Consider the following 144,179-nt stretch of genomic DNA (forward strand, 5'->3'; position numbering starts at 1 on the left):
GGGGTCAGAGGGTGCCTAACGTTCTTTCTGGCAAATGAGGGCACTGAGCCCCCCACCCCACTGTCCCGTGAGACGTGTGCCTTGTGAAGGCAGCTCCCCTCCGTCCTTCTGGTCTATTCTCCATCCAAGATCATAATCAATATCCTTTAGCAGTGAATAGCCTATCCATGGCTGAAATGGAGAGAAAAAAAAAAGAACTTTATTTCTGATTCATCTCTCAAGAACTGCAGTGGAGGGGATTTTGATAAAGAAGAGCGGTAAACATTCTCAACAAACACTGCTCTCCTTCAGTCTGTTAGGAAGGGAACTAAGACGCTGCCATAGAAGCAATATTTCTATGAAATCCTCCCTGATTATTTCCACCAGGGTCTGCCCAGCTTCAAAGCCGCACTATTTAAAAAGAAAGAAGAGCGGGCCTTGCTATGAATAATGGGGACACGTAAAGGGAAAAGCATGGGAGAATAGTCAGAGAGATAGCATTAAATGCCTTTTCATATTTGGCACAGAAGAAATCTTATCTTCCCCCCAAAAAAGCCTGATGAATATGTAAGCTGCTAATACTTCACTATATCTGAGTTTCTATCTTGGAGGGAAGAAGAATGATTTCATTGTGGTGTTTTGAAAAGAAACATACAGAGAATGAAGAGGAGGTGTCTCCACTCAAAGACTGAATGGTGTGTATCAGATTCTGAGAACTTGTCTCCTGTCCCTAGCTAGAATAAAATCCCAGATTTCTATAGGATGTGACACAAAGCCGGGGGCAGGGTGGGGGTTGCAGAGAAAGCACCCCCTGTTTTACCTCTGGTTTAAAAACAATGGAAAGAGTGTTTCCACCGTCACGTAGCCAAGGGCTATGTTTAAGTTGTAGTTAGTTCAAAGTCATTAGAGTCGAAGGACATCCAGGGAAGAGAGATGACTAGAAACTTTGCACCTATAGCATAATAGTGAATCAGCTATCAACCTGTCAGAAATGAACAAGCTGAAAATTGTTTCATTCAGTTTGAAATAATTGAAATCAAACTCACTGGAAGTAATACAGTGAAAACTGTTGGCTTCACAAAGAAAAACCAGTGTAAGAAATGAGCTAGTGAAGCTGTATGTCCCACTCTGTTACCTTCAAAGTGCCCCAGCCCAAGGTTCTCACTATTGAGATTTGGGACCAGATAATTCTTGGTTTTGGGGGGCTGCCCTGTGCGCCATGGGATGCTCGGCTGCAAGCCTGGCCTCTAACCAGTAAGTGCAAGAAGGAAGCCCCCCAACTCCACATCTCTAGACATTTGCCAAGTGGTCCCAGGGCAGGGGGGACACAGCAAGGCAAATCATCCCAGTAGAAAACCACTGCCCTAAACCCAGTCTGTTTTTTAATTGATCCATAGTTTTCTCTCCACTCAGATATCCACATAAGACTCATCTGACGTCATGACCAATTTCCCAATCATCACAGGTGAGAAGTGGAATATTCCCTGCCATATCAGTTAAAAAAAAAAAAAAAAGGGATGTCACAGTCCTCAGCGATTGAGTCACCACGAATGGCTGGGGAGCTGGTAAGCCTGAGGGAATTCAGGAAGAAAGGAATACCTGCCATCTAGCAGCCAACAGACTGCAGCCACTCCCTAGAGTGAGCCCTGAGGAAACTCTGGATGTGAAAACACAGGATACTGGCCTCAGACAGCTGAGGTGCACATCGAAGGAAGGATTTCAGTGAGCTCAGACTCTTGCATCTTTCTACATAGAAAAGTACTAAATTCCTAACTTGAGATATCTGGTTTTCCTTTCATTAACAGTTATCTTTTGATGTTCAGACTACCTGCTTTTTGTTGCAAAACTTCTATATAACCTGGCTCCCCACCCCAACCTCTCACCTCCTTGGAGCAGTTCTCTCAGGGTTACCTGAGATGTTGTCTCCCCAGCTTAAAGTCCTAAAAATTCTTGCAGAATAAGCTCTCAACTTTTAGGCTGTGAATATTTTTCAAGTAGACACAGGCCTCATTTCAAAATGTGCTAGCCCACTCTATCCTTAGCTCTCTACCCTTTATTTCCTCTTTAGAGGGCCCTTGTGCAGACCCCATTGCCTTCTTAGGCACTGGGCTAAATTGTTTTAAGGCCTTTAAAGGCACTTGTTGCAAAGCTGGTGAGCAGTGGGTTCAAAGTCTGCCTCTGCCACTTAGAAGCTGTGGGACCTTTGACAAGTCATTTTGTCTTCTGAATCTTGGCACTCTCTCTCTCTCCATATATATTTATACACACACATATACTCAGAACAAAATTATATATACCTGATAGCAATGCTGCTGATTAAATGATATAATATGTGAAGCCCCCATCAGCATCTGGATGTACTTATCTTATGATAGCTTACAAAACTGGAAATACATTGCTCAGACATAAAGAAACAATTTGAGGGTAACAACAGGAGGCCAGCTGGAGCTGACACAGTATTTGAACTTCCCAGGTAGCATAGCGGTAAAGAATCTGCCTACCAACGCAGGAGATTCGGATTTGATCCCTGGGCCTGGGGAAGGAAATAGCAACCCACTCCACTATTCTTGCCTGAGAAATCCCATAATAGAGGAGCCTGGTGGGCTACAGTCCATGGGGGCTACAATCCATGGGATAACAAAGAGTTGGACACAGCTGAGCACACATACACAGCGTAAGAATGAACCTCAGTGCCTTGGGAATGAAGGAGTGGTCAGAATAATAGGAACACAGATGGGTACAGATCACTGGGCATTTGCAAGCAACTTAATGATTATGAAGGTCAAGGCCAGGAAATACAAAATTATGGTATACAAACATGGAAATGAAAATAGCTGTTGTGGAGAGAAAATACTACACATGCCTAAAGTTGATACAAACAAATCAAGGTGTACATTGGTGATCGGTCCCTTTTTTTGTTTGTTTCCTTGTGTTTCACTAGCCAACTATTTTCATCTCACTGATTTTCCAGATAATTTGGAAGTTGTTACCTGTTTGTAAAAGAAATCCCTATTTCCCTTAGATTAATTTTTACCTGCTCATTGTTTCTCTGATTGATTCATCACATCAAAATCAAAACATGTTATTCATGAAATATGACATTTCTATAGAACCTACTTTTCTGCTGCGCCTGAAAACGCCTTACTTGCAAATAAAGTAATTCTAGTCTATATTTTTTATTTAAAAAATATTTATTTGGCTGCACCAGATCTTAGTTGTGGCATGTGGGCTCTTTCAGTTGTGCCTTGTGGGGTCTAGTTCCCCAACAGGGATTGAACCCAGGTCCCCAGCATTGGGAGTCTTAATTTTTAAAGGAAAGTAAGTTTCAAAACCCCAACTAGTTAAAAGAATTTCAGAAAAATAACATAAAATGAATTGCACTGTAAACCTCATTTGTAGTTTCTTTATGTACCGAATAGTACACTAGCAATAATAAGGAAGGTTTGAAGATAAATGCATTCACAATCTTCCCTTTAAATCCAATATAAGTAGAAAATTTCACTGTTGCTCAATTAGAGGCTGAGCTAGTAGGCCAATATTTCCTTGTAGGTAACAATAGTCATGAGAGAGATTATTGTATAGGATCAGAAAAAATACAGCAGTAGCTGACAATTGCATTTTTCTATCAGATACAGTCCTAATAGCTCTGTATACAACCACTGTTAGACCAAGCCCTAGCTAGCAGTGTCAGGAAAATTAAAAAAGACAGCTACCTCTTTAAGGCACTTGGTACAATTTAGTGTGACTTAATAGGGTCTGTTTCAGGGAGTCTGAATAGAAACATAAACAGTTCCACCAAACTGTTCAGATCTTATTTGTGTTAGAATCATCAGTTGCTTTTGACCATGTTGATCATGGGGTCCTTTAATTTGACTTGCACAGAGGTTGGGTTCCTACCAGGTATTATCTTGGTTCTCTACATACTTCAATGATTCTACGCTTTTATTTCAGTCTAAACAAATGCACATCCGGCAAGAAACCAATGAAATAACAGGGTTCCTCAAGTTGGTATTCTGTGCACCTCTTTTCAGGCATGTCTTTTAAGTTACTAGGTATGTCTCTCTGTATCCATTTTTAGGTGTCATGTATGTTATTGCTGTTGTTCTTGTTCAGTCACTCAGTCCTGTCCAACTCTTTGCAACTCCATGGACTGCAGCATCAGGCTTCCCTGTCCTTCACCATCTCCTGGAGCTTGCTCAGACTCATGTCCATTGAGTCAGTGATAACATCCAACAATTTCATCCTCTGTTGTCCCCTTCTCCTGCTTCAACCTTTCACAGCCTCAGGGTCTTTTCTAATGACTTGGTTCTTTGCATCAGGTGGCCAAAGTATTGGAGCTTCAGCTTCAGCATCAGTCCTTCCAATTTATATTCAGGACTGATTTCCTTTAGGATTAACTGCTTGGATCTCTTTGCAGTCCAAGGGACTCTCAAGAGTCTTCTCCAACTCCAGAGTTCAAAAGCATCAATTCTTCAGTGCTCAGATTTCTTTATAGCCCAACTCTCACATCCATACATGACTACTGGAAAAACCAGAGCTTTGACTAGACAGACCTTTTCAAAGGCCCTGAAAGAAATCTTTCCTCTTTAAAAATTACAAATGGGGACAACATATTTTCCATCTGAATAGAACAGAAATCCTATGACTTTTCCTATCATATGCTACCTCTGTTTCAAATGTTTAGAACAAAGATGAATTTCACTTTTACTGCACTGTCTCTTCAGCTGTTAAAAACAATTTAGGGTATATATCCCGACTGGGAAGCTTTCCATAACAACAAGATATAAGAAAGGGCGTAGCTTTCTTTTGCATTTTCTAGGCTAAATGCATATGAGCTACTTGGATTCTGGCCTTTTAAATGCACCCCTGCAACATTCACAGATGAGACAACACCCCAAATTTATTGTGTCTGCCTCTAAATCAACTGAGTCAATAATTTTTATTTTCAAACGATATTTTAATTATGACCAGTGTTAGACTGCAAGGAGATCTAACCAGTCAATCCTAAAGGAAATCAACCCTGAATATTCACTGGAAGGACTGATGCTGAAGCTGAAGCTCCAATACTTAGAGAAATGCAGTGTGATTAAGGAAGGTAATCTCTCTCTGTCTCAGTTTCTGTCTCTCTCTCTCATACGTACACCTATATGACCACCAGGATTTGAACCATTCTGTAATTTGGTGAGTAAAGAAAGCAGTGAGGTAGAGTGTGTGTATGTCAGGGAAAATAGAGGCCACTGTTGATGAGCCAAGTTGATTTCCCATGCTGGGATAAAGGTCACAAGTTCTAAAATCTCAGACCTCACTCCTGTTGGGTTATTTTCCCTCCCTCATTAGACATTTTATATCCTATGAGCTGAGAAGCCTCACCAACTATAGGAAGGGGATAATGACTAATTAAACATTTTCTAAAGCCTGAAAGGGCTTCTCTGGTGGCTCAGTGGTAAAGAATCCACCTGTGAATGCAGGAGACATGGGTTCGATCCATGGGTTGAAAAGATCCCCTGGAGAAGAAAATGGCAACCCACTCCAGTACTTTGGCCTGGGAAATCCCATGGACAGAGGAGCCTGGAGGGCTGTAGTCCATAGGGTAGCAAAAGAGTCAGACACAATTTAGCTACTAAACAACAACAACAAAAGCCTGAAAAGTCACCTATCAACTAGCTGTAGACTCCTGGGTTCAACAGTGTGGCCAAGAAATCCAGATTCAATGCTCATACAACCTAGTGTTCTTTGGAAGAGTAATTCTCGAAAGGCAGAGCCTGGAAAACAATATTCTAAAAATGAGTAATTGTACTTATTATCAAGGAGATGGGAAAGAATAAGCCCTAATTTTCAGTATTTGTGAATCAAAGGAATGTGTGTTACTCCAAGGTAAGACGCTAATAATATCTCTAGAGAGTGATGCTTAAGAAATCTGGCACCAAATTTCTGTGTTTGCAGAAATGCATAACTTCCACAATCCACATTTATACAGTTCTGGTTTGGCCAAGGTGCCTATTACATATTTGTTGATGCTTTCTTACCTTGTGTTGTTGATGCTGTTTTGTTTTTTATGAAGGACTCCCAAAGTACAAGGTTCTGTTTCATGTTTCTCATGAAATATCTGTTTACTTAAACATGAAAGTCTGTTAAGCAATAGAGAAAGAACATGGAAACACCATACAATAGGGGAGAAAATTTTACTCTACACAGATATGCATGTTCTCAACTTAGTTTTAGCTGTTTTTATTAAACACTGAATGGATACAAAAATTTAATTACAATATGTGCATAAGGTAGAGTGAGTTACAATAAAACTGATCACCATGTGCCCACCACTCAAAATAAGGAATATGGAGTGTTTGGGGCACTTTTAAGGGCCTCTATGTATCACTCCATGATGTCATACTGCTCTTAGAAGGAACCACCACCCTGAATTTTGAATTATCCTTACCGTGCTTTGACACACATGTTGATATTCTCACACAGTGGGTGATTTAGTTTCGAATGTTCTGAGTTGATATAAATGGAATCACTGTCTGAATTCTTCTGCAACTTGATTTTTTCACTTAATAATATCTTCTGAGATGCATCCAAATTGGTGTGTGCAGTGATATTTTATTCTTTTCACTGATGTATAGTACTGTTACATTACTAATATTTAAAAAACATACAAGATGGAAAATTGGCTGTTAAAAAAAATACATCTTCAGTATCCGATATTTGAGAGAACTTCTAGCTTTATTTCCATCTGGCCATTAACTCAACTTTATACTTCCCCTGGAGAAAAAGGAAGAATACATTATTTATTAGTGCTCACAGAGAATTAGAAATTATTTTGCTCAATTATCTTACTTTTTGTATGAGGTACCTGAACTCTAAGTAGATGAAGGGACTCATGCAAGATTACAGAACACTTGGGGGTTTGGGTATCTAACCTCGACCTCCATTTCATATCTCCTCAAAAGAAAAAAGGACTTACCCTCTGCCATTTTCTTTTACCTTCTCTTTTCTTCAGGAATAATTCATCAAGATACTAAAAGCGAGACTGCATCTAAGTGACCACAAATCCTGATTTTCAGAAAAAAATACAATGATTTTTCTACACTTTGCTAATCCTTACCATATGGAAATTGGTAGAACACAAAGCCCACTTGATACTATAGGAGCCCAAATATCAAATATTCACTTTCACCACTTCCCTTGCAGCCAAGCCTTGGTACACAGGCATCTTTAATCTGTCGATACCTAAACTCTTAACTTTGAATTGGGAGAAAATGTCTTACATCTTTGATTGTTGGTGGCAACAACATCTAATTTTCAGAAGTGGTAAGGGCTGATTTTTGTTGTTGTTGAGAATTTGCTGTTTTGTCTGACTCTTTGCAACCCCATGGACTGTAGCCCGCCAGGCTCCACTGTCCATGGGATTTCCCAGGCAAGAATACTGGAGTGGGTTGCCATTTCCTTCTCCGGGGATCTTCCCCACCCAGGAATCGAACCCACATCTCCTACACTGGCAGGCAGGTTCTTTACTACTGAGCCACCTGGGAAGCCCAATGGCAGATTAGCCCTACACAAATAAAAGAGAAACATGAGTTAACATGGCAAAAATTTCCATGTTAGCTGTCAGCTGTCATGTACAACTATCTCAAGTTCCACATGAATTCATGAGTATCTTTAGGGCCACAAATAAGAACATTTGAAGCGCAGCAAGGAAAAGGACGTTCAGCATTACTAAGAAATGTTATTTCCTGATGTAATGCTATATTTCCCCGATAGTATGTGAGAACTCTTGGACATGTTAATTTCGCTATTCTTACACCTAAGTTCTTTGGCTTTCCCAATTGTCCCTGGGCTCTGAAGCAATGTCTCTCGTGTTGGTAGGGATGCAACACACAAACTTCCACAGCCTTGGGAACAGGCAACTTTCGTTTCAAAGTAGAGAGCAAGAGATGTGAACAAGTACTTTCCCAGAGCCTAAAGAGTGTCAGATTCAGGAATGCATGTTTATGACTCCTACACTGCCAGCCCTGAGCACCAGATCCCATATATCAGGGATGCCTGGGCATTCTTTAACGTGTGTGTGTGTGTGGTAGGGGGTGAGGGGGAAGAAGTGGAGCCCTCTAAAGGGCAGGACCCGGGGCAGGGGTTGCTCTGTTGCTCTGGCTTGGATGTGAAGGCAGCCCTATTCACGACACTGTTGAGAGTATGGCAGCAGTTATATGAAAGGCCACTTGCCCGGGGCTTCCCTGGTGGCCCAGTGGTAAAGAACCCTCCTGCCAACGCAGGGGACAAGGGTTCAATTCCTGGTGCAAGAAGATCCCACATGCCATAGAGTCACTAAGCCTGTGCACCACAATTATTAAGCCTGTACTCTAGAGCCCGTGCTTCTCAACAAGAGAAGCCACTGCAGTGAGAGGCCCACACACTAGAGAATAGCCATCATGCCCTGCAACTATGGCCCAAGAAGCAGCCGTGACTGTGATGCCCTTCCCAGACTGGCTCTGTGGTTCTACTCACTGCTTAGTCCCCATTTACCCTTTATTTATGGTCTTACACCCACCTTCCTTGTGGTTGGATATCCATTTCATAAACATGGAAACTTTTCTATGGGGTTGGCCAAAAGTTCATTCAGGTTTTTCGGCACAGCTTATAGAAAACCCACACGAACTTTCTGGCCAACCCAATACTGAAATCCACCAGGGTTTTGCACAGGTTTGATAAAATCCCAATATTTTTCAGATGCTAGATGTACTTTTGAATTTCTAGATCACAAGGTCCAAGCAACAGGATTACTTGCTTGCAGGTTAGATTAGCTAGAAAGTTTCTGTTTCCTCCTGGTAAATAGGTGTGGAGAAAGAAGATTTCCCTGGAATTTTTCTTTGTTTCCACAGTCTTTCAAGGCTCTTCAGGGGATTTTGAAACATGGCCATTTGTCTAGTTAATTTCCCTGATCTGAAAGAGTACTAACTTCTCTTACCATCCCAGGTGGAACAAATAGTTACAACTCTAGTAGGTCCCCAGGCTAAGCCCAAGGTGTCTTGAAGACAGGTCCCTAGATTTTTGCATTTCAAAGAGAAATGGCCCTCAGAAGGTATTTGGAAAGACGCTCAACATTGCCAATTATTAGAAGAATCGAAAACAAAACTATAATGAGATACCACCTCATACCAGTTAGAATGGTCATCATTAAAAAGTCTACAAATAACAAATGCTGGAGAGGGTGTGGAGAAAAGGGAACTCTCCTATCCTATTGGTGGGAATGTAAGCTGGTGCAGCCACTATGGAGAACAGTATGAAGGTTCCTCAGAAAACTAAAAATAGAGCTACCATATGATCCAGCAATACCGCTCCTAGATACATATATATATATATATATATATATATACAGTTTCATATATCTGAATGAAACTGTAACTCAAAAAATATGCAGGCACCTCTACATTCGGGGCAGCACTATTCACAACAGCCAAGACATGGAAGCAACCTAAATGTCCGTCAGCAGAAAATGAAAGTGAAAGTCACTCAGTCTTGTCCAGCTCTTTGTGAACCCATGCGGTAGCCTGCCAGGCTCCTCTGTCCATGGAATCCTCCAGGCAAGAATACTGGAGTGAGTAGTTGTTCCCTTCTTGAGCCGATCTTCTCAACCCAGGGATCAAACCCAGCTCTCCTGCATTGCAGGCAGTTCTTTACCATCTGAACAGATGAATGGATATATAGATGTGGTACATATATATCACAAAAAGAACTGCCATAAAAAGGAATAAAATTATGCCATTTTCAGCAATATGGATGCAACCGGAGATTACCATACTAAGTGAAATAAGTCAGAAAGAGAATGACAATGATATCACTTATATGTGGAACTTCAAATTTGACACAAATGAACCTATCTATGAAACAGAAACAAAATCACAGACAAAGAGAACAGACTTGTGGTCACCAAGGGAGAGGGGGCTGGGTGAGGACTGGAGTGGGAGGCTGGGCTTAGCAGATGAAAGCTTTTATAATAAAAAACAGATAAACAAGGTCCTACTGTACAACAGAGAACTTGTTCAATATTTTGTGATAGGCCATAATGAAAAAGAATACACAAAAAAGAATGTATATATACTGAGTTACTTTGTTGTATAGCAGTAATTAACACATCACTGTAAATCAACTATACTTCAGTTAAAGAAAAAAGAGGAAGGGCCTCCAGAACACAGAGAATTCTCAAGGTCACAAAAGCCAGGACACCTAGTCTCTCAGGTTTCTGGAGGAATTTAATAACATACAAAAGGATGGAGTAGGTGGAGGGGGGATGGACGTGGAGTGGGACCAGGGATCTCTCATCACTCATCACATCCCCTCACAGATGAGACTGCAACAAGAAGGATGGATGAAGTTACTATTTACTATGAGGTATTTAATATGAAATTTCTCTCTGATTCAGAACACCTAATATGTTTATGCAGAATAAATTAGATAAGGATGAATATTAACAACCGAACTACGAGATCCAGGCAGGGTCTGTCACATGCCTTTTCAGACCCCCTACATCAAAATCACAAGGAGTAGGGGTGGTGGTGAAGGATAAGAGGAGTAGGAGTCATGATATTTAATTAGGAGCATTTTGAACCTTATCTCAAATCAATCAGAATTTCTTGGTAGGGGACCCTGAAATATGCATTTCAACTAATACTCACCTGCTTTCCCAGCAATTCCTTTGCCCCCCCTTCCCCCGCAAAATGCTAAAAGGACAAGACTTTTAAGAAAAAAGTTTATATGAAGACAGTGGTTCTCAACCTGTGATCTAGGACACTTGGTGTTCTCTGGGTCTCTTTCTGCAAGTTCATGAAGTCAAAACTCTTCTGATAAACATATTTCAATGCTATCTGCCTTTTCCTCTCTTATTCTCTTACAAGACTACAGTGGAGCTTTTCAGGGACCACCTGCTGTGTGATGGCTTCACTGCTCTGACAGCTCACAGAAAATGTGTTAGGCATTCCTGTGTCCTAAAAAATCCCCAGTTTTAATTTCTTAAGTATGAGACAAATAGCAACATTAATAAAGGCACGTTGGAGCCCTCAGTAAGGTTTAAGAATGTAAACGAGTCCAAGACAAATAAACGTTTAAGAACCACACTTCTAAGCTGTGTTGGACCTAGAGGTTCATCCTAGCCCGAAGGCGTTTGCACTCAGATTAGCTGAACACAGTGAGTTTTTAATTCGTAAATATACTGGGAAACACTTTGCAAATTAGAACTGTTTAATGCCAGTGGGGAACAGGCAGACCTCATTTTATTTCACTGCATACATATTACATTTTTTATAAATTCATGGGTTGTGAGAACCTTGCAAGTCTATCCCTGTCATTTTCCCAACAGTATTACATTTTAATTAAGGTAAGTACATTTTTTTTGGACATAATGCTATTGTATACTTAATAGACCACAGTACAGTGTAAACATCATAACTCTTTTATATACTAGGAAACCAAGAAATTCCTGTGACTTACTTGATTGCAATATTGACTTTATTATCACATTTTGGAACCAAACCCAAAATATTTTCAAGATCTGCCTATACTCTGTCACCTCTTCACTTTCTATTGTCAAACAAAAGGATTAAAAACTTCTACACTCCTTTTCTGAAAGGTCACTATTTGCCTGGATCTGAGTGAATGTTCACTAAAAGTCACTGTGGTCAGTTTCAACGTGGTTGGTAATTTTTAACAATAAACCACTGATAACTTCTGTGTGTGTAACTCCAGGTTAAGCAGGAAACCTTTATATTTCAATCCTTATTATTGGCCATCTTTCCAAAATGTAGCAGCTTCTTTTCTTAGAAGGTAAACAAAATATCCTTTAGTTCTTTTTAATCCAAGTTCTGCCTGTGTTTCAGGACAAGTGTTTAGAACTCAGATCCCTCTTTTTTGGGGGGTTGTAGCATGTGGCTTGTGGGATCTTAGTTCCCTGATCAGGGGTTGAAGCTATGCCCTGACAGTGAAAGCAAGGAGTCCTAACCATTGCACCACAGGGAAGTCCCAGAACTCCAATTCTTAAGCTGGAACATGACTGTAGAATACAAAGATGGGTTGGTGGTATACTGGCATGGAGCTGTAGTTTTATTCTGCTAAGTTTTTCTAAATAGAATAGCTTTCTCTCTTATAATTTTCCCCTAAAAACAATTTGAATTAGACTAATAGTAGTGGTCATGTATGGATGTGAGAGTTGGACTGTGAAGAAAGCTGAGCACCAGAGAATTGATGCTTTTGAACTGTGATGTTGGAGAAGACTCTTGAGAGTCCCTTGGACTGCAAGGAGATCCAACCAATCCATTCTAAAGGAGATAAGTCCTGGGTGTTCTTTGGAAGGACTGATGCTAAAGCTGAAACTCCAATACTTGGGCCATCTCATGTGAAGAGCTGACTCATTGGAAAAGACAGAGGATGAGATGGCTGGATAGCATCACTGACTTGATGGACGTGAGTCTGAGTGAACCCCGGGAGTTGGTGATGGACAGGGAGGCCTGGCGTGCTGCGATTCATGGGGTCGCAAAGAGTCGGACACGAATGAGTGACTGAACTGAACTTGACCCACCTTGTATAATTCCTATTTAAAATAATTTCACATTCCCTTCCCTAGTGGCTCAGATGGTAAAGCGTCTGCCTACAATGCAGGAGACCCGGGTTCAGTCCCTGAGTCAGGAAGATCTCCTGGAGAAGGAAATGGCAATCCACTCCAGTATTCTTGCTTGGAAAATCCCAGGGCCGGAGGAGCCTGGTAGGCTACAGTCCATGGGGTCGCAAAGAGTCGGACACGACTGAGACTTCACTTTCACTTTCTTTCTTTCTTCATATTCTTATAACCCATAAAACTTACTATATGCCTAGAATATATTCCCATCTGCATGCATGCTCAGTTGTGTCCGATTCTTTACAACCCCATGGACTGTAGCCCACAAGGCTCCTCTATCCATGGGATCTCCAGGCAAGAACACTGGAGTGGGTTGCCATTTCCTTCTCCAATGCATGAAAGTGAAAAGTGAAAGGGAAGTCGCTCAGTCGTGTCCAACTCTTAGCGACCTCATGGACTGCAGCCTACCAGGCTCCTCTGTCCATGGGATTTTCCAGGCAAGAATACTGGAGTGGGGTGCCATTGCCTTCTCCTGAATCTCCAATAATGGCACATAAATAATTAGTATTTTCCAACTCTACTGACCATGGGACACTTTTTCTTTTTTTTTTTTTTTTTTACAATATATCTTTATTAGATTGCTTTTTTCCCCCCTTAGACTAGAAAATGCATCTTCCCTAGCTGACTGCTAATAGCATGCGAATGCCCTAACTAGATGGACAACGTATGAACCCACACTATTCATGAATATCTGAGCCTGGATTTTTTTCCCATTAAATTAATTAGCTGATCTGCTAATCCAGGCTCAAATATTCATGAATGTTATGAGTTCATAAGTTGTCCATCTAGTTAGGACATTTGTTAATAGATATATGTAAAATCTAAAAAAATGGGACAGATGAATCTATTTGCAGGGCAGGAATAGAGATGCAGACATAGAGAATGGACTTGACACAGAGAGGCAGGGAAGAAGAGGGTGGGATGAATTCAGATATTGGGACTGACGTATATATACTACCATGTAAAAACAGCTACTGGGAACCTGTTGTATAGCACAGGGAGATCAGCTCGGGTCTCTGTGATGACCTAGAGAGGTGGGGGGAAGGCTCAAGAGGAAGGGGATGTATGTATACATATAGCTGATTCACACTGTTGTACAGCAGAAACTAACACAACATTGTAAAGCAACTATATCCCAATAAAATTAAAAAAAAATAAGTGAGGATAATGTAAAACAATATTAATAATTGGATACAGAGAACAGTAACTTGCAGTAACAAGGAATTTACATTTTGAAGTGATTGAAAAAGCACAGGTAGCACCTAGAGGTGCTGGCGGCAGGGGAAGGGTCTTGCCGGGCAGGTAATCTCAGGTACAATAAGAATTATTCCAAATCCCAGAGTGAGCAACGAAAGCATAATGAGTCCAGAGAGCATAAGCAAGAATCACCAAACGGACTACAACAGAAGTGAACAGGGGAAACAGTGGGTGACATTAAAAGTGATTTTTGTTCAGGGAAATCTTTTGCCTAACTACCCTTGTTAGGAAACAAACATGTCATTATTTCTGATTTCTAGAGGCAGCCAGCTATGTGAGGTCCCCCTGCCTATAAGCCCTTTGAATGTAATTCTTCCTGCCATCATCAATCAATAATTATAATTACAGTGAGCAGAGGAGTGGAGACCTTCAGGAATACAAAGTTAATGCCTATCAGTCAATATGCTGAGACTCTCCAAGGCTCTGGAGTTTAACATCACCTACATCTGAACGCCCCACTTCTACAGAAAATGGGTTAACTTACTATTTTAAAATCATTCCTCAAAACCATATAATTTTAAATTCTGTATTTAGAATTTTCTCCTATCATGAAAGTTGAAGATTCACCTCATACCAGAAACATCTATCGTGGCTCCCAGTGAGATGTTAATTTCTACTGTAAAGTTCTGTTCAAGACTCTGAATTAACACATGAACACCATTCTAATTTTAAAATTAAATTTCTCAAATATTTGAAATGATGAAGACTTTGCTTGTGCCTAAAAACTCTTCTATGTCGCCCCTCCTTACAACTGAAAATAGTTCAAAAGTCAGTCGTGATGGAGGTTTTATTTGGGGAAATGAGTATATCATGTTAGCCCCACATTCAATGAAGACATGATATCTGTTGGGACTGTTACTTTGAACTGCAGACTTTTCCTACTGAAGGAAAACTGTGTCTTGCCATAGCAAGTATTTTTCTTCCACCCACCTAATGTCATGTTTTCCATCTTAATACATTCAATGAAATATTTTTATGTGAGGTTTCTACTGCCTGTCAAAAGGTACAATCTGCCTGTTACATGATGGGCTAAGATATTTGTGTCTTATCAACTGTTAATTAGTGTGACAGCCTGCAACTTTTTTTTTTAATTCAGTGCAGTTCTGGGGTGTCTAGGCTTAGGTTAAAAGAGCAGGCTGACATAACTGCTCTCCCTTTACACTTACTCTGTGTTCTCTGGAAACCGACAGAAATATTTTTTATACTGATAAGTCAGGCTGTCCTGTTATCTGAAAGAGGAAAGAAGGCAAGCAAAAAAGTTAGGGAAATGAACACTTCCATGATTTCACTCAGGCCAGAAGGAAAGTAATAATCTCATCTCTGAGAGGTCTAAGTGAAATCTCATTCCCATATGATTTATTTTATTTTATTTACTTTAAAATATTAAATTTGCCTGATGTTCTTTAAACAGTATGTTGTTTTCTTTTTTAATTTATTTTTAATTGGAGGATAATTGCTTTACATTGTTGTGTTGGTTTCTGCCACAGAACAACATGAGTCAGTCATAAGTATACATATATCACCTTCCTCATGAGCCTCCCTCCCTCCCCACCCCCCACCCCACCCCTCTAGGGCATCACAGAGCACCAAGCTGAGCTCCCTGTGTTTTCTATTACTACAATAAATGATGTGATGAAGAGCAGCTCGCCTGGGTTTCCCTGATGGTCTAGTGGTTAAGCATCTGCCTGCCAATGCAGGAGATACGGGTTCAATCCCTAACCCAGGAAGATCCTACATGCCGCAGGGTAACTAAGCCTGAGCGCCACAACTACTGAGCCTATGCTCTAGAGTCCAGGAGCCACACTACTGAAGCCCACGCACCCTAGAGCCCTTGCTCCACAACAAAAGAAGCCACCCCAGTGAGAAACCAGCACACTGCAAAGCAGAGTAGCCCCTGCTAACACAACTAGAGACAGCCCAGGCAGCAACAAAGACCTAACACAGCCAAAAAAAAAAAAAAAAGAGAGAAAGAGAGAAGCTTGTCCTTTAAAGTAAGTCTCCGATTCCACCTTTTCCACTTTTTCCCTCTTTGCCTGTCTCTCTATCCCTCACTGATTAGAATAATCAAATAAGGCTGGTTTAGGATAATAAACCTCAGCAGAACCACAGGGCTGGTGCATCTGCAAGGTCACGTGTGATCAGTGAAGAGCCAGACTAGGTTCTCAAGCAATCTGCAGGCAAGAAACAACTGCAGAACACAGCAAAGGAGTTCTATGCAACCTGCTGACCAGGCAGAGGAACAGCACATTCTCAGTAGTGCTAGGCTACTTTTATGCAAAGCACGACTTCAACAACTATCTTAGGGCCAGTGCCTAGAAACCCCTGCATCTCCATTCTGAAAACTTTGCCAGTGTCATCACTGGAATATGATTTCCAGAGCACACGACTGAAATCACATAGAAATGTACAAATGTGTGCTACAAAATAAGATACAACCAACATTACCTTTTTAGGCTTCCCTGGTGGCTCAATAGTAAAGAACCCGCTTGCCAATGCAGGAGACACAGGTTTGATCCCTAGGTTGGGAAGATCCCCTGGAGAACGAAATGGCAGCCCACTCTCGTATTCTTGCCTGGCAAATCCTATGGACAGAGGAGCTTGGTGGGCTACAGTCCATGGGGTTGCAAAGAGTCAGACACAGTGCCTAAACAACAACAACATTACCTGTTAGAGCACTGATACCAAAATACTGCTCCAATCAAAATAATGAAACAAGCTCATCAACATTGTTGCCTTTTGAGTATGTGTGGTGACTTTATTTTAGAAAGTTCCTAGATACTGCCTTGTTTCCCAATCCTTTTTGTCCCTCTCATCACCTTTTTTTTGAACAAAATTCAACACCAGGAGCACTGTCTTACATGTCTTCTCACCTCTATTCCCACTCCATTCCTGACAAAGTCACAGCCTTCTCATCTCATATCATCATTGAGTCCAAATCTCTGGTTACAAACTCCTTTCTGTTGGATGACATAGTTTAGGACATTTAATCCGGACAGTCCAGGCAGCATGGAGATGGAGCACCTGCCATCTGTGTTATTCCTCGGGTACCACAGAATTAACTGGAGTCCAGCGTGACCTGTGGTGTATCTGAAGTCCTTCCTGGTTGCCCCTCCAGCCTCTCCAGAGCTGTCCCTGTCCTAATATCGGCAGAACTGCTCTTATCAACTTCTCATCCTCTCTGTCCAACTTCCCTGCCCCACACTGCACCTACAAAAAGGGAGTCTGTGAGAACAACCATGTACACATTCACCAGGAAAAGCTTGGGACCTCTGATTTAAAGAGCAGAAAAGTAAGCCAGTATGTCTTCACCCTCACCCAAAATCTGCCAAATACAAAACAGTCCTTCTTGCAAATACCTATTTTGTGACTCTGGTAAGCCTCTGTACACACTTGCTCTGAACATTAGAGAATTTTGAGTGTTAAGGAGAAGAGGGAAACAGAGGATGAGACAGTTGGATGGCATCTCTGACTCAATGGACGTGAGTTCAGGCTCCCCTGGTGGCTCGGACAGTAAAGAATCTGCCTGCAATGCAGGAGACCCAGGTTCGATCTCTGGGTCGGGAGATCCCCTGGTGAAGGAAATGGCAACCCACTCCAGTATTCTTGCCTGGGAAATCCCAAGGATAGAGGAGCCTGGCAGGCTACGGTCCATGGGGTTGCAAAGAGTCAGACATGACTTATTGACTGAACGACAACAACTGTGTTAAAACAGTCTTCTCAATATGTAACTATCTTGGACATTATTTCTTGGGGAATTCTAATCCCCCTAAGACTGAGACCAAGTCAAGCTCATTAATGGGTAACAGAATTTGACTTGCAGACGGTGTGTTTAATTCTGCTGTTGGAGAGGATTTTTAAAGTCATTTCTGCCTGATTTTTTATGTCTGTGAGAAGCTAGTACCATTATTAACTAATTTTAGAAACAAGCTAAATTTGGGCAAAACTGTTAAGAAATGTGGCATTTGTTGTCACTTCACAACTCTGATTTTTAACAGTAATACTTTTCCTACTCTTTGGACTCCTATATCCAGGAAATGGTGATGGTGGAGGTGCCAGAAATGCTGGGCATCTCTGAGAACAGCAAGGGAGTAATTAACCTTAAATTCTGGAAAGTGGTTGTCCCTGGTTGGGGGTGGTGGGTAACAATACCAAAGAAGAGATTGCAAGGGACATCTATGGTATCAGTAATGCTGGATGGTAGGTCACAGATGTATATTTTATTATTATACTTTTTACTTTCTGTAATTTTTATTAAATATGTGAAGGGAAAGTTGCTTAGTCTCTTTGTGAACCCTTACAGTCCATGGGATTCTCCAGCCAGAATACTGGAGCAGGTAGCCCTTTCTTCTTCAGGGGTCTTCCCATAGCAGGGATCAAACCCAGGTCTCTTGCATTGCAGGCAGATACTTTACCAGCTGAGCTACCAGGCAAGTCCTTATTATATTCTGTGTCAATTAAAAATGCTGTGTGCCTAATATTCAAATAAGACTAGTACGTTAAAGCTTCCACGCAACAATGTTGTTGTTCAGTGGCCCAGTTGTGTCCGACTTTTTGGGATCCCATGGACTGCAGCATGCCAAGCCTCCGTGTCCCTCACCATCTCCCGGAGTTTGCCCAAGTTCATGTTCATCACATTGGTGATGCCGTCCAGCCATCTCATCCTCTGACGTCCTCTTCTCCTTCTGCCCTCAATCTTTCCCAGTATCAGGGCCTTTTCCAATGAGTCATCTGTTTGCATCAGATGACCAAAATATTGGAGCTTCAGCTTCAGCATCAGTCCTTCCAGTGAATATTCAGGGTTGATCTCCTGAATACTCTATGCAACTTTTGTTTAAAAATAGTTTTTTAATTTAAAATGACCACACCATCCTCATACCCTATTACCACCTAAACATCAGAATAATGAAATGCTTGCCTGATGATTCAGCAGGTAAAGAACTCACCTGCAATACAGGAGACAAGAGGAGATGTGGGTTCAATCCTTGGGTTAGGAGGATGCCCTGCTGCTGCTGCTGCTAAGTCGCTTCAGTCGTGTCTGACTCTGTGCGACCCCATGGATGGCAGCCCACCAGGCTCCCCCGTCCCTGGGATTCTCCAGGCAAGAACACTGGAGTGGGTTGCCATTTCCTTCTCCAATGCATGAAAGGGAAAAGTGAAAGTGAAGTCACTCAGTCATGTCCGACTCTTCACAACCCCATGGTCTGCAGCCTACCAGGCTCCTCCGTCCATGGGATTTTCCAGGCAAGAATACTGGAGTGGGGTGCCATTGCCTTCTCCAGGATGCCCTAGAGAAGGAAATGGCAACCCACTCGAGTATCCTTGCCTGAAAAATCCCTTGGAGAGAGGAGACTGGAGGACTCCAGTCCAAAGGGTCACAAAGAGTTGGACACGACTGAGCAATTAAGCCCAGCACAGCAAGAATAAGGATGCCAGCACCAAAAATAGAAGTTTTCTGATGACATCTGTTACTATTAACCCATATTCTAACATTAATCTCACACATATGCTGTGATTACAGAGTTCTTTCTGAATTGCTCTGCTTCTCTCAAGTTAAAACCTTCCTCTGGGACTTCAGATTCTTGGAGTTAAAGGCTCTTTTGAGTTTGCTGAGTTTTCTCAGCAGTGGGTGATTAAAAAAAAATCCCACTGAATGTCCCTTGCCTCCTTCCAAAAGAGAGGGGTAGATACTAGGCTTTAAAAATTTTTTTTTATTTATTTTTTGTTGAAGGATAATTGCTTTAGAGAATTTTGCTGTTTTCTGCCAAACCTCAACATGGATCAGCCATATGTATACATATATCCCCTCCCTTTTTTCTCTGGCTCTAAACATCTCTGATTCTGGGACAATCAAGGGAAGGGTTAGCTTTTCATTTCCAGCTTCTCTGTTCTCGAAGAATCAGGTTCCTTTTCACATATGACTGAAGAAAAACAAGAGTGCTTGGAATTGGGAAGTACTTTGCTCCCTGACTTCTCACTTCGTTACCTTCTATGTGATTTATCTACGGAATACCCTATAGGTTGTCCCACCTCCCCAGTGCTCTCTCCTACACACACGTGTGCACACACACACACACATATGCAAACACACTGTATACAGGGCACCTAGGCTCACAGTCTCTCCAGCTCACATCTAATCCTGCTTCTACTGATCTGTACCAAGTCTATACTCATTTCCTTGTCTGAATGATAACAACTAACATTTATTGACCCCTTTGCTAAGCCCTGTGCTAAGGATCTGATTTGGATGACCAGGTAGTTAATTCTTAGCCTTTGGATTTTGGAGCCAGCGAGTCCTAGATTTGAATCTCAGCATTGCCCTTCAATATTTATGAGACCTTGAGCAAAAAGACATCACATTTGTGAGCCTCAGTTTCCACATTTGTAAAATGGGGATTATGCAAATATAAAATCTTACAAATGGTTACCAAGGGCTACCAGAATAGAGACTGGCACACCAACTGTCAATAAAAGATGACTATTTTTGTAACTATTATTAGCTTTATTCAGGGCCACTGTTTCTGTGTTCTTGCTCCTCAGCTTCTCACCCAAGGATCTGATGCTTGATTTTCCTGCCTTTAGCCTGAGTTCCAAATTTCCTCTCCTGACTCTGGTTCCTGAGCCTCTGTCTGATGCTCCTCACATGGTTGTTTCATAGAGGACTGTACCCTGAGGCCCCACCTACCCTCTTACCTGAAAACATACTATTAACTTCACTCTATTTACTGCTTTCCCCCCCCTGCTTTTTCCACTTTTATTGAGGTATAACTGAAATATAGCACGGAATACGTCTAAGATGTACAGCATAATGATTTGACTTAAATATATCATGATGATCACAAGAAGTTTAGTGAACATCTATCATCTCATACAGATACAAAATTAAAGAAACAGGAAAACATATTTTTCCTTGTGAAGAGAACTCAAGATTTACTCTTTTAACAACATTCACATATAACGTGGAGAAGGAAATGGCAAGCCACTCCAGTATTCTTGCCTGGAGAATTCCATGGACAGAGGAGCCTGGCAGGCCACAGTCTATGGGGTCACAAAGAGTTGGACACAATTGAGCGACTATCATTCACTCATTCATATATAACATACAGCAATGTCCATCATGTTAATCATGTCATATATTCTACCCCTAGTACTTATCTATTTTATAACTGAAAGTTTGTACCTTTGACTGCCTTCATCTGATTCCTCCTCTCCCCAACCCCTGTCCTCTGGTAACTACAATTCTGACCTCTTTTTCTATGACTTTGTTTGTTCTTGAAGTATCATTGACCTACAACACTACTTCTCTATTCTTAAACCATAATTACCTCTCCTGTCTAGCAAACTTCCCAGTCTTGCTGTGAAGCCTCCAGAAAAGACAACTTCATATAGCGCAGCACTTAATTCACACAGCAACCTATGAAGACACAAGGTCTCTGCCATCCTCAACACAGAAATTCTATCTCTAGTCTCAAGACAGCTTCTTCAATTTCCATTTTTTCCCAGTGGGAGGGGTCACAAATCAAATCTGCTAAGTCACATGGCCAAGCTTAGTTGCAAAAGAGGCAGTTAACATCTTTAAAGATTTTAATTTTCATAAGTTACTTAAAAAGGTGTCCATGAACCCTGCTAAAATATTAGTGTGAAAGCAAAGGAGAAAGGATCTAAGGACAACCACCAGGCTGCCAGTGGGAGGTGATCACGTTTCCATTTCATATGAGGACAGCGTGGCTCAGGGATATGAAGAGGTCCCAGGAACTGAAGTCAGGTTTATCAGACTCCAGAGCTGCTTCTGAAGATACTAGTTGGTTCTACCTGGTTTTCTGTGTTCACAGAGGATAGAGCTGCCTCCAGCACACTCTGTCTAGAGATTCGTTTTAAAAGAAGGCCTGACATCCCCCCGCCCCTCTGATTTTATCTAGAAATGAAAGCAAACTCCTCTCTTCAGTTATTTTAGCTACAATATGACTTTTACATACCCCAGTATACCATTACTTCTCTTAACAATATTTACTAAGTCAGACACAATTTTGCCAACTACTCACAGGAAAGAGTTCTTTAGCGTAAGGTTGCACAGGCTGTGTTCCTTACATAGCACAAAATATTTAAAACCAGTACTTAAACAAGGTTTCAGAAAAGCAATTTAAACTAAATCCATGGTAAAACACACACACACACACACATTTTCAAGCTCTTGAAATGAAAACAAAGAAATTATCCATATTACTTAAAAGGAAAAAATAGTCTAGTTATTTGAATTATACATTCAAGTCATCCTTTTAATGTTTGCTTCAAACCCACATTGTTTTGTTTTTCAACACTGAGAAAACTACCATTTGGCATTCTTAACAGACACACATGCTTGTACTTACAGTTAACAAATAACTTCCTTGCAGAGTTTTTTTTTTTGGGGGGGGGGGCGGTTCTTTAACATCATTCTGTTTCTCATTCTGTGTCTTTCAACACTGTATTTAATATTAGGGACCAATAATTATGTTATCATGTACTAACAGATGCCTCTAACACTTAAGTAATTTTCTCAAGAATTCAGAAGCCATCACAAAAGGCATTTAGTATTAGTTATTAACAACTGGCTAAAGAGGGTCATCTTCAATTTGCAAATGGAACCACCTCATTCTTCGACCAGGACAAATACTGTATTAATCAGGGTAGGCTCTCTGTGGTAACATATAATCCCATCTCAGTGGTTTAAGCTATTAAAAGTACATTTTCCACTCATTTTCTGGTAGTTAAGGTTGGTAGGAGGGCTTTCCTTCACATGGCCATTCAGACACAGCCTACTTCTCTCCTATGGCTCCATGACCCACGTTTGAGGAATTGTCTCCCTCCTGTCAAAGAGTGGAGAAGAAGTGGCGGATGCGTGGGGGGTGGGGAGGCTTTTTGATAGGTCAGTTCACAAAGGCACTTCTTCCACATCCTATTGGCTGGCACTCAGGGGCAGGACCATATCTAACTGCAAAGGAGCTTGGGAAATGCAGTGTCTTTATGTGCCCAGGAGGAGGAAGAGACGAACATAGGTTTAGTGAGCACCTAAGCTTCCCATGTGGCTAAGTGGTAAAGAATTCACTTGCCAATGCAAGAGACAAGAGACACGGGTTTGATGCTTAGGTCAGGTTGGGAAGATTCCATAGAGAAGGAAATGGCAACCCTCTTAGTACTCTTGCCTGGGAAATCCATGGACAGAGGAGCCTGGCAGACTACAGTCCATGGAATCATGCAAGTGTTGGACATGACTTAGTAATTAAATAAAAACAACAACAAACCACAAATACCATTGAGTCTCTGTTGCAAATACCAAAAGAAATTGCTAGGCCAGAAAAAAACAGAAACAAACAAACAAAACCCAACCACTCAAACAAAAAAACCAGACAATTCACTTTAAAAGTTGTTTCAAGTTAATGATGATGTAATTAAAAATTATGACCTTTTACTTATACTAGCAAATCTAGTGTAAATAATAGGTGTTCGAAATTCAAGTTAACTTTCATAAGTTATTTACAGTTACCTAAAGTCAAATAGGAGAAGGCAATGGCACCCCACTCCAGTACTTTTGCCTAGAGAATCCCATGGACGGAGGAGCCTGGTAGGCTGCAGTCCATGGGGTCGCTAGAGTCGGACACGACTAAGCGACTTCACTTTCACTTTTCACTTTCATGCGTTGGAGAAGGAAATGGCACCCCACTCCAGTGTTCTTGCCTGGAGAATCCCAGGGATGGGAAGCCTGGTGGGCTGCCGTCTATGGGGTCGCACAGAGTCGGACACGACTAAAGCGATGCAGCAGCAGCAGCAAAGTCAAATAATTTTTATTGTGTTGAAATATTCAAAACATACAATTTATCATTTTAACTATTTTTAAGTGTCTAGTTCAGTGCATAAAGTATGCTCACTATCCACCTTTATAATTTTTTCATCTTCTCTAAGTTGAAAGCCAGCACTCATTAAACACTAACTCTCCATCCTCCTAACCCCAGTCTCTATTTTACTTCCTGTCTTTATGAATTAGACTATTCCCAGGCATCTTATGTAAGTGAAATTATACAATATTTGTCATTTTGTGTGTCTGGCTTATTTCACTTAGCATAATGCCTTCACGGTTCATCCAAGCCGTAGCATATCAGAATTTCATTCCTTTTTAATGCTAAATAATATTCCATTGTATATACAGACCATATTTTGTTTATCCATCCATCCATCAATGAACATGTGGGTTGTTTCCACCTTTTGGCTATTGTGAATAACACTGCTATCAACACAGGCTACAAATATCTGTTTGGTTCTTTGCTTTCACTTCTTGGATTTACACCCAGTAGTGGAATTGTTGGATCATTTGTTAACACTAGTTTTTGAGGAAATGCTCTACATCTCCAAAGTAGTTGTAAATCACAATAGTTTTTGAAAACAAATCTGTGACTGGCTTCTACAAATGGCTTAATTACTCCTTTGTAAAAGTATAGTACCTATTAAAAAGTTTTCTGATGTAAGTTGGTGTAGCCCGTATGGAAAACAGTGTGGAGGTTCATCAGAAAACTAAAAATAGAATTACCACATGATCCAGCAATCCCAATACCACTCTTGGGCATATCTGAGATAATGTCACACCATGCTAAGTCGCTTTAGTTGTGTCTGACTCTGTGTGATCCCCATGGACTGTAGCACACCAGGCTCCTCTGTCCAAGGGATTCTTCAGGCAAGAATACTGGAGAGGGTTGTCATTTCTCTAGGGGATCTTCCTGACTCAGGGATCAAATCTGCATCTCTTAAGTCTCCTGCATTGGCAGGTGGGTTCTTTACCAGTAGCACCACCTGGAAAGCTTCACTGAGATAATACTATGATTCAAATAGACATATGTACCCCTATGTTCAGAGTAGCACTATTCACAATAGCCAAGACATGGAAACAACCCAAATGTTCATCCATAGATGAATGGATAAAGAAGATGTGGTACATATACACAATGGAATACTACTCAGCCATAAAAAAGAACAAAACAATGTCATTGGCAGCAATATGGATTCAACTAGAGATTATCATACTACATGAAGTCAGAAAGACAAAGACCATACCGTACCACTTTTATATGTAATCTAAAATATGGCATAAATGAACCTAACTACAAAACAGAAACAGACTCACAGACATAGAGAACAGACTTGTGGTTGCCAAGGGTGAGGGAAGGACTGGAGCTTTGGGATTAGCAGATGTAAAGTATCATATATAGGATGGATAGACCCAAGGTCCTACTGTTTAGGACAGGGAACTATATTCAATGTCCTGTGGTAAACCATAACGGAAAAGAATATTTTTTAAAAAATGTAAAAATAATTCCCTGGATGGGGATGAGGGTGGGGTTATGTTACTCTAGTTCTTTAGGAACTAGAATAGTTCTACTTTCACTTTTTCTTTGCCTCTAAATAATAAAATACATTGAATAGTTAGTTGTATTCTCTGAGAGGTAAAAAGAAAGGGAGTCTGATGGAAAAATTGTGTGGTAAGCTCTGTCCTATCTCTCTTGTGACACTGGCATCTAACAGATTTCCTAGAAATGATGGGACTAGTTTATCACACCATGACCAAAAATTAAACTGAGAAAAATTTCTGTAGCAGTGTAAGTTTTAACTTCTAATTACCAGTTAAAACCTGACAGCAACACTCTTCAAGAATTGGTATCATTAACTGTGCTTTTTCCCTGCCACTCATGATAATTATCTGGATTACTTTTTATTTTGTCTTCTCCAGATTTTTTTCCTATAGTCTATTTCTGCATAAATGTTTAATATAGTTAACTAGGGTGATGAAAACCTGAGTGTCTTCTGGAAGTTGAACCCAAACAGCAAGGGGTACTGGATGTTTGGGTTAGATTTTATTCTCTTTGCCAATTTAGTGTTTCTGAGTATAGGTACTGTCAAAATTCAAAGATACTACGAAAATAAAAAGCAGGTACTGTGGAAATGAGAGTGTATTTGAACTAAACCCTTAACAGAGAGATTGATTTGGGAAGCTTTGGTTCCTTAATAATATGATTTTTAACTCAACTATTTCATCACAGAGAGATGATAGTACAGTGATATTCTAGGTTTCAAAAAATATCTCCAAGTTAAGCTTTTCCAGGAAGAAAGGCTGGAAAAAATGACACTGGGTACAAGGCTTGATGGCAGATTACGATTTGTCACGGCAGGACATCAGAAAAGACCTCTTTCATCCATTCTTGCCTACCAGTCATCAGGGCTGGTAGATCTGGGCTCCAGTTCTGGAGCACGTTTATTTTCATTAGTTTTAAATAGGACCACATTTGGTGTTTCACTAACAATAGTGCTTACATCACATGTGACATGAAATGGAATTAGAGTCTATAAACTCAAATGCTACACACTATGAAGGGTTTTCACTGCTGTACATTGAATTTGCATGATTTCGCTCCCCGTGTTCAAACACACGTGTTCACGATAGTTTGAGAAATTTCCTGAAATAAAACTCCTACCTATTAATTTGAAGTTTCTTTGAAGCTGCTTCTTTCAAAACAAAGAAAAATAAAATCTAGAGCAATTTCTCTTTAACACTATCTTTTTAAGGTGTTAAGTCCTAGAAGGAAGAGCCTGCATGTGAAATCCATCACAAATCTTCCACCATGGGTGTAATGTGGGCAGTGGAGAATTTAGTAACTTCCATAACTGGAGTCATTTTTTTAAACATGAATCTTGTGTATAATTTCATGTCTGGCAGTGTGGACTAGTGAAATACATAACATTATAAATAATGGACTTTTAGGCCTCTCCTTAACAACCACAGTCAGGTACACATTTATAGGGCATCATGGCGATGATACAATCAGAGTGGTCGGCAGTACTGAAATCACTCCAGAGGCTTCCACTGATCCATCTATTCATCATATAATCTTCATGTTATATGAGCCCCAGTCATTCCTGGTAATAGTCACCTCTCCAAGACTCATACCCCTGGAGTTCTTAACCTCAACATTTTTATTCTTTCTTCTGCCACCCCTGGGTGCTATTTTTACCCCCTTCTTGGTTCCTAGGATGTAAAAAGCCTGCTCTCCCAGTATTTTCTCTCTGCCTGGCCCTCACCAACCAACTTCTTATACTTTTTACCCTCTTGATAAAACAAAAACACCCCTTGCCAAAACCCTTATTTTTTTTCTCCTCTTTTTCTCATTATATATATTTTCAAAAAAATTTTTGGTTATTTATTTAGGATGCACCAGGTCTTACTTGAAGAAGGCAGGATCTTCATTGATCATGCAGGCAGCATGTGTCAGATCCAGTTCCCTGACCAGGGATTGAACTTGGGCCCCCTGCATTGGGAGCATGGAGTCTTAGCCACTGAACCACCAGAGAAGTTCTTTCTCACTTAAATATATTAATGTATTTCCTAATGGCAACCCACTCCAGTATTCTTGCCTGGAGAATCCCAGGGACAGGAGAGCCGGGTGGGCTGCCGTCTATGGGGCTGCACAGAGTCAGACATGACTGTAGCGACTTAGCAGCAGCAGCAGCATATTGAAGTTCTCAGTCCTCTACTAAGAGGGCAGGTGCTAAGACATCACCAAACTGGGTTCTAGCCCTGACCTTGCACAAGGCACTTTTCTGTCTGCTTTCTTATCTGTAATCGGAGGAGAAATTGATCCTATCATGTAGACTGTTCTAAAAGTTAAGATAACAGACGGTCCTTAGAGTAGCAGAAGTGGCCTCAGGAAACATCTATTACTATGAATATTATTATCATTATTAATGTTTGCCTTCATTTCAAATGACACCTGGAGGTTCTTCCCATCTGAGTACTCATCCTTTTTTTTTTTCTCAGAATTCAGGATAAACATAAAGCAGTGCAAAGAGCAGTTACCACAGAGTAATACTGAAACTCTATCCAGTGGTAACTGCTCTCCGCACTGTTTCCTAGACTGACTCACAAGTATTCAGGAAGCCTGTTTGTCACATCAAGTGCCTGGCCAGAGCTCATGTGAGTCATTCAGTTGTGTCCCGTTCTTTGCCACTCCATGGACAGTAGCCTGCCAGGCAATAATACTGTTCTCCAGGCGAGAATACTGGAGTGGGTTCTCATTTCCTTTTCCAGGGAATCCTCCCCACCCAGGGATCGAAACTTGGTCTCCAGAACTGCAGGAAGATTCTTTTCCATCTGGGCCACGAGGGAAGCCTATCTGGTCACATCAAGTGCCTGGGCCAGTGCTCGCAGCATCACTCTCATTTTAAAGATGAGAAGCCTCAGGCCCAAGGACATGAAACAATGAAGGAATAAACTAATGTCAAACATCATGAATTTACTAAATGCCACCTAATTGTATGCTTTAAAGTAGTAAATGTTATGTATATTTTACCACAATTTAAAAAATCATTTGGGAGGGAAAAAGAAAAAAAGAAAGAAACTCAACGTTGTCCGTATTCAGGATGCTGATTCAAATTCTCTTCTTGCCATTAAACTGCCAGTGCACTCCCCCTGGCTTGCTGTCCCTTGCAGGAAACTCAAAATAGCTTCTAGGGCCTCCACGTTCCAGACTTTGCCACGGAGAACTGGGATCTGGGGTAAATGCAACTGCTTCCTTTCTCCCTGAAGGCTCTAGTTCCTAATTCTTCAGACTCAGCCAAACTAGAAAGAGAAACCTCTCCTTCCAGAATATCTGGCAGGTACAACAGACTCGCGCAGAGGAAGTGGGTTCTTAGCTCAGCAGTTGAGCTGATTCTCAGACTGTAAGGCTTCTGCCTGCTCAGGGGAAGGCCCAGCGTACAAAACTTGAGCTCAAATAGCCTGGAGGCGGGAGGGGCGGGGGCGGGGCCGAAGGCGGGAACCTTCGGGAGGAGGGGGCAGGAACCTGCTGGGCGTGGCCGAGTCAGGAGCGCGGCCCAACAGGAGCCCATTGCGAGTAGTCTAAGGTAGGGGGCGGGGGCCGACGGACGCCCAGTGGGCGTGGCCGAGGGGCAGGTGGGCGTGGTCAGGGCCAGAGGGCGGGGAGAAGACTAGACCGGAGGGTGAAGTGGGCGGGGATTGGGGACTAGTCAAAGACCCGGAAAGTTGGCCCTGCAGAGGGTCCCCAGGGAGAAGGCGGCGCGCAGCGAGTGGAGGGAAGGCACCCAGGAACCGGAGCGGGCGCGGGAGCTGTGGGCCCGGTAGGAAGGGTGCGGTCGCTGCACAGCTGGGCGCGTGAACTCCTGCAGGGACCTTGGCGAAGGTCCCGCCTGGGGAAGGAGTTCCTAAGGCTTTGGCTTCTTTCTGCCTTTCTCCTATCGCTCTCGGGGAAGTTGCAAAGACAGGGATCTTGAGGCTGCGGGAGGCCTGGGAGACTGGTCTAGGCTTGCCGGTGGCTTGTTGCCCCGAAGTCTGGTGGTGGTGGTTTAGTCGCGAAGTCGTGTCCGACTCTTTGAATCCCATGGACTGTATATAGCCTGCCAGGCTTCTCTGTCCATCGGACTCTCCAGGCAAGAATACTGGAGTTTCCATTTCCTTCTTCAGTCCCGAAGTTTAAAGTCCTGCAGAGTCAAGCTTGAAACCCGAGATTCAGAGTCCTGCGCAGAACGAGGCCGAGGGCCCCTTGTGGCTCCAGCTCAGGGTTGGTGGGCAGAAGTGCTCTGGGGTCGTAGTTGGGCAGCTGTGCTGGCATCAGGGTCATCTATTCCACGCTTGTTCTCCTTATAAGCTTTGAAATCATACCTCTAAGCCTTGGGCCTCAGCTTGCTGATTTATTTTACTGTCGTGGTCCTTCCATTGTAAAGATACTCCAGATACAATATGATCATGGTATTTACAGCCGCGATGTGATATTTTGAAGACTCCTCAGGTGCAGGCACACCTGGGGTGGGGAGACGTATAGAGAACTTCCTCCATGTGTAGACACACGAGTCTATTCATCTTTAAATCACTTCTCCAGTGGAGAAAACTGACAAGCATTGACTCCTATCCTAAAGGATCTGTCACATTCACTGTCATATAGAATGAATATCAGTAAGAAAAAAGCCCTAAGAAGTAGGACTCCTCCTTGGCCAGTTACATTTTATTTTATATTGGCAGAAGGGGTGTACAGCTCTTATCCTGAAGGCCTGATGTAATTCCAGAAATAACCAAGCCCCTTCGAAAAGAAATCTCAGTGCAAGAGGCAAAGAAAAAGAGATCAGACAGCTGACTGACTGTTGATAGCAAGATAGCAACTTAATTTTTAAAAGGATAAGAGTTCTACTTCATGAAATGCTGTGTTCATTTGTGGAGGCTAGATGCTGCTTTATTATTATAAAAGTGACTAAACTATATGTAATGTAGATTTTTTAAAGTAAATATTCTGTTCTTGTTCAGTCGCTAAGTTGTGTCCAACTCTGCGACCCCATGGATTGCAGCATGCCAGGCTTCCCTGTCCTCCATTATCTCCTGGAGTTTGCTCAGATTCATGTCCATTGAGCTGGTGATGCTATCCAACCATCTCATCATCTGCTACCCTCTTCTTTTGCCTTCAGTCTTTCCCACCCCACCATCAGGGTCTTTTCCAGTGAGTTGGCTCTTTGCCTCAGATGGCCAAAGTATTAGAGCGTCCGCTTCAGTATCAGTCCTTCCAAGAATATTCAGGGTTGATTTCCTTTAGGATTGACTGGTTTGATCTCCTTATACACTTTGCAGTGCGCATAGTTAAATTTTGACCCAGACAGGAGCAAAGAACAACAGATCATTTACAGTCTTGAAAAGTCTATCCCTGTGTATTTAATGCCTTCTTAGTCTTGCGCTTGGCCCTAAGATCCCTGGTATTGTAGTAGGTAGTGGACCCCTATGTAAGGCTTGTGGAAGTTGTTCTCAGAAATAAGCCTGAAAACAAAATAATGAACTACAGAGAATGGGAGGAGCTTTCTGACCTTAGAAAATATCCATTCTTGTTACCATATGCTTTAAAGTGTTACTATATGAGGAATCTTTCTTCTACATATCTTAAATACCTGAGTGAACCAAACAGTAACACTGCTGAGAAGTCCTTAAGCTGTGTACTGCCTATGAACATCACTGTTAATAGGAAAACCTGAGATGGTTGTTGAATACGTTTTTCATATACTGAACACGGCATCGTTCTGTTTCTCAGTGGTTCGTGTTTTTCTAAAAATGTTTCATTTAAAAAAAGCCTTCTCATTCATAGACTTTCCTCCCTCACTTAAAAAAAAGGAAGACGAAAAATAAAATATCTGCTCCCACTTAGTCATCTGGCATAAACTGGCTCTGTGGTTCTGACGACCTGTTTCATGAAACCATTATCTCTCTGAGTACAACTGTCTCTGCCTGCTCAGCAGGGGAGTCCTAAGTGTTATCCATTTCTGTGTCCCCTTCCAATGAGGCATGGCCATGGAGTTGCTTTGGTTAATTAAATATAAGTGGAGTGATGTGTGTCACTCCCAGGTGGAAGCTTTAAAAGCCAGTGAGAGGCATACCCCACTCTCTTTCCCTCTGCCAGAGTGACCACCAGTTTTCTAGACAATGGCTGTTCTGTCAGCCTGGAACATAGAATGAAGACAACCAGCAGAATACACATCTCTCTGTGTTAGACACAGTGTGAGCCAGAAATGAGCTTCTGGTGGGTTTAGGCCCCAGGGTTTGGGGATTTGTTTGCTAAATCAACATAACCTAGCCTATCCTGACTAATACACTCAGGTAAGGTCTGAGCCACATGCCTCCAGGGATTACTGGTTTCCAGCTTATCAGATATCTTGGGAGCCTAAAAGAGGGAAGGTTCTGTAAGAAGTGTGCTACTGTGACCAGTGTTTCTTTAACTATCAGATGAGATAGCAGGTAGACTTATTTCCAGAACACTCAAGTCAACTTTGTGATTTTAATCAAAGGTGACGAAGATGGCATTTAGATGTTTAATCACATTCTCTAAGGGCAGCAGGTGTTAAAGTGTAAAGTACATAAAGGTTCAATGTCCGTGAGGGATAGGAATTAAGGCTGTCATTTTCATTTTGAAAAATGCGATTTATATATAAATATATAGGAAGCAACAGTTAGAACTGGACATGGAACAACAGACTGGTTCCAAATAGGAAAAGGAGTTCGTCAAGGCTGTATATTGTCACCCTGTTTATTTAACTTATATGCAGAGTACATCATGAGAAACACTGGGCTGGAAGAAACACAAACTGGAATCAAGATTGCCGGGAGAAATATCAATAACCTCAGATATGCAGATGATACCACCCTTAAGGCAGAAAGTGAAGAGGAACTCAAAAGCCTCTTGATGAAAGTGAAAGTGGAGAGTGAAAAAGTTGGCTTAAAGCTCAACATTCAGAAAACGAAGATCATGGCATCTGGTCCCATCACTTCATGGGAAATAGATGGGAAAACAGTGGAAACAGTGTCAGACTTTATTTTTCTGGGCTCCAAAATCACTGCAGATGGTGACTGCAGCCATAAAATTAAAAGACGCTTACTCCTTGGAAGGAAAGTTATGACCAACCTAGATAGCATGTTAAAAAGCAGAGACATTACTTTGCCAACAAAGGTTCGTCTAGTCAAGGCTATGGTTTTTCCTGTGGTCATGTATGGATGTGAGAGTTGGACTGTGAAGAAGGCTGAGCACTGAAGAATTGATGCTTTTGAACTGTGGTGTTGGAGAAGACTCTTGAGAGTCCCTTGGACTGCAAGGAGATCCAACCAGTCCATTCTGAAGGAGATCAGCCCTGGGATTTCTTTGGAAGGAATGATGCTAAAGCTGAAACTCCAGTACTTTGGCCACCTCATGCAAAGAGTTGACTCATTGGAAAAGACTCTGATGCTGGGAGGGATTGGGGGCAGGAGGAGAAGGGGACGACAGAGGATGAGATGGCTGGATGGCATCACTGACTCTATGGACGTGAATCTGAGTGAACTCCAGGAGTTGGTGATGGACAGGGAGGCCTGGCGTGCTGCGATTCATGGGGTCGCAAAGAGTCGGACACGACTGAGCGATTGATCTGATCTGATCTGATATCTATAGATACAGATATATTTATAAATACATAAAATATAAATATATTTTATATACTTAAAATATGTAATATAAAATGTATATTTATCATATATAAATATATCTTACATACTTATAAAATATAAATGTATTTTTCTATATAAATACATTATTTAAAATTTCAGCATTCTTCCCAAGTTTTCCGATACAGAGGAAGGTTCACAGATTCATTGTTAAGAGACAGTTCTTTCCAAATGTATTTGTATCAATAGATGCATTGCAGAAACTATTTTGTCACCAAGGGACACTTGAAATGAATCATCCTTACTTACCATTGACTACTTTCTAATTTTTTTTAAAGCAGCCTCAAACAAATACTTTAACTATCATTTCCTTGCTTCCTTATTTCAGATCCAAGAGGATCAGACCTAGACTTTGCTCTCCCCATGCGGGAAGCAATGTGTTCCCTCTTTTCCTCTGACTTAAACAGAAGCGAAGTAGGGAGCATTTTGCTTAGGGCAGAGCCATGCTGCCTTCTTAGGGATGTTGGCTATAAATCCAGTCTCCCTAGAGGTTAACAATCAAAGTTCTCCCCCTCTCTTACTCAGACAAATGATATGATGATGATAAATTGCTTGGACATGACTGCCCTGAGCACTGGTATGATGAATTATGTTGTTCAGGGCATGACCAAAGATCTTCCACTGTCAGTCAGCCACACTGAATATTGGCAGTTTTCATAAGTAGCTTTCTGCCAATTTTGGTCTCTGTTTTGCATATTAAATTCTCTGTTCTCACTGGTCATGGTTTTAAGTTCTTAATCGTCTCTGTCTTCCTCTGAATTCACTTAGCTAATCAACCTTTTGCTTTTTCTGTTCCCTGTTCACTAAAAGGCTGGTCTGTGTCTCACAGTTGTGTTCAGTAAACACTGAGTCTTTCTTCACAGAAACTGTTAAAATGAAAATTATTAGTCCTTTCCACTAAATCCAGAGTAATGACAGCTTATCTCGCAATGGCTTAATTGGATAATTATTTAGTGTTTGAAAAACACTTTGAAGACACTATTGGTAAATATTATTATGAATTTAATGTTCTGTGTGCAATTGAAAGTCCATTGCAACCACAAAATCCTTCGTATTTTTGTGTACCAAAAAGGTGTCTTTCTTAATATTGCTTACTATTTTCAAACTTGTATATTATTGATTTTTGAAATATTTAAAATATTTTATTTCATACAATCTCAAAGTTATCACGTTTATCCTGTCACATTTCTAGGTCTCATCTACTACATTCCTTATGTCTCTGAAAAGTTAGATGTCATATTGTTGGTCTGTGAAAGTTTGTAGGAAATATGAAGTGGATTCCCTGGTTCAGGGGTATTTCACACTATACAGCTGCCACAGCTGTTGTGTGTGGTATCTGCTTAACTTTTCAGCAAGCTTTTCTATTAAGCCCTGACAAATAACTGCAATAATGATTTATTTCCTCTCAGTCTATACACTGAGCTGTCACCTCATTGGCATCAACATTTGTCAAAAAGGATTAGATTATATTGCATATGCCTGGCCAGACTCTTGACAAATTTTCTACTCACTTGATAGACCCAGAGCCCCCTGGTGTAATTAAAGGCCACTTCCATGGCTTGGACTACACGACCTCTATTACTGACTGTATTGGTTTGCTAGGGCTGCATAACAAAATATCACAGGCTGGGTGACTTAAACAAAAGAAATTGATTTTTTCATTTTTCTGGAGGCTAGAAGTCTGAGATCAAGGTTGTAAGTAGATTTGGTTTCTTTTGAAGTTTCTCTTTTTGGCTTGTTCATTACCCTGTCCTCCCTGTATCGTCACATGGTCTTCACTCTGTGTCTTAATCTTTTCTTCCAACTACAGGAAATAGTCTGTTAGATTAGGACCTACTGTAACAAACTCTTTTTAATATAGTTACCTTTTTTAAAGACCCTGTGTCCAAATACTGTCACATCCTGAGATAGTGGGGGTTAGGACTTGAACCTAAGAATGTTTAGAGTGGGTACAATTCAGCCCATCAGACTAGCCTACAGTAATAATGGTCTCTGTGTGTGCATGTGTGATTAGTCGCTCAGTTGTGTCCAACTCTTTGTGACCCCATGGACTGTAGCCTGTGAGGCTCCTCTGTCCATGGAATTTTCCAGGTAAGAATACTGGAGTGGGTAGCCATTCCCTTCTCCAGGGGGTCTTCTTGACCCAGGGATCAAACTTGGGTCTCCTGCATTGCAGGTGGATTCTTTACTGTCTGAGCCTCCAGGGAAACCCAGTGGTCTCCAGAAACTACCATTTTTGGAGGGCTTAAAAAAAATGATCAAATTTGAACAATCAAGTGATAACTACAAATTTTTGGAGAGTCTACTCAGTTTAGGAACCTCTTAACATTACTTTGAGGAGAGCTTTATGTTTGTGACTTAAAAGATTGAACTGATGAAAATCAAAGCAACATGATTAGATAAATTCTACATAGTGTATTAAGCTGTTAACCATAAAATGCATGTAAGCAAGTATATCTTGCTGTCTGAACTATCACCATCCAGATATTTGTGATGAAAACTAGCACATATTTTTAACCTAAAATATCCTCTCTGAATCAAAAACATGCCTTGACTAGTCTGGCATCAAAAAGGGTAACAGGATATAAAATACACTTTGGTCCTATCGCACATCTTTTCCCTAGAGGGTGACATCTTGTGCTCCTGCTGTAAGATGTGTTCTGAATCTCTGCCTCCTTATTATCAGCTGAAAATGTCCATGAAAGCAGAAGAGTCTCTGAAGAAAGATGATGAACCAAGAGGAAGTTAGATAAGCTCTTATATTTGAAGAAATATTGGGAACGTGAAAACCTCAAAGACGTCGACGTGCCCTGTCTGCATCATCCATGCATACTAGAGTTGATACTGGAGAACTTCACCATGTTCAGCTTCAGAACAGAATTATAGTTTTTTTGTTTTTTTTTTAAAGCTCTTTTTAAAAATGCCTTTTGCAGTAAACGGATAGCCAGAAATCCTTAGAGGATTGTTATGTGGGTTTATAAGAGTATGTTAGTAATATTTGGGATAATTGGTTGAATGGTTTTGCATGAGCTGTGAAACATTATTTTTCCCTTCAAAAACTGTAGTTGGAATTACTGTTGAAGCTGCTACTGATGATACATAGGGGTTCATTACACTGCTCTTTCTACATTTGTAAACTTTTAAAATGTCCATATTAATAAGTTCAAATAAGAGAATTATATAATTATAATTACATATAATTATGTAATCACATAATATAATCATATGAATATATAATTCATTTCTTCTTTATATATAATTATATATACATAGATATATATCTCTCTCTCCTGTAATGCAAAATTTGATACCATCACATTTAGAGGGACAGATTAAATTTGAATGGTAAGGTATGCACGTTTACATAAGAGAATACACACATGGGTAGAATGTGGTTTTCACTACCCGTTGTTCCATAGAAAAGTATTGTTGAAACCTTTACCCAGGAAAGGCTACAAGGACGTCTTCGCTAGTTTTAGCCTAGATTATTTGACACATGTTCTTATTTATCACTCCCTGGTCTATGGCACGTCTATCATTTCATGAGTCAGTGCTTTTCTACAAGTTATAGAGTTTCCCAGGCTGCAGTTTCTCCAAGTTCAGTTTTTAACTTCCGTGCCTTCATTTGCCACTGCACAAATTCACATAACACAGGAATTTCAGAAGGGGCCGCTGGCCTCCAGTGCAGATCTAAGGCCTAAAACTGATTCCGTTTGGCTTCTGTGTTCTTTTGAACTTGCCCCAGTATCAACCAGGAAAGAAGAGTTTCCAAGTATTCTTCTTTCTCCTGTGGAACTAAATATCTGGGAGCAGCGGAGTACATAAGTAGTGAAGATTCTGCTGTTTTAAGTACAGACAGGACGGAGACTCTGACCTTACAGCCGCATCTGCCCTGCTACGTGTCCAGGGAGATAGAAGATTCCAGCAGATCCAGTCGCGGTGTTTCTTTCTGATCTTCTTCATTCCTCCCAGGTATTGCCTTTTTAACTTTTTGTCTATCAGAGTATTTCAGTGGAAAAATTAAAATATGTCAAGCAAAGAGATTCAAGTTTAAACAGTCTCCATGCAGATTCTACATAGTTCTATATATTCTTGCCTACTGAATGTCATTGAATTGTTAGATTTAAAATATATACAAGAACATATACAGTTTCTAGCATTAGGGATATTTCATGGGCCTTTGCTAGTACGTATTCTTGCCACAGTGAGGTCAAAATGATTAGTTTCTAAATTATTTTGCTTTTAAAATCAGAATTGCAATTTTTTTTTTAATGTGGAGTTTTCATAAAGCATTATGTAAGGATACTGTGTTATCTGATGAAGCTGTTTGCACTTATTTTTATATTTTTTTTAGTAATACTTTGGCTAAAATAAGTTTTCGTTAAGAAAAGTGAAAGTGTTAGTCGCTCAGTCATGTCTGACTCTTTGCTACCCCATGGACTGTAGCTTGTCAGGCTCCTCTGTTCATGGGATTCTCCAGGCAAGAACAGTGGAGTGGATATCCATGCCCTTCTCCAAGGGATATTCCCAACCCAGGGATCGAACCCAGGTCTCCCAGATTGCAGGCAGATTCTTTACTGTCTGAGCCACCAGGGAAGCCCAAGTTTTCATGAATTGTTCCTACATAATGTGGTGATTTTACAACACTATCACTAAAGGAGAGTTTATTTATATCTTGTCTCTCTAAAAAGAGTGATGTATTAAAACTTTAGAGTTTTACTCTGTAAAAATTGGAAAACTTACTAAGTAGTTGTACTATGTCTGACCACAACGTCTCGATCTATAGTTTTTTACACCATATAATATCACATTTATATTTTTATATCCACAGCATTTAAAATAATGTCAATTATAGGATCAATGAAAAGGTCTGAGAATTAAAACTGGATAATAACTTTCTCTGACTAATTAGAAGTCAAGATTATATTTCTGATGTGTTGTGGGGAACTAACAGGAGTTAGTTCCTTAGTAGGCCAGAAAAATTAAATGTGTTACAAGACATTGCAGAGATGTTAAATGTCATTTTAAAAATTTATTCATTTTCAGTTGGAGGACAATTGCTTTACAGTATTGTGCTGGTCTCTACCATACATCAACAGGAATCAGCCATAGGTATACATATGTCCCCTCCCTTTAGAACCTCTCTTCCACCCCATCGCACATGTCTAGGTTATCACAGAGTACCTGATTTGAACTCTCTGTGTATAATGTTCATCAGAGTGAATGAGTAAATTCATCATTCACTGGTATTCATCAAATTTGATTCACTCTCATATCATCTTTAAGAGTATTTGCCCAACAAGGACCTAATGTACAGCACAGGGAACTCTGCTTAATGTTATGTGGCAGCCTGGATGGGAGGGGGTTTGGGGGAGATGGATCCATGTATCTGTATGGCTGAGACCCTTCACTGTTCACCTGAAACTATCACAACATTGTATAAAATAAAAGGTTTAATTTAAAAAAGTTAAAAAAATAAGAATGTTTGCTATGCCTATATACTAGCTTCACTACTAATGACAATATTTTTCTTTAAACCAACCCATTGTTTTTCTTTGGCCTCATCCTAAGCAAAAATGTCTGAAATCACAGGCTTGCAGTGTTTATTACTTTCTCCCCTAACATATGTTAAATAAGTAAATACTTTGTTTAAACATTTTAAAATGTCCATATATCACCTAAAATCAATTTGAACACCAGTGATGTATATATCACTTTCTGAAAACAGTGACAAAAAACAAGCAAATTGACTGTTTATACTTATCTCACTGCCCACTAAAAAGTAAAATAATTCTTAGTTGAAAAGTTGGCACACAGTCATTTTCAGAATAGTTTCTGCACCTGTACTGTGATGATTAGAAACTCTGAAAACAATAGAAAATGTAATTACCTATGTACGCATATGTATCTGTGTACACATATACTTAGATAATGGATCATTTTAACCGGTACTTGGGAAAAAGCCAAGTTTTCAGTTGCTTAGACAAGTAGTCCCCAACCTTTTTGGCACCAGGGACTGGTTTCATGGAAGACAATTTATCCATAGACCCAGGGTGGAGGTGGGGTGGGGTGAGTGGGGGATGGTTTCAGGATGATTCACATACAGTAGGGCTCATGCTCCTATGAGAGTCTAACACTGTCCCTGATCTAACAGGAGGCAGAGCTCAGGAGGTAATGTGAGTGATGGGAAATGGCTATAAATACAGATGAAGCTTTGCTTGCTCACCTGCCTCTCACCTCCTGCTCTGCAGCCCAGTTCTTACCTGGGGGTCCCAGTTTAGATAGTCAGCATCATTTATCTGAGGGCTAATCACCACCATTATTTTATACTAGTGCCTCTATTTACTCTTAGTCATAAGCAGTATAAAGGGTGACCGTAGAAAAGGAATCATCCAGGTAGCAAAATATTTTTCTTTCATTTGCTAGTAATAATCTGAAGTTAACAGTAAATACTGTAGTATAATTTGTTATAGGATGGTTTGCCTTGGTGGGAAATCAGAAAAAGAACTAGAAAGATCAATGTTTTTCTGTTCCTTGCATAGCAGTGTTTTGCCTGATTTTCTACTACATGTATGTCCCCATTTGTTTAACACCTAAACACAGTGAACTCTTGGAGGGGTGCCTACAAAACCAGTTTACAGGTCTTTGAATGTTACTTCACATAGAATCAGAGAAGTCGTATCTGAAAGGAATGTTAGAAATCACCTTGCTTATTCCTTTGTCTTATTAATGAGAAAACAGGCCCACAGACTAAGTGATTTACCCAAAGACACACTCTGAGCAGGTCAACTTTTTTTTTTTTTTTGGTAATATGGATGTAGTTGGTAAATTTCTAGCTTGTCTTTCTCTTTGGGAAATTGTGATATTTTCATAAAGTAGTATGCTGTCCCATCTGTGTGTATTTTTCCACTTTTGGAATACAGCACGTTAGCATTAACTTTTGATGGCACTTAATATATTATATAGCTTCTAACTTTTTAAAAAATCAATGTATAGTTGATTTACAATGTTGTGTTACTTTCTGCTGTACAGCCAAGTGAATCAGTCATACATGTATATAAATTCTTTCTCATATTCTCTCCTATTATGGTTTATCCTAGGACATTGAATATAGTTTTCTGTGCTATACAGTAGGATCTTATTATCTGCCCTTCTATATGTAATAGTTTGCATCTGTTAATCCAAAAGTCCTAGTCCATCCACCTGCCACACCCCCTCCCCCTTGGCTACCACAAGTCTGTGTGGTATGTTTCTATGACTCTATGTCTGTGAGTCTGTTTCTGCTTCACAGATATGTTCATATTTTAGATTCCACATATAAGTGATATCATGGAGCTTCTAACTTTTGTTTGTATCAAAAGATTAACCTATTGCATATTATCATGAATGATGTCTGTCGCCTTCAATACATTTGAACAAGAGAGGGAAACTGGTATTTTTTAAGCAGCATCAAGATTTCAATATATTTCCCATGATAAATAAAATTTCTGTTCTTATGGTTAGTGCTCTTGGATTCAAATCTCCCTGAGTTCCTGATTTTTTAATCTCAGTATGTCTGATAATGAAATAATAGAAAACTGATAACCAAAGGTAATCAAAGTAATTTTTGATATGAATTCATAAGGAAAAGCATATGACATGAGTTACTCTGAGCAACAGCCTGAGAAGTGAGTTGAATGTCATGTGATGCCCATGCAAGAACTCAAGGAAGACTAGGTATCAAGGGCCATAGATTTACCTATGAAATTAAAAATCACTTCTAAAGGAAGGATAACTAATTTCGTTTATGTAATAATATTGCTCCACAGCCTGTCAGTAAAAGCAGCTTTGAGCACTTAGAAAGCACATCTGTATCTCATTGCGCTCCAATTTTAAAAGTGTCTTTAGTTTTTTTGGGAAACTGAGCCTTGGCGTAGTTCTGAGATTTCCCAGGCACATATAACTCGAGAAGGGCAAAATTTGCAACCATGAAACCTCTGAATGCTGATATTTGCCATCACTAAGAAAACAGGCAATCTTTAATAAAGTAGGAGACATGGCCAGTTGGTAATTCCTCTGCCATTAATGTGACCGGAGAGTCTGTATTCCACATCTGCCCCGTGCGTTTTCAGACCCACAGCAGCTCTGAAGCCTGCGTGTTCTCTCCAGCCACGATAATGAACTCCTCCATCCATCAGCATCTCTAGAACGCCTGCCACAGGCCTCTCACCATGCTTAATGCTGGCTGTGACCTGACTCTCACTGAACATTGAGCAGAGAGAAGGATTCCTTGAGAGGCAGGATAATCCGTTTGCAATTCCCCCACAGTGTCTCCAGAGAAGATCAGAGGCTCCTCCAGCGAACACAGTGCCCTGCCAGGCTCTGCATCACATGTCATTTGTCACTGACACACACAGGCAGTTCACTCTGTGGCTTCAAACCAAGGAGAGTGTCAGGGCCTGGGCGGTGCTTTTCTGAGCCTTGATGTGGTGCTTAGGGAGACCATCTCTGCTCATCCCTCTATTAGTGAGAAAGATCAAGGTCCAGCTTCCATGCTCTGCTCAGACCCCAGCAGAGGAGCGGTTTCGTGCCCACAGCCTCTTTTTGCTTCATCCTTGGGTGGGGCTGTGGCTGTGAAACCCACTAGTGTCTCTGGTGGCCTTCCTTTTTCCCTTGGTTAACGGCTGCAGAGATGCCAGCTGGACTGTAAGGAAGGCTGATAACCTGGACTCCATTCCTGCCATACAGTTTTTGTCTGACCCTTTATTAATTAGCAAACCTTTTCTTTCCAGGAGCACCTTGTGTGACTGTTCTTATAGGTATGTAACACCAGTTACTTCAGAATTTCGCGTACGGGGACTTCCCTGATGGTCCAGAAGTTAAGACTTCACCTTCCAATGTAGGGGGTGTGTGTTAAGATCCCACACGCCTCATGGCCAAAAAAACCCCAAACATAAAACAGAAGCAATATTGTAACATTGGGTTTCCCTGGTGGCTCAGCTGGTAAAGAATATTGTAACAAATTCAATAAAGACTTTAAAATGGGCCACATTAAAAAAAAATTCTTTTAAAAATTAGCATAAGAGTATTAATGCTGCATGTAATTGGTCATAAACCTGACTAAATTACAAAGTCCTTAAAGACAGGGACAACGTCTGCTTTTCCTTTCTGTACCACAGAGGGAACTGACCTCCTTTCTTACAGTTGTATGAATCCTGAACAAACACAGAGAAACAATGAAAACAAAAACCTCACCTCCTGTGAAAGGAAATTTCTTCAATTAAAGGTCTCAAGGCCAACCTTACTGTAAAATGCACTGACCTTTTGAGAAGTGAAATGCTTTACTGCTAAGCATCACTTTTTAAAAAAATATTTTTAAGTTTTCATATCACAATGACAGGGCTCCATCACAATTAATCTTATATGGCAATGTAGTGACAATGAGATGATTTCTCTGGAGAATCTATGCTAATACTATTAAAATGCTCCTACAATGTCAAAATGATTGCAGTGGAAGCGTGTGGGGACTGTGCTTATGTGATTATGATATTCTAGTGATGGGTGATTACCATAGGAAACTAGTAATTCAACTCTGCAGGGACTTGCATTATGAAGCCATTATAACATGAGATTATAATGACACAATAACTTGGATGCACATTCGTGTTGTGAAAACGAAAAGCTAATTTAAATGCAAGTAGTGTTTCCATTAAGTTGTAATTAAACACTGAAAGCAATGCTTGTTTAAATTTAAGACGGAGACATACAAGCCAGAAATGAAAATGGTGGGAAGGAATGCATGCCAAATAGAGGTTTAGGAATGGTTAGAACCATTTACAGTTCTGCCCTTTAGTCCTTACTCAGGGTGAAAGCTCACCTTGACTTGGCCTCCTGAGACTTTCTCCCCCTCTGCTGGCACCCTAAAATAACCAAGAACCACATCAGACCCAAGAACCCTGGAGGCAACTCCCATTTCTATCACTGCCATCATTTAACACGTGAAGCCTTCTGGTTTTATTTTGAAGTGGGCATGAGAGTACCTTACCTCCCTCAACACAAGAAACTAAAGCAATGTTTTTTGCCATTAAAAATAATCTTTTTAAAAATATGATACACTTAATCCACATTCAAAATCCAACAAAACAGATAAGCACAAAAGAGAAAAATAAAACAACAAAAAATTCTACCCTTATAGTCGCTATATGCCAATACAAATTAAAAAAAAAAAAAAAACCTACTGTATAGCTCAGGGACCTCTACTCAATATTCTGTAATGACCTGTATGTGGATAGAATCTAAAAACGAGTGGATATATGTATGTGTGTAACTGACTCACCTGGCTGTACACCTGGAACTAATACAACAATAGTAAATCAACTATACTCCAATAGAGATTTAACTAAAAAAATTCTACCTGTAGAGATAACCTCTATTAGCACCTCTGGGTATTTTCTTTCTTTCAGACTATTTCCTATGCATAGTATATGCAGTTTATCCCTCAAAATATATTTGTTTCTTTTTTTTTCCCACAATACTGTAAAAAGCTACTTATTCATTCTTCCCATCCCTCGAAGTTGCAAGATTTATTTCTTATCCAAGAGAATCTAGTTGATAAGTTTTTATTTTCTAAAGGTCAGCTCAAACTGGACGATTTTACATGTCACCCAGGAAATTATATTTTGCTATTAGAGAATAGTATTTGGCAGGGTTTATGCTCTGCATGTATCAGTTACAGGATAGTTCTCTAGTAAATTTTTCAGATTCTTGGCAACACTACAAATGCTTCATTAACATTTATCTCTGTTTAGTAATGAGTAGTGCATTTGATAAGTCACAGAGTTCTAATTTGTTCTTAATTGATAATTTCTATATGGTTTAGGTCAACATAAAGACAGATTATGAAAAACTAGGAAAATTCAGGAGCTGCTGAACTTGTTAGATAAAGCCCTGCCTTAGCTTATTCAGATGGCATAAGGACTTGGAATAGCTAATATATACTCCCTCCTAGTGATGACTCAAAGAGGTTATTACTCCTGGGTTTAAATATAGTTGAGATTTTTGTTATTAAGCATTTCGTTTGCACTTAGAGATGCTGGATGCTTTATCATCATTTTTTATTACCACTACTTGCAACAACCAATTTAGGTAGATACATGCAAATTACTCCAGTCCTTATTTTTATAACTTGCACTTAATGGCTTGCTTCATGCCATCTAGGCCACAGCTGAGTCGGGATTAGATTTTCTTCTTCCTGAGGCCAGTGAGTGATGTTCCCTCTGAATGGTATTTCCACATTAATGGACACCAGGATAACTTAATGTGGTGTTTACAGTAAATATCTACGTGGTTGAATAAAGGCTGCTGCTGCTGCTGTGCTGCTGCTAAGTCGCTTCAGTCGTGGCCAACTCTGTGCGACCCCATAGACGGCAGCCCACCAGGCTCCGCCATCCCTGGGGTTCTGAATAAAGGCAGCACCAGACTAATGAGTTAGGAGACTGGATTCTGGTCAAAGTTACCAGGAAAAAAAAAGATTCAGTTTTTACATCTGAAAATGAAGCCTTTGCTGGGACTTCCCTGGTGATCCAGGGGCTAAGACTCAGTGCTCCCAGTGCAGAGGGGCCTGGGTTCAATCCCTGCTCAGAGAACTAGATCCCACATGCCTCAACTAAGAGTTTACATATCACAACTAAAGAGCCTACATGCCACAATTTAGGCCCAGCACAGCCAAATAAATTAATAAATATTTAAAATACAATAAAAATAAAAATGAAGTCTTTGAATTAAGTAATCTCCGTAGTCCCTTAGAGCTCAAAAATTTCAAGATCAAATAGTATGTAACATTAATTGAAGCTTTCACATTTTAATTATAAATATTATACATTTGAATATTTAATCTTAATGTTTATTTTACCTGCTTCAAAGCCATTCATCTAAATGCAAAGCCCTACCTTGTTTAGATACAGCTAATAATTTGTCATGTTTTAGCAGACTTATAATTTGAGTTCAAAAGTCTTTTCTATTTAGGAAATTGATGGAAATGATGAAAGTTGCAGATGCAAATCTAATGCAAAGAAGAGATTAAAATTATAGTGCTTTGGCATATACATACTTGTTAAAGTACAGTTAGAACTCAATGAAAGGAAATAGTGTGTTGAATAATACTTAAAATATATTATTTTCTGTGAATTCTTAGAAAGCAAGTAACAGCAATGATTTGAGGTATGAAATTAAATTATAATACTAGAGAAACTTTCTAAATCTTTTAGGGTATCTTACTTTTAGGAGGAAAATAATAAATAATACATTTCCTTTATATTTAAATGCATATACATGACTAGGGATCCGTTAAGTTTGTTTTGGTTGTAGGTAGTTTTCCTAATTTTGTGAGACATTATCTAGAGAATTTGGAATTCCATTAGAGCACTTTCTCTGCCATCTCAAAGATTGAGAAAGAGTGATTGTTGCTCTAAGACACAGGTAGTTATTACAGACTTGCCCTGGCTCCCATTGTAGTAAATCAGTTTTCAGGAGTAGAAATAAGCTGTCTGTTACTTTATTTTTAGTACATCAAATACGAGTCTTTCCCCAAAAGAGGTTTCTGTGTCAGATGCCACCCTCTCTTAGGACCAAGCAAAATTCGTTATCTTGCCTTCTTTCCTACACCCATCAGTGAAGATTATCTCTAACACTATTTTTCTCAAACTTGAGGATCTACAGATTCTCAACAAAATTTTTTATGTTTTTCTTTCCATTTTTATGATAATCTAAATAACTGTAAGCATAGTCTGGATCATTATGGCATCTTACAACTGATCATTGCTGTAAGATTTCATTATTTGTATCTCCATTTGTTTTTTAGACTTCAGTGATAAATTATTACCTAAAACCACAGGCAGCATCTATCTTTTTTTCTGATTCCCTCTCCCACCCGCAAACTGTCTTTGTTTCCTTGGGAGCCATGACTGTGGTTTGTAGGATGTTCAGTTCAGTTCAGTTTAGTCTCTCAGTCATGTCTGACTCTTTGCGACCCCATGGACTGCAGCATGCCAGGCATCCCTGTCCATCACCAACTCCTGGAGTTTACCCAAACCCATGTCCATTGAGTTGGTGATGCCATCCAACCGTCTCACCCTCTGTCGTCCCCTTCTCCTCCTGCCCTCAATCTTTCCCAGCATCAGGGTCTTTTCAAATCAATCAGTTCTTCACATCAGGTGGCCAAAATATTGGAGTTTCAGCTTCAATATCAGTCCTTCCAATGAACACCCAGGACTGATCTCCTTTAGGATGGACTGGTTGGATCTCCTTGCAGTCCAAGGGACTTTCAAAAAGTCTTCTCCAACACCACAGTTCAAAAGCATCAATTCTTCGGTGCTCAGCTTTCTTTATAATCCAACTCTCACATCCATACATGACTACTGGAAAAACCAGTAGTTTGTTAGGAGGTGGTAAGATCGAAACAGTGTTGATATAGTCTGGTGAAGTGGTTTTGGCCCTTTAATTTCCTTCATAAGAAGTGGATTTAGTTTATAAACTAGATAATATATGATAACTGCATGTCTATATTTTAGAGTCTGACTTTAGAATCCATACCACTATCCTAAGAGTAGAACCAAGAGTCAAGACTTACTCAGTTTTCTAGTCTTCATTTTTCCTAGTTTTTGCTATTTGTAACTGTGTCTTTAACATAACCAACCTCCTTAAGACTGGTACCCAATCTCTGTGTTGCTAAGGGAAGGATGAGGATATGGGGAAGGCAGCCAAGCTTCTGACAAGCCCGCCAATCAGAGCTAAGAGATTGGATATCATGATACATTTGGATTCTTGTCCTGAGTTCTTTTGCAAGAAAAGGACGATGTCTATTTTTTTGGTGCCCATTTTAATAAGTGCAGGTTAATTATGTGGGAATCAAATCTAAGAGTAGCTGTATGTATATTGATAACTGACTCTGCTGTACAGCAGAAACTAATACAACATTGTAAATAAACTATACTACAATTTAAAAATAAATAAAGAAAAAAAGAAAAAAAAGTAGCAGTTGAATTGCGAAGAAGAAACCTGAGAGATTTCTCTTATACTATTTTTAAAGGCCTCCTAGGGCATGCTTCCAGGGACTAGAGCAGTACATTCTGCCTTCAGTGAAAATGGAAGATAGCCCATCATTCTTATCTGAATAAACCCCATTTCCTCCTTGGTGAAATGGGAATAATAATAATAAAAGTGGATTTCAGCTAAAAGTATGTCCAGTGGTCCAGTCTTCTTGTCTTCTCGGTGGCTCACCTTCTGGTGATCCCTTGTTAATGTCACAAGGACATTTGGAGATTTAATTAAAGTGCAGAGAGAGTCCTGGGCTTTTCAGAGAAATGCATGACATTATCATTGTAGATCATACATTTGATATTTCATAATCTCTTGAAGGTAATGAAACCAGCAATATGGAAAGTTGGGACTGACGACAGTCACAGTTTTAGGGAAACACATTCATATCACGTGATATTCGTAGTGGTCATTGTTGTTTGAGAGTTCAGAGTTCAGTTACTGGGAATGTTCTAATTGCTCAAAGTATTTTGATTTCATTTTTTCTATCAGTAAGTTTGAGAGGTCAGTGAGTATTCAAGTCATGCTGTGTTCAGTCAGTGTTTAAGACTTTCCAATCTGTTTTCAAACTATGATTGGGAAAGGTATTTTACGCAGCTAGCGTTGTAACACTTTTGCAAGTTAGTGGAGAAAAAAGGCCCATGTTCATCCAGAATTCCTTTCCTCTGAAATGTACTCCTGCTCTTAAAGTCTCTGAGGAAGGATGAAAATTCACTTTTGTTTCCTAATTCATCCTAGCCTTCAGTCTCCAGCATTCAGCCTATCCTTGTGCTGCCCATTTAATTACCATCCTAATACAAGTCTCATCCTCTGGGGCTAGCCCATGCTGTAGTGTCTTCTGCTACAGACCTGCTGTTCAATCCTTGTTTGAGCCTCTAAAGATTGCTTACAAACCCCTAAACATGCCTTTCATTGCTCATGCTACCCGAATGCCTTTTTGCTAAAATCTTAATGTTCTGCAGGCTTGCCTAAATGCCACCTCCTCCAGGAAGCCCTCCCAGTCCCTCTAGCACTGGTGAACGTTGTCCAGACAGTACTCTCCAGGGCACTTGCTCTGTACCTCTCTTCTAACATTTACCGCACTCTGCTTTATACCATAGCTGTGCCACTAATACACAGAAAATAGCAATCTTGCACTGGAAGCTCGCCCTGTATCACACACTTATGTTGGAATGCTTCAGCTTCCTAAGGCACAAGTGTTCCTTTTCATCTTTGTGTGCCATAGTATCCTCCTCCTTTGGACATGGTAGATCCTCAGCAAACACCTTCAGCAGACGTCGAATTGAAATGTACGCAGGTGAAACTTGTGGATGCCCGGAAAGCAGGCTCTTTTATGCCACATTTCAATGCTCTGAGAACTGAAGGCTCAAATTATCCCCTCAAACCTACACATCAAAGTTGCTTCTCTTACTATTTCAAGACAAATAACAATAGCTGATCACAAGCTGATAAAGAGGCCACAGTGCTGATAAGAGCATCAGATTATTTTTGGCTGAAATTATGGTCCATCAGTGTGGAACTGAAGGGTGGGTAGAGCTCAAACTGTTCACTGGTTGAACAGACACTTTATATATATATTTGGCCACACTATGGGGCATATGGAATCTTAGTTTCCTGATCAGGGATCGAACCCATGCCCTCTGCATTGGAAGCATGGATTCCTAACCACTGGGCTGCCAGAGAAGTCCCTGTACAGACACTTTTTGGGCATCTGCTTCTTGCCTATAACTAATACTGCTCAGAGGTGGTACCTACTTCTCCATGTGTGGGAATAGAATTAAAGTGGTTATCAAAGCCAAGGTAGTTATGTGTACAACACATCTCAGTATTCTTGCCTGGAAAATTCCATGGACAGAGGAACCTGGCGGGCTACAGTCCATGGGGTTGCAAAGAGTCAGCCATGACTGAGCACATCAGCACCTCTTCCTCAAACATGGGTGACATGTCTCATACAGGTATCCAGGTAGACAACAGATAGTGTTTTGGAAGTTTCTAGAATAAGACAAGGGCTAGATTCAGGTGAAGAGTCCTCTGGCTCTCCTTGACCTTTTTCTGCAAGACTACTTTTTTTATACCGAACAGGCTAAGCCTGATGATCTAAAAGCACATACCTCGTACTGAGTCTTTAAGTCTGAACTAGCTAAGCAGGATAGTGAAACTCAAGACTCTTCTGTGTCTAAGACACAGAAACTAAGACAGTCTACTGTGTGGTCTTCAAAGTACATGGCCTGAGATGATTTTGTGGGCCATACCTTTTAGATAGACAGGTATTTGTGCAACAGAAAGACTTTCTGGGATTCCAGGAAAATTATTTTGAAGTTTAGCTATCCTAAAGAGAAATTAGTGTGGATGGCCTATGTATTAAAAAAAAAAATTAGTTGTAAGAGATGTTATCCAGTTTTACTCATTATAAAGGAGTGGTTACTACTATGAATCACTTGTAGCAATTTTACTAAGTATTTTTAGTTGCCTGATTTATATTTGGTGTCTACAAATTCAGGCAGGAACATCCTTGAAGAAAAGCCACTTCATTTTTTTTTTTTTTTGTATGTTCAAGAGTCTTGCTTTTATTTCATAAGGGAAAGTTTTTTTTAAAGTATATGTATTCCTATGTAGTATTGCATGGGGTGCAGAAGGATTAAGCTACAATGGCATATTTGCTATGTTCTGAGAACTTGGAAGGCACATATATAGGAAAGTTAGAAAAACAAACAAGACATCAAAATTCATAGCTCCCAAACTTTGGGGAAAACATTTGCCATACTTTTAAATAAATTTAAGTGGTTCTAATTTAGGAAAATAATGTGATATGTCATAAAAGGGGCATGCTATGATCTCAGAATTACCTATATCACATATATATTTATAAATATTCCAGGAAGAAAATTTTTAGCCATTTTCTAACAACCACAAACCTCTTGTTCTCTTCTGGTCCTAATTCTACTTCTGCTTATTATTTCCTTGCCTTGGCTTTAGTATTTGTTTTATGTTATATGTCTTTTGTGTAAGTTACCTCAAATCCTTAATAGAAAAAGGCTGGATTAAAACCAGCAAGCATATAGTTATTAATTAAGTACCTCTGTGTGCCAGATACTGCCAGGGGCTGAAAACTGAGAGATAAGACATGGACTGTGTCCTCAAGAAGCTCAAAGTCTGATGGAGAGACATTGAGACAAGAAGTGAGTTTCAAGGGTAACCTCAGACATGAGAGCACCTGAAGTGGGCATCTTACCCAGATTGCTTGAGCAACAAGGAGGAACATCAGGAAAAGCTTCCAGTTAGAAATGATGCGAAAACTGCCTCCTGAAGGCCTTGTACAAGTTAGTCAGGAGAGGACACGGATTGAGGAAGTGGAGGTGGAGTAGGCTGGGTTTGTTATCTCAGAAAAAAAGAGGCGGACACACAATCAAAGGCTTTGAGATAGGTGCAAGCATGTTGAGTATTTCTCATAGGCTCTACCTGCCAAGCACCAGGTCTTACAGTTAAGGGATACACAATAAATATTAAAGGAATCTGATAACTGGCTTTTTTAAAGAATGGAGAAACTGGGTGTGAGAGGGTTAATTTCTGGAGGTTTCTGGAGAGAGGTGGACGATGGGAGAAGGTACCTGAAGTGCACTGTGGCAAGGAAGGGGTGAGGGGAATACACTTAGGGCCATTCTCAGGTGCCCTCAGGACCGCACAAACTTGAAAATAGAGAAGTCATCTAAGAAAATGACACTGGGTTGAGAATTATGTCACAAAATCAGGGAGGGAGAAAATGACACAAATCTTAGAGTCTGTAGGAAGATCTTGAGTTGAAGAGTTTGGCCTTTTTGAGTAACTGAAAGGCCACGGAGGAGAATCGTTACAGTGAATGGGTGGAGTAGAGTGAAATGATTGGAGAGGTAGACAGGAACTTGACCATACCATGTTTTACAGGTCATGCCAGGTATTTTGGATTTTATCCTAAGGGCAATGGGAAACTTTTAGGGGGGTTTTAAAGGAGGAAGAGACATGATCAAATCTGTTTTCCATTTGCAACGCCATGGATGGACCTAGAGATTGTCATACTGAGTGAAATAATTAGGAGAAGGACAAATACCATATGATATTGCTTATATGTGAAATCTAAAAAAAAGAAGGGCGTAAGATGAACTTAACAAAACACATAAGCTTTTTATTTTCATAGCTTGAAAAAAACATTAACTTGCAACAAAGAAAAAATTTATCTTCACTATCTACTGCCCAAAGATACACAATACATTTTAGTATTTCTAGTTAAACTCTACATATATGTGGCTATATACACTTGCCATAAATTTACAGTTTTGCATTTTTTTCACATGTTAAAAGAGCATTTTATTCTATCATTAAATATTGCTAGATTATAGGGAAACATTCCTGTATTACTAGATATTTTGGCCACTCTTTAAAATAATGCCATAAAGAAACCTTTGGGCATAAGTATTTTTTACAGGTATCTAAATATTTCCTGAAGACAGATCTCTAGGAACACTGTAACATTTAAAAACGCTAGCTGTATATTGCTAAACTGCTTTTCAGAAAACTTGGGCAAATTTGCACTCTGACAGGGTTACAGAAAGGAGGGCCAGGTGTCACCATGTTGACTGTATTACTCATTTTTCACAAACCATTTGGTTTGTTTCAACCATCTTTTTTTAAGCATCTTTGTTCTAACCATCTCCCAACTGCTGCTTTCTGCTGGGTCCCCCAAAATGTGGCCACTTCTGCTAACTTTTAGGACTCAGTTGTCATTTATAGTGGAAAGGTTTTTCTTTTTTAATGTGATGCTAGATTTCTACGAAAATTTTCAAATGGTTATCTGTGTCTCCTGTGTTGCAGATGGAAGTTATGTTCCTTAAATGTGGTATATATTTTAAATACTTTTTAAAAACTATTTTTATTTAGTTATTTGTTGCATCGGGTCTTAGTTGTATCATGTGAGATCTTTCATTGCAGTGTGAGGACTCTCTAGTTGGGGCATGCGGGCTTGGTTGACCCGTGGCATGTGAGATCTTAGGTCACTGACTAGGGATCAAACCTGCGACCCATGCATTGCAAGGTGGGACTAACCACTGAACCACTGAACCACCAGAAAAGTCCCTAACTACTTTTATTATTAAGCACTGTTTGCAAAAAAATTGAAATCAAGCTCCCCTCTCTGCCACCACATTTTGGGGATTATCTGGCAGCAGTAATTTCAAATAAATATCCTAGCTATTTGATATTTGGACAGCTATTTGAAATTTGGACAGTTTTCTATTATGCTATATTTGCTGGAAACTATTTTTTTTAAATATATCATGCTTGAGGTTTAGTTTGCAGGCTTGAGAATTTTATGTATGTAGCCACTGCTCTCTTCATTTCTCACTAAGAAGGCATAATTGAAACTAGACTGTCACATTTGTTTGTATATAAAAGAAAAGTAATTACTTGCGGGATAATCCATCGGGATTTGGGGTATAGTTCTACATATTATGTGCCCTTTCCTCTTGCAAACTAAAATGAAAAAAGTGGAGGAAGGGGGAATCTTATTGGAATCATAGAGTTAGACTAAATTTTCCTTTATTCATGAAACTTTTTCCTCTTTCACTCATTCTTTAATGCACAAACAAATGACTTTCTCTCTATTCAGTTCAGTACACTTTCACAGGTGCAAATTACATCCTAGATACTATATAAGCCTAGGGGATAAAAGAGAGATTCCCTGTGCTATACAGCAGCTGCTCACTAACCATCTATTTTACACATGCTAGTGTGTACGTATGTCAACTGTACACTCTCAGTTCGTCTAACCCTCTCCTTCCCCCTGTGTCCACAAGTCTGATCTCTATGTCTGTGTCTCTATTCCTGCCCTGCAAATAGGTTCGTGTGTACCATTTATCTAGATTCCATATGTGTGTGTGTGTGTGTGTGTGTATGTTAATATGCGGTATTTGTTTTTCTGACTCATTTGTGTAGCACAGGGAGCTCAGCTCCATGCTCTGTGATGACCTAGAGGGGTGGGAGAGAGGCTAACAGGGAGGGGATATATGTATACATACATCTGACTCAGTTTGTTGTACAACAGAAACTAACACCACACTAGCACAAATAGTCAAAAATATCAATTATACTTAAATAGTCAAAAATAGCAATTATACTCCAAAAAAAGGAAAACAGAAACAGATTTTTAGGGAAGTTTACACTATGATGAAGCACAGGCTGGAATCAAGATTGCTGGGAGAAATATCAATAATCTCAGATATGCAGATGACACCACCCTTATGGCAGAAAGTGAAGCAGAACTAAAGAGCCTCTTGATGAAAGTGAAAAAGGAGAGTGAAAAAGTTGGCTTAAAGCTCAACATTCAGAAAACTAAGATCATGGCACCTGGTCCCTTCACTTCATGGTAAATAGATGGGGAAACAGTGGAAACAGTGTCAGACTTTATTTTGGGGGGCTCCAAAATCACTGCAGATGGTAACTGCAGCCATGAAATTAAAAGACGCTTACTCCTTGGAAGGAAAGTTATGACCAACCTAGATAGCATATTAAAAAGCAGAGACATTACTTTGCCAACAAAGGTCCATCTAGTCAAGGCTATGGTTTTTCCAGTAGTCATGTATGGATGTGAGATTTGGACTGTGAAGAAAGCTGAGCACTGAAGAATTGATGCTTTTGAACTGTGGTGTTAGAGAAGACTCTTGAGAGTCCCTTGGACTGCAAGGAGATCCAACGAGTCCATCCTAAAGATCAGTTCTGGGTGTTCATTGGAAGGACTGATGTTAAAGCTGAAATTCCAATACTTTGGGCACCTGATGTGAAGAGCTGACTCACTGGAAAAGACCCTGAAGGTGGGAGGAGAAGGGGATGACAGAGGATGAGACAGGTGGATGGCATCACCTACTCAATGGACATGAATTTGAGTGAACTCCGGGAGTTGGTGATGGACAGGAAGGCCTGGCGTGCTGCAGTCCATGGGGTTGCAAAGAGTCAGACACCACTGAGCAACTGAACTGAACTGACACTATTAAGGAAAAGAGATTTTCTCCTTTCCCCTACTACTACTGCAGCTGCTACTACTATTACTACACACACACACACACACACACACACACACACACACACACACACAGAGCACATAGTCAAATAGAGACACATATCTTCATAGGTCAATCCAGTGCAATGTGACATTTGCTGGGATCTATTCACTATGAGTACCCCTCCCCCTCCAACATTATCAGGTTTAGATAAACCAAATCTATACACTAATGAACTGACCATTCAAAACCTAGTTCCCATTTAAGCATGCCTACTTCCATCATCCCAATTTCTGTTCCTGCCTTGAATCTGATTATCTTTTTCTTCATCTCTGTGGATTGGCACAAATAGTCAAAAATATCAAGGAATAAGATGCAAATAGATTGCAAACTGAAATTGAAAGTTAAAAAGAGATGCCGTTGTATCATGAAGTTGAGGAAAGTGATACTGAAGAAATCCTACGATATATACCCACACAAATCCTATGATATATACCAACCCACACAAATGAGGATGTGACAGAATTAGACCTTTAACAGTATCAGGATCACTGCTTCAAAAGAGAATATGAAGCATAAAACTGGTTAATGGAGGATTGTGGTAAAAAAAAGAAAATGAAAACATCTTCAGAAATAGTTTTTCAAAAATAACCTTTTTCATCACTGGGGTGCAAAAGTAAAGAATATCATCATATCCCCTTACGATTATACAGTGGAAGTGACAAATAGATTCAAGGGATTAGATCTGATAGAGTGCCTAAAGGACTATGGACAGAGGTTCATGACATTGTACAGGAGGCAGTGATCAGGACCATCCCCAAGAAAAAGAAATGCAAAAAGGCAAAATGCTTGTCTGAGGAGGCCTTACAAATAGCTGTGAAAAGAAGAGAAGCAAAAGGCAAAGGAGAATAGGAAAGATATACCCCTTTGAATGCAAAATTCCAAACAATAGCAAGGAAAGAAAAGAAAGCCTCCCGAAACAACAGAATGGGAAAGTCTAGAGATCTCTTCAAGAAAATTAGAGATATACCAAGGGAACATTTAATGCAAAGATGGGCAAAATAAAGGACAGAAATGGTATGGAGAATGGCATAACAAAATGGTATAACAGAAGTAGAAGATATTAAGAAGAGGTGGCAAGAATAAACAGAAGAACTATATGAAAATGGTCTTTGTGACTCAGGAAACCATGATGGTGTGATCACTCACCTAGAGCCAGACATCTGGAATGCAAAGTCAAGTGGGCCTTAGGAAGCATCACTATGAACAAAACTAGTGGAAGTGATGGAATGCCAGTTGAGCTATTTCAAATCCTAAAAGATGATGCTGTGAAAGTGCTGCACTCAATATGCCAGCAAATTTGGAAAACTCAGCAGTGGCCACAGGACTGGAAAAGGTTAGCTTTAATTACAATCCCAAAGAAACGCGATGCCAAAGAATGTTCGAACTACCGCACAATTGCACTCATCTCACAAGCTAGGAAAGTAATGCTCAAAATTCTCCAAGCCAGGCTTCAACTGTACATGAACCATGAACTTCCAGATGTTCAAGCTGGATTTAGAAGGCAGAGGAACCAGAGATCAAATTGCAAACACCCTTTGGATCACTGAAAAAGCAAGAGAGTTCCAGAAAAATATCTACTTCTGCTTTATTGACTATGTCAAAGCCTTTGACTGTGTGGACCACAACAAACTGTGGAAAATTCTTAAAGAGATGGGACTACCAGACTACCTGTCTTGCCTCTTGAGAAATCTGTATGAAGGTCAAGAAGCAACAGTCAGAACTGGACATGGAACAACAGACTGGTTCCAAATCGGGAAAGTAGTACGTCAAGCCTGTATATCGTCACCCTGCTTATTTAACTTACATGCAGAGTACATCATGAGAAATGCTGGGCTGGATGAAACACAGGCTGGAATCAAGATTGCCAGGAGAAACCTCAGTAACCTCAGATATGCAGATGATACCACACTTATGGCAGAAAGCAGATAAGAACTAAAGAGTCTCTTGATGAAAGTGAAAAAGGAGAGTGAAAAAGTTGAGTTAAAGCTCAACATTCAGAAAACTAAGATCACAGCACCTGGTCCCATCACTTCATGGCAAATGGGTGGGGAAACAAGGGAAACCTTCACAGACTTTATTTTTGGGGGCCCCCAAATCACTGCAGATGGTGACTGTACTCATGAAATTAAAAGACGCTTGCTCCTTGGAAGAAAAGGTATGACCAACCTAGACAGCATATTAAAAAGCAGAGACATTACTTTGCCAACAAAGGTCCGTCTAGTCAAGGCTATGGTTTTTCCTGTGGTCATGTATGGATGTGAAATTTGGACTATAAAGAAAGCTGAGCACCAAAGAATTGATGATTTTGAACTGTGGTGTTGGAGAAGACTTGAGAGTCCCTTGGACTGCAAGGAGGTCCAACCAGTCCATCCTAAAGGAAATCAGTCCTGAATATTCATTGGAAATACTGATGCTGAAGCTGAAACTGCAATACTTTGGCCACCTGATGCGAAGAACTGATTGATTTGAAAAGACCCTGATGCTGGGAAAGATTGAATGCAAGAGGAGAAGGGGACTACAGAGGATGAGATGGTTGGATGGCATCACTGACTCAAGGAACATGAGTTTGAGTTTCTCCAGGGGTTGTTGATGGACAGGAAGCCTGGCGTGCTGCAGTCCATGGGGTTGCAGAGAGTCGGACACGACTGAGCGACTGAACTGAACTGAATTTCATCAAAAATATTACATGCCTTCTTTCCCCAAATCCAACATTCGATTAATTTTTTCATCCTAAGAATTAGGACCTATCTATATTGACTTCTTTTTATAATATTTTGTGTTTCTAACTTGAAATTTTAATCAAGTCCTTTAAATATGACCTATTATTCAATGTTGGTCTCTGTGTATTTTGATTACCCACTGCTGTGTAACAAACCATCCCCCCAAAACACAGGTTTTAAATAGCCTTTTGATTATCTCCCATAATCATAACTGTGTGGGTTAGCCAGACTGTGCTGGGTTGGCTGTAGCTGGGCCAGCAGTCAGGTGGGATCTTAGCTGGGTTAGAAGTTCAAGACAACTCATTCATGTGGTACCTTCCAGAGACAGCCACAAGGCTGAGCTCAGTGGGATGATGGGGTGGGGATAAGCTTCTTTCACTACACGTGTAGTCTTAGGGTCTCTCCTTCTCCACATGAGAGGGTAGCCAGACTTCTTACATTGTAGCTCAAGATTTCCCAAATCACAAAAACAAGCTATTTCTGAAAATGTGAGTCCCTAACTGACACAGCATCATTACCACCGCGTTCTGTTGGTTAAAGCCAGCTCAGGTTGAGCCTAGAAACAGGCTGCGCAAGTGTATGAATATGGGAAAACACAGTTCACTGAAAGCCAGCTATGGAGACCAGCTAACACCCAGTGTGAAGTGCCTTCATTTAAAGAGGCGTTTCTAGGACCAGTTATCCGTGGATAACGAGGACCTCCTGTAGCTGTGATCACTTCCGTCAGTCATTTCCAAAAGCCCAGTGAGTTGTGATGTCAATTCCAACAGTCAATCTGCTTTTAACAATCATGGCCCTCAAGTGAAGGAATTCCTTTCTAAGCAAATTAGTCTCAGTTTGATTCATCAACTCCAATCTCTTATTGTTAGGGGGTTTTTTTTTAGAGAGCAAGTTTAGCTTCATTTGCCTAAGGATACTCAGCAACTATTTGGAAAAGATACAGTTGGGCAAATAATAATAATAATTCAGGACATTTGTCTGGTGCTTTATTTACATAATGCTTTTGGGTACCATCTTATTTGCTTTTTGTTTCAAATATTAAGCAGTAGATCAGGCAAATCCACCACAGTTTTCAAGTGAGGAGACCAACATATTAGCTCATTGTAAGCTTTAAAATTTTTCACAATTACACTGGTACGAAACACTGGAGCCAGAACTTCAAGTTTGGGGTCCTTTTAAATCATCCATCCCTCCTAGCCTCCTGGAGAGTCCTCTTTTAAGCTGAACAGTAGCTGAAACTGAAATTAATTAATTAATTCTCTGTCTCTGACTCTCTCATGTATGTAAGTATTCACATGTATATAAAATGTACATTTTTTGGTTTTGGCAACAAGGTTTGTGGGATCTTACTTCCCCAACCAGAGACTGAACCCAGGCCCATGTCAGTGACAAGTCCTAACCTCTGGACTTCCAAGGAACTCCCTAAAATGTACATTTTAAAAATCATTCTTAAAGTACAGCCTTTATTCATAGTGAATGAATAACACTGATATTTAATGAAGTTCATTCTTTCACTTTCTTATTATATGTATGCATGTATGCATATCTATCCATTCCAGTATTCTTGTCTGGAGAGTCCCATGGACAGGGGAGCCTGGCGGGCTACAGTCCATGGGGTAGTAAAGAGCTGGACATGGCTGAGTGGCTTAGCACATGCATATATATATATATATATATATATATATATATAACATACATTTTTTTTAAATGTTACAAAATGTTTAAGAAAGTACTATCTTCATGGATAATGATCTCTAGAAAGTCAGTAATATCCATTTCAAGTTCAGGGATATCACCAAAACATGGATGTCATCTAGAAGTCATCTGGTCAACCCCTTCATTTTACAGACGGGGAAACAGACTCAAGAGTGTGAGGTTATCTAACCAAAGTCACACAGCTGTTTAGTGGCAGAGCCAAGAGCTTTGACACTAACCAAACTGTTCCTCCAATTAAACCAAGCCACCTCAAAAACAGCCTCCCAGATGAAATTGTGTGAGGAATAGAGATGTTTTGTGGTTAAGATATTAATTTAATTTGCCAGGAATTAAAAGTAACACAAATTTTAAGACTCTTAATGACTAAATACAGTTAAGGGCCAGCTGTGCAATTTGCTCAAAATATTGCTGTTTCCAAGAGACAACCTAGTGCTGGGAATCCACAGAAGAAAAAAAAAAATCCTCTATAATAAGCTGAGCACTAACTTCACCTCGGAGAGTTCGTTACAAAGAAAAAGAAGTTCTAACTATTGCATCCAGTAGCTTGTCCTGCATTTCATTTCCAAGGGTGTATGTTAGCAAAATCAAAAAGTTTACATCAAACATTCTAGCACTGAATGTGGAAACAACTTCTGAGAATGAGAAGGGCTAAGATGAGTTAAGATCTTAGTTTTTCAAATGAAGAAAAACACAAAGATCTGTTCAGTTCTGCAGACAGCATTTTGCCAACACTGCACAACTATTACTCATATTACAACAATAAGCAGTAAGCAATATTGTATCTTGGCCTCAGTCGAAAAAATTTTTTCCTCTCTTCCACCCTCTTCCATACACCCCTCCTCTCACCCTTTCTTTTATTATTATTGTTGTTCAGTTGCTAAGTCGTGTCCGACTCTTTGCGACCCCATGGACTGCAGGACACCAGGCTTCCTTGTCCTTCACTATCTCCTGGAGTTTGCTCAAACTCATGTGCCTTGAGTTGGTGATAGCATCCAACTGTCTCATCCTCTGTTTCCCCCTTCTCCTGCTGCCTTCAATCCTTCCCAGCATCAGGGTCTTTTCCAGTTGAGGGGAATATATTTTCTGTTTGTTGCCTAAACAGGTAATAGATTCAAGAAGCCAATGGTATGATTTATCATAGCTATAGTGTGTGTGACTTGAAGAGTTGACCAGTTAGCACATGTCTGACTAAATTAGAATCAATGAAGCTACAAGCTCTATCTATCCCTTTACTCGAGAGCCCTGTGTAATTTCTGAGTTTAATAATCACATGAATGATTTATCAGTTCAGAGGAACTGTTCGCATTAAGGAGCACAGGATCGGGAAGGGCGGAGCTGACCTAGAGGAGGGTCCCTTTGCCAAGCACACCTGTCTGTGACCAAATTTTTCTAGGAATGTCACACCTTGGGTACATCTCTGCTGCCATCTTAATATTTGGTGTTTGAGATTTAGAAATGTCCCCAGTTTGTCTCTTTTACTTTCTTGCTGCTACTGCTGCTAAGTCACTTCAGTCGTGTCCGATTCCGTGTGACCCCACAGACGGCAGCCCACCAGGCTCCCCCGTCCCTGGGATTCTCCAGGCAAGACTTTCTTAATCAAATAGAAAAAAGAAATTGGGGGATCAGTTCAGTTCAGTCGCTCAGTCGTGTCCAACTCTTTGCGACCCCATGAATCACAGCACGCCAGGCCTCCCTGTCCATCACCAACTCCCGGAGTTCACTCAGACTCACGTCCATCGAGTCAGTGATACCATCCAGCCATCTCATCCTCTGTCGTCCCCTTCTCCTCCTGCCCCCAATCCCTCCCAGCATCAGAGTCTTTTCCAATGAGTCAACTCTTCGCATGAGGTGGCCAAAGTGCTGGAGTTTCAGCTGTAGCATCATTCCTTCCAAAGAAATCCCAGGGCTGATCTCCTTCAGAATGGACTGGTTGGATCTCCTTGCAGTCCAAGGGACTCTCAAGAGTCTTCTTTGAACCACAGTTCAAAAGCATCAATTCTTCAGCGCTCAGCCTTCTTCACAGTCCAACTCTCACATCCATACATGACCACAGGAAAAACCATAGTCAATTTCAGATATAAGTTGCTCATTTGTATCCCTGAGTGTTTTTTTTTTTTTCTATTTTTTGGCCTCACTGCATAGCATGTGGCATTGAACCTGTGCCCCCTGCAGTGAAAGCCCAGAGTCCCAACCTCTGGACCACCAAAGGAAGCCCATGGCTTTGTTTTATGTATGTCACAGTTTGAAGAGCTTGCTGGGTCCCATTACAGCTCTGCGTACTGAGGTTGTCGGATTTCTTTTTCTTTATTCAGGCATGGCTATTGATCTTTGGACAGCGCTTAATAGGAAAACTTATAAATCTGCACACAGTAGAGCCACGTAACCATAAATATTTGGGTAAGTGCACATGCGGTGACGTGTGTGAAGAGAGATTCCTTGTGTCACTACTGTTCAGCCACCCGACCGACGCTGTCTGAGAGGAGGCGTGGCAAAGGCTTGAACCTGCGCATGATGGAAGTATTCCAACAAGCTTGAAAAAGTATTAGGTGGTGTTTAAAATATTTTAGTCACAAATAAAATGTCAGCTGTAAGTGCAGGTTTTATGGAGCACTGCTGCTCTGTATGATGTCACCCATAAAAAATAGAAGTGCCCACACATTTCCATCAGACACCACTTTTCTCTAAGGAGCCCATTTATTTGGGGGATTCTTTTATAGCATCAGCAAGGCCAGTGAGAAACTTCCATCTGCTGTACTTCTCTCTGCTTCTGCTGGCTCACCATCTCCACTGGCGTCCAGCTCAGACAAAGCCACCACCTCATTTTGTCCAGATTCTACCCACACCCCGCTGGTCTCCGCAGGCACACTGGCTGCCCTTCTGTCCATTCTGCACACAGTTGCCAGGTTATTCAGATCATATCTTCTCCTTCAAAAACTCTGAAATGCTTTCCCATTTTTTTTTTAATGTGTTACGGTTTGATTAGGGAAAGGAAACAACTCTAAGTGAGATGGACCAAGAGATTTATTCAGTCAGTTTAGTTCAGTTGCCCAGTCATGTCTGACTCTTTGCGACCCCATAGACTGCAGCATGACAGGCTTCCCTGTCCATCACCAATTCCTGGAGCTTGCTCAAACTCATGTCCATTGAGTCAGTGATGCCATCCAACCATTTCAACCTTTGTCGTCCCCTTTCCTCCTGCCTTCAATCTTCTCCAGCATTAGAGTCTTTTCTAATGAGTCAGTTCTTCGCATCAGGTGGCCAAATATTGGAGTTTCAGCTTCAGCATCAGTCCTTCCAATGAATATTCAGGATTGATTTCTTTAGGATGGACTGATTGGACCTCCTTGCAGTCCAAGGGACTCTCAAGAATCTTCTCTAACACCACAGTTCAAAAGCATCAGTTCTCCCATGCTCAGCTTTCTTTATAGTCCAACTCTCACATCCATACATGACTACTGGAAAAACCATAGCTTTGACTAGACAGACCTTTGTTGGCGAAGTAATGTCTTTGCTTTTTAATATGCTGTCTAAGTTGGTCATAGCTTTTCTTTCAAGGAGCATGCATCTTTTAATTTCATGGCTGAAGACACCATCTGCAGTGATTTTGGAGCCCCAAAATATAAAGTCTACCACTGTTTCCATTGTTTCCCCATCTATTTGCCATGAAGTGATGGGACCAGATGCCATGATCTTTGGTTTCTGAATGTTGAGTTTTAAGCCAACTCTTTCACTCTCCTCTTTCACTTTCATCAAGAGGCTCTTTAGTTCTTCTTCACTTTCTGCCATAAGGGTGGTGTCATCTGCATATCTGAGGTTGATATTTCTCCCGGCAATCTTGATTCCAGCTTGTGCTTCTTCCAGCCCAGCGTTGCTCATGATGTACTCTGCATAGAAGTTAAATAAGCAGGGTGACAATATACAGCCTTGACATACTCCTTTCCTGATTTGGAACAAGTCTATTGTTCCATGTCCAGTTCTAACTGTTGCTTCCTGACCTGCATACAGATTTCTCAGGAGGCAGGTCAGGTAGTCTGGTATTCTCATCTCTTTAAGAATTTTCCACAGTTTGTTGTGGTCCACACAGTCAAAGGCTTTGACATAGTCAATAAAGCAGAAGTAGATATTTTTCTGGAACTCTCTTGCTTTTTCAGTGATCCAAAGGGTGTTGGCAATTTGATCTCTGGTTCCTCTGCCTTTTCTAAATCCAGCTTGAACATCTGGAAGTTCATGGTTCATGTACAGTTGAAGCCTGGCTTGGAGAATTTTGAGCATTACGTTGCTAGCGTGTGAGATGAGTGCAATTGTGCGGTGGTTTGAACATTCTTTGGCATCACATTTCTTTGGGGTTGGAATGAAAACTGACTTTTTCCAGTCATGTGGCCACTGCTGAGTTTTCCAAATTTGCTGGCATATTGAGTGCAGCACTTTCACAGTATCATCTTTTGGGATTTGAATTAGCTCAACTGGCATTCCATCACTTCTTCTAGCTTTGTTCATAGTGATGCTTCCTAAGGCCCACTTGACTTCGCATTCCAGGATGTCTGGCTCTAGGTGAGTGATCACACCATAGTGATTTTCTGGGTCATGAAGATCTTTTTCCATAGTTCTGTGTATTCTTGCCACCTCTTAATATCTTCTGCTTCTGTTAGGTCCATACCATTTCTGTCTTTATTGAGCCCATCTTTGCATGAAATGTTCCCTTGGTATCTCTAATTTTCTTGAAGAGATCTCTAGTCTTTCCCATTCTGTTGTTTTCCTTTATTTCTTTGCATTGAACACTGAGGAAGGCAGAGCTTAGAACTTAAAAAGTTGTTGAAGAAGTGAACTGAAAATCAATTCACCAAACATCAACTTGCCAATTTCACCATTGCTTCTAGAATTATAATTGTGTATCTCCAATCTAGTCTAGTACCTGGCACAGAAGACATAAGGGCAGAAAGAGGGCTTATGTCTGTGGAATAGGACAGTGCGTTGCCGTTAAAGAAATTCCATTCAGGCATATGTAAAATATTCAGAGTTCTAGAAGTCCTACTCTGAAATATGAAACATAACTGAAATGAATCTCACTCTAGGTAGACAGAAAAATCTTAAGCATAATGATGAGGGGGAAAGCATGTGGCACAATTTCAATGAAACAAAACTAAATTGCTCCCAAACGACCCACTTACCTCCAAACTCTAATAATTAGGCCAATTTACTCTATATTTTATTAAAGTTCATTGACACATATATTTTCAAAAAATACTGAGCCTACATATTGTCTCTAGTTTCCAGCTCAATGGTATAGTGCCGTTCTCTGAGTCTGTTCTTTTTTTTTTTTTTTCCTTTAATGTTCTATGTTCTTTTTATCTCTCTCTCTCGACTCCATACCCATCAGAATTGGTAGTGCTGTTTTCTCTGACTGGGCTCTAATAGTAACTGCAGACTTTCCTCCCTCAGTCTCTCTGACTGTTCAGATTTCATATGTGAAGTACAAAAATCTTGTGGCAATTGTGTTTATAGCTCTGGCTAACCCTTTCCCCTCCCGGAGAAGGAAATGGCAACCCACTTAAGTATTCTTGCCTGGAGAATTCCATGGACAGAGGAGCTTGGCAGGCTACAGTCCATGGGGTCGCAAGAGTCGGACACGACTTATCGACTAAACCACCACCACCAACAACAACACTTTCCCCAGTACCTTCTGGGCAGGTGTATGCAGCGCTGAAGTTTGCACGTCTTCTGTAAAATGCCAGAAGCCTCCTTTTTGTGTTGGGGCTGGGGTTGGGGCCGGAGGGGTGTGGGGGGGTTGGGGCGGGGAGGTCACTCCTATTTGCACAGTTGTGCACTGCAGGTTTTATTGTGCACTTATCGTCCTCTGTGTTCTGTGCTCTCTGTCTATGGCAGAAGGCCATTAATAGCCCCATGCCTGCCAATTAAGAAGAGAACAAGTTCCAGGCTGAAAATAGACCCCAAAGGGCTGCCTCATAGAAACCCCGTAGTTTCTGCAGAGAAACTATGAAATCTACCTGCATACTTTAATCTCACTAAAACGGGGGTCCTCAACCCCGCATTACCAGTTGAGCTCCACCTCCTGTCAGATCAGCCTGTCAGCATTAGACTCTGGTAGGAGATCAAACCCTGCTGTGAACTGTGCATGCGAAGCATCTAGGCTGAGGGCTCTTTATGAGAATCTAAGGCCTGATGATCTGATTCTGTGTTATGGTGAGTTGTATAATTATTTCATTATGTATCACAATGTAATAGTAACAGAAATAAAGCACCCAATAAATGTAATGTGATTGAATCATCCCCAGACCATCCCTTCCATCACACCACCCCACCCCTTCATCCATGGAAAAACTGTCTTCCAAAAAACCAGTTCCTGGTGCCAACAAGGATGGAGATCACTGCGCTGAAAGACACATTCTAGCTTAGAGTGGTGTTGGGTCTAATTTGTTCTTTAATCTTTTCTTATCTTTTAAGTATGGGCTACATTGTATGTGATCATAGGAAGCATCAACTAGTTCTGCCTGAGAACGTTAGAGGAATTTCCTGGAGGAGACGACATTTCTTAAGTGATATTTTTTCATGAAGACTCACAGCTTGTGAGCTTGAAACTTACCAACATTGCTCTTTCAAATCTATATCAATTAAATATGTGGTTTGGCACTTTTCTAGTAAAAGCAATAGTGTTTTGTCAATTTATCAAAGTTTCTGGCCCCTGGAGATACTCCAGGAACACATCTGTAAGATCACCAGCAGGAAGGAGGGAAAAAGCCAATGAACCCATATGGAACGTTGAGTCTATTATTAAATGATACTTTGATTCCATAAACTGAAGGAACTAGCTACAGTCACAAGGAATAAAGCATTGAACAGTGAGTTCTTGGACATCATCAATGGAAAATATTGCCCTCTGTAGTGACTGGCAGCTACAGAGTGATTCTATAAATAGACAAACATCTTCTGTTATGACCACCATGTGAAATATTTAGCTGTTGGAAGCCTGACTTGCAGAAGAGCACTCTCAAGCAAAAATTAATGGCCATGCTAGCCACAAGTCCTAAAGTTCTCTGTCAAACAGTCTAATCAATCCTTTATGCATTGCACACCAATATATGTCAAACACTTGGATTCCAGATGATTGCAGTGGCTTGATATAAAGTGGCCCCATAACTCAGTATTCCTCTTTCTCTCTTTATTTTCACCTTGTCTTACATATGCGCTGTACCCGTTACAAATTTGTCCTATACCCACTGTGCCCCTAAATGATGACTTTTTTAATCAATCACTTCCTCTAAAAAGGAATAATGCAGGACATATATAAGAGTTTCCAAAGTCAGCGTAACAAAGGTGTGTGCTGGGTGCCAGACACGGACAGGTCGTTTTACCTGGGCTATATAATTTAATTTCATTCTTATGACAGCCTATGAATGTGCACTGTTGCTCTGATTTACAGATGGGAAAACTGATGCTCAGAAAGTCACAAAGGACCATCCTCAAAGGGATGTGGTTCTCTGGCAAAGGGGGGAAATGGTTTCAGAATTTCATTTAAAGGAACAAAGTGAAAGAACAAATATTTAATGAAATATTTAAAAGAGTTAAACTCACTGGGACACAAAGTCAGTTAGTAGTTATCAGAGTCTTGAGAAAGAGAAAATGGGGAATTATTGCTTAATGTTTACAGAGGTTTTGTCTGGAGTGATGAAAAAGTTTTGGAAACATGCTAATGGTGGTTGTAAAACATGGTGAATGTAATTAATGCCACTGAACTGTACATTTAAAAATTATGGTCTAGTGGTTAAGAATCCACCTTCCAATGCTGGAGACGTGGGTTCAATCCCTGTTTGGGGAGCTAAGATTGCAACTGAAGAGCTGCAACTAGAGAAGCTTGAGTGCACTGCAACAAGAGAAAAAGCCTACATGCTGTAACGAAGACTCCACACAGACAAATTTTTAAAAACCCACAAAACTGATAAAATGGCAAATTGTATGCTGTATATATTATGTGCTTCCCAGGTGACTCAAATGGTAAAGAATCTGCCTGCAATGCAGGAGACCTGGGTTCGATCCCTGGGTTGGGAAGATCCCCTGAAGGAGGGCTTGGCAACCCACTCCAGTATTCTTGCCTGGAGAATCCCTGTGGACAGAGGAACCAGGCGAGCTACAGTCCATGGGGTCGCAAAGAGTCTGACATGACTGAACGACTAAGCACAGTAAAGGTGGCTCAGTGGTGAAGAATCTCCTGCCAATGCAGGAGACTGGAATTCAATCCCTGGGTTGGGAATATCCCCTGGAGAAGGAAATGGCAACCCACTCCAATAGTCTTGCCTAGGAAATCCTAGGGACGGAGGAGCCTGGTGGGCTGTAGTCCATGTGATCGAAAAAGAGTCAGACATGACTTAGCAACTAAACAACATATATATTTTACTATAATAAAAAAAGATGGGAGAGGAGGGGAAAAAAAGCAACAATGTGAGAGCTTCGAAGGACACTCCGCTTTCCTCAGTTCCCAGTAGATTTTTTCTGCCATCCCTTGGATGTGTCTGGTTGGTGCTCCAGCGGGACACTGTCTCTGGCCGTGGTTTTGTCCTTGACCGTGTACCTTCATCACTTTCAGGATATCCTTTCTTTTTTCCAAGTGAAACCCCTTAATTTGTGAAATGAAAAGCTGTGGAATTGGGATCTTTGCTGATAGAAACTTGGTGCAGACTTATTTGTGTTACAAAAGAAAGTAAACAGAGGATAAACAGTGGCATTTGTTCTTTTCAGAGACAATAGATTTCCGTGTTAGAATGCACAGTCGCTTCCATTAAGCCTAAGAATTTTGCTTTTAAAAATTTTGAAGTGTATTTCTGACTGTGTGCTCTAGACAAAATAAAACACCTAGAATGGAGAGGTTTGTTTGTTTTTGTTTTTTCATTATTAGGCCTAGACATGCTCCTCCTAGCTGTTTTGGGGGGAATAATCTGTGAAATTGTCATAGTCAATTTTATTGTATACCTTTTTATATCTCCAGTTTTGACACAGTGGACCTGGCTAGTAAATGAGTCATGGAATGATCAGTCATCACAGTATATTTAATTTAGCTGAAAAATGGCAAATGAAACAGTTCTGATATATGGCTACTTCGGATACAAGTTATTGATTATGAAGTTTTTTTAATGGAAATTATTGTTGAATTATCCAAGGAAGCATAGCTCTGACTAATGAGATAAAATTAAGCAAAAGAAAAATGTGAACTGAATATCAAGAAATACTTCCAGTAGATGAGCTTGGGATTAAATCGGACGGAGAAGTCCCAGTGGAAGTGGCTGGGGGACATTTAACACCATACATGTTACTTTGAGCTGCAGTGAACTTAAACAATTTACAAGCGACAGACTCTGACTTTGGCAGGATGATGAGTGAGATCATATCTCTAGTTTCATTGATTCTCTTACCCTGGTATACATTCACAGCCTCACATCCCCTATGGACAGAATTTATGTGTGTGTTAAATTTTCTGATTATCGTTTTTTTTTTTTCCAGGAAACACTCTTTTTAGAGCATCGCCTGGTCCCATCAGAAATGTCTTCCTTAAGTGGGAAAGTTCAGACAGTCCTGGGCCTTGTGGAGCCTGGCACACTGGGCCGCACCCTGACCCACGAACATTTGACAATGACCTTCGACTGCTGTTACTACCCACCTCCTCCAAGCCACGAAGCTATCTCCAAGGAGCCTATTATAATGAAAAATTTATTTTGGATCCAGAAAAACCCTTATTCCCATAAAGAGAATCTGCAGCTGAATCAGGAGACTGAAGCCATCAAGGAAGAACTGTTGGATTTTAAAGCCAAAGGTGGAGGAGCTTTGGTGGAAAACACCACCACTGGGCTGAGCCGAGACGTGCGGACCTTGAAGTGGCTTGCGGAAGAGACTGGCGTCCACATCATAGCGGGAGCTGGCTTTTATGTGGATGCGACTCACTCTTCAGAGACCAGAGCCAAGTCAGTGGAGCAGGTATCAATAAAAGCCTTCATTTCTTGGACAATTGTTGTTGTTGTTCTTTAGTCTCTAAGTCATGTCCAACTCTTGCAACCCCATGGACTATAGCCCACCAGGCTCCTCTGTCCATGGGATTTCCCAGGCAAGGATACTGGAGTGGGTTGCCGTTTCCTCCTCCAGGGCATCTTCCCGATCCAGGGATTGAACCCTTGTCTCCTGGTTGGCAGGTGGATTTTTTACCACTGAGCCACCAGGGAAGCCCTTCTTGGATATTTGTGTGTAAATTCAGAACAGTCAGCCCTTCAGACCTTGGATTATCCCTACACGTCATCTATATTTGGAAATGTCATTGGCTCAGAGGCATGCTATGGAAATTTGCCAGCTAGCAAAGACATCTGTCACTGGGACCTAAATTAGGAACATTTCATTTTACAAAGAAACAGTGTCCTGGAAGAAGATCTTAATGCATGGGTCACCAAAAAACCTGATATGTTCATACTTTGATTCACGTATATGATATCGGCTCAGTAGTGGTGGCACAGATTTGTGTAAATCTCAACTTTCCATTGTAAGCTTCAGTTATGCAACCTCAGTTTTCTTTCTGGATTTTATAATGTAACCAGCAATAAAAATTCACTCTAGGGTGAAACTTGGCAGGCAGAGACTTGGCACTTTTGCAAATATGTTTCCTTCTCCTTTTACAAAACAAGACGGGTAGAAGAAAATCCACTTTCCTGTTTTTGTTTAAATAGGATCTTAAGCAAGAATGGGCAGAAGGAAAAGTAAATCTTTCAGGGATTAAAGAGAAAGAATAAGCCACAAAGCTTTTTTTGCATGTGTATGTGTGCTCCTTCTATATATACACATAATACAAATGTATATGTATTTACATGTATATGTATATATTCATGTGTATCTTCCATTATCTGTTTCATAGGCGTAGAATGTCAGCTGCAGCCTTTGTAAAGAATCAGTCTTTAAAATACTTTATATTTCAGATTTTTATCTGCATTTTTCCAATAAGGCCGTTCTCTTTTTAATTGGTGTCTTATTTATTGATTGATTTTTGGCCACACCATGCAGCATGCAGGATCCTAGTTCCTTGACCAGGGATTGAATCCAGGCCCCCTGCATTAGGACACATGGACTCCCAGTCTGTGGGTGTGCTCAGTCATGTCCAACTCTTTGCCAACCCATGAACTATAGCCTGCCAGGCTCCTCCGTCCATGGGATTCTCCAGGCAAGGATACTGGAGTGGGTTGCCATTTTCTATTCCAGGGGATTTTCCCAGGAATCAAACCCGAGTCTCTGTGTCTCTTGCATTGGCAGATGGATTCTTTACCACTGAACCACCAGGGAAGCCCAGGGATATATTCAAATATATATATATATATATATATATATATATATATATATATATATATATATTTAATTGGTCTCTTTATATACATTGATATTATTTGAAGACTATCCTGATATCAGGGATTACACATTCTTCTAACCACACATAGCAGTAAATATAAATAGGAACCCCCCCAAAATGTCATCTTAGAATTGTATGCTGTGAATTTGCTTTGCTGCATAGTGTAGCTTCCCTGATGGCTCAGATGGTAAAGAATCTGCCTGACCCAGGTTCGGTCACTGGGTCGGGAAGATTTCCTGAAGAAGGGAATGGCAATCCACTTCAGTATTCTTGCCTGGAGAACTCCATGAACAGAGGAACCTGGAGGACTATAGTCCATGGGGTTGCAAAGAGTTGGACATGACTGAGTGACTATACTTTCTTTTTCATAGTGTAAAGGGAAATTCCCAGGAGGCTGAGTGGTAAAGAATCCACTTGCCAATGCAGGAGACATGAGTTCAATCCCTGGGTCAGGAAGATCTCCTGGAGAAGGAAAAGGCAATCCACTCCAGTATTTTCACCTGGGAAATCCCATGGATAGAGAAGCCTGACAGGCTACAGTCCACGGAATCACAGTGAGTCAGATACAACTTAGCAACTAAACAACAAAAACAGTAGGGTAAAGGACAGAATAAATAATAGAGAATTAAAGAATTACTTGTTACGGTTGACACAGACTCAAAGACAGTCTTTTTACATTCTACATGCCCCTGAGATTAAATTATGGATTTTTATCTCAATGAATGAATGAATGTACAAGGTATGTACTCTTCTTAAGTCACTTTTCCCCATGTAGCTTCCTAAATCCATGAATTTCTTGTAAAATAATCACAGTAAGATACTATTAAATCTTTGATTTAGAGTAACTTGTATTTTTTATGTTTTTTTTTAATTAAAATTTTTTTAAAATTTTCTTTGGAGTATATTTGATTACCAATGTTGTGTTCGTTTCAGATGTCCAGCAAAGTGATTCAGTTACACATACACATGTATAACTTTTCAAATTCTTTTTTTTTTTTTGGCCACATTTGCAGCATGTATCATCTTAATTCCCCAACGAAGGATTGAACCCGGGCCCCCTGCATTGGAAGCATAGAGTCTTAACCACTGGACTACTCTAAAATTCTTTTAGTATAACTTGTTGAATTTGAGATTTTGCCAGTAAAATGCCTTTCTCATTTGCCAATATTAACTGAACGAATGTTGAATATATTTATACATTTTTAAAAGAATGAGTGACTCAATGAATAAATTCATTCACATACTGTATTGACTCTCTGTTGATAAAATCCAGTTTATAAATTTTCATTCTCACTCTTCCTTAGCTTACTGATGTCCTTGTTAATGAAATTCTCTGTGGAGCCGATGGAACCAGTATCAAGTGTGGTGTTATTGGGGAAATTGGTTGCTCCTGGCCTCTGACTGACAGTGAAAGAAAGGTTCTGCAGGCAACAGCTCACGCCCAGACTCAGCTTGGCTGTCCTGTTATTATTCATCCCGGAAGGAATCAAAGTGCACCGTTTCAGATTATCCGAGTGTTGCAAGAAGCTGGAGGAGACATCTCCAAAACCGTTATGTCACACATCGATAGGTAAGCAGAACATCTACCAATTAATGTCAACCATCTCATGATTCATGGATGATCAAATAAATAGAATTATCAGACCAATGAAACACTAGAGAAAACTACTAACTACACGTTAGATAGTATTTAGAAAGTTTTACCATAAACATTAATAAAAGTCACTGATGCCATTTTTGTGTCCCTACTCTGTGTTAGTACCCTAGGTATTTTGCGTAAGTCATTTCTTTTAATTTAGTTAATCCTTCATAACCCTTCATGGTATTCATGCTGCTGCTGCTGCTAAGTCGCTTCAGTCGTGTCCGACTCTGTGCCACCCCATAGACGGCAGCCTACCAGGCTCCCCGTCCCTGGGATTCTCCAGGCAAGAACACTGGAGTGGGTTGCCATTTCCTTCTCCAATGCATGAAAGTGAAAAATGAAAGTGAAGTCGCTCAGTCGTGTCCGACTCTTCGCGACCCCATGAACTGCAGCCCACCAGGCTCCTCCGCCCATGGGATTCTCCAGCAAGAGTACTGGAGTGGGGTGCCATTGCCTTCTCCAATGGTATTCATAATCCTTCATAATACCTTCAAAGGTATCACTGCTTTGCCTCAAGGTATGATGTCACAGTTGGTGTCAATTCCAACTGCTTAGTATTTACCAGTAGATAGAGTGGTAGATTTATCTGCAAATATAAAGGGAAGGCAAATTGGTTTCATTCTGAGAATAAAAACACGCATATAAATGTTGAGGTTTGCTGTTGTGACTGATGGTTTGAATTATCTGAATTTTGGAAAATGCAATGCTAAAAAAGTAATAGTAATACATATATTATTTGTTTGGTGGTATTATATCTTAGTTTCCTATCGTTCTATAACAAATTATAAGAAACTGGGAGGCTTCAAGCAGTAGAAATGTATTCTCTGACAGCTCTGGAGGCCAGAAGTCTGAAATTAAGGTGTTGGCAAGGCTGTGCTTCCTCCAAGGACCTACAAGGAGGAGCCTTCTTTGCTGTTTTCACCGTCTGGTGGTTCCAGGCTTTCTTTGGCTGGTAGCCGCCTAAATTCAATTTCTGCTCTGTCTTCAGATGGTCTCCTCAAGCCCATCTGTGTCTCCTCTTTTGTTTCTTATGAGGACTCCCGTCATTAGATTTAATGCCCACCCAGATCATCCAGAATGACCTCATCTCAAAATCGTCAACTTAATTACATCTGTAAAGACCCTCTTTCCAAAGAGGGTCACTTTCAAAGATTCAGAGAGTTGAAACATGGACATGTCTTTTTGAGGTCCACCACTCAGCCTCCTCATATTATATTAGATGTGTAGGGTCAGTAAAATAACTGACTATATAAACAGACAGTAGCTACAGTCATCAGAATGAAAACGTCCAACAATGTTGCAAAGGCTAGACACTGGTCCTTGCACTGAATTGATGAAGGAATTAACATAGTACCAATGAGAATAATAATACATTACAATTGCTTCTATCTTGCAAAGTGGAATAAAGTCATGTTAGCAGACTGATAAATCCTGATCATGAGACCTGACAGTCTGCTATTTAATAAATTAATGTTCCTATGGAATGTATTGGCAAAATGCTTCATCTTGATAAAAACACTGTAAAATCTTGTGCAGAAAAAATATTAAACATGTTACAGTTGTGGCAGAACAGAGAAGCGAGTGTTAATGGGAAAACTGAGGGACATGGAGGTAAAGGCAGTTGTTCTGGCAGATGGTATCCAGATCAATACTTGGCAATCTTCAGGAATCTTCTGGTTGTACTGATAAAATACAAGGATGCTTCTCGATAATGGTCACTGAGGTAGTACATCACAGTGTGAAGAATAGAATCTTTGGACCCAGAGACAACTTCTTTTAACTTTTGCCTCTACCATTTGCTCTGAGGTCTTGGGTAGCTTCATTTGAATTTAAAATAATGTATTTTTTATCATATTTTGTATGATATGGAATATATGTAGCACCTTTAGTCAATAAGATGATTTTTAATTCTTTTTAAACAGTGTGAAATATATCAGACATGCAAAAGTGTATAAATAATATATATTTTTAAAATTTAAAAATATTTATTAGGTTTTTGAAAACATTGTGTTTTGCTGTTACCATATAAACGCTCTCTATATATCCATTAGACTACAGTTGTTAATGGTGGTGTTCAAATATTCTATATTTCTACTGACTTTTTGATTTCTCAATCTATTGGTTACCATGAGAAGTATGTTAAAATCCATCATGGTGGATTTTTAGTTTCTGATTGTACGTATTTCAATTTTTGCATCATATATTGTGAAGCTATGTTATCACATGCATACAAATTATTATTTTTCCTGGTGAAATGAAATATATCAACATATATTGAGCTGCTCTACATTGTAATGTGAATACTGGGGAGGGGGTTTTAAAAGCTGTTTTACCTGATGTTGATGTGCCTATACCAATCTTTACATGTTTGTCTTTATAGTTTATGTGTGTTATATAAAAAGCATATGGCTGTGTTTGGAGTTTTACCCAGCCATATTCTTTTTATATGGTAAACCCAATTTTTTACATTCACTATGTCCACTGATTTTTTTGTCATAGTTACTGTTAAAATTTCTTGATTTATTTTTATTGTTTCATTTTCATCTCCATATTCTATTTTTCCCCTTCTTTGGAAGGTATGTATACTATTTATATTCTATTAGTGGTTACAGTAGAAAACTCAACCTGTATATTTAATGCATATAATTTTAAAAGTTTCGAATACAGTAAATATTTTTACCTTCCTTCCTTCCTTCCTAGTAATACAAGGACTTTAAAATCCTTCAGCCTCAGATATAATCTAAGTTATATGCTAAATTTTTCAGGACATGGGGTCTACTTGATTTTTTAAAACCCAGTGATTAGATATTATTTTGTTATTAAAAACATGGTCAGTGTATATTTAGATTAATGTTTTTGCTTTTTTCCTTTGCTTACCATTTTTTCCTCACATGTCAGATCTTTATCCTTAAAATACTACTTATTTCCTGAGGTACATCATTTGATCTTCCTTTACTGAGGGTCTGTTTTGGTAATAAATACTTAGGTTTCATGTGTCTGAAAATGACTTTATTCCTTCGTTCATAAGGAATAATTTAATATAATAGATAATTTATAATAATGGATTAGAATGGATAATTCTATTTAAAAGTTATTCTCCCTAAGTCCTTTAAAGGTATTCCATTTTCAACTGACATGTATTATTGCTGTTATATCAGCTTTAAGTAATTGTGTTTCCTTTTAAGTTATCTGTCCGTTTTTCAGATTACTTGTACCATCTTTGTCACCTGTTCTGTATTTTACCCTATGAGCTATCTCGGTGTGAATTTCTTTTTTATTTTGTTGCTTGGAATTCCTGGGTAGGAAGGTATTTTCCATTGTTTCTGAAAAACTTCAGCCATTGTCTCTTCAAATATTGCTTCCTATTTCCTTATTATATATAAGTTGATACATGTAGGATCTTAATACCTGTACTTCGTTATTCATTTGTGTCTTTGAGCTGTAATTTCTTCAGTCTCATCTTCCTATTTACTACTTCTCTCTCCAGTGGAATCAATCTGCAGCTTAGTCCATCCGTTTGGTTTATAATATTAAGAACTATAGATTTTTTCTTCGATAAGTTTCATTTGGTTACTTTTAAGTTCTCTTTGGTTAATTTTGATCATTTATTTTTCCTTCATCATATTTTCAGCTTCATCTTTTAAAAATTATCAAAAATACAATCTTAACTTTGTAGTTAATAAACCTAATTTCCACTGTCTTTTTACTCTGACTTTATAGTTCGTTGGTTCTTCTGGCCCTCATTCATTATTTCCTTGTAAAATATTACTGTGATCTTAGATTGTTTGGAAATTATTATGAGTTCTAGGTTGGAGGGTATTTTCCTATTTTTTTTGTTTTGTCTTGTTTGTTTCTTATAGGGAGTTAGGGGGCATTACTAACTTGAGACTACTTTAAACTAAATTTTTAAAAATTATAAACCAGTTTTTACTGTGGTAAAATACATACTGCTGAAGAATTGATGCTTTTGAAGTGTGGTGTTGGAAAAGACTCTTGAGAGTTCCTTGGACTGCAAAGGAGATCCAACCAGTCCGTCCTAAAGGAGACCAGTCCTGAATATTCATTGGAAGGACTGATGCTGAAGCTGAAACTCCAGTACTTTGGCCACCTGATGTGAAAAACTGACTCATTAGAAAAGACCCTGATGCTGGGAAAGATTGAAGGCAGGAGGAGAAGGGGACGGCAGAGGATGAGATGGTTGGATGGCATCACCAACTCAATGGACATGAGTTTGAGTAAACTCTGGAAGTTGGCAATGGACAGGGAGGCCTGGCATGCTGCAGTCCATGGGGTTGCAAACAGTCAGACAGGACTGAGTAACTGAACTGAACTGAAAATACATATAACATAAAATTTACCACCTCAACCATTTTGAAGTGTCAAGTTTGGTTGTTTTTGGTACATTCATATTGTTTGGCAACTAATATCTAGAACTCTCTTCATCTTGCACAACCGAAACTCTATGCCCATGAAACAACAATATCCCCTCTCCCCTCGATGCTCCCTACCCCCAGTCCATGGCAACCACCATTCTACTGTCTCTATGAATGTGACTACTGCAGGTATCTCATATATGTAGAATTGAACTGTATTTGTCTTTTTGTGACAGCTTAGATGTTTGAGGGTTTTAGAACCACACAGATGCTATGAATTTTGGCCCCTAAATTCAGTAAGTACAGGTTTGTGGTTATTGATTCTCATGGAAGACTCTTTTCCTGACTACCTCCATTCCACCAGAAGACAAGACTGAGGAAGAAATAAAATCTCTAAAAACTCCTTCTGTGGGCCAGGTTTTTACTGAGTCCACCCACATGGGTGTTTTTGGGGGGAGTGAAAGGAGTACTCCCTTTATGTACTGGTGGAAGCTATATCTCTGATTGATCTCTGTTCATCCCCAGCACTTTCTCACTTCACCCTTTAAAACCCTCCAGGTAACAGAAAACAGCAATCTGATTAAAAAATGGGCAGAAGATCTGAATATATATTTCTCCAAAGAAGACATAGAGATGATGAACAGGTACATGAAAAGATGCTCAATATCATTAGTCATCAGGCAAATTAAACCACAGTGAGATATCATCTCACACCTGTCAGAATGGCCATCATAAAAAAGAACACAAATTACAAATGTTGGCAAGGATGTGGAGATAAGGAAACCTTTGTATAGTGTTGGTGGGAGTGTAAGTTGGTGCAGTCCCATGGAAAACAGTATGGTGGTTTCTCAGAAAACTAAAGATAGGAGTATGTGACCCAGAACCTTCACTCCTGGATATAAAGCCCCAAAGCCAAAAACAATGATTCGAAAAGATATGTGCCCCCGCAATGCTCACAGTAGCATCATCTGCAATTGCCAAGACATGGAAGTAACCTCAGTGCCTGTCAACTGATGACTGGATAAAGAAGTGATATACAGTACTCCATTATATATAATGGAATACTGCTGCTGCTAAGTCGCTTCAGTCATGTCCAACTCTGTGCAACCCCAGAGACGGAAGCCCACCAGGCTCCCCCGTCCCTGGGATTCTCCAGGCAAGAACACTGGAGTGGGTTGCCATTTCCTTCTCCAATGCATGAAAGTGAAAAGTGAAAGGGAAGTCACTCAGTCGTGTCCGACTCTTAGCGACCCCATGGACTGCAGCCTACCAGGCTCCGCCATCCATGGGATTTTCCAGGCAAGAGTACTGAAGTGGGGTGCCATCGCCTTCTCCGAATGGAATACTACTCAGCCATAAAAAGGAATGAAATTTTGCCATTTGCAACTACATGGATAGATAGTGTACTACTAGAGAAAGACAAACACTATATGATATCACTTATGTGTGGAATCTAAAAAAATACAACAAACCAATGAATATAACAAAAAAGAAATAAGCTCACAGATAAAGAAAACAAACTAGTGGTTACCAGTGGGGAGAGGATAGGGAGAGGGACAAGGTAGCAGAAGGGGATTAAAAGGTATAAACTACTATGTATAAAATAAATAAGCCACAATGATATTCTATACAACACAGGGAATATAGTCAATATTTTATAACTAATAAATGGAATACAAGCTTTAAAAGTTGTGAATCACTATGTTGTACACTAGAAAGTTACATAATATTAAACATCAGTTACACTGCAATAAAAAAAAGCACGTGGGAAAACGGCAGCTCTGGGTCACCCCTACACCTCATTTCTCTGCTCTCTCTTTTGTTTCTGCACCACCACCACCCACCCCCGCCACCCCGAGCAAGTCCTTTGCTTTCCTACCAGCTTAGACAGGCATTTTAAAATATGATCTTTTGTCCCTTTTCATTTTATTCATTATTTTATATGTACTCTGCTTGGAAGTTTTCCTGTGAATGTTCAGCCTGCCCTACTGCTTAAACTGGCTCCAGCTTTCTTAAAGAATCTATCTGTTTATAGCTAGACATGTAAGCAAGTTAGAAAATGATGCCTGCTCAGTTGCTCAGTCATGCCCGACTCTTTGCAATGCCATGGAGGCTATAGCCCACCAGGTTCTTCTGTCCATGGGACTGCCCAGGTAAGAAGAGTGGGTTGCCTTTTCCTTCTCCAAGCCAGAAATTCAACTCACATCTCCTGCATTGGCATACGGATTCTTTACCACTGAGCCATCAGGGAAGCCCTAGAAAATGATGCTTGGCCTTAATAGAACGTAACCTTTCACTGGAAATTGTGAGATAAACCTTAACTTCTAAAACAGTAGGACTTCTCTGTTCAGATAGTCAAACTATACCCCTGATCAGGGAACTAAGACCCTACATGCCATGCAGCCAAAAGGTTTAAAAAATAATAAAATAAAATAAAATGGAGTCTTTAAAAATATTTTAATAAAAAATATAAATATATATATGCATACATATATATGTCTGTATATATATCTGTTTATTTTTTGCTCATAAAATCAACATGTATAGGTACACATATACGTGTACACACACTTGTATATGTATTTTCTTTTGAGCAATAAAGCTACACTATCTCAGTTTCATTGACTGCCATTTCATTGCCTCTTTTAAAAATGGCCTGAGATGGAAGGTGGAGCTTGACCTGACATCAGCCAAACTCAGAGCACCCTAGAAAATCCTGAGACCAATCCTAGAACAGCCACCCATTCTGTACCCATACAGGGATGATTCAGGGTTCCAGTGTCTAAAAAAACAGTACTGTGCCTATAAGTATGAATATTTCAGAGCACAGGCAAATTAGGGGAAATGGCCTCACAAAAAGGAGTTCACTGGGAAAAACAAACCAAAGTAACAGAAGAAAAAAGTCAGGGGGGCAGAGGCGGGCAACGTTAGCTTTTTGATGTGAGTGTTCACAGCAAGACAGTTGCCAGGCTAACGTTGGACTAGGTCATCTTTTCACAGACTCTCTGAGGTCCACTGCTGCACACACAGTCTGATCTGTATTGAAAGGGCAAGGACTTCAGCTTCTATAATGGGGACACATCACAAAAGAACATGTATCTCATGTAACAAAACGCGCAGACAACACACACAAAAAGAAGAGAATCCTGAAAACAAGCCTTCCAGGAAAACAACAACAGAAATTTGGGGGCATAAAGGAGAAGGTTCTGAACCCACGGGCTGTTGTGATTGCTGGTAGCAAGTTAAGATGCTGGCTCTGTCCTGTGACCCTTTTTTAGGACACTGGGCTCTCTAGCTTTTAACAGGCTTTCAATCCCTGTAAAACTGTCCATTCTTCTCTTTAAAGGTAGGATTTCTATCATTTGAGAATACAAAATGCAATTACTTCAGAGTCAGAGTACTTAATGATAGGGAAATATAAGTAAATACATGATATATGATAAAAAATAAAATACTTCAGGGTGTCCATAATCCTGGACACCTTTAATTTATTAAAGCAATAAATATTTTCGAAGATATGTAACTCTTCACTCACATTCAAACATAAGGCATTTTATCTTAAAATACGTGCATGTACACATACAACAACAACAAAACTGTGATAGGCCTAGCCCAGAGAAGCAGTTGGGACCCTGAGAGGGAAGGGTTAATGAATGGCCATCGCCTTAGGACACTCTAAACCACACTGTTGTCACGTGACCATTTGTGACCTGCTTCAGGTCATTTGCCTGGAGACAACAGCCTGACAAGATAAATCTGCTTCTGTGTCTAGTCCCCTCCCCTAACCATCTGTTCTCTTTAGGAAATGCCGGCCGGTGGAAGTGCCCAGGAATGCAGCGGGTGTAACCCTAGGGAATATCACAGGGGGGTGCCCTTGACAGTTACAGCCACCCAAAGTCAACATTTGTCAGAAAATAACACCAGCACTTCCGTGATGCTGTCTGGGTTTTTAATCCACAAAGGCTTTGTGCCTTTTAATCACTTACTAAAACTTGACTATCTGTTAAAACTCCAGCCACATTTTCAGGTGGCACGTCATCAGAGCCCTGCCTCTGGGCCTGGTCTGATACAGGATATATGTGATGGAAGAAGACAACCCAGGGAGAGTCTTGTTGCCACCTGCCTCCAAGGAAGTTTTCTCTGCCGTGGACTATAGAGTAGCTGTAGGTATTTTTATGACAACAAAATTCTTTCATTACCAACGAAGGTGGGGTAGAGAGACATGGTTGGAAGGTATTTGGGCATTAGCTATTTACTGATCAAACTCCAAGCCCTTGGGAGGGCAACAGACAGGTGCTGTGCCTCAGTCTTTTTCTGCTTAATTATGTATTTAACAAAACAGAGGGCTTTGATGGAAACCCAGGGCCTAGAGTATGATTAGGGGCACAGTGATAATTAAGTGCAGGAACACAGCACATCTCTCTGAAAATTTCTCCCCATGGAAGGCAGAGGAATTTTACCAGAGGGTTTCTAAAAGAGAAGGCAGAGCACAGGGGATGGACTATCAACACATATTATTCTCTTTAGCCCTGATTATTCATGCCAAATTTGCCCACCTCTTTAAAGGATGCAATTTTGATACATTTTTTATGCTCTTAATTAGATGAATGGAGTGAAGAATAATTTCATTTATTCTTTCATTCACCAAATATTTGTTAAGTGTCTAAATACCATATATCAGACACTAGGATGTAGCAAGGAGAAAGACCCACTTTCTGGCTTCAACATGAGTATTCTATTCTAATTATGGTGGCTTAACCTTAAGGGTGGGACCCGACTGAGCGACTTCACTTTCACTTTTCACTTTCATGCATTGGAGAAGGAAATGGCAACCCACTCCAGTGTTCTTGCCTGGAGAATCCCAGCGACAGGGGAGCCTAATGGGCTGCCGTCTACGGGGTCGCATAGAGTCGGCCAGGACTGAAGCGATTAGCAGCAGCAGCAGCAGCAGCAACCTTAAGGGTGTTTTTGTAAAGCCATCCCAAAATAATCATTTGGGATCCTTGGAACTGCATCCTTTTAATTCCTATGAATACTAGTGAATTAAAGTGAAATCATTCAAAAACAATTCCAGGCAGAAATTTAGCAAACTTAAACTTGACCAAAATATTTTAATATATGTAAATAGAATGGAAATACTTTAAAAAAATCGGAATGTTTTGCACGTGAAATGGTTTATAACATTTAGAATTCTCTGCATACAGTACTATATTTCTTAATAGTTTATTGTTAGGACTATGCTTATGCATGCATTATGTATGAAATGTATGTGGGGACAGAAATGAGTATGCATTGTAGAGTGTATACTTTATACACATTATATATAGTAAAGACAACTTATTTAGTCAAATTGGCTCAGATCTAACTACTGAGTGAGAAATGCAGGCACTTTCCTGGTTCTCCAGTGGTTAAGAATCCACCTTGCAATGCAGGGGACATAGGTTCAATCTCTCTTCAGGGAACTGAGATCCCACATGCTGCAGGGCAACTAAGCCCGTGCACCACAATGAAAGATCCCAAAGATGCAACAAAGATCCCATGTGCCAAAACTAAGACCCGATGCAGTCAAATAAATAAATATTTTTTAAAAACCAAAAACAAGCAAAAAAAGAAATTAATCAGGAACAAAGTAAGGGCCTGAGAAGCACATGAGAATTTTTAAAAGCAAATAATTACTAATGACACTGCTTCTTTCCCATTTCCTAATGTCCTCTGACATTTCTTCTGTTACCAGTATTGCAGACGATAGGAAAATATAAGAAAAAGTAGGTGCTTTTAAACATGTCATCATAGCTACTGTATAAACTTAGTTTTTTCTGCAGTTAAATTTTACATAAGAATCTACATTGCAACCTGCAGAATGGGAGAAAATATTTGCAAATGAATCAAACAACAAGGGATTAATTTCCAAAATATACAAACAGCTAATGCAGATCAATTAAAAAAAAGAAACAATCAAAAATGGACAGAAGATCTAAATAGATACTTCTCCAAAAAGACTCATGGATGGCTAAGAGGCACATGAAAAGATGTTCAGCATCACTACTTATTAGAGAAACTCAAATCAAAACTACAATGAGGTATCACCTCACACCAATCAGAAAGGCTATCATCAAGTGGGGTAGGACAACTAAGAAAGTAGAGGGTAGGACAAATTGAGAAAGTAGCATTACATATATACACTGTGCTGTGCTTATTCGCTCAGTCATGTTGGACTCTTTTCAACCCATGGACTGCAGCCCACCAGGCTCCTCTGTCCATAGGAATTCTCCAGGCAAGAATACTGGAGTGGGTTGCCATGCCCCTCTCCAGGGCATCTTCCCAACCCAGGAATTGAACCCAGGTCTCCCGCATTGCAGGCAGATTCTTTACCAGCTGAGCTACCTGGGAAGCCCCGTATATACACTATCATGTGTAAAATAGCTAGCTAGTAGGAACCTGCTATATAACACAGGGAGCTCAGCGTGGTGCTCTGTAATAACCTAGACGGGTGGGGTGGTGGTGGAGGCAAGGCTCAAGAGGGAGTGCATGTGTGTGTGTGTGTGTGTGTGTGTATATATATATATGGCTGATTTGCATTGTTGTACAGCAGAAACCAACACAACATTGTAAAGCAATTATCCTCCAATTAAAAAAGAAAAGGAAAAAAAATCTCTTCAAACAACAAATGCTGGAAAGGGTGTGGAGAAAAGGGAAACCTCCTACACTGTTGATGGGAATATAAATGGATACAACCATTATGGAGAAAAATATGGAGGTTCCTTAAAAGCTAAAAATAAAGCTACCATATGATTCAGAAATTCCAATTCTGGGCATATATATGAAAAAAAATCATAATTCAAAAAGATAACATGTATCCCAGTGTTCATTACAACACTATTTACAATAGCCAGGATATGAAAGCAACCTAGATACCCACTGACAGAGGAATGGATAAAGAAGATGTGGTATATATTTACAATGGAATATTACTAAGCCATAAAAACGAACAAAATAATGCTGTTTGCAGCCACATGGATGGACCTAGAGACCATCTCTGTCTCAGAGAAAGACAAATATCATATGATATCACTTATATGTGGAATCTTAAAGAAATGATAAAAATGAACTTATTACAAAAATGGAAGTGGAGTCACAGACATATAAAGCAAATTTATGGTTATCAGGGGTGAAAGGAGGGAAGGGATAAATTGGGAGGTTGGGATTGACATATACACACTACTATATAACTATATATAAAATAGATAACTAAAAAGAACCTAGTGTATAGTACAGGGAACACTACTGAATACTATATAATGACCTATATGGGAAAAGAATCTAAAAAAGAGTGGATATTTTATGTGTATAACTGATTCGCTTTGCTGTACAGTAGAAACTAACACAATATTGTCAAATCAACTATACCCAATAAAATTTTTTAAGAAATCTACATTGATTTGTAGAGAGTACTCAGTGAGACAGAAACACACACAAAACATGAGCACATTTCAGTGTGATGTTGTGTAGTGACACTGGCCACAGCTATCCCTTCACGAATGCAGTGCATGTTCTATGCATCTGGGACAATGGAGAAAGAGAGGGTGCTGGGAACACAGTGTCTGATCCTACCTCTGACAACAGCACCTGCTTTCTGAGTGACCTTGAGCAAGTCACTGAAGCCTCCAAGTCTTTTACTCATCTGTCAAAGGGGTTAAGAAAAATTATTTTTTAACCCTTAAAGTGTTAGACAAATTTCCCCAAGTATTGCTTGTCATAGTTTTCCTTTTACTGTTTAAGAGAAGTAAAATAAAAGTAAAGTAAAAAGAGCTATTTAACAAGAAATAGAAAATCCAGACAAATATTGGGCAACCTGAAATGGAGCAAAACTACATAGTATACCTAAAAGTGCTGAATAAAATGCAATTAATTAACTTATGCTGGTAATTGGCATGTGTTAATTATCCCAAATTGCACTCTTTAACGCAGACACTTGGGCAAATCAGCCCAATGTCAACAGCAAATGAAGACACTGGTCCTGTCTTCTCTCCAACACATTATAGCCACCAAAACCTCCCACAAGTAATTTTTTCTTCTAAAGCCATTTTTCATGCCTCTGACACCATTCCCAAGAAATGTGACATTTTAACAAATAGGATTGCCATGTCTATGAGATTTATCTTCACTCTCCTCAATACCATCATTCCATGAACTATGTATCGCTTTACATGAAAAACGCAACCTCTTTTGTGCTCTGTGGCAGCTGCAAAGTTCATATGGTAAAAAGCTCTTCCTAGGGTGGATAAACTGTGAAATGCATTTTAAAATGAAGTTTTAATTACATTTTGCAATTCAGAGCCAACTTCTGGTTTTAGTGTAATTTAAACAAGGGTTTTTCTCTCTTGCAGCCATCTGTTCCTTTTCCTTAAGCTTAGACTTATGTCATAATATTGAAAATGTGACGTCATTCTCTCCTATGACGTCATTAAACATCTCTGTAGGATAATGTACCCAAGCAGACAACTGAATCATGTTTGTTCAAATATATAGATAATGGGGAATATGCAAAATAAACACATGGCAATCTAAATTATTTCCCTATTGCTTTTTATTCCCAGTTACTCTCTACAGTTGAGAAGCATAAAAGTAATCCTTTATCACAAAAAGAATCCTCTAAAGAAAGACAAAAGAATCTTTAAAATACCTACATGTATGTGAATAAACTAGTATATTAATGTGAATGTACCATGTGAATTGATGGTTTTGAGTTTGTGTGAAACCAAAGTTCCTGGTAAATATTTACTTGACGTAATAAATTATACTTTCTGGCTATAGACAATGTTTAGGCATTGTTGAGGGAATAGTCTTACATTTAAAACTTACACCATTCTATTCAGTTTCTGTTTTTGACATTAAAAATAAATTAATTGAAATTCATCAATTAAGAATTTTTCAGATTTTGTAATTCAGCTGTAACTGCCACTAGTAATATAGGAATATATGTGACTAATGTTTTAGAATTATAGTAACATTGAATTTATCAGATTATAGTAATTTATATATTAATTTCTTTTAGACATTATATTATAAATATTTTAAAAATTATTTTAGTTATTAAATCAATAGTTCTAGGTGAGTTTAATAATTCTTTTAAGTAGCTGTTGAAGAACTCTCATTAAATTGAAAAGAATCCCACATGGTATGATCTACATAAATATTCACTGGTTTTAAATTAAGAAATTCAGTGATGAGGGAGACAGAATTTTGGGGGCGTTTCTTTTGTGGTAAACAATTTTTATAATAACCAGTCATTGAAATTCAACATTGTTTTAAATAAATCAGTTGTCTATAAGCATCCCCTTATTACTGTATATTTAAATTAAAGAAAATTTTAATTACTTGGTCAAGTTCGTAAGTTTCAGCACTGAATATATTCTGTGTTTCTGGATGTGTCAGGCTCTGAATTCAAGTCTCAAAATAGACCAACACATGATGCTTACCGTCCAGGCCCAGGAAGTCACAGGTTGGATGTCTGATGAATTCCAAAAAAGTCACTGCACAATATAATGGAAAGTGCGCTAGCCTAGGAGCTAGAATTCCTGGATTCCTGATCAGTTAAGAGACCCAAGCTTTGGTTTCTTCATTTCTGCATTCGTGTTAATACCCAGCATCTGTATTTCACCAGTTCATTATGAGTTTCAGAACCTGCCCTTTCCATGCTCTTGGTAACATTTAATGATGCCAACATCTAATGAACTGCCCACAGCAGGCCCTGGTTTCTCTTTCTCCACTTCTGTCATGATGGGGACCAAGTCCCATCACTTGACTCTTCCTTCTTGCCCTGTTCTGGTCTATGACAGCATGATTCGCCCAGATGCTAACCTAAATTCCCCTGCCCTTTGCACCCTCACAAAATAATAACTGTCTACCCCACTAAGATCTCCAAATACAGCCCCTCCTATCCATTCTTCTGTTGTTAACTTAACTCAGATCCTCATTTGTCCCCTAAACCACTGTAATTATCTCCAAACAGGAAATCACTCTGTTAGTTTTGCTCCCTAATCTAGCCTCCATGTTGCTACTATTTGGATCTTTCCAAACACAAATCTGCTTTACGTATCTCCATCCTGATTTACAACTCTTCAGAGGTTCCATGTCACCTGCAGCACAAAATCCAAACATCCTGGTTATTTGGTCCCTACCAATGTTTCCAACTCATCTCCCGTCCTTTCTAGATGCACAGGCAGAAGCTGGGCTAAAGCCACACTGACCACGATTTTGAGTAACCTGTGCTGAGTGTTCCTACATGCTTCTCACATGACCTCATCCCTCTGATGTGAATACAGTATTCTCTGATCTACTAGGCAGAGCCTTTCTTCAATATACATCTCATCAGAGATGTTTTTCTCTATCAAGCCTTTCTTGAATGAGCCAAGCAGTGTTTGGTATCTCCTCTGTGTCATCCCAGATCCTAGGAGTACTTTCTTAGACTCGGCAAGGTCTGAAAAGCAATGATCTGTTTTCATGTCTATTTTTCCTATTGGACAGTGATCTTCTTGAAGGACGGGATTCCATATTATTTGTCTTTGTTTTCCCAGCTTGTACATCATAGTAAATAAATGATCAACAATTTCTTATCAGATGGATGAATGGATGGATAGATGGATGCATCTCCCCTCATGCACGTTACTGCTGATAAATTCAGCCTTATCTTCCAGAAACAACAAGCTCTTTTACCTCTCAATAGGTGTTCTTCTGGATTATCCATTCTTCATCTGACACTTGAACCCCACCAACCTACATCTGAATAGTTTTCTTCAAGAATCAACTCAAATGAGTTGCCTCTTTCATTATCCTTTCACAATATTCTGTATGTATTATGGTTTTTCCTGTGGTCATGTATGGATGTGAGAGTTGGACTGTGAAGAAGGCTGAGCACCGAAGAATTGATGCTTTTGAAGTGTGGTGTTGGAGAAGACTCTTGAGAGTCCCTTGGACTGCAAGGAGATCCAACCAGTCCATTCTGAAGGAGATCAGCCCTGGGATTTCTTTGGAAGGAATGATGCTGAAGCTGAAACTCCAGCACTTTGGCCACCTCATGTGAAGAGTTGACTCATTGGAAAAGACTCTGATGCTGGGAGGGATTGGGGGCAGGAGGAGAAGGGGACGACAGAGGATGAGATGGCTGGATGGCATCACTGACTTGATGGACATGAGTCTGAGTGAACTCCGGGAGTTGGTGATGGACAGGGAGGCCTGGCGTGCTGCGATTCATGGGGTCGCAAAGAGTCGGACACGACTGAGCGACTGATCTGATCTGATCTGATTGTACTATAAAAAGCTTTCAATGACAACAACTGTAATTATTAATTTAAATATGTGTTTGCTTCCATGACTTTCAGTTCTTTGAGACTGCTGCTTAAATTTCTTATTCATAGGAGTATTCCCAACACAAAAGCTAGCACAGGGTAGGTAGCAGTACAAGACAGTAAATGTTTGCTGAATTAATTCATGAAGGTGTGCTTGAGTGTATGAGATGAAATCATATATTTGCAAGTTCTTTGAAACCGGAAAAGCCCAAGACAAATGTTAGGTAATGTTATCATCTGGATCACACCCACGTATCATATCCTTTCCTCTGCTTCTTAGTTCTTTCTTCCCAGAGAGCTCACAGGCCCTTGTCTAAATTATCACTTCACACAGATTTCCTTGCTCCCACTCAGAGTGCATTTTGACATTAAACTAAACCCCTCAGCTCTTGGATAAAGATCTAGAATATAAAGAGGTTTGAAAAAGAGAATCAATCGTCTTGCATTTCAGTACTGGCCTTAAAAACGTACGTACGTGATAACCATATTCTGAAAATAAAGACAGCCAGATGGTGTCATAGAACTGTTTTCTTAGCTAATAGCGATATATTTGTCATCAATGTATGCCTGTTCCTTATAAAGAGAATCTGTTTACTGGTTGAGGAGCAAACAGAAGAAATGATATAAATAACAAGAATAAATACTTGATACGAATATTTCATCTTCCTCTTGGGAAATTCCAGGATATGTTACAGATAACATTTGTGGTCAACATGATTGACCTTGAAGAAGGGACTTTCTCCAGTGTGAAACGCAGCAGCTCTTCTGCATCTCAAAATCACCACACTATTTAGGGCAAGAGGTGAAAGATATTTACCTCAAAGCCTGGGGAAGACTGCAATAAGAAAGAATGTATTTATTCATGGAAATAGACAATACGGCAACCCACTCCAGTATTCTTGCCTGGAGAATCCCATGGACAGAGGAGCCTGGCGGGCTATAGTCCACGGGGTCGCAAAGAGTCGGACGTGACTGAGTGACTAACGCACATAGAATATGGAATGAGGAAAACTGGCTTGAGGTTGACACCTTCGCTCTTGTAAGAAGTGCTCTGAGATCACTGATGACCAGGAGGGGCAGGACCTCTGTTTAAGCCTCATCTGAAAGACGTCAAGCAGAGTATATTTTTCCCTGGTACCATTTTGACATCTGGGGTCAATCCTTTCTCCAAGCGGAAAAAAAAAAGTCACACGCATAAATGCAACTTCAGTAGCATCTTGACAGTCCCTGGAAGTCATCCAGCTGATTGTCAGTTGAGTGTAGTTAAGTCACCTTGTTAGACTTTCTGTATGCTGGGTGAGATGCTGTTGTGATGGGGTGTATTTCTCCATAGGGAAGTGCTGTCGTAGGGAATGTGGTGGTGGAAGTGGGTGGATGCTCTCATCACAAAAGGAGCAGTGGGGTGTAAGACCGGGACATCTGAAGACGAATACAAATTGCTCTTATTCACCAGCTGTTCATTTCAGAAGTTAAGGACTCCCAAACTTCTCTGAGACTTAGTTTCTTCATCTATAAAATGAGGACAATCACTGAGGGTGGGGCCCTCATGATGGGATTAATGCTCTTCTAAGAAGAGACACCAGAAAACTTGTGAGAATGTGGCTGCCTGCAAGCCAGAAAGATAGCTCTCACCAGACCTGACCATGCTGATACCCTGATCTTGGATTTCTAGCCTCCAAACTATAAAAAACAATATATGTCTATTGTGTAAGCCAAAAAAGAATAAAAATAAAATGGGACGCTCATACTTTTCTTGTGTAGTTTTTGTAAGAATTAAATGATATGGGGCCATCTGAAATGCCTGAGGATTATTGTTTTATTTTCTTGCTTCACCTGCTTCTCCATCCTACCACCTCATTAATATCTAATCCCAAACTCTTTTTTTTTTTTTTTTTTTGCAGGGCTCTCTTATGAAAAGTATGTATGACCACTGACACTATTTTTTCCCATAGATTTTATACTGTGTTCCCTTCTTTAATAGGGAGAATTTAAGTCAACTCATTTCTTAGTTGCCTTCACACTAATGTTCAGTTATCTAGGCTGTTTCACATCACCAAATGTCACTAATAATAATATTGGGTTGGCCAAAAACTTTGTTTGATTTTTTCCATAACATTTTATGGAACTAACTTTTTGGCCAACTCAATATATGCATGTATATGTGTGTCCAAGGCTTCTCTGGTGGCTCAGTGGCAAAAAAGACTCAGGTTAGATCCCTAGGTCGGGAAGATCCCCTGGAGGAGGAATTGGCAACCCACTCCAGTATTCTTGCCCGGGAAATCCCATAGACAGAAGAATCTGGTGGGCTACAGTCCAGGGTTTGCAAAAGAGTCGGACGCAACTTAGCGACTAGACTAAACTAGAGACATATGTGTGTGTGTGTATATATATATCTCCTGGCTTTTTAATGACAGCAAATTTGTCTGTCTCCTTTTTTAACTTCATTTACCCAATGTCTAAAACACGAGCCTAATTGCTTCTTTTCTGAAGTCTTCTCCCCTATACATTACTATGAAATTTTTAACAGTGTTTTACAGAAGGACCATTTCCCTCAAGTCGTACTCCTTTCTAATTCCCAGGGATTACATTTGACACTTACACGTGTAGATGAATCTTACTGAACATGTTCATCTTCCTCTAGAAACTTACCACGCCATATTTCAGATGACGTTTACAATCCAGGCAGGATTTATATGTAACTGATGCTGGAGGTCTGGATGCCTGCATTCCCCATCCCTCCCTGAGATAAAGCTTTTGGAAGACCACATACAGGAGGATCACACAGGGTTTCATGGGCCACTGTAAGGCCTTGGCTCTTTCTTGAGGAAAATGAGGAGCTGTTGGTGGGTTGTGAGCAGGAGAGACCTGATTTGACTTAGTTGTGAAGACAGACTTTGGTGGTTGTAATTGAATAGACAGTAACAGAGCAAAGGAAGAGAAACAAGGAGAGTGTTTGAGCATCTATTACAAGGATCCTGCAAAAGGTGATGGACTTTTGGACCAGGAGGGCAGCAGGGAAGGTTGTGACGTATCTGGATTCTGGTCATATTTTGAAAGTCAAGCCATAAGTCTATTTGATGGGCTAGATGTAGAGGGTTTTACAGGAAGAAAGAGGAGAAAACCCCAAGGTTGTTGGTCTGAGCAGTGGATGGATGCAGTTGCTATCAACTTAGACAGGGGAGGGTGCTGCAGCAACTGGTTTGGGGTGGGACATGAGGGGTTTAGTTCAAGGCATGTTAAACTTTAGTTGTCTATTAGACATCCAAGTAGAGATGGCAAGCAGGCAATTAGACATTCAAGTCTGAACTTTGGAAGAAAGGACCTCAGCGTAGAAGACCCTTAATATGTGACCCTTAATATTTGTGAGAGGCTTAGAGAAACCTCAGGTTCTAAGCAACAGTCACGATTAATAGAGCTTTTTCTCCTTCTCTGACCATATCACCGGAAATATCCAGAATGACATAATGGTCAAATCCTGTCTGTTACATGCAGTGATTGAAGACCTCCACAAAATAATCCTTTCTTATTTGGGGAGTAAATTTCTCATTTTTCAAGTGCAGTTTGAAGGTACAGTGGGGAGGGAATTACATTTTAAAATAAAAATTAAAAAACATGATGCACATACAAAGTCAATGCAATTCTGGGAAAATGTCCTTTGAGGATAAACTATTTAGCCATAGGAGATGTCACACAGTAGGATGATTAAGGAAGTAGATTCTAGCCTCGAAATGAATTTACATTCCAGCACATCACCTTGCATATCTAATCTCTATGCCCCAGTTTCCTCATCTAAAGACCTGAGACCAGATGGGATTATAGAGAATATTAAGTGAGATAATAAATAAAAAGCACATAGCACAATGCCAGAAGCATAGTAAGTTCTTACACTTGTTGGCTATGATGATGATAAGCAAATTTATTTTTCAGTTGGAACTAAGACTGAAAGATTTTCTTATAGTTTTTCATTTACCATGGATATAGACTCACTATATCACTTAAATACTTATAAAACTGAGTCTCAAGGAATTTAGGCCTAAAGAAGCAAAAAGACATTGCAACCGGAAATAAGAGTCTGATCCAACCTGTTATGGGCAACTCCATTGCTTTTCTTGACTCCCCACCCTCACCCACCCTGGTATTTTGCCCATATTGGTAATTAACAATTGGTAGTTAACAAACCAAATGAACTGCCTCAAAAGGAAAAAAAATACTAAACTTATCTCTTCCCCCTTATGTTAATTGTGTATATTTCATTTTTAAGCACGATTCTTTGGGGAAAACAGAATATGTTTACTATAGAAAAACACATATTCTTTTAGCCGAGTAATTTTGGAAGCAAAAATGGTCTCCATGGTAAGAAGAAAGAAAAGGAGTAGTATTAATAGAAGGTGGCACCGAGCTAATGTGCATTTTATAGTATAAAGGAAAGAGTTTTTTTAGCCTCCCTGCCTAAAACAACATCACGAACTAGAAGTTATGCTAAATTGGTGGAGAGAATAAAAAGGAACCAGCTACAGTATGATTGCTCAGAATCAGAGTCAAGAGCCAGCTACCAGGAAGTAGCCCGGGACAGCAGAATCCTCTCACTCATGGACACAGAGGCTTAACTGGTCCTCCTAGGGTTTGGAAGAGAGGCTCTGAAAATACTTCTGACCTCTTAGAAGCAGATTTATAGACATATAATAGTGCTTTAATCCTGGCATCCTGATGTTGCCAAAATAATAGAATATCATAATGGAAAAAAGTCTAATAAGACAATGATTATCTGATGTTCCACGTCTCCAGGCCAGCTTTGGATCCTGAACAATCTCTTCTTTTCTCTTAACTCCCTTCATGCAATGTTTAACCAGGCTTATTTTCCCTTCTTATTTTTTTCCATATGGTCTCCTGGTAGGATCCTTCCTTTCTTCATCCTTCTTCCCTCCCTCCCTTCTTTCCTTCCTTCTTTTCTCTCTTCCTTTTTCTCTTTTCTTTCTTTCTGTTTTTGAATCTCTACAGTGATACTTTAGGGATTAACTTTCAGCTCAGTTCAGTCACTCACTTGTGTCCAACTCTTTGCGACCCTATGGACTGCAGCACCCCAGGCTTCCCTGTCCATCACCAATTCCCGGAGCTTACTCAAACCCATGTCCATTGAGTCAGTGATGCCATCCAACCATTTCAACCTTTGTCGTCCCCTTCTCCTCCCACCTTCAATCTTTCCCAGCATCAGGGTCTTTTCCAATGAGTCAGTTCTTTGCATCAGGTGGCCAAAGTACTGCAGTTTCAGCTTCAGCATCAGTCCTTCCAATGAATATTCAGGACTGATTTCCTTTAGGATGGACTGGTTGGATCTCCTTGCTGTCCAAGGGATTCTCAAGAGTCTTCTCCAACACCACAATTCAAAAGCATCAATTCTTCAGTGCTCAGCTTTCTTTACAGTCCAACTCTCACATCCATACATGACCACAGGAAAAACCATAGCTTTCATTAGACGGACCTTTGTCAGAAAAGTAATGTCTCTGCTTTTTAATATGCTGTTTAGTCTGGTCATAGCTTTTCTGCCAAGGAGCAAGCATCTTTTAATTTCATGGGTGCAGTCATCATCTGCAGTGATTTTGGAGCCCAAAAAGATAAAGTCTGACACTGTTTCCATCGTTTCCCCATCAATTTGCCATGAAGTGATGGGACCACATGCCATGATCTTAGTTTTCTGAATGTTGAATTTTAAGCTAACTTTTTCACTCTCCTCTTGTACTTTCATCAAGAGGCTCTTTAGTTCTTCTTTGCTTTCTGCCATAAGCGTGGTGACATCTGCATATCTGAGGTTGATATTTCTCCTGGCAATCTTGACTCCAGCTTGTGCTTCATCCAGCCTGGCTTTTTGCATGATGTACTCTGCATAGAAGTTAAATAAGCAGGGTGATAATATGCAGCCTTGACGTACTCCTTTCCCAATTTGAAACCAGTCTATTGTTCCATGTCCAGTTCTAACTGTTGCTTCTTGACCTTCATACAGATTTCTCAGGAGGCAGGTCAGGTGGTCTGGTATCCCCATCTCTTGAAGAATTTTCCACAGTCTGTTGTGATCCACAGAGTCAAAGGTTTTGACATAGTCAGTAAAGCAGAAGTAGATGTTTTTCTGTAACTCTCTTGCTTTTTTGATGATCCAAAGGATGTTGGCAATTTGATCTCTGGTTCCTCTGCCTTTTCTAAATCCATCTTGAACATATGAAAGTTCATGGTTCACGTACTGTTGAAGCCTAGCTTGGAGAATTTTGAGCATTACTTTGCTAGCATGTAAGATGAGTGCAATTGTGCAGTAGTTTGAACACTCGTTGGCATTGCCTTTCTTTGGGACTGGAATGAAAACTGACCTTTTCCAGTCCTGTGGCCACCACTGAGTTTTCCAAATTTGCTGGCATATTGAGTGCAGCACTTTCACAGCATCATCTAGGATTTGAGAGAGCTCAACTGGCATTCTGTCACCTCTACTAGCTTTGTTCGTAGTGATGCTTCCTAAGGCCCACCTGACTTTGCATTCCAGGATATCTGGCTCTAGGTGAGTGATCACACCTTCATGGTTATCCGGGTCATAAAGATCTTTTTTGTATAGTTCTTCTGTGTATTCTTGTCACCTCTTCTTAATATCTTCTGCTTCTGTTAGGTCCATACCATTTCTGTCCTTTGTTGTGCCCATCTTTGCATGAAATGTTCCCTTGGCATCTCTAATTTTCTTGAAGAGATCTCTAGTTTTTCCCATCCTATTGTCTTCCTCTATTTCTTTGCACTGATCACTGAGGAAGGCACTCTTTTCTCTCCTTGCTATTCTCTGGAATTCTGCGTTCAGATGGATATATCTTTCCTTTTCTCCTTTGCCTTTAGCTTCTCTTCTTTTCTCAGCTATTTGTAAGGCCTCCTCAGACAACCACTTTACCTTTTTGCCTTTCTTTTTCTTGGGGATCGTCTTGATCACTGCCTCCTATGCAGTGTCATGAAGTTTTCTGTCCATAGTTCTTCAGGCACTCTATCAGATCTAATCTCTTGAATCTGTTTGTCACTTCCACCATATAATCATAAGGGATTTGATTTAGGTCATACCTGAATGGTCTAGTGGTTTTCCCTACTTTCTTCAATTTAAGTCTGAATTTGGCAATAAGTAGTTCATGATCTGAACCACAGTCAGCTCCCGGTCTTGTTCTTGCTGACTGTATAGAGCTTCTCCATCTTTGACTGCAAAGAATATAATCAATCTTATTTCAGTGTTGACCATCTGGTGATGTCCATGTGTAGAGTCTTCATTTGTATTGTTGGAAGAGGGTGTTTGCTATGACCAGTGCATTCTCTTGACAAAACTCTATTAGCCTTTGCCCTGCTTAATTTTGTACTCCAAGGCCAAATTTGCCTATTACTCCAGGTATCCCTTGACTTCCTACTGTCGCATTCCAGGAGTTAACTTTATGTATCCTTTTTATCTGTTAGAGTTTAAATTTCTTGAGATAATCTACTCTTGTTCCAGACTTGACTTTTCTGTCTGAAGCCTGCACTTATCCTATATTTTTCTCCTTTTCCATTCATTTACATAGTCTTACAAAGAGTGATATTTTTGCTATGATCTCTACTGAAGTGAGAAGATACCCATAAAATTAGCATAAAATAATAAATTCTATTTAAAAAATAAACACGCCAGAACATAAATATCTATAGGAGCATTTCCCCTTTTAAAAAATTGCACTGATATTCACGTAGGCTTTGGGATTAATTTTAGAACGACTTTATGATTGTCACAAGAAAATCACCCTGTTGCCTTACCTTGGCTTCATGTTTTATCCAGATCAGTATTATTCACCTAATTCTCCAGTCCTGGGCAAATTTCCTTCTTGATAGTTTCCATAGTTCATATCGGGAGAAGGCAATGGCACCCCACTCCAGTACTCCTGCCTCGAAAATCCCATGGACGGAGGAGCCTGGTGGGCTGCAGTCCATGGGGTCGATAAGAGTCGGACACGACTGAGTGACTTCACTTTCACTTTCTACTTTCATGCACTGGAGAAGGAAATGGCAACCCACTCCAGTGTTCTTGCCTGGAGAATCCCATGGATGGAGAAGCCTGGTAGGCTGCAGTCCATGGGGTTGCACAGAGTCGGACACGACTGAAGCAACTTAGTAGTAGTAGTAGTAGTATAGTTCATATCAGTCCCACTAAGGATTTTCAAAAGAATATAGAGCCTACCCTGAAGACAATTTTGGAAAAGAATTACAACATTGTTTTTGAGATGGCAGCATAATTTAAATGTCTATAGTTTTGAAGTCCTTGAGATGAGAAAACTCCCTTTTGGATGAGAATGTTCCCTAATTTCTGGGCTTTCCTGGTGGCTCAGACAGTGGGGGAAAAAAAAACAAAACTGCCTGCAATGCAGGAGACCCATATTCAATCCCTGGGTTAGGAAGATCCCCTGGAGAAGGGAATGGCAACCCACTCCAGTATTCTTGCCTGGAGAATTTCATCGACAGAGGAGCCTGGTGGTCACATTCCATCGGGTCGCAAAGGGTTGAACACAACTGAGCAACTAGCACTTTTACTTCACTTTTCCTAATTTCTAGTAACAATTGAACTTAATATTTTATAGTTACATCCTAAAAGCCAACTCCAAAGTTCTTTTACTTGATTTCGACTATATTCCAGTACATAGTGTGCTTAACACTTTTAATCTGTATGTGTGGAAAACATGGTCTTGATAGTAACAATATGTCTGTCTTCTTGTCTCTAGGACTATCCTGGATAAGAAGGAACTACTGGAGTTTGCTCAGTTTGGCTGTTACTTGGAATATGATCTCTTTGGTACTGAACTTTTTCATTATCAGTTCAACCCAGATATTGACATGCCCAATGATAATAAAAGAATTAAAAGGTAAATATGATGAAATCTCTCACAGCATTTCCTTTTACCATTTCTTCTGGACTTTCATATCTGGGTAGGAATTAGTAAAGATTCAGGAAACAATAAGCAGGCGGAACCAGAGACTTGCAAGGGAAAATATATCAATGCTGTTTCAGGAAGGCAAATCTCTATATATTATTTCAAGGAGAAAATGAGTCAAGCTAAGTAGGTAAAAGCTTAGCAGAGCCTTAGAAGTTCAGTGCAGATGGGCAGCTGATAAGAAACACAGATAATACTCAATCTCTGCTCTGACAGTAAAAGAACAAAAGACATTTCCCTGTTTTTATTCCTAATGAAGTAAGCTGTTTCTTTCTCAGGTTGATCACACTAAAGTCCTAACGTCCTGCAATGAATTTTTGAAATGTTTATTAAAAATATTCACCATATGGCAAAACCAATACAATAATGTAAAGTAATTAGCCTCCAATTAAAATAAATTTAAATTTAAAAATAAATAAATAATAAAATTCCTACAGAGCCAGGATACTCGATTAAGAGTTGATGGAATTTGTTTGTGACAATGAGCCAAGTCTGTTCAGGTATTTATTAGAGATGAAACATGCTTTTCATTAAATGTGGGGACCTAATTGGTTATGGAAAAAACCTGCTTTCAGACTACATAAAACCTTCTACAAATCCAAAAAAAAAAAAAATTCACTAAAGAGGTAATTGCAACTGAAAGGCTGTAAGGTCAAACATTATACAAAGTCCAACCTCTCAAAATTGTTCAGTATTTGTGAGGGAAAACAAATAATTATACAAGTCATTCTCTGCACTCAAGTGGAAATTTTTGAGAGTCAAGACTAGATGGTTACCTGGTTTGCCTTGGTTACCTGGTGATATGAAGAATGAATGCACCAAGTTAGGGAACCTGGGAGGTGAAATAGATTTGGGATCGGCAGGATGACTTTAGTTTGGGAATATAGTGTTGCTACTCCATGAAGCCATTGGAAAAGGGTGTGAAGCTCAGGACAGAGACTCGGACATGCAGCTAGACACTGTTGGTTTGCATGTGACAGTCAGTAGCGTGGGAATGAATGAGATCATTCCAAGAAGCAAATGAGGATAGAACCCTGGTGACCACCCACATTTAAGGGATGAACTCAGAAACAGTCCCTCAAGGACAGGTTGAGAAATATTCAAAGCATTAAGAATATCAGGGAAATATCAGGGAAGTCAGCATTGTTATGGAAGTTGGTGGAGAAGGATACTTAAAGCAGAAGGACTTGAACCCTTGTACTAAGTGGCAGATACCAAGAGAGATAAAGAGGGAAAAGTATCCATTGGATTTCACCATCAGGAAATTTCCATTTCACAGTCAGTAAGTGCAGCCTTGGCAGAAAAGGCTTGAGGAAAGACTAGAAGGTGAGCAAGAGGACAGAGAATATGGAGGCTACTCTTTCAAGAAACTTGGTAGTAAGGTGAAGCAGGGTTGTAGAGCTAGAGCTAGAAGACCAGACAGGGGATTCCCTAGTGGTCCAATGTCTAAGACTGCATGCTGTCAATGCAAGGGGCCCAGTTCAATTCCTGGTCGGAGAACTAGATCCACATGTTGCAACTAAGAATTTGCATGCGACAACTAAGACCCAGCACAGTCAAATAGATAAGTAAATAAATATGGAAAAAAAAAAAAAAAAAAAGACCAGATAGGGCAAAGAAAGGGTTTGTTAGGAGACCGAGAGAATGAATCCAGAGACTTGGTGCTTATTCTATAGGGTTGTTATAGAATTTATATGAAACAAAGCATGCAGTTTTTAGCTGAGTGTCTGGCTCAGACGGTAAAGCATCTGCCTACAATGTGGGAGACCTGGGTTCAATCCCTGGGTTGGGAAGATCCTCTGGAGAAGGAAATGGCAACCCACTCCAGTACTTTTGCCTGGAAAATCCCATGGATGGAAGAGCCTGGTAGGCTACAGTCGGTAGGGTTGCAAAGAGTCGGAGACAACTGAGCGACTTCACCTTCACCTGGGGTATACTATGGAAGTGATCAGTCAGTGTTGACTTAAAAAAATCTGGACAGATAAGAGATATAGAGCAAGACTCCTGAGGAGACAAAGAGATGGAATTTGGGCAGCAAATAGAAGTTTGGGTAAATCAGCCATAGGCTGATTCATGTTGATGTATGGCAGAAACCAACACAACATTGTAAAGCAATTACCCTTCAATTAAAAATAAACCAATATTTTTAGAAAAGGAGGTATGCTATTTCCGTAGAAATGAGAGGAGGCGAGGCAGGTAATGGAGTGAGTGCAGATCAATGTCTTGGTGAAAGGGACAGAACACTGAGGACAGATGGTCCCATCTGATCTCAAAAGCGCCTGTGAAAGAGACATGGTCGTCTCCTGTGAAGGAAGGAATAGATTCAGGGCAGGACCCTGTATAGGAGGATGAAGGCTGGGAGTGGATGGGGAGTGACTGAGAGAGATACTGGCTCAGGACATGTTGTATGGAAGACCCAGTGGAGGCCAGAGATCATTACTGCATGACTGTCTATGAGCACCAAGCTGCATAATTTGGTGGTTATTTTCCTAAAAAAATGTTTTGTGAGTAGAAGTAATAGATGTAAACAGAGAGAAGGCTGGGATTCTGTCTGAAGCATGTGCTTGGTATCCAAAGGGGACAAGGGCAGGGTTGAGATGAGGGTCATGAGGTCCAAGCTGGAGGGAAGAAAGTATAGAGAGAGAGATGGAGAGATACCTAGCAGTAACATAGCAGGGGTAAATCCCTGGATGCTTTCATGAAGTGAGTGAATACAGAACATGGAAGAGGCTGAGCAAAAAAGTAGAAAGATGCAACTCGTGCTCAGGGTGGAAAACAGAAGGTTGAGCAGAGAAGTAGTTCTCCATGATGACAAAAGCAGAAGAAAGTTTTGAGTGAAGAAAACTCGTTGGAATGGGAGTAAGCCAAATTGGAGTAAAGAAGTGATGTCAGAAAATGTGAGGCTCGAGCAGCACATGAACTACTATGACCATATGTACATATACACTGGGGTATGGGGGAGGTCCAGCAGCTTTAGGGTCTTTCCCCTGGGCAGTCGATCTTTACATGTGTGTCTTCTGCTGTCCTGTGAACTGACATACCTCCTTGATGAGCTCATTAATTAAAATACCTTCCAGTTTAATATTATTAGAGAAAGATAGTTGAGCAATGTCACAGTAGTTACAAAAACATGAGACACTCACTCTACATCTTTAAACTGCCTTGAATGCCCTGACTAGTATTACTAGGTCTTTTTTTTTTTTCAACTACTCAAACCAATTCCTTGATTAACAGATTTATTGTTTGTTTGTTTTATAATTTAAATTTACTCGCCCAGAAGTACTATTCAGTATTGGCAAACCGTACTAGCTTGAACCATACTCAGAGGTGAATATTCTCTGGAATTTAAGATAAGCCTGTGCGGTAGATCTTTCTCATCTTTCATGATCACAAAATCATGACTTCCTCATGAATGCCCTAAACACATATATTACAATTCATCTTGGAAATAGGAAGCTTGCTCCCAGGGTTCGCTTCCTTTCTCTAAGCCCCCTTGTGGCAGTGAGGTGTATCTTTTCTATCCCTATGCTTTGCATAAGGCTCCTAGACTTTCAGTAAAAGAGGGGATCCATAGAGCGAGACCGATGGAGATATGAGCTTTCATTGTGCCAAATGTAAACATTCTAGATGTATGGAACGACATAAAAATTTTATGTATATATACACATCTGTGTTTGTGTATATCTGTGTGTCTGTATATGTACATATCTTTAATCTTTTGTAAATTATAAGTCAAACAGAGTGAAGTAAGTCAGAAAAACAAACATCATGTATTAATGCATACATGTGAAATCCAGAAAAATGGTATAGATAATCTTATTTGTAAAGCAGAAATAGACACACAGATGTAGAGAACAAATGTATGAATTCCAAGAGAGGAAGGGAGGATGGCATGAAGTGGGAGATTGGGATTGATGTACATACACTACTATGCATAAAATAGATAAATAATGGGACCCTACTGTGTAGCACATGGAACTCTACCCAATGCTCTGTGGTGACCTAAATGGGAAGGAAGTCCAAAAAAGAGGGGATAAATGTACAGGTATGGCTGATGTGCTTTGCTGTACAGTAGAAATTAATACATTGTAAAGCAATTCTACTTCACCAGAAATTAATTTTTTAAAAAGTCATGCATTGAGTCACTGGACTCCAGTACGGCTCATGGTGATTGTTAAATGACCTTTGGGGTTGTGTACGCCCTGGTTTATTCCCTGTCCCCAGGTCTCGGGTGCTTGGTTTTCATCACTCATCAACAGTCCTTCTCCGAGCTTCAGGAATCGTAAAGCTTTGCAGTGAACAGAGAAGCATGCTCCTGCCTACCTCTGGTTTTCAGCACCAGAAATTCTGTGTCTAACACCTGTTTTCAATCTTCTGCTCCATTTCTCAAATCTTATTATATCACTGCCTTTTCACACTTTGTAGTCTCTCTCTAATATTTGTTTGCAAAACACTAACTCATTTGTATTTCTATAATTACTGTGATTTTTTGTCTTCTCATCTGTAGTGGTTCCTTCCTTCTGGCAGCCTCTAACTACTGTTCGACACAATGGCACAGCATGTGAGATGATCCCTTATTTTAGGAGCAACCAGGCAGCTTTCTTGATAGTCAAGATAAAATTATGTTTCTAGAACCAGAACATTCTCTTTCTCATGAGAAAACTAGTCTTCAGTTTCTTGACTTACTGAGTTCTAACGGTTCCCATTTTCAAATGAGTATCTTTCCTTGCTACTGCGAAATTTAGTAACTTTGTGTTCCAGGATATGACTCAGGCCTCTTACAGGTATCTGTTTATCTATATGATATGCCTCTGTAGTAATAAGATATCATTTTTTCACAGACAAAGAAAAGAGACAAAAATGTTGAGAAACGCTCAGAAAATACAGGGGGGAAAGTATACCTTAAAATTTCCTGTAATGGGAAATTCCTTTTTAATTGTGGATCAGGGCTTGTCACCCTAAGTTTCAGCATTATGCATGCATCTGTGAAATATTTCTCTTCCTTCATAAATGATGATATAGCTGTCTTAGACAATTCCCTTAAAGAGAGGCTGTTCCAAAAGCAACTTTAGATCAGAACTTTTGGACATTATACAAATTTTAAAGACCCCCCCCCTATATAGGGGGAGGTTAGGGTACACAGAATACAGAGGTGGGGGATTAAGAGGTACAAATATTAACTATAAAATAAGCTACAAGGATATATTGTACAATGTAGGGAATATAGTCAATATTTTATAGTAACTATACACAGAGTATAACCTTTAAAACTTGTGAATCACTGTACTGTATGCCTGTAACTTACATAGCATTGTACATCAACTATCCTTCAATAAAAAAATAAAGAAGCAAATAATGATGGTGGCACAGATAATCCTCCAAGTATTTTTAGGACACACTTGGGGTACATGTGGTAGGACTGAAGATTTCTAGACGAAACAGCCAGGCTGGCTCTTTTCTGGCATCCCTTTGAGTGTAATTTGTTTTAAAATGTATGTTCTCTTATAGAATAGGTAACTAATGAGAACCTACAGTATAGCTCAGGGAACCACACTGAAAGCTCTGTGGTGACCTCAATGGGAAGGAAATCCAGAAAAGAGGGGATATATGTATACATGTGGCTGATTCACTTTGCTGAACAGCAGAAACTAACACAGCATTGTAAAGCTACTATACTCCAATAAAAATTCATAAGAATAAAATAAAATGCACATTCTCAGAAGGCAAAGCTTTGTGTTCAAGTGTGTTGAACACATTTTGCTTACTATTGTTGTTGTTTAGTTGTTAAGTCATGTCTGACTCTTGAGACCCAATGGACTCTAGCCTGCCAGGCTTCTGGCATGGAGCCATGGGATTTTCCAAGCAAGAATACTAAAGTGGGTTGCCATCTCCTTCTCCAGGGGATCTTCTGAGACCAGGGATCAAACCCCCATCTCCTGTACTAGCAGGCAGATTCTTTACCACTGAGCCACCAGGGAAGCCCTTTGCTTACTGTAGTATTTATTACATATGACTCATGCACTAGAATGCCAAGAAGCACTATCGAAGCAAAAAGGATACCTTTCAAATAATTAGCCTTTGGAGGAAAGTGCTGCCCATCTATCTAGATCCACTGGGGGATTTAGGGGCCAACAAGATAATATAGAAAAGGTCAGAGAACAGCCAGGGTCTCCAAGCTGCATGTCCTGCCCTCAGAGACCCATGGAAGTCACGGCAGACACTGCCCAGCATCCAGACATCCACAGATGGTGGCTGTCATGAGGGGATTGATTCACACTACGGATTACAGCACTTAACAAAGCAAACAGGATTAGATGTTTAGACAATAGGCAGAAAGCTGTTCTATAGTTCACTGACTATAAATTTAAAGGAACAGTTCATTATTTATAGCAATCTCACCGACATAGAAGGAAGACAGAGTAAATTTTTATTGGTCAATTTAATCCAACGCTCCCACACTACTACTAAGTCAAAAGACCCATCAGCTTCAAAAGGACTAACGCAGAGGGACTGAAACTGACCTTTTAAAAATGACGATTGATCTAAAATATGACACGAATGAACTATAGTTACAAAACAGAAACAGACTCCAGACATAGAGAACAGACTTAAGGTTGCCAAGGGCGGGGAGTGGGGGCCGGGGAGGACCGGGAGTTTGGGATTAGCAGATATGCAAACTTCTAGAAACAGGATGGATAAACAAGGTCTGCTGTGTAACACAGGGAACAACACTCAATATCCTGTGATAAACCATCATAGAAAAGGATGCAAAAAAGAACATATATTTATAATGGAGTCATTTTGCTGTACAGCAGAAATGAACACAAACTGTAACACAAATTGTAAATCAACTCTACTTCAATAAAATTAATTTAGAAAAATGACAACCAAAGGATTTCCCTGGTCCAGTGGCTAAGGCTCTGTGCTCCCAACGCAGGAGGCCCAGGTTTGATCCCTGGTCAGGAAACTAGATATCCCCCGTGCCACAACTAAAGATCCTACATGCTACAATTAAGACCCAGTGCAGCCAAATAAATAATAAAATAAATAAATATTTTTAAAGACGTCTACTGCATCACATGCCCTTCATTTTAAAACCAAACAATTTTAGTTTCAGAACATTTTACTTGTATGAAGATTCCTATTGTTTTGCTATTTTGATCCCAAATAGTCATTGATTTTACTTGCTAGAAAACAAAAATAGGAGAGACAGAGAGACTGAGATCTGAAGAATGGGTTCACTAAGTGAGGTATTTTAGAATGGAGAGCTGGATACAAATTCAGGATACAGTTATTTAATGAAATGCTAAAGTGGCCATTTATTCAAACTGGCACATCTGATTAGAAGCTATCTTTAATGCAGGCTTGCCAGGCATCATCGTAAATATCACAGGCTAGGAATTTCTGTGTGCATGGAATAAAAATCCTCTTCCTAGTACGACAGGATAATATCTTTAGCATCACCGCAATATTTATTAAGGGTGTCTTCGCAATGGAAGATGGTATCTTTACGACCACACAATAGGTTTATGAGTAGGAAAAAGTTTAAAGCATTCTGAATGTCGTAAACGTGAAACCAGTGCCATATAATGAATTGCCATTTTTGCACAGGGTGCGACTTCTGGTGGATGAGGGTTACGAGGATCGAATCCTGATGGCACATGACATACACACGAAGAATCGGCTGACGAAGTATGGAGGTCACGGCTATTCCCATATCCTCACCAACATTGTTCCCAAAATGCTGCTGAGGGGCATAACTGAGGGTGCCCTTGATAAGATACTGATCGAGAACCCCAAGCAATGGCTAACTTTCAAATAGGATGGTTGCTACAAATTCACACCTTGAGTGTAAAGCTTGCCAGGGAACAGAGAGTGATTTCAAACCCACTGTGAGATATTAATCAGATCCACAGAGGACTAATGACAGAATATTTCCTTTTTATGAGAAGCAGGAGACTTTTGCCTTCTCAGAAACTGGCTATTCCATCTGTACCTTCAGGGAGTTGCCGAGCCTAATTAAGCCCTATTGTTTTTCCTTCACAAAATAAATACAAAAGTAGCCATTTCCAAATGATGATTTACAGTTTAGATCCCCTGAGTAGAGTTTTGCTTCCTTTTGTTTTGTTTTCTTAATCCATCAGCAGCACTCCTTGAGAAAATTTAAACTGTTTTTAGTTAAATTACCCCCGTCTGGAGCAATCTAATGTTTCTTGTAATATTGATGATTCTACTAATTATCCTGCTGTTCTTTAATTAATGCTTAATGAATAATATCCCACTTTAAAATAGCTTCTGCAGCAAAGGAAGCTAAATTTTGAGACATTTATTTTAAGGATACTGTAATACAATAACCAATTCACAACAGTAAAAATATTGTGGAAGGTTAATTATATCTGTTCACCTATCTTCATATACTTAAAATAAATCAGTTTTGTTGCCTGTGCCTTTCCGGTATCCAGTTTTCCTATATTTTCTTGTGATTTGAAAAATTTATATAAGGGGATATGAACACACAGCATAGTATTCTATTATAAAAATTCAATCATAAAAGTCAAAATATATTACATAATATAGTTTAATGAATCATTACATTTATAACAAAGGCCACAATTTAATTAATTAATAATATAGAATGCAAAAAAAGAGAAATGTTTGCCTTATATATATAATTCCCTTTATTTTCTTTACCTTTCATTTGTCTTTCCTTGGGCCTGAACAGAAAATAATGCTTATTTATCTGAAGAAAAGGTCAGATCTATTAGAAATGACAGTCTGATTCTAGAGCCAAATTTTTAAAAGGTACCCAGACCTGATGTTTAGTGTAAATAAAACATTTTTTGAAACTCTTAGTTGATGTATACCGCTGTTTATAAACTAATCTTTTGGTTGAATCCTTCATTATACTATTTGCTACCTAAAAAAGAAAAGTCTCCAAACCCTTACTGCTAATTCCTCTTCGATAAGTACATATTGTTAAATGGAAATAAAATCCACTGCAACTCCTTTCTAATTTATCTTACATATTAGAAAGGCCAAATAGAATTAGTCATTAGTGTTGATAAAGGGGCTAAGTGTTGCTAATCATGTAAATCATGAGAGTTACTCAGACCAAGGCATTTAAACCAAGCAAACAGCACCTTCAGATAGGAACACCAGGTGTAACTCATTCAGAAAGTTGAGGTTCGTGAAATAAAACATATTTCTGTGGATCAAGGATGATCAAGCTTTCTGTGTATTAGAACAGAAAGCACCCAAGAGGAAGGAGCCAGGAGAACAAACTAATTCCTTTAAATGAAAAAATGCAAATGCCCTTCACCAGTAAAAGAGACAGATTTTTCAGTCTCTGTTTTTGAAATCTAGTTGTCAAAGAGTCTTCAAAGGCAACTGAGAGTGGAACAGATTTTTCACTGTAATAGTGGAAGTAGTCTGATAGTTAGGGTATATCAACATGCATTTCATATCTTTTTCTTAGAATAAAGAGATGGCTTTTGGCAGTGTATTTTAAACAGAGAGGAAGGATTTGCACTACTCTCAAAATCTACCTTACTGTCAGCTTCAGGCCACCTGAGAAAAAAGAAAAAAATTGATCATTCAAATGCGTATGATTCATAAACATTGCAAAGGACAGCTACTTTATCTCTGCAGTCCTCACAGTAACAGTCACAGAATGTAGTCAAAGTATTGATTGGCATATGGTAATAAAGAAGCCATAGGCTTAATTTACAGACATGTGATTTCTGGGGCATTTTAACCTGATAAAATTTAATTTTCTGGATCACTCTTAGAAGTCATCTGAATGATTTTGCTACTTCATATATTTTTGTCTTCCAAAATATATTTCAATCCAAAATAAGTCAAGTAATTTATGCATGTTTGTGTTTGTGCCTACATGTACATATTTTTAAATTAAATTTTTGGGTCTATACAGCCACTGTACCTATGGTCTGAAGCCTTATATATATATTATATTTCATCTAACATATATATATACATACACATATATATATGTAGCAGGTACTTGTATAAAATATATACACTTTGTTGTCATATTGGTTATATGTGAAATGGTTTGTTTTGAAATAACCTCAGGCCATGACCTGTTGTAACTACCTGAAGGCCTTATTTAGTGTCTCCTCGGTGACGCATGCAGCAGTGCAAATTAAACCTATGTGCATTGGGTTATGAATAATCTTTTGTTTCAAAGAAGGCAAAAGCCTCTGTCTGATTTAACACCAAAGAATAAATTACTCTGACTTGTCCAAGTAAACCTAAACACATTCTATTGACAAACCGGACACGGGATTTTTCTAAATACCATACATAATTACACGTTTACACACTCAGAGGGTAATCCTATGATACAAGTTCAATCTCTATTTTTAAGGACTATCACCCAAAAAGAAAAGAAGATTCCTAAGTCAAAGGAAGTGTGGAAAATGACCCTAGGCTTGGGAATTCCCTCAAATCCAGAAAATTCCAGGTTAAGGCTTGAAGTTGAATCATTCCCAGGTCTAAGCTAAAGTTAACAAGAATACAAGGCAAACGATTTCTTTGGGGACAAAGCAGCATTGTGTCAATGAGACCCTCTCCTGCAGGGTAAAAGTCATTCTTCCCTACACTGTAAATGGACCCCGAGTTTCATAATTAGCAGATAAACTCACAGGAACCAAAGCTGACATATGGATAAAAGCAGCGAGATCACAGTACACCAAAGTATCGTATATATCGAAGAAATAATTCAGTGTCTTAGATTTTTCTATAAAAATTTGTGATCTATATATAGGACTTCATTCACATGGACACTAACAATAAGGAGTATTTGCTTTGGCAGTAGTGGATCACACATCTGCTTATCTTGATTTTAATATATATTTTTTTACATCATGTTCTGAGTACACAGATGTGAGTCAGGTAGCATTTGAATCCCCCACATCATATACACAGCTGAGGTGCCCCGCATCCGGCATCCCCCGGGGTCCTCGGTTCACTGACGTTAGCCACATGAATCCAAGGTCTGAACTCAGAGCAAGAAGCTTAGTTTTTGCACAATCAGTCAGCATAGATAATAAATCCAGAAAATGTGCTGTATTTGTTGTTGTTGCCTCCGTGGGCTTTCCCGCCATCTAACTTGATGTAGACTTCATCTCCTGGCTCCAGATGAAGAACCACACTGTTACTCGCATAGTCGTAATTCTGATCCGCATCTTGGGCAATTGCGCTGGCGCGCACCTGTGTGAAACAGACAAGAATTAGAATCTGCAAAAGAGATTTTCTTTTATTTTCTTTTCTTTTTTTTGCCATTCACACAGCACCATAAATAGACTGGCCGTCAGGGCCCTGAATTTAGCACAGCCAAGTCCACCTTGGCCTTGGGGCTTTATGAGGATATCTTTGCAACGGTTTCAACTACGCTGTTGGAAAACAGAAAATAGCGCTTTTCTGACGGTCATTGTAGCAGTCTTTTTTTTTTTTTTCAACTATATGTGGTAAACAATGCATGCCAATCTCTTCTCTTTCTAAATCAGGACTTTTCTAATTCCTTGTATCTCTATGCCCAATCACTTCCTGAAATGGCCATTGTTCTCTGCATTTTAATTTAAACCAAGCAGCAGTATTCTAACCAGTTGTCTATGAGTACAGAAGTTCAAACCAAACTTCAGTTGGTCCCTCTGATGATTAGAAAATTGAGATCCATGGTATGTACAGACTGAGAGAAATCTGACTCTTCTAACTCTACTATACAGAAAGAAAAAAAGAAGAAATCTTTTTGATTTGGGGCTTTCAAAATCTAATTCAAGGAAAAGCCCCTGTACCTGAATCAAACATTATTGGTTTAAAAGTTTTCATAGCTCTTACTTCTATTTGTGCCTTTTTATCACTTACTTGTGTACACTTAAACTATTTAATTTCAGTACATCTAAAACTTATAGAAGGAACAACACTCCCATGATTTGATGTCTCTAAAATTTCTAGAATTTCTGAATGATCTCATGGAATACCCTTTTATATTTAGGTGATTCTAAATGTGTGGTTTGCTCTGAGGATGGAGCTTTGCTTATAATCCACTCATATTGAGCCTGTGATCTCATTAGAGAGCTGACAGACACTTGCAAACAGTCCAATTCCCCATCATATCAAGTAATATGGACATTCTGTCACATTCTCAACTCCAATTAGGCTTCACATTCATTTAGTTGTATTCTGAGTCTACCTTGGAAAAAAATTTTTCAATAGGCAGACTTGTACTTGATTTATTTCAGTAAAACATCTACTTTGTGGCTTGTTTCTATTCCACTGTAATGATATTTCCCCAAATAACACAGCGAGTGATTTAGTGGTTTTGTAAACCTGTACTATGTAATAATGCATGACTTGGGGTGCAATATGTGGGATTTTATCACTTGGCAAAATGAGAGAAATGAGACATAAGTCAAGCATTTCCATTCCTTTCTTTCAAAATTTAAATGATAGGTTTTCAAATTAAATTTTCATGTGGTATGTTCTCACAGTAATGCTGAAATGTTAAAAAAGGAGAAGGCTCTTTGACACTGCTGAACTTGTAATTCAAGTAGTATTTTCAGCATTTCTTTCTGGATATCATATGGCAAAAGGAGAAAAGGGCTTAAAGATTTAGAATCATTTAACACTGTGCTAATTGACACTACTATAGTGAAAGCAATATATTATTATGCTGAGAAGCACTGATTCAAATGTATACACCACTTTAGTGATCTGTTTTGACCATTAATAAAAATACAACTTAATGTCATAATATTTCTTAGGAATTAATCCATTAGATTATAGGAGTTGGATGCTTTGATTCACTAATTTCATCTAGTCATTACATTCCCAGGAGAAAATAATCTACAAGGAGGACAGCATTCTTAGGACTTGATTTTTTTTTAATGTGTAGATTTTTAATGAGTGAGAAAAATTAAAATACAAAATAATAGCTAGCCATATTAGTAATATATGAATTATCAATCTATAATAGGTTTCTCACCTAATAATCAGCCACACATTTTTATTTAGCGCTTTAGGTATTTAGTATGAAATTCTATAGGTATTATGCTTTAACACTGTTTTCTTCAGGAAGGCATTTGAGAACTGGGATTATCAAAATCAGTTGATTTAGAGATAACAGTCTTAAACACATACATAATGCAATTTTTATTCTGTTGCATTATGGGGTCTAACCACAAACCCATGTAAATGTTACCATTTTTATTCAGTAGGTGTTACCATGAAAATCTGCAAATGCATTAGGGTGATCCCACAGACTGGAAGGTTACCCTTAGAGTTTTCACTTCCTTTGTTGGATAAAGCCAATGTGATTGCTTTTTAATGAAAGTGATTCTCTAAGATTTTAACCTGTACTGTACCATAATACTCTCCCAATTAAATACATGCCATATTCTAGTGTACTTTGCCTGATTTTTGTGTGCCTGCTCACCTGATCATACTATAAAGGCATAATGGAACTTGAAATTTCAAGCTCTAGTATCCAGCCCAGTAACTTCCAACAATTCTTCCTTTAAGCCATCAAACTATTGAGGAAAGCAATGTATCCACCCTGGAGACTATTTTCAGGTTCCAAAGTGTATACTGATTTCAGCATTTTCTCTGAGAGGTTGATGCATTCTTTTCTTTGCCCCATATACCCATTTCTACCTAAATGTACTGTAATATCTTTTCATCTTATAAGTTAACTATTTAGATTCTGCTGATCTTTAGTGCATGTTTCACAGCCCCTAAAAAGATAATTAATTTGACATTTCATGAATCTTGCTAATAAATTAATACCAGCCCACAAACTGTCCATTATTTCCAATATATCTCATATTTACTGGTGCCATGACTAATAAATTCTTAGAGTAAAAATGGATCTTTAATTATTTTATAGTTCTAATGTTAAGCCAGTTTTATTTTTTATTACAGTAGCTTATTGTTTTTTTTTCTTTACAGAAAATTAGAGGAGCTTATTATAGTGGTATTACAGTGACTGGATTCAAATAGCTATATTTTTTATTCAGGTTTCCTGCTAAAAGTATACAAACTTAAAAAAAAAAAATTCCTGTCTCTGTTAAAGCTATTTGAGTCCAACTTTTGCCTTTAATATGCACTGTCATGGGCTTTTAACACATGGTAAGATTAAATTTAGGTTGATGGTTTCATGGGGAATATGAGAATGATAGTCCTTTTAGTTCTGTGTTTGTGAGGATATAATAGGTTATGTTGCTTTAGCATTATCTTATTAGTGAGGGTTTATCATTAGAGACAATATTTATGGTAACATTTGCTAATTTAATTAATCGCTACTGATGCTCTCATAATTTCATTTTCATTGTACTTCTGTGGAATCATAAACAAAAGGTTAAGTGGTGTATCAGGTTAATTTACTGGCCTTTGATGTTTCCATCTGTGATTCTGCATTCAAACACAAAGCATAAATAAAATGGTTCTCATATGGTTACGGTCCAGAGGCATTCCTCTATCCTAGAGTGAACTGCTTTTTTAGTTTAATTTTTTGTGCTTCTCAAATCTACTTAATCCATAGAACATTACACTGACATGGATCTCTTGAGTTTCTGTTTTATGAAAACAAATTAGGTCAGCTCAGAAGAGGGAACTGCTGTCTAAGAAGTGATCAGACAAGAGTAAATTTGAAAATCAAGGATCAACTCTTTCTTTAATATTAATTTAAAAAAGATTTTGTAAGATTTGTCATTTGTAATGCCTGCAGACCAGACTTTACAAAATAATTCTATTCTGGAGATAGAATTTCTTAACACTAATATTGTAATAACCATTTTGCAAAACAGTCCTTGCTGAACTCGAAAATATATTGTTTGCTACGGTATTTGTTTTTCTGAATAACTTGTTGCTCACCTTTTATAGAAGCAGCAGCTTAACAATGCCAATGAAAAGCATTATACATTATCAGGTCAGCTGTTTTGCCTTTTTTTTTTCCCTGATCCTCACATAATGCATATCCTAGGATGATACAAAGAAGCCTTCTACACTCCAAACAATGAAATTATTAAAAAATACAAACTGCACACGGAACACATATATGGCATGGTTTTCCTGGAATCTAAATCTGGCCTCAGCGTCAGCATTTAAACTAATTTAAATGTACTGCTCCCCAGCTTTTCATGCAATTGCAATTCCCAGAGACTTAAAGATGTGTGTTTTTATACTCTGGCTGAAACAACTTGAATCATTTTTTTTTTAATTTGAATTAATACCTCTAAAAACAATCTCTTCAGCCTGACAGTATTTGCTAGACTTAATCTTTGAGTCAGAAGGCAGCCAAATTGTAAATAAATGGGTGCCTCATCACTGCCTCCTGAGGGGCTGTTCACAAATCATTTTGTTAGGGTGACATAATAGCTCTATTTTGGTACAATGAGTCATGCCCTTTTTAGCCATTTACCTATAATGAAGCCACTGCTCTGTGAATAATTTTTATTTATCTTAATATTATTTTCATGCATAATAACTATAATAAACAACCCTGTCAGTGCCTCCTGGTGGCCATTTTTCCTCTTTTTTGTTCTATCCGACCTTAGGGTCCCTTAAGCCATTTACTTCTGAATTCTTTTAGAAGTGAGGAGTAATAGGAAAGAGAACGGACAGGATATTTCGCCCTTTCTCTTATTTATTTAGAGCATTTGTGTTTCACTTTGGAAGAATTCTGACACTGTGAATTGTGTGTTTGGAATAAATTCTGCTTTAATGTGGCTTAATAGAAACCAGGGTTATAGCTAGAAAGGTCTCAATTCAAGGGACAAGCGACCTGAAGCCTGAGAATCCTTGTTATATCACAGTTGGCCCTCGCAGGGTCATGGGGAGCAGGGTAGAGGGGGTACTCTGTGCCACTTGAGAAGCAAAGTTAAACCCAAGAACTCAGCCCAGACTGCAGGCTGCAAGGCCTCCCTCAGCGGCTGATTTACCGTGTGCAGAGGGTCTGATTATACTTTGAGGTAGATACAAATATGATTTTCCTCCCCTGACGAAGAGATCAGACACACTACGGTTTTGCAATGACCGCGAATTTCTCAAGGCAACGAGAAAGTGGCCCCAGCCTAACACCGCAGACCGGTGGCCCTTGGAGCAACCCGCAACGGCTTGGCTCAGGGGAGCAAGTCGTCTGGCCGAGGGCTAACCTGAGGCTATTTCACAGTCCAAGCCAAGGCCACCGCTGCTTGTGAGGGAAAGGTTGGGTTGGAGAGACCCTCACGAAGGCGCCCTGGGGCTCGCTGGCAGGGAGGCTCACCGCCCCGGGTTTGGGTTGGCCCACCAGCTTCCTGACCACCCGCCTGTGCGTCCTCCGGCTCCAGCCAGTGGAGTTTGGGCTCTGTGTTTGGGAGCGTGTTTTATGGCACGAACCCAGGATTCTCAACTTTTCCTTTTGTTAGCAGCACTCGTTGCCTCTCCCCCTTCTTCAGCTGAAATCTAAACCAGAGTTTTGCATCTCGAATTTGACTACTTATGAGTTTATCCGGGCCTGGCGATGTGGTCCTGCCTTGGCCCCGGGTGCGCCCTCCGCTCGGACTCACTCCTCCGCACCCCTTCTATTTTTTCCTTGGGCCCAGGTCTTTCTCCCTCGGGTTTGTCACGCTGGCACGCCCACTTCTGGCTCCCCCAGCCCTCCCAATTCCTGGCAAAACCTGACAGTGACCCCCACCCTGGTGAGCATCCCACAGCCGAGGGGTCGCTTTCTCCTCCGGGACTGCCCGAGGTGCACGGATTGTCCCGGGACCGAATCCTGCTTCCCGCTTCTTAGGGTCGCGCGCAAGGAACGCAGGTGCCCGGGCTTCGGGAGCCACCCTCGCCAGGCCTCCGGGCGCTCTTTGGCGTACGACCCCCCGCCTCCCCAGGGTGGGGACAGCATTCCCCCTCGCTCGAAGCTCCCTGGAGCGGGAGCTGCCGCGCCCATCCTCCGCGGGCTCCCACCCCCCATTTCCGGGGTCTCCTCCCTCTCGCCTGCACCTTCCCGCGCGCCCTCCCCGCCCTCCGCCTGCTCTCACCTGGTTGTTTTTGCAGAGATCAGCCCACATGCTGGTGCCATCCCCTCCTCGCATCAGAACGTGGTAGGTGAAGAAGTAGATACCCGGGATGGAGCAGGTGAACTTGCCCGTGGTGGGATCGTAGTGGTTCCCGAGATTGGTGACCACGTCGTCGAACTTGAGCACCTCGTAGCCTTCGTGCTGCCGCTTGAGGCCGGCGTAGAAGGCAATCTTGGGCACCGTGCTGTAGGTGGCGGCGCTGATGGCCCCGGCCGCGTTCAGGCCCGGCGCCCCCGGCGGGCCCGGCAGGCCTTGGCGGCCGGGCTCGCCCTTCTCGCCCGGGGGGCCCACGGGGCCCGGCGGCCCGGGCTCACCCGGGGGCCCCCGCGGGCCCGCCTTCCCCGGCCTGCCGGCCTCGCCTTTGGGGCCCTGGATGAAGGTGGGCAGGGACTGCATGAGGCCGCGGTCGGGCGTGGCGGCCGTGCTGGGCGCCTTGGTGCCCCCATAGGGGTCGCAGACCATGCGGCAGGTGCCCAGCATCTCGTAGTGCGCCGACGTGCCGGCCGAGCTCACCAGCACCGGGATGAGGATCACCAGCAGCAGCACCATCACCACCCCCAGCGCCCCGGCTGCAATCAGGCGCCTCCTGCTGCCCACCAGCCGGCTCAGCGCGGGGCGATCCTCTTGTCTGCTTTTGGACAAAATTTTGAAGGTTGGGCGGGGACCTCCTCAGAGCCGAAAACAACCCCCTGCGAACCCCAAGTCCCCTGGGCAGGCGCGCGCCGGCCGCTCCTCGCGGGCTCTGGCTCTCCCCCCAGCTGAGGCTGCGGCTGGGGAGGGAGCTCGGACGCCAAGTGACTTGAGCTGAAGTCCCGAGCTGGGGGGTGCGGGTGGGGGTGGGGGCAGGGGGAGGGGTGCGCAGGGCGCCCTCTCTCCTCCCGCGAGCCCCTCGCACCTGTGGCTGCCGGGGCGCCGGCGCGGCCGCCCTGAGTGCAGAGCAGCCGCCGCCTCTCGCGCTCTCCCGGGCCGCTCACACTTTTATGCCTCCGCCTGCGATCGACTTTTCCGTTTTTGCCGACTGCGCCAGTTCGCACCAACTTTCCGTCTGAAGTTGCCTTTTTCTGCCTCCTCCTCTTCTTTCGCTCGCTGGGATCGCCCTTCTCCTGCCTTTTCTCTTTCTTTTTCCCCCTCCTCGGCAACCACCAGAACTCTAATAGATGCGCATCCCCAAAACCCCGCGCACCGGCTAGGGCCCGGCGCCCCCCGGGTGAGTGGAGCGGCGGCGCTGGGCACCAGTGGCGGCTCGGAGAGGCTCCGGGCTGGATCGGAGGAGCTGGCGAGCAGTGACGAGCGCCTCACGGCCGGGAGCGGAGCGAGAGAGAGACTGAACGCAGAATTCTGCCTGGGTACCACCTGCCAGGAGAAGAGGAGGCTGACAAACGCGCGCCGGAGCAATTTATAGGCACCCAAGGCGCAGAGGAAGGGGAGCCGCTTTGGCATCTCATTGCGGCATCTGCTCTGCTCATCCCACTCAAAGAGAGTTTGGCATTACTCTGACAATGTGGGATTTTTTCCCCCCTCGGCCTCTCTCTCTCTCTTTTTTTTTTTCCCTTCTCTGCACATGGATGAACAGTGAGATCCTGAATACTCCCTTGCTGAACTCAGGCGATGGCAGCGCTCTCCCTGGACATATGGGGTGGGGTGGGGGGTGGGGGGGGAGGTGAGACAGATGTACAGGAGGAGCCTTCAGAACTCAAGGGTCACACCTAAGTCCTCTATTTCCCCGCTGCCTGCAGCCCCAGTTGGAGGGTGCAGTTGAAGGTTGAATGGAGGGTGGCTGGGTTGACAGTATTTCTCTAATGGCTCACCCACAATCGGCGCTTCAGGTGTTTTGTTTTTTTGTTTTTTTTTCTGTCTCAAAATGCCACTTTTAACATAAGGAGGGCCCTTTAGAATTTTCCAGATGGTAGATGTGATTTTTTTTTAACCTTATGATTTTCCTCACCAGCCTTCCAAAGTGAAATAAGATGTTACCCAAAAAACCGTAAGGTGTGTTGAAAAGCCAAAGGACCTTTCTCAAGGATTTTAAATGAACATGCCCACCACATAAAAGGAGGGAGGGGGGGACTCTTTCGACAAATGCTGCAAATGGTGAGAGCACAGATAGGTACTCTGATTATAGGCTTACAATTCTAGCAACCTTTCAGGAGATTCAGCCATGGACCTAAGTTGCATTTACTTAAAGAGTAAATGCATGAGAAATAATCACTCATCAGTATGCCTTCAGAAGTCTTGAAAGAAAGCAGGCAGCGTTCACAAAAGTACTGGACAAGATCTTTTCTTAAGACACAGAAAGAGCCCTGCAAGTCAAGCACTTTTCCTGCATGTGTCTTGGGGGAGGGGGAAAATGGGCAAAATATGAGAAAGAAGAGCTCCCATTTGTGATGGCGAGCAGGAGAAGGAACAACCTGAATTTATAATATTAATGGAAAGCCCCTCCGCAGTAGATATTAGGCAAGTTATCCCACCGACAAATACATAAGACACACAAGAACGACTTTAAATAAACAAGTAGAATTGATTCGTAAATCATACTTCTGCATTCAGGAGCAGCGGATGTCAATCAAACCCGGGTGACATTTGCTTGTCAATACGGGGATGATGGCTGGGAAGACGGTGACTTATTACATCGGGGCGAGAATTGAAATTAGAAGCAGAAACAAGTAAGATTGCACAACCAACAAACAATAGCATCCCGGGTGCCCATCAGGGGCCTGTGATCTGGTCTGTGGGTACCACAGCATGGATGGACATCCTCTCCTCTCTGCTTTCTGCCTACCCCCATCCCACCCCACCAGTTCAGTTCTTTCTCTCCTCCTCCTCTATTTCAGAACAAAATAAGGTCAAATGGGAGGAGGCAGAAGGAAACAAAGATTCATTGATTCTTCTAAGAGAAATGTCAGCGGCTCGTTCTGGGAGAATCAACATTAAGGCATTGGGCAGTGGGGGGCATCCTAGCCCAGGTCTCCCTACTCCCCAGGATCACGCCTTCTGGCTGCTGACATGGCCCCTCCTCCTGCTAGTGGGACTCAGTCCTTCTCACTTCTCAAACCTTTCACTTTTATTTGAAGGGGTTGGTTTTATAAACATCTGTCTTTACATTGGACATAGTTACATATACATTTCACACTGTTTTTGTTCACATGAGCTGCCTTATTTTTTCATATGTTTAAGCAACAAACACAAAGTTCTCTCCAGGCAACAGTATCTATTTTCCTAACATCTCTTCTGGGTTGCTTCTCAGAGTTACCTTTCTTTGTGGGGGTCGGGGGGAGCAAGGGACAAAATGTGTCAGCAGTAGCAGGTAATGTATTAATGAAATACGTTCTCCCCTGATACACCAAACTATCAGATGTCATCCGAGTTCTTCATTGTGAAGAAGAGTAGGGGAATAAAAGCAAAGTTTTTTTTTTTTTTTTAAGGGAGAATTGTATAAATAAATTCTCATCAAAAACCTGAAGATTTTGGGTTTGGTCAAAAAGTTTGTGTGGGTTTTTCTGTAACACCTTATGGACTGGAACGAACTTTTTGGCCAACCCAATACATGGATGAGTATTCATCCCATAGAGGAACTTATTAAGGATGAAACAGAAGAGTTGAAAGGGACCCTGGAAAGCTATTTCTACTTGCTCACTTGGCAGATGGTGAGACTGACCCACAGACATCCACCCTGTGTTTGCTGGTACACTTTCCTCTGCATGGTAGTATGGATACATTCTGGCCCAGCCCAAGACCTGCAGTACTGTTCCTAGTAATTCAGGCTTTCCTCCTACTTTCTCTAATGCCAAGGCAGAGCTTGATTTTTACAAATGAGGGCTTTAATATCTCAAAATTCTGCTGAGATGTGGACTGGTGCTCAATTGTCATGTCATCCTTCATAAGAAGTACACCTTTTCTGAGTTCACACGGCTGACCCTAGTCTTTCCCTTGAATGCATATACCTGGGCAGTGCATGGACATTTGCTTTTTAATGAAGGAAGTTTAAGTGCTCCTTGTCTTTCCTTTCCTTTATAAATCATATATCAATACTTCAATTCAGTTCAGTTCAGTTGCTCAGTTGTGTCCGACTCTTTGCGACCCCATGAATCACAGCACGCCAGGCCTCCCTGTCCATCACTAACTCCCGGAGTTCACCCAGACTCACATCCATCGAGTCAGTGATGCCTCAAGATTTTCAGGGACACCTGTGTGGTAGATGAACTCAGGGCTGATTTCTCCCACTTACCACTGCTTGAATTTTTCAGAAGGTTCTCTGGAAAGTTATTCACGCTTCAGCCCTTATTCTGACAGTTTGAATAAACCATCTGATATGGCATATTACTCATCATCTTTATATGTTTATAATAATAGAAAATGTGTCAATTGAAAAAAAATATTTGCTTCTTTTCAGTCCTCATCAGAGAATCAAGTTGTATCTCATAATCGATACTAGTTTTGGAAGCAGGCCCTAGAATCTCATTTTCACAGGACTTCCCAGTCATTTCTCAAGAACACACTAGGCTCCATCTTCCCATTCCTTCTGCACCTGGGCTTTTGGAGCCATTAAATACTAAAGTCAAATGCCTATGATCTGGACTGGTGATAATCCTGTGATTTTCACCTTTCCCACATCATTTCTGTCTTTTTCGCAGAACTGAGCAGATCCTCAACCCACGACTCCCACACGGATGTGTGTGGCCATCCATTAATCTTTATTGAGCACTCATTGCCAGCATAGCCCTGCACCAGGCTCATCTGAGGCAGATAAATATTTAGTCATGAGAATAATTTTCAAATCCAGCAGCACTTCAGCAGAAATAGCATTTCTGTAACAGTGGAAAAAAAATAATGAATTCACAAACCCAAGGGCTAGCTAAAGAAATAGATATTAAAAATGTAAAAATAATAATAATAATAATTGGGGCTGGATCAGCTATTGATCTCTAATTTCTGGGTCTTCATATTGTATTTCAGGACATACACTCCTCTGATTGAAGAATTGGAGGTTTCCAGCCAGATAGAGTCTGCTTCAAGTTATACAGGGAAGCTCTGGAAACAGAAGGGTTTTAACTTGACTCTTATGCTGTGCTCCGTCACTTCAGTCATGTCCCACTCTTTGCAACCCTGTGGACTGTAGCCCATCAGGCTCTTTTGTCCATGGAATTTTCCAGGTAAGAATACTGGAGCAGGCTGCCATTTCTTACTCCAGGGGATCTTCCCAACCCAGGGATCGAACCCATGTCTTCTGCACTGGCAGGCAGATTCTTTACCACTGAGCCACCTGGGAAGCCCAATTTGAATCTTAGCTTCCTCATTTAGTAGCTAGGGAAGTTACTTGTAATCTTCCTGAGGCTTAATTTCCTTTTCTATGAAATACCTAAATCAGGATTGTGGTGAAGATAAAGTTAATGTATCTAATTACAGTGATACTCAATGCCCAGTGAGAAGCCAGTAAATGTCAATTTTTATCTTAGTATTGGATTGGCCAGAAAGTTCATCTGGGTTTTTCTGTTTCATCTTAGGGAAAAACCCAATGAACATTTTGGCCAACCCAATATATTGTAGGTCTACTGAGGAGTGTGTGTATGTCTATGAAATGGATGTAGAATACATGGCTCTCAAGGGAGTTAAAGCTAAAGAACCAGACTTCAGAAAAACTGTATCCAACGAGCAATGAGTAATATAGACTTAGATAAAATGAGAAGGAATACAGAAGTTGTCCATGAGAGCAGCCTTCTATAATATAAAACAAAGCAAGACAAAACTCAAAACAGGCATCACTTTACTCTTCAAAGGAAGAAAAAAACCTCATAGCAGTTTGAATTCACTGCAGTTTGCCAGGCCAAGTTTTTACATTTAAAACCTAGGACTTGCCAAAGTGGCTCTAGTGGTAAAGAACCTGCCTGCCAGTGCAGGAGACCTAAGGGATGCAGGTTCGATCTCTGGGTCAGGAAGATTCCCTGGAGGAGGGCATGGCAATACATTCCAGTATTCTTGCCTGGAGAATTCCATGGACAGAGGAGCATGGCGGGTTATGGTCTACAGAGTTGCAAAAGAGTCAGGCATGACTGAAGGGACTTAGCCCAGCACAACACAGCAAGGAAGCATCAGAATATGCTTTTTGTCCCCTGGAAAGTTCTCCAAATCTGAAGTAGCAAGTGTATTTAAAAATCACTGAGGTAGTTATTTAGGACCTGATCCTCTGGATGGTGACTCTCAACAATGCAGACAAACTAGAGAGGGCGGCTTTGAACAGACAGCCAAAAGAGCCATCCCTCTGCTGCAGACCTAAATCAGAACCACATGCAGGAGAGGATTTCCAACACTCACCCTCCATAGAAGAGAGTGAGCTGAACAGCTAGCTTGGCAGATCTACTGTCAGAAAATGATCGAATAGCCAGATGGAGATCGTAACTAACACATTATGTAAGACTCTGTTACAATACATGGTTTCAGGTTGGTCTTGAATTCTTGCTCTGTCCGTCCAGAGAAGGATGAAATCTCTATTATGGATATGATATTTTCTACTTGCTTGCCATGGGTCAAATTTTTGGTCCCTATGACTCTACTTAATGTAGAAATGAAGGGAAATATTACAAAGACAGAGATCTAAGAAATTGGCAAGTCCTCCTAAGCTGTGCTCACGATAACTCAGTCAACAAGGTAGATGGATGAATTCAAGAAACTAAAGGCACTTATTTACAAAACAGAAACAGACTTACAGATATTGAAAACAAACTTATGGTTACCAAAAGGGAAACAGGACAGGGGGCATAAATCAGGACCTTGGGATGAACATACACACACCACTATATATATAAGATAGATAACTAACCAGGACCTACTGTGTAGCACAGAGAACTCTACTCAATATTCTGGGATAACTTACATGAGGAAAGAATCTAGGAAAGAATGAATAGATATATATGTATAACTGAATCACTCTTTTATACACCTGAAACTAACAAAACACTCTAAATCAACTATATGCTAAAATATTTGAAATAAAGAAAGAAACTAAAAGCGGGAACCTTCTAGCAGAAGATGTATCCTAGGGACACAGTTGAGAAGCTGTGCAACAGACAGACGAACTGACAGACAGCAATAAGAACTGGGGTGGTCTTGATGTTTTGTTATAAAAAATCTAAAGCATTAGGCATTCTGAGAAGAGAGGTTACAGAGAGCTCCCAAGGGAACCAGACCCAGGCAAGAGCAGCCAATATTCTAGAAACTAGCTCAGAGTAATTAGGCTGCAGGAGGCATGAGCATCAAGTGAGGTGAACGTGGTCCCACTCCCCACTCCCACTCCTCCCAGAGTAACTGACCTTCAAAAGGGAACAATATGTATGTGCTAGGAAGAACCACTGTGTCCCTTGGGTATTTGTACATCAACAGACACATCAGCTTTTCCCTGATGCAGGCAATCTCCTGGGAATAGTCTTAAACAGTGTAAAAATAGATTTAATTTGAAACCATAATCCCCAAAATAAATTGTGAAGGTAGTTTAGATTTGTAATAAGCTCAAAGGAAGAAAACCCAAAATAAACCTATCAGGGGTAGTAGTATATTCAATACAAATGGCAGTGTATGCCAATACTTCCCATTGAAAGAACTTGTCACAATTCATAATTCAGTGAATGACTTTATCTTTGTCTCTGGAAAGTGGAGGTCAGTCAAAGTTGATCCTATATAGACCAGGGTTTTGTGATTTTCTTTTTCCTAGATAGTTCAAGACAGAAGTCATCATCCTTCCACTTGTCAGTATCCACAAAGGTTCTCGGGTTTCACTCGGGGCCCTTCTGACACACACCAGCAGGCAGGAAGATTCTGAGTGTGATGTTAATCATTCTGGGTGTTTTAGCCTTTTATTGCTGCTGCCTGGCTGGGACCATTCCAGCAAGCCGGCAACTTCACAGAGGCGGGAACAGAGACAAGACTGTTCATTTTATTACCAATGGCTGCTGTTGTGAATTTGCAGTAAATTTTCATGACAGAAAAATTTTAAATTATTGGCTAACTTAGAAGAATTAACTGAACATGTCTATTATCCAGTACCTGTCATCATGTATTTGTACTTGTATATATACATATAATCCCAATTACATATATTAAATATGGCACATATAGTATGTCATCATAACACATATATGTATATTATATATGATCGCTATATTGATATGTGTATATCATATATATGATCGCTTTTACATCAGTTCAGTTCAGTCGTTCAGTCATGTCCAATTCTTCGCGACCCCATGGACTGCAGCACACCAGGCCTCACTATCTATCACTAACTCCTGGAGTTTACTCAAACTCATGTCCATTGAGTCGGTGATGCCATCCAACCATTTCATCCTCTGTCATCCCCTTCTCCTCCTGCCTTTAATCTTTCCCACCATCAGGGTCTTTTCAAATTAGTGAGTTCTTCACATCAAGTAGCCAAAGTATTGCAGTTTCAGCTTCACCATCAGTCCTTCCAATGAATATTCAGGACTGACTTCCTTTAGGATGGACTGGTTGGACCTCCTTGCAGTCCAAGGGACTCTCAAGAGTCTTCTCCAACACTACAGTTTAAAAGCATCAATTCTTTGGTACTCAGTTTTCTTTATAGTCCAACTCTCATATCCATACATGACCACTGGAAAAACCATAGCCTTGACTAGATGGACCTTTGTTGGCAAAATAATGTCTCTGCTTTTTAATATGCTATCTAGGTTGGTCATAACTTTTCTTCTAAGGAGCAAGCATCTTTTAATTTCATGGGTGCAGTCACCATCTGCAGTGATTTTGGAGCCCCCAAAATAAAGTCTGTCACTGTTTCCACTGTTTCCCCATCTATTTGCCATGAAGTGATGGGACCGGATGCCATGATCTTAGTTTTCTGAATGTTGAGTTTTAAGCCAACTTTTTCAGTCTCCACTTTCACTTTCATCAAGAAGCTCTTTAGTTCTTCTTCGCTTTCTGCCATAAGGGTGGTGTCATCTGCATATCTGAGGTTATTGATATTTCTCCTGACAATCTTGATTCCAGCTTGTGCTTCATCCAGCCCAGTTTCTCATGATGTACTCTGCATATAAGTTTAATAAGCAGGGTGACAATATACAGGCTTGATGTACTCCTTTCCCGATTTGGAACCAGTCTGTTGTTCCATGTCCAGTTCTAACTGTTGCTTCCTGACCTGCATACAGATTTTTCAAGAGCAGGTCAGGTGGTCTGGTATTCCCATCTCTTTCAGAATTTTCCACAATTTATTGTTCTTTTACATATATATATATACACATAGATTATATATATATATATATATATGATTATTTATATATAATTTCTTTTACATAAACTTGTAAGGATTGTTTTTGTGAGTGGGCAGAAAGTCTTAATGGTCAGATAATGAAAGCCAGCGATGGACCACCCATGGTGCTTTCTCTTTCTCAAGAGCCCCAGACCATGACCTTGGCACCCCAGGACATGTGAGCATTTGTCCTTGCATTACACAGACCACTGCTTGGTGCTCTTTGCCCATTTCCCTCAGGCTTGAGGGAGGCCTCCACATGGTCCCTTTTCTATAAAGGCCTTGGACAGAAAAGAGAAGGAAAAAAAATAGGAGCTAATCAGAAGAAATTTTAAGAGAAGTGTGGTTTTCAGAGGAAAAAGCATGCATTAGGCCTAAACTACATAATTAACTTTTTCCTCAGAAATTCAGAACAAGCTCAGAAGGCCCTAATCTAATGTTTTATCTGGTGTTTGACGGCACTAGTTAGAATGAATTCTCTGGATAAGTCGCTTCTATTATCTTCTCATTAATGTGTTCAATTTAATTCAATTTAATTTAATTGAAAACAGGCAAGAAGAGAGCTGGACTTGGCTGTCTTTTCCTCTGCCTCCAGTCTCTCCCATCTGCAAACTGTCTCTCTCACACAGCATTTGCAGGCACCTTCCTTCGCCTGTGGAAGCCACCTCTGTCATCCTGTTTCTCAACAGCTCCCCTCCCCTACCTCCTACCTTACTGCCTTTTTCTTCTCTGGGCCTCCCAAGCTCTGGTGAGCTCCCTTTGTCTCACAGCACTGGCAACCCTGGTGGCTTAGATGGTAAAGAATTGCCAGCAATGCAGAAGCCTTGGGTTTGATCCCTGGGTCGGGAAGATCCCCTGGAGAAGAGAATGAGTACCCACATCTAGTATTCTTGCCTGGAGAATTCCATGGACAGAGGAGCTTGGCAGATTACAGTCCATGGGGTCGCAAAGAGTCAGACACGGCTGAGCGAATAACACTTTCACTTTATAGCACTAACATTCTGCTTTCCTAAAGGCTCATGTCCTTTCTTCTGTGACAGAGAAAAATCCCGTCTTTCATCTGTAGCCCCCCACCTACTCCTTCCCCCACCCACATGCGCTAGAGACACATTTACTAGGGACTAAATATGTGTTTGTGGATGTGAATCGCTGAACTGGGAATCAACAGCAGCATTTTCGAAAGAATCTTAAAAAAGGACTCAAGAAATCCAGATGTACTGAACAAAGCTGGACTGGAAATGAGACATTTCCAAGGATTGAGCATTCACTCAGTCATGTCCGACTCTTTGTGACCCCATGGACTGCAGCCCGCTAGACTTCTCTGTCCATGGAATTTTCCAGGCAAGAATACTGGAGTGGGTTGCCATTTCCTACTCCAGGGGATCTTCCCAACCTAGGGATCAAACCCAAATCTTCTGTGTCTCCTACATTGGCAGGTGGATTCTTTACCACTCAGCCACCTGGGAAGCCCATTTCCAAGGACTGAAAACTCTTTAAACTGCCCAAGGACTTCCCTGGTGGTCCAGTGGTTAAGAATCTGCCTGCCAATACCAGGGACATGGGTTAAATTCCTGGTCCGGGAAGATCCCACATGTCGTGGAGCAACTAAGCCCGTGTGCCACAATTACTGAGCCTGTGCTCTAGAGCCCAAGAACCACAAATCCTGAGCCCTCATGCCCTAAAGCCCATGCTCTACAACAAGAGAAGCCACTGCAATGAGAAGACGGTGCAGCACAACTACAGAGTAGCCTCCACTCACCGCAACTAGAGAAAGCCCACACGCAGCAACTAAGATCCAGCACAGCCCAAAATACATAATCAAATTATCTTAAAAAATAGTTTCTTTAAAATAAAAATATGAGAACTCGAGCTATGTGATTGAAAGAAAGGCTGGACAAGGGAGAAAAAAATTGCATCAGAAGTATTATAGCAAACATGGTAGCTGCTCTATGGAAAATCAAATACTCCTGAGCTCCCCAGGAGCCGAGGCAAAAAGGGAAACATCATGAGTGAACTTTAGCTCATGACTCATTGAAAGAAATATATCCGTCTTTCAGGAGAAAGAGAATTTTTCCTCACACAGAATTGTAAGAAGAGTTTATCAAGTGAGGGGGTATGAATCAATATTATGGATAACAGTCAAAGATGGTTTGCAGGAAATACAAATATATTCCCCAGAGAGGAATTGAAGTAGCCCAAGTCTAATTCAGCTTACTAACCCTAGAATGTCTTGAAATTCATTCAAAGAAAGCTGACATATTGAATAACAGGCAAATACAGCCCTCAGAAAATACATAATTAGCAAGAACAGAATGATGGGGGTAAAAATAAGAGTGGAGTTGAAAGCAAAAGAGGTGATGACTTATTTTCAAATAAAAATCAAAAGTGCAGTAAATGATATCCCTGGAGTGACAAAACTCAGTGAAAACAAATGCAAATAAATTCTGCGTTTCTGTTTCCTTTTTGTGTGTAATTTGAAAAGATCAGTCAAATGTGATTAGCTACAGGAAAAAAAAAAGTTAAACCATTTGACAGATTTGTTCCCAAGTCATGACTAACATATTTTGACCTGTGAATTACGACTGAGATAAAAATGTTACTTGTATTATAAAAACAACTTTGAGCTGATAGGAAGTTTACTGAATCCCACCTAAATCTCCAAGTTTGTAAACAGGAAACAAGGCATATACTATTTGACAAGGATATTCATAAACACCAGGAACTACTCATATAAAAAATTAATAACTGTATGCGCCCCTGTGAATTACAAGCCCTGATCTACTTACTGCAAATTAAAAAAACAATCACTTTTCTCCCTTCACATTCAACTGGTCATTTTTAAGTAAGTATATTGATTTCAACCCCAACAACTCTTTACTTTAGCCTATAGTAACTCACTGGATATTTACTCGCAATCCCTAAAATATGGACAAGTGTATGCAAACTAAAAGCATCCCAGTACTCCTGAGACAGCCAATAAATTTTCTGAAGATTTTTGAGCATGCAGCATTGTGTGAATTTTAATGATTTTTCAGCTCCTCTTAGATCCACACACAAATATAGAAATATGTATTGGCTAATGCAAATGAAATTGAAATGGGTTCAGTGGATGGTAAAGCCATCTCTGTGCTGAGTGCTTTAATACCCGGGGTTCAGAAACCACTCAGAAGGTAACACTCTCTGCATCAGCAAAAGATAAAAGGCAAACTGCTCTTACAAACCGATAAACAGCGTATAACACAAAGCGGGGGGGGGGGGGGGGGAATAAATACTCTTTCACAACACAAAAGGGAATGGAGCCAGGGAGATAAAAATGCAAGAATAAATACAGGTGGTTTAAACTAGTAAGGAGAATCTGAATGAGGGAGAAAAATGACTTGCTGGTTTTCCTTCTTGGAGGGCTTTACAAACGGAGCTTTCTTAGAATAACTCAAGTTTCAAATGTGGCTGCACATTAAGTTCTGTGTTTACCTCTTGTCATGGTCATGGAGAGCTTTGAAGCAGTGTGAGCATTTCTAAAGAAAGGAGCCCCTTGGAAATGCAATTACAGTATTTACCAGTGAAATTGGAAATAAGGAATAGGAAAGAATCAGAGGGAAAGTGAAGATTTGTCACACAAGTGCTGCCATTTCCCTTGACCAAGCCCAAATCTGTTGAAGTGCTTAGCCCTCTGGTCTCATGATAAACTGTGATCCCTCATATTCATCAGGGACTTGATAGCTGGGAGTGGGCAACTCCAAATTAAAATCTCCCCTGTTTTGTTGGCCCGGAGATTCATTTCTGCTGTCACCCACTCCACATACTCCTCCCTTTGTTTGCTGATTATTAATTTTGGACTCATTAGTGATTTAATTTTTCAACTCCAAATGCAATCATTTCTAATGATTCATTCATGGAACGTTTTTCAATTTAAAGTCAGAGAGAGTTCAATCTCTACTGAGTTCTCTGAAATGAAGTGGCCTCTTGATGGTAGAGAGCATATTTTGAAGGGGTTTGAAGTCTTTGTGTGGAATTTAGCTGCCGTGATAAAGCTCAGAGTTGCAGGATGATTGGGGGCTATATATACGCCGACTTAAATAAAATGTACAGGATTCGAGTCAGAAAACTCTTTTTGAGTGAACTATTCATGAAAATGGAAAATTACAGGATTTTTCTCACTCACATGAAATGTTGGGCTCTGGCAAGATGTCACTACAGCTGATCTTGGCAATAAGAGCTAGTGAAAGTAAACGAGGTGGCTGCTTTGGAAAGGAGGGCCTCTGGTTTGAAGGCTGTTTGTTTTGTGTAATGTTTCATACTGATGAAGCCACAAAAGCAGAAAAGTACTTCTTCAGGTTGTTAAAGTAAGGGTCCAAAGAAGCCAGAGAAACCAGCCTCTTTTCAGTTCTTAGATGATTCAGTTCTGTACAGAATGAGTTGCATGAAGGAACTAGATGTATTTTTAACACAATATATCCTATTCCCTTTTATATCTCCCAGAGCATCCATACCAGCACCTGGGCACCAAGTGAGTCTTCAATAATTGTTTGTCAAAATGGGTAAAGAGAACCATCTTTAAAAAAAAAAAAAATCAGAGGATAATTGCTTTACAATGTTGTGTGGGTTTCTGCCAACAACAACATATGACAACGTGGATCAGCTATGTGTATACATATATTCCCTCTCCCTTCAACCTCCATCCCACCCACCCCATATCCTACCCCTCTGTGTCACCAGAGAGTACCAAGCAGAGCTCCCTGTGCTGTACAGCAGGTTTCTACTACTATTTTACATACAGTACTATATATATATTTCAATGCTACTGTCTCAATTCATCCCACCCTCTCTTGCCCCAGCTGTGTCCAAAGTCCATAAAGAGAACCATTCTATTTGCTGCTTGTGACTTACAAAAAGAGCAAAACATATACAATGCTAACTATGCAATGGATGGTTCTAGATCAACCTCTAAAGAGATACCTTTATCCAGAGCACTGAACCCTAATTGAGGTGGTGGCTTCACTTACACTGACTCCTGGCTCCCTGAGATAAAGAGGAAGAAACGTGGATGAACATCACACAACCATTTTGTCCTTAAGGGGCCATCTCTTGACCACCCATGTTTGGCTGAGTAGACCTTCATCTCAGAATGGGCCATTCAGACTCTTCTGTTTCCTGATTTTTGAGATGTGGAATAGAAAGACATGGACATTGACAGTTCCATGGAAGAAAGGCTCACAAATGCCAATTGCAAAACTCGTTAGGAACTTCCCTGGTGATCCAGTGGCCAAGACTCCCCGCTCCTGATGCATGGGGCTTAAGTTCGATCTCTGGTCAGGGAACTAGATCCCACATGCCACAACTAAGAGCCCACATGCCATAACAAAGACCAGTGGCAGCCAAATAAATAAATACATAAATATTGAGAACAAGGACAAGTTGTTTGAGCTGTCCTTGGCTCTTTTATCTGTTCTTCTAATCCTGTGGGGTATTTTATATCTTCCAAAGAAGCTGACCATCCTTTTTGGGTGGCTTAAACAATAGACATTTATTGTCTCCCAGTTCTGGAGCCTGGAAGTCGAAGACTGAGGTGTCAGCAGGGTTGGTTTCTTCTGAGGCCTCTCTCCTTGACTTGTAGACGGCTGTCTTCTCCCTGTGTCTCCGTGTGGTCTTCCCTCTGTGTGTTTCTGTGCCCTGATCTCCTCTACAGGACACCAATCCCATGGGACCAGGGCCTAACCACAGCCTTATTTTATCTTTGTGACCCCTTTAAAGGCTTTATCTCCAAATACAGTCATATTCTGAGATATTGGAGGTTAGGACTTGGACATGTGGATTCTGCAGAGGGGACACAATTCAGTCCATAACTAATGTCCAGTGTGGATATGCCCGAGAGACAAAGCAACATTGAAAATTCCAATCATTAGCATGGCTGGGAAACTGGTATCCCTTGAGACTGGAGACCTATTCAGCATTTCCAATCCAAGTGTGCCTGCATTTTCTGCATTTTAATCGTGGCAACAGATGAATTACAGCCATGGGCATCGCTGGACGCTAGGTTACCATTTCCTGGGAGTTTAATGAGTGTGACTTCTTTCATATAACTATGAGGTTTGAATGTCAATTGTGACTCAGTCAAGTCTTCTTTTGAAATCATCTCTTAATTTTGAATTTTTCTTCCTCCAACTGCTATCAAAAGCAGATCTTTATGACCAACCCCAGGACCCTCCTAATAGCTTCCTGTACCACCCCTGGCCTCCAGTTTGCTCGGTTCTTGTTTACTGTACACACCAAGCTTAGATTTTTCTTCCCAAGAGACATTTTTCATTGTTCTTTCCATTTCTTGTAACCTTCAAAGGCGGCTCTCTCCAATTAATCCTACATTCCTAAAGTCATGCTAAGTGCATGCTTAGGACTTTAATTTCTATTACTACCAAAAATACCCCAAAAGCCTCTCTTCTGAATCCCTCTAGATCAAGTTCCTCAACTTTCTTCTCACACATTTCATACACATTTCCAAGCCCAAGTCCTTGCTTATATCACTCCATCTGGAATATCTCAAAAGGTCTAAGCTCTTAGGAGACTTACCATTCTTTAAAAGAAAACTTGTCAGAGAAAGACAAATATCCTAAGATATTGTTTATATGCAAAATCTAAAAAATGGTACAAGTGAACTTTTTTTACAAAACAGAAACAGAGTCACAGATGTAGAAAATAAACTTATGGTTACCAGTGGGGAATGGGGGAAGGGATAAATTAGGAGATTGGGATTAACATATACACATCACTATATATAAAATAGATAACTAATATGAACCTACTGTGAAGAAGGCTGAGTGCTGAAGAATTGATGCTTTTGAACTGTGGTGTTGGAGAAGACTCTTGAGAGTGCCTTGGACTGCAAGGAGATCCAACCAGTCCATTCTGAAGGAGATCGGCCCTGGGATTTCTTTGGAAGGAATGATGCTAAAGCTGAAACTCCAGTACTTCAGCCACCTCATGCGAAGAGTTGACTCATTGGAAAAGACTCTGATGCTGGGAGGGATTGGGGGCAGGAGGAGAAGGGGACGACAGAGGATGAGATGGCTGGATGGCATCACTGACTCGATGGACGTGAATCTGAGTGGACTCCGGGAGTTGGTGATGGACAGGGAGGCCTGGCGTGCTGTGATTCATGGGGTCGCAAAGAGTCGGACATGACTGAGCGACTGAAATGAATTGATGAACCTACTGTAGCACAGGCAACTCTATTCAATACTCTGTAATGAGCTATACGGGATAAGAATCCGAAAAACAGAGGATATATGTATATATAACTGGAGAAAGGCATGACAACCCACTCCAGTATTCTTGCCTGGAGAATTCCATGGACAGAGGAGACTGGTGGGCTACAGTCCATGGGGTCACAAAGAGTTGGACATGACTAAAGCGACTCAGCATGCACACATACATGCATGTGTACATATAACTGATTCACTTTGTTGTATACCTGAAACACACGTTGGAAATCAAGTATACTCCAATAAAAATTTAAAAAAAAAAAGAACACTTGTATTCAAATTACACTTCCTCATGTTTCCCCTGACCATTTTGTCTACAATGATGCCCCACCCACTGACATCCTATCACCTTGTTTTATTTTTCTTTATGATGCTATTATTGGCTGAATTATGTTTCCCTCAAAAATTCCTGCATTGAAGTCTTAACCTCCAGTACCTTCGGATATAGCTGTGTTTGGGGATATGGACATTAGAGGAGTGATAAAGTCAAAATGAGGTCACTAGGGTGGGCCCTAGTCCAACGTGACTGATGTCCTTGTAAGAGGAAATCAGGACACAGACACAGAGGGAAGAGCCAATGAAGATACAAGTAGAAGATGGCCATTTATAAGCCAAGGGGAGAAGCCGGGAACAAATTCTCCCTTCGTGGCTCTCAGAAGAAATCACCCCTGCAGACACCTTCATCTCAGACTTCCAGCCTCCACAACTGCGAGAAAATGTCTTTCTGTTGTTGCAGTCATCCAGTCTGCAATACTTTAAAATGGTGGCACAGTACTATCTATCGTTCTTAATCTGTTTCCCTCTATTAGGGGCTTTCCAGGTGGTGCTAGTGATAAAGATAAAGAACCCACCTGCCAGTGCAGGAAACGTTAAGAGATGCAGGTTTGATCTCTGGGTCAGGAAGATCCCTTTAAGGAGGGCAAGGCAACCCACTCCAGTATTCTTGCCTGGAGAATCCCATGGACAGAGGAGCCTGGCAGGCTATGGTTCACTGGTTTGCAAAGAGTTGGACACAACTGAAGTGACTTAGCATACCCTCTACTAGAAAGTCAAGTTCAAAAGTGCAGAAACTTAGTTTTGTTCACTGCTGTATCTTCATTTTCTAGACCTTAGTGCCTGGCGGATTGTAGGTGTTCAAAGAAATGAAGTTTGGAGCCCTTTCCATATGTCCAGCTCCAGCCATCTCTGCCTAATTCTGGGGAAGTCCATTGGCCAGCAGATACCAACTACCCCTCCTCAAAACATAGCTTTTGTTGGTAATAAAGGTAGTACTTTGGTCTCTGTTTGCTTTATACTATTTCTTAATTGGTCTTAAAGCTGGGCAGGGAGGACAGGGTGCTAGGTTTCAGTACCCTTGCTCCCTAACATTCTGTAGCATCTTATAAACACAGGTACTTCGTGAACTTTTATCCCTATGTCCCCTTTACATGGTTCCGGACAACTTCCATGTGTATATTTTTATTTCTGGCTAAATTACCAGCTTCTAGAAGGCAGGGATTGTTCTCAGCATCTGCATGTGCCCTCTTATTACAGGAGCAGCTCAGTAAACCACTAATGACCGAATGACTAATGCACACACGGTGTGGAACCCTGGGAGAGTTATTAGTCCAGTCCCAACGACTCTCCTTCTCAGAAGGTTTTCTCACTTCTCACCTCTCATCTCTCCTCCACAATCAATGTACACGGCGTAGAGATGGACAGAGGTGAGTGTGTACCATGAGTCTCTGTCGTGGCCACAGACACTGGACCAGAGATGGATGCTGTCCCACCAGGGTAACTTCTTGGATTGAGACAGAGAGACTCATGCTGGCCTCTCACAGCTGCCAGACTTATTTTTGCCCATTTAGGTGACAGAAAGAGGGCAACTGAGGCCCACCTTGTGACACAGAAGGAAAGGTAGTCCACAGAGAAACTGAAGGTGCAGGCAGCCAGGCAGAGAGGCAGGGAGACTGGGAGCCACCTGGAGCCAACTTCCACTTCTGTCCATAATTTCCAGGAGACACCCTTGTGTCTTTGTTACCAAGTTCTCCCTCTCTTGTCCCATCTTTACTTAAACTGGTTTGTTTCTGTTGTATGCAGAACAAAGCAAAACACACAAAAAAATAAAACCAACCAAAACCATTAACACATTCACTCCATGATAGTTTTTTGGGGTATAGGTATAATTCCCTTCAGAGAATGAGTAATAAAAATCTCTGAGCCCCTCCTGAACCTCTCAAATCATCCATTAAAGCCCATTTACTTCCAGGTAATTGAGAAGCCGCTGCCATGCATCAGTTATTGTACAGTGTTGGACAGTATTTCTTTGCAATTCTTTCCAAATAGAAGAAAGTACACCTGTGCTCCGAAGTCTACCAGGAACACTCAATGTTTTTAAATCTATCTTTTGCTAAATTGCCTCATAAATTCTGGCTAGTCTCAGGATCACCTTTCTCAACTCTGCCAGCTGAGCTCAACTCAGGTGGCTACCTGAAGAGTTCCAAGATGTTAAATTTGAAATGCTAAACAAAGATCTTTTATGGGAAGAAGGGTGTTCATTTTTCTCTTCGTGTTTACAGCTATACTGTTCAAGTGAGGAAGGTGGTGGGGGGAATCCTTGTATGAAATTAAATCCAGATTGGACTGAAAGGACAAAATTGTTGGAATCACCTCCAAGGACTCCCACCCATCTTCATTTGCATCTTACTGATAACCAGTTAGGAGGTTGCTATAATAGAGCAGGTCAGAGGGAGGCGTGGACCAGGAGGTCTCACTTATCCCAGGAGACGGTGATAAGCGGTCAGTGAGGGCTCAGTGAGAACAAGAACCCAGGGGCAGAAAAGGAAGAGAGAGTTCACAGACACAAAAACATAATGAACCAAGCAAGGATAAATTTTGTAAAGAAAATAAAAGCAGGGTGATGGGACAGTGCCCTGTGGGCTACCTTAGTAGTAGTCACCTAGGACGCCTCTGAGGAATTAATAGGTAAACTGAGCCCTGGAATATATGGGAAGGAAAAAAATAACCCAGGTTAAGCAGCCCACTAGCAAAACGCCCTCTTGTGAACAAGACTGACCGACCTGAACCACAAGAAAGGTCATTGTGGCTACAACAGAGTAAAACGAGGGGAAGAAGAGGTGGGGGAAGAGGACAGCACCTCACGATCTCTGGTAATTTAAGAAGTCTTTTTTTGTGTGGGGTCTATATAGGATTTCTCTTTTTTAAAAAAATCGGCATTTTAAAGAGAAGTTTTAGTTGGGCAGAAAAACAGAGCAGAAAGTACAGGGTTCCTATATTCCACATCTGCCCTCCTTGCATGGTTTTCCCTCTTATTAATATCTTTGCATTTGTGTGGTGCATTTGTTATAATTGGTGAACCAATACTGATACACTATTATTAACAGAAGTCTGAGGTTTATATTAGGATTCACTGTTTCATTAAAGGGGTCTTAGCCTAGGCATGGGGATGGGATCGGCATGGTCTGACTTATGATTTTGAAAGCATCTGGTTCACAAAATTGTTGATACTGGTTGTACTATTTCTCCCCAAAATTCATATGTTGAAGCCGTAAGCCCCAGTCCATCGGAATGTGACTATACTTGGAAATTGGCTCTTCAGAGATAATAAAGGTAAAATGAGGTCACTGGAGTGGGTTTCAGTGCAATGTAACTTAGTGTTCTCGGGCTCTCCGGTGGCTCAGTGGTAAAGAACCTGCTTGCCAGTGCAGGAGATGCACATTCGGTCCCTGTGTTGGGAAGATCCCTGGTGAAGGAAATGGCAACCTACTCCCATATTCTTGCCAGGAGAACCCCACGGACAGAGAAGCCTGTGGGGCTACAGTCGTGAAACTCTAAGTTGGACATGACTTAGTGACTAACCAACAACAATTAGTGTCCTTATAAGAAGACGAGATGATGACACTGATAAAAAGGGAAAACCACGTGAAGATGGGGGAGAAGTCGGCCATCTCTGAGCCAAGGAGAAAGACTGAAGAAGAAACAATCCTACTCAAACCTTGATCTTGGACTTCCAGCTTCCTGACCTGAGAGACCATAAATTTCTGACATTTAAGCTTCCCAGTCTGTGCAACTTTCCCTAAAAACCAATACGGCTTTGAGGATCTGCCATAAGAAAACCAACTTGATTTCATTCAACCAAGTATTTTCCAACATTTAAAATCAGAGGACCCCCTTTCCACGAGAGACTATTGACACTCCACAGACTAGCAGTTTGTAGAGGATGCCCTGGGATGCCCTGAGCTAGAATATACGCTCCATGAGGGAGGAGGCTTGGTTCTGGTCACTGCTGTGTCCCCAACCCCTGAAATAATGTTTGGAATTCATTAAATATTTGTTGAATAAGTGAACTACACACATGGCTTTATGCCGCTCCATGACACCAACTTCTTGTCCATCCTGTCCGTCTATTCCCAGTCCCTTTACAACTCTCAGTACCACTTTTCCTCAGGTAAAGGGAAGCATTACCTCATAGCCTTCCTTTATTTTCTAGGAACAATTCACAGGGAATGGGGGTCAACACCATCCAGAAGCAGTCCTATCTACACACCCATATCTTCCACAGTTTGGAAAAATGCCACACACTCCCAGATGTTTCCTTCTCATTGAAATTTTATAATTTTCCTATTTGTATTTTCTCTGATGTTATTTTGAAAACACCTAAACAAAAGGAACAGCCATAAGAAAACATATTCACTTTTTTCCCCTCATCATTTTAACCAGGGAAGTCTCTAGGAACAGCTGGTTCACTAGGTGGTATGTACCAGGAACCTACATTCTCTGGAGAACTGTTTAATTGTCTACAGAGGGCTGGTATGCAGTGAGGTTCTCCAGTCACTGAGTCTACATGGGACTTCCTTCCCTGGTGGTCTACTGGTTAAGACTCTGTGCTCCCAATGCAGGGGGCCCCAGTTTGATCCCTGGTCAGAGAACTAGATCCCACATGTTGCAACTAAGAGTTCTCAGGAAGCAGTTAAAGACCTGGTACAGCCAAATAAATAAATAAAAAATAAATATTAAAGAAGGAAATCAAGACTACATAGTATCATGTGAAAGTGAAAAGTGGTCATCTTTGTTCTACATAGGTTTCAGTTCAGTTCAGTTCAGTCGCTCAGTCATGTCCGACTCTCTGCGACCCTATGAATCGCAGCATGCCAGGCCTCCCTGTCCATCACCAACTCCCGGAGTTCACTAAGACTCACGTGCATCGAGTCGGTGATGCCATCCAGCCATCTCACCCTCTGTCGTCCCCTTCTCCTCCTGCCCCCAATCCCTCCCAGCATCAGAGTCTTTTCCAATGAGTCAACTCTTCGCATGAGGTGGCCAAAGTACTGGAGTTTCAGCTTTAGCATCATTCCTTCCAAAGAAATCCCAGGGCTGATCGCCTTCAGAATGGACTGGTTGGATCTCCTTGCAGTCCAAGGGACTCTCAAGAGTCTTCTCCAACACCACAGTTCAAAAGCATCAATTCTTCGGCACTCAGCTTTCTCCACAGTCCAACTCTCACATCCATACCTGACCACTGGAAAAACCATTGCCTTGACTAGATGGACCTTTGTTGGCAAAGTAATGTCTCTGCTTTTCAATATGCTATCTAGGTTGGTCATAACTTTTCTTCCAAGGAGTAAGCATCTTTTAATTTCATGGCTGCAGTCACCATCTGCAGTGATTTTGGAGCCCAGAAAAATAAAGTCTGACACTGTTTCCACTGTTTCCCCATCTATTTCCCATGAAGTTTAAGAGTACCTTTATAAGATATTTGAGAATAACAGAAATATCTGTTCTGGGAATTAAACTAAACTATTACTATTGTAATAGTCTATGGTAGTAGACTCATTGACTCATTGGAAAAGACTCTGATGCTGGGAAAGATTGAAGGCAGGAGGAAAAGTGGATGGCAGAAGATGAGATGGTTGGATGGCATCACCGACTTGATGTACGTGAGTTTGAGTAAGCTCCAGGAGTTGGTGATGGACAGGGAGGCCTGGTGTGCTGCAGTCCATGGGGTTGCAAAGAGTCAGACATGACTGAGCAACGGAACAGATGGTAGTAGTAGGGCTTCCCTGGTAGCTCAGCTGGTAAAGAATCCTCCTGAAATGCAGGAGATCTCAGTTTGATCCCTGGGTTGGAAAGATCCCCTGGAGAAGAGACATGCTACCCATCCCAGTATTCTTGGGCCTCCCTGGTGGCTCAGATGAAAAAGAATCTGCCTACAAAGCAGGAGACCTGGGTTAGATCCCTGGGTTGGGAAGATTCCCCTGGAGGAGGGCATGGCAACACACTCCAGTATTCTTGTCTGGAGAATCCCCATGGAGAGAGGAGCCTGATGGGCTACAGTCCATGGGGTCACAAGGAGTCGGACACGACTAAGCGACTAAGCACACACATGGTAGTACTGTCTATAGTAGTACCTCTGGTACTGGGATTATTCTGAAAGAAGGAACAGAGGTTCACTCCAGTGACTGAAGCAAAAGGGTGTGTATAAAAACATCCATGCACTAGAGCAAAACCCATCAGAAAATAAGATGTTGTTTATGACTGGCTTCAATTTTCTAGTGTCCACGTTCTCTCTTAAGTCTCGCTTCTTGTTTTCTTGATTCTGTGCACGTGGGCTCAGTTCCCCTCTAGGTCCTAATTGATCATTCTTTTGTGTATTCTCAGATTCTGGACAGACCCAGTCTTCTTTGCTTAGTTCATTACTATAGTAACTTTGGGCAGAGTCCTTTGTATGAAGAAATCACAGGTTATTGGACAGGCTGCCCAGGACCATTTCACAGGGCCCTGCAGGTCTCTGACTCTATAGCAACAGAGACTCTGGGGCTGCCTGTGGGCCACATCACTGGTCCAGTCAGAGCCCAGGCTTCCAGAAGGAGTAACTGGAGGGCCTGTGACCATGACATTCACTTGAATCTCAGTTGCCATCTAAGTTCTGCTTTAAGGCTCACAGTCTGAAATGGTATAGTAGAGCTTGGCCCTAAAAGCTTAATATAACAATGATGATCTCTTTATTGGTTATTTTTATATCTACTAATTGTATTTCATTTATTTGCAAATTATATTTTCTCTGCCCATGAGCTAGTATATGTAAAACCCAAGCTTGTTAAAAAAAAAAACTTCAGATGTACCTTGAGTGCAATTATCTTGACAGCAATTTCTCAATATTTATCTTAACTTGTAAACAGAAAGCCTGATAACAAATATAAAATATGACAGCAAATAGATGGTTAAAAATTGTCAAGTAAAACAGATTTTAAGATACTGACATTGAAAACTGATGTCTCAGGGTGGGACGGAGGCACAAGAGGGAGGGGATATATGGATACATAAAATGATTCACTTTGTTATACAGCAGAAACTAACACAACACTGTAAAGCAATGATACTCCAATTAAAAAAAAAAAAACAGAAAGAATTTTGGTCTAGATGAAAATTTCCTATTTCCCTTGCTACGTGGGTGAGACCATGAAGTTGGGTCACGTGATCTGAGGAAAATGAAAAGTTTCCAGCAACAGTATGTGTAACTCTCTGCCCTCCCAGCCCTTTTGACTGAAGAAGGACACATTTATTACTACACCTCAGACAAACGTCCTCCTCACAGCTTCCTGGCTTCATCTGAAGGTAGACAAAGAGTAAAGAGTCTGTCTCCTCAAAAACAAATTCTGAAGGTTCTAATGATCATCTCAAAAAACTTAATTTATTTTCTAGCAACTTCTTAAAAATCCAAGGGCTATGTGGACCTCAGTGGAAAAAAAAAAAAAAGATGTACAAGCCAAAGCATGGGGATAAAAAATGACAAGAACATTTAGCCATTTAAAAAACCCATACACGATAGTGCTTCTTAGATGTACAAACATCTTACATAAAATCTTCTTGCTTATTGGAAAAGAAAGAGGTGCCAAACCTGAGAAATGGCAGCTTCCCCCAAAATGCGTGAACAGGGAGGAAAGTCGGTTTATTTCTCACTGTCTTTGGGAATCCTGTTTTCACTGGGAAAAGACTGCCCCGTTTTTCTTTTCACTACATACTTAGCAGCTCTGCAGCCAGATTTCTTTCTGAGGAAGGAGGAAGGCTGGTGAGAAGCACTGAACGAGTTTTCCAGCCACTTGGCTGGCATGATGCATTTTAAAATGGGTCATATCACTTTGCATTTCCTAAGAACCCCAAATCATTCCAAAAGGAAGATCAAGGTAGAGCTAACGTGTTTTTTTTTCCTCCCCAAAGGATAACAAGTAGTTGTTTTACATTTTAATCTTGTTCTTTGATAGCCGAACTTTGATCTTAGATGTCCACCTTAAAATTTTTTAAAAACACATGATATAAACTAGGAGTCACATTTTTGTCTCCTTTTCTGCTGGCAAGCATTTTTCTATTTCCCTTAGTTTGGGTGACAGCATATGCCAACTACTAGGCTTCCTTCCTATTTCCTGGTTTTCAGAAGCCTTGTTGATGGACTGCATCTTTAAGCTTCAGTATTGTCTTAAGGGATATAGGGTTGTTGACTGGCAAAAAAAAAAAAAAAGAGAAGCGCCCTCTGCTGGCTGTGTGCTCTCTCTGCAGAAATAAACATCTCAATATCCATTTAGAGGCTGGATTGATTCTTTCATGTCCCAGCCCTGCCAGGAAAGTCTCTCTTACAATGGAGGTAAGGAGGGTCCATGAACCTGAGACCTCGGACAGCTCAACAGGCAAATCATCGACCTGATTTCTCTGAGGATGCTCCATGAAGTTTTACATGCAAAACCTGAGATTCTGGACAGAGTTAAATTTCAACATTTATAACTCTGGAAGGGACAGATGGCAGACCTACCCTGAAATAGCTTTTCTGGAAGAGTAACACATGGTAAATTGCATTAATTGTAATAATTGCTTTTTATGCCTTGATAAAAACTGGCAAAGACCTTCAAAGATCTTTTAATTGTGGCAAATTAATACAGCTCCCCTTAGCAGTGACAGGGCTACAGTGCTCTGGCTTTGGCTTTTGTTTAGAACCTACAGGATTAAAAAGAGCATAGGAACCACTGACTCCAGAAATAGCCACAGCTGAAGTCCTGGATATGCACTGGATAAGTCCTGGATAAGCTAGAGAAGTAGCTAGTCCCATTGGGAGCTAGACAGTAGGTATTTCTTACAGGTACATATTTGGTTAATTTCATAGTGACGGCACATAAGGATTTAGAAAAGCACCTCCCTCACCACATACTGTGGGTGAAGGTTATGTGTGTATCAGAGCTTCCTTCCTTTCAAACAGAACAGAATAGATGAGGGCAAGCTCTCCTACAACGTTTCTATATTTTTCTTCTATTAACGAACCATGTAACTCAAGAAGAGCTTCTATTACTTAACAAAAGCTTTGCATTTTTTCCTTTTCTCTTTCTTCTATGAAGATTTTATGTCTTTACTTCATTGTCCCTCCTTTAAGTACTCTAAGTCAAACTCTGGCTTTGTGTGTGGAATTTGTCTACAACTGTGGGTTTTTCCTCTTAGTTTAAGCCTCTAGGAATATTTATGTTTTTTTAATCTTCATTCACTCAATGAGTGCAAGAAATCTTTATGGAAAAAGGACCACATTTCAGGCATCTAACAATGTGGGGCATTTGAATGGCATGTGAGAGACAAAGATGACTTATAGGTGAATGAGCCCTTTTGCAATATCTCATTTAATCCTCATGGCAAGCCTGTGAGATTATATGAACAAGAACAATAATATAAACAGTATTCTTCCCATGAGAAACCAGGGAATCTAGACAAATGAAGTAATTTTCTCAAGGTCACACATTTCTTAAATGGCAGAGCTAAAACCTGATACTAGGCAGTCCACCTCCAGAGCCCAAAGGACTAAGACAAAGATGATGTAGGTGAGCAAATTGGTTAAAAAAGCACACAATTTCAGTTCAAGATGGTAAGAGCCCTGCTATATACATGCAGATGTTTTAGGGCAGGGGTCAGCATACTTTTCCTGCCAAGTGCCAGAGAGTGAGTACTTAGGCTTTGCGGGCCATACAGTCCCTGTTGCAATGACTCAATTTTACCATCACAACAAGAAAGCGGCCACTGACAATATGCAAACAAAGGCTGTATTCTAAAAAAACTTTATTTATAAAAAACAGGTGACAGGCTGGATTTGACCCACAGGACTATAGTTTGCCATGTCTGTGCTCTGTATGAGGGGATTATGAAAAATCAGGCATCAACTCTGTCTACAAGAGGTAGACATCTCAAGTAAGTCTTGGCTATTGGGCAACAAAGAAAAATGGCATGTGAAGCAGACAAAAACATGTTTGACAATGAGGAAGATCTGATAGAAAGTGAATACTTGGGAAAGATGTGACATTGTGTCAAGACGTATAAGACGGTGGCAGAAAAGAAGCCTGGAAAGAAGGATTTGTATCTGTGTTAATGAAGAGTTTACTGTGAAATAACTGCTTTCTAAGTGTGGTTTATTTATTTCTTGGTGGGTTTTTGCTTTCCTGTGTGAAGAACTTGTTTCTCTCCCCCTGATACAACTTTGATATTTTCCATCTTAATTTGTAGCATGGAACATCTTCATTTGCAATTTTCTCAGCAAAACAGGAAAAAGAAAAATCATAGAGGGTCTACTGTCTACATGGAGATAAACATCGTCAAAGAAACATGGTGTTCTAGAGATGCTGGGCTTAGACATTCTAGGAGAATACTCAGAAGATGAGGACAAATTTTTGTCTTTTGTAAAACCCCGTGGGTGTAATTTTGCCATTAGTCAAGATGGATGTTTCGATGTTGAGACATGAGAAATCGTTGAAACACCAACGGCATAACAAGAAAGCTGCTGGGAAACGAAGTGGATTCCATTCCTTTTCTTGGGCTGTAAGTCAACAAAAGTTGCTTATGACAGCTTGCTGATGAAACATGATTTATAATGTTCACAGACACTTGTCCAAGTTATTAAGTTTATTAGAATTACTGCATAGGTCTGAAAGCTGTTGAGGATGAAGTTGGATTCTCAGCTCTAAAAATCAAATGATCTTCCCAGAAGTGTATCTTGGATAGTTTCTCATGATAGTTGAGTCCCTTTCTGGGAGAGAAAAGGGGGGCTGGAAGATAGATCAGTTTCCCTTGAAGCATGGGTATGTCCTCTCTATGCAATCAGGGAATTCCCTTGATTTTAAGATTCCCCATCTGGGGGAAAAAAAGTTTCAAATGAATCACTGAGTTAATTAGATAATATTCCTAAGTCAGGTGCTTGGTCAAGATGCAAGTTTTCTCAAAAGAGGAAAAGAAAAAGAGTTACATTTACCTTAAGTTCCTACCCACATCTAAGGAATAAAAGGGGACAAAAGAGAGTGATTATTGTGTTTTAAGCTCCACTTCACCACACTCACCTAAGAGTAGGGTGGCGAGACTGTGCCCTGCACTTAAGCCCAGAGGTGCTTCACCTGAAACCCCATGATTAGAATGACGTGGTGGGGCTCAGTGGACGTGTATCTGGTTCCTACCCCTGAAGGGTGGAAAGCAGGATGGTTAGCTGAAGAAAGGATGGCTGAGCTGGGGATCACCCTGCCTAGGAGTATCTGCAAGAGCAAAGGATCCCACGAGGGTCTCCTGGAATTGGAGAAGGATCATGTGGGAGAAAGCCAACAAGTGATGGTCTTAGTCTAGTCTAAGATGGCTACGTGGCCAGTGAAGGGACGTCAGCACAGAGAGGCTGGAGGTGAATGCAGACTCACAGAGGTGGAGGAAGGTGCCATTAGGGACCAGTGGGAAGAGGGGTTCATCTTCCCTCATTAAAGAAACGTAGATAGGGTAGCTCCGAAGATGTCTCCATAGAAGCAGCTACAAGAAGGAGAAAGTGTTCGACCCTTGCCAGACCCAGAAAGCCTGAAGCCAACACTGAGAGCCCCAGACATGGAAGGATATCCATGCCCACCTTCCACTTTCAATCTGTAGGCTTCTCTCACCTCTGCTCCAATGGCGGCAGTGTCAGAACCTGCCTTTGGCAACGTGTGGAGGAGGAGATGGCAGAGTAAGGAAAACGTTTACATACGAAACTTTTTCAGTAAAACCATGAGCCAGTGGAGGTCCAATGGATGAGTACTGTTTCCAGAATGCTTTCACACTGCTTAATAAACTTTCAAAAAGAAATACATTTGCTAGCACTTAGTAAAATGACAGATTGAGAGCTTTCACAGACAGATCTTTATTATAATCGGGATTCCCCAGTCTAGCCTCGCTATCTAATCTGTTATGTCACACATCTTTGGGTGTCCTTACTCCAGGGCTTCCCGGGTGGCTCAGTGGTAAAAGAATCCGCCCCCCAATGCAGGAGATGCAGGTTTGATCCCTACATATGGAAGATCCCCTGGAGGAGGAAATGGCAACCCACTGCAGTATTCTTACCTGGGAAATCCCATGGACAGAGGAACCTGGTGGGCTACAGTCCGTGGGGTCACAAAGAGTTGGACATGGCTGAGTACACACAGCCATGTCTTCTGTACTAGAAGCTGAGTCGGTTAGGAGGACTCTGAAGAAAAATTCTACCTCCTCCCCTTCCCCTATCATCTTCTCATAGCTTCAATATAAGGTTACTTCACTGGCGTAAATCCACAAAGCCCAGAATTAGCAAGTGCTGGAATCAAGGTGTTGTCCCCACAGTGTCCTAGTCGTTCAACAGTATATTTCATCCATAATAAGACAAGACATTTCAGCAACCCACTCATTTTTGGTCATGCTCATTTTGGCAAATTCTGCTATAAAGTGAAGATACTCTGCCAAAGAGGTAACTTCCTAGACCGTCAAAAAATTTCAACCCTCTTACTCCTTTTACGGCACACTATTTATGGCTTAAATTCCCCCACACATAAAAATATTAAAAGGAAGAGACACTCATGTAGAAAACAAACTATGGTTATCAAGGGGCAAAGGAGATGAGGGATAAATTGGGAGACTGGAACTGATATATACATACTATTAATACTATATATAAAATGGATAAATAGTAAGGACCTGCTGTATAGCACATGGAGCTCCATTCGATCCTCTGTAATGACCAATATGGGAAAAGAATCTAAAAAAGAGTGGATACGTGTATGTGTATAACTGATTCATTTTGCTGTACTGCGGAAATGAACACAACATCATACATCAACAATACTCCAATAATTTTTTTTTTTAAAGAGAAAGAGACACTCAGGTGCAGGCTCAATAACCCAACAAAAGTGAAGCTGCTGTACCATCTCTTTATTTAACACCCACGTGTGTATTAAAGAGGCAGTCAGTGCCTGGACGGTGGATTAGGGCTCCATATGAGTTCTCGACCTTTCGTAGAGATAAAGCTATCATATAAATGCTGACTCAATCGCTGGACTTAACCAGATGTATCATCCACCAGCGGCCAACGTTAGCATTAGGCAGAGAAGAGGAGAACAATTCAATGCGACCTAATGTCATCTAATTCATAATAGAGGATCAGGACACGCACCTCCTGATGTGCAAACTTTATTTTACCCCGGCTGGCTACGCAGTGCCGCTATAAAGACTCACCCCACCTTCCGCCATTATGGAGATGCCCACAGAGAAGGTGTGTGGTTACATGCCAACAGGCAAGGCAGAGCATTTACCTTTCTGGTTTGTGAAATTCACAATGATGCTGTGTATGGAAACAACAGCAGCAATGGGTTCCAAAGTGAGTCGAATGTACAGAATGCCTCTGTTGACTTCTGACGAATTCTGTGTCTGTAGACAAGCTAAGGCCACCAGTGATAAATGAGCAGAGTTCTGAGGTGAATGCGGGTTGATATTTTCGTTTACGTTAATGAGCAGGAAAAAGATGAAACAACAAAGAAGACATCTGTTGGGATTTCACTCATTTGTCAGTGACATGAATGACTTCCTTGCGGAGTCAGGTAATAATTTTTGAATATGAGAATACTGTCTCCACTTTTTGTGGTATTCTTGGTATAGTAGCTACAAATATAACCAACTTTTAAAGTCCATCTGCATAGTTAACATTTTCTCCTTCATTTAATCTTAAGTGTAGAAAACTAAGAGAACAATAAATCAAGCTCAGACTGGCTGTATTTGTCAGTTTCTGTGGTGCAAACCTTAGCATGTAATCCTCAAATGTTAATCACTAAACTGGGAACTTCCTTGGTGGCCCAGTGCCTAAGACTCTGTGCTCCCAATGAAGAGAGCCTGGGTTCAATCCCTGTTCAGGGAATTAGACCTCACAGGCCACAACTAGGAGTTCACATGCTACAGCTAAGACCCGGCATAGCCAAATAAATCAACATTCAAAAAAAATTCACTAAGCTGGAAGCTTGAGGGCAAATCTTATATGTTATGCTAAATGCTGTGCCCCCAAGACTTG

At 40.5% G+C, this 144,179-nt stretch overlaps 2 protein-coding genes across 4 annotated transcripts; one reads left to right on the forward strand and one right to left on the reverse strand.

Moving 5' to 3' along the window:
• The first annotated feature begins 28,902 nt into the window (after positions 1-28,902).
• PTER (phosphotriesterase related) lies at positions 28,903-104,699 on the forward strand. Of its 3 annotated transcripts, XM_061436133.1 has the most exons (7): positions 28,903-29,050; positions 36,679-36,905; positions 60,843-60,927; positions 68,041-68,511; positions 71,224-71,489; positions 96,033-96,173; positions 103,854-104,699. In XM_061436133.1, the coding sequence occupies exons 4-7, from the start codon at positions 68,080-68,082 to the stop codon at positions 104,062-104,064; spliced, it is 1,050 nt and encodes a 349-aa protein (XP_061292117.1). In that variant the 5' UTR covers positions 28,903-29,050; positions 36,679-36,905; positions 60,843-60,927; positions 68,041-68,079; the 3' UTR covers positions 104,065-104,699. The 3 variants fall into 3 exon arrangements, with proteins under 3 accessions (XP_061292117.1, XP_061292115.1, XP_061292116.1); XM_061436131.1 differs by lacking the exon at positions 60,843-60,927; XM_061436132.1 differs by lacking the exons at positions 36,679-36,905; positions 60,843-60,927.
• A 103-nt stretch (positions 104,700-104,802) lies between these two features.
• On the reverse strand, positions 104,803-114,100 carry C1QL3 (complement C1q like 3). The gene is made up of 2 exons (XM_061436134.1): positions 113,279-114,100; positions 104,803-107,474 (listed from the first exon to the last, which is right to left on the reverse strand). Exons 1-2 carry the CDS (start codon positions 113,864-113,866, stop codon positions 107,295-107,297), a joined length of 768 nt encoding a protein of 255 aa, XP_061292118.1. The 5' UTR covers positions 113,867-114,100; the 3' UTR covers positions 104,803-107,294.
• Between the last annotated feature and the right edge of the window lie 30,079 nt (positions 114,101-144,179).

Source organism: Bos javanicus, chromosome 13, assembly GCF_032452875.1.
Source record: "Bos javanicus breed banteng chromosome 13, ARS-OSU_banteng_1.0, whole genome shotgun sequence".
Taxonomy (NCBI): domain Eukaryota; kingdom Metazoa; phylum Chordata; class Mammalia; order Artiodactyla; family Bovidae; genus Bos; species Bos javanicus.

What these genes read in the sequence shown, in the direction of transcription:
- PTER (XM_061436133.1), top strand. Translation starts at nt 68,080, where the DNA reads ATGTCTTCCTTAAGTGGGAAAGTTCAGACAGTCCTGGGCCTTGTGGAG. An exon ending in GAGCCAAGTCAGTGGAGCAG is followed by an intron (nt 68,512 to 71,223) that starts GTATCAATAAAA and finishes ACTCTTCCTTAG; the next exon opens with CTTACTGATGTCCTTGTTAA. An exon ending in GTTATGTCACACATCGATAG is followed by an intron (nt 71,490 to 96,032) that starts GTAAGCAGAACA and finishes TCTTGTCTCTAG; the next exon opens with GACTATCCTGGATAAGAAGG.
- C1QL3 (XM_061436134.1), bottom strand. Translation starts at nt 113,866, where the DNA reads ATGGTGCTGCTGCTGGTGATCCTCATCCCGGTGCTGGTGAGCTCGGCC. An exon ending in ATCTCTGCAAAAACAACCAG is followed by an intron (nt 107,475 to 113,278) that starts GTGAGAGCAGGC and finishes TGTTTCACACAG; the next exon opens with GTGCGCGCCAGCGCAATTGC.